Here is a 110734-nt window from a genome sequence, read left to right as displayed (position 1 = left end):
ACCAGGGGTAAAGTTGAACAAATCGACTTATGGACAGACCTCTGGAACCTAACTCGTTCGTAAGTAGAGGAGTCCTTATACTGTGTCTGCTTACATTTCCGCATGCTAAGTCACGTTGAAGAAGAGCTACATAGCTCCCGTGGGCCTTACCTGATTAAATACAAAATTGTATTGTTAATTTATTTTACGACTGGACTTTGCTTTAACGCTTAAATCAAAAGCTTACGAGTGAACTGATTTTTCAAACGCGCTTTGCGCGCGCGCGCGTCCCACGCGGCCGCCGTAGCGTCCGCAGTTGCCGTGGAAACGGGAAAGCATGGAGATCACTGGGAGCGAATATCGGGGAGACGAGAAGAATGGGCGGTGAGGAGACGCCACGCTCACCACGCTCACCACCCTCACCACCCTCACCACTCCTCACCACTCCTCACCACTCCTCACCACCACCAATCACCACCACCAATCACCACGCTCACCACCACACACTCACCACGCTCACCACTCCTCACCACCACCACTCACCACGCTCACCGCGCGCTCACCACGCTCACCACTCCTCACCACTCCTCACCACCACCACTCACCACGCTCACCACCCTCACCACTCCTCACCACCACCACCAATCACCACGCTCACCACCCTCACCACCACTACTCACCACGCTCACCACCCTCACCACCACTCACCACTCTTCACCACTCACTCACTCACCATACTCACCACCGCTCACCACCACCACCCTCACCACCACACATTCACCACGCTCACCACCCTCACCACCACACACTCACCATGCTCACCACCACTCACCACACTTCACCACTCACTCACCATGCTCACCACCGCTCACCACCACTACCCTCACCACCACCCTCACTACCACCACACACTCACCACGCTCACCACCCTCACCACCACACACTCACCATGCTCACCACCACTCACTCACCACTCCTCAACACTCATTCACCATGCTCACCACCACACGCTCACCACCCTCACCACTACCCTCACCACCACCCTCACCACCAGACACTCACCATGCTCACCACCACTCACTCACCATGCTCACCACCGCTCACCACCACACACTCACCACCCTCACCACCACCACTCACTCACCACGCTCACCACCACTCACTCACCACGCTCACCACCACTCACTCACCACGCTCACCACCACTCACTCACCACGATCACCACGCTCACCACCACACACTCACCATGCTCACCACCGCTCACCACCACACACTCACCACGCTCACCACCACTCACTCACCACGCTCACCATCGTCACAACTCCTCACCACCGCTCATTCACCACGCTCACCACCGCCACAACTGCTCACCGCAACTCGTCACCAAACTGACGACTCCCTTCAACTCCGTCACCACACTAGCCAAACTCGCCACTTACCGTGCTCACCGCTTACCAAAGTCATCACTCACCACACTTACCAACCTGGCTGCCCCCTCACCACGCACGAGTTAAGTAGCAGGTTCGTTGGAGGCAGGACTCACATGTCAGGCGTCATGTGTCAAAAGATTTGTGCCAGGTGTTATGTAACAGAAGACGTGTCAGGTGTCATGTTTGAAAAGTGACGTATCTGGTGTGATATATATATGTGTGGTGTATACAAATGTTACGTATCATATGTCAAGATAAGTGTATGAGCCGTCACGTCCAGGGGTATCGGTACACTATACATGACGGGCGCTGTCCTTGTCTGATATTGGACACCAAGAGCTGACACCCACAACTGACTGCGGGCGCGCGCGTGTTCCGTGTCACCCGAGGCGCATTGCTTTGACCTTTCAGGATGGAGGGCGAGGGCTGCTACACGTTCTGCACAGGGTCGCGCTACGAAGGCACGCTGAAGGATGGTCTCCCCCATGGGCAGGGCACCATGCACTTTCCTGGACGGGGAAAGTATCAGGCCACCTGGGAGAATGGGCGAGTGGTCGAGGTACGGTGGATCCGATTTGAGACCGAAACGGCAGGAGGATTTCCCCGCAGCTCTGGCTGTCGCCTGATGGAGCTGGTTGTAATTACCGGCGGAACGTCACGTTGTACTCGATTAGTAGATGTTGTGGGTTTACTCTCCAACGCACCGGTGTGCTGAACTCGTAACGAATTGGCATGTTTTGTTTACATGACAAACCTTTGCTAATCGGCCGTGTCGGTTGGTGGTGGGTTTCACGACACATTTATATTTCCGCGATCTAACTCAAAAACCTCTATTATGGATAATATTGGTCGTGAAAGCCTACTTGTTAAGCAGATCCGATTAGTATTGCAACCTTTTGCACTGCAGGCCAACCCCCCAGATGTAATTCTCACGTGAGCCTAACACTATGAAAACGCGGTAGCAAACTGCAATTAAGTTCAACACAAATACCACCAGATCTCGGGAAAATCAAATTCTGGCACCCGACACAACAAATTCCAATTCACGGACTGTCCGGGGTCAAAACCCCGAACAGGTGGCAGCCCTAAGGTGTGATTGTGAGACTTTGGTATTCCTGAGCAGACACAAAGTGGCTGTACACTTGCATGCACCACCTTGCATTGTTAGCATTTCAACGTTTTATTTTACTTCTACTGAATTTAACGTGGCGAAGAGCATTAAGCCGCCACCAGTGAGCAGCTTTATCGGGTCAGAATTCGATCAATACATTGGCATGTTGAAATAATAGCTTGATAAAGGTGACAATATTGTGGCCGAACCAACCGGTGTACTGTACTAGTGACGAATTGGCATGTTCTGTTTACATGACAACCCTTACTAGTTGCCTGTGGCGGGTTGTGGTGGGTTTTATCGACACATTTATATATTTACGCGATCTAACCCCAAAACCTATATTATGAATGAATAATTTTATTTGCTCCGAAATTCTGAGTTTTTTTTTTAATGATATATAGTATCAGTCCTGCATTGCCACATTCTGTACTTTTTTAAAGTGTTTGTTTTTTACCATGTGTCTTGCCAGGGGACATACATATTTGCAGATGGTTTGGTGTACGCAGAAGACGGCTGGTCGTACTGCACTGGAGACGATCGCCGCTTCTACACAGAGATCTGCAATGGCCTCAAACCAGCTGGTTTGTCCTCCAAACAAGCACACGTGGTGGCCTGAACTAGAGCGTGCAGTCAGTAGCGGTAGCGTAATGGTGAAAGCACTCCGTTATCATTCCACTGATGTCAGATTATTGATTCCTGGACACGCACACAGTAGTGGTGTTTTTAAAACAAAAAATGTTATTACCAAGCATATCATGATTCTCTCTTGCATTTCACACCGTCAAGAATTGCTACAATACAAAGTGGATGTATACAGCGTCTAAATGCGGCTGTGTTTCAAGTCACCGTCAGAAACTCAGTGCATATTTGTTTTATAGCGAGAAAAACAGTCCTGGGTTTACACGTGAGTCTATGGGTATCTAGGTGAGTCTATAGGTCTTCACGTAAGCGTAGTGTGGATATTTATTTATTTCTATATAAAGACAAATATACAGAAGTAGGAAGAGTAAAAAGGGCTGTCTTGAGCCTGCACTTCTGTAATGAATGGAAAATAGGAGCAGTTTAACACGCAGGCTTTCGCGACCAATATCATCCATAACCTGTAAACCTGTGTTTCTGGACAAATAGAAGCAGTATCGGCACATTGTCCATTCAAATCAAGTGAAATTTTGAGGTATTCCAGCAGGTGGCGATATTTCACTTTGTTGGCCTATACAGAACTATACACGGGGGTCTACAATGTCAAAGTACCACTCACGTTATCAGCAACGTGCGATTGAACACAAATGACATGTAGCGTACTACATTTGAATGCAATTACAATTATTTACATTCTGAAATACAAACTCCGATGGGTCACTTACAACAAATTCCGCAGCATCACAGCCTCCACGGCCTTCACTTTGCGCTCTTGTCCAGAGAGGGGGGTCAGTCAGTGTGCGCACCATCATTCTCTTGACAAACGCTCGCCAAAATTCGCTCCTCCACGCGACGGCCACAACCTGTATCCCGCGTTACATCACGCGTCACTAGCGCAGGTTAACAAACGGCACGCTTAGGTAACTTGAGGGTAACGACACTTTGCAGACACGCTGTCATGTCCAGTGACGGTGGAGCAGAGACAGACTCCGATTCACGAAAGCGACGCGTTCTTCGAAAAAACACGGCGTAAAACGAAATTTCGTTATTCGGAACGGCTTTTCCCATTAATTTAATGTGAAAACCTAGGGGCGTGTTTCGGACAGTCATTCCAACTCGACTCCTAACCTGAAAATACACACCTACGTAACTTTTCACGAGACAACAATAATAAAAAAAAGAACATAAATATTAAAACGATTAAATAATAATTAATTTCAAGCAAATATAATTAACCTTTTCAGGGAACTCGCCAAAACATCTGCATGTTTGAATGACTAGAAGGGTGATGTGGAGGCGCCACTGTTGAACTGCAGGGACACCGTGATGCTGACGCGGATGGATGACGACGCAGCCTCCTGGGTGCTTCTTGTTTGATGATCTCGTGGCGCGTGCCGTGTGAAATTTCGTTCACGCAGCATGTTCTGCTTACGTGACAAACCTTACTAATTGGCCGTGTCGGGTGGTGGCGGGTTTGACGACACATTTATGTTTACGCGATCTAACCCAGAAAACCGCTATTATGGATGATATTGGTCGTGGAAAGCCTACGTGTTACACATACACACAAAAACATGCATTTTAAATACAGGATTTAATGTAAATGACGAATTCATCATCCATGCCGCTGATGAGGCCATCGTTGTCGCCGTTCACCGGAGGTGCGTCACGCAGGGCATGCACCGCCATGAGCTTCCAGCGCTGTAGTGGTCCCGTGCTCGGCATCCACCACTTGAAACTAACTGCCGATTCATGGATTATATGAGAAATAAGTCAATGTAATCGATTAATCATTTGAGCACGAAGCCAATCATGCGCCTTTGGTGGCACCAGCCAACTTCATCTGGGTAATCCCCTCTGTAGAAGCACCTGCGTCCGAGTTGTGGAAGGATCTGTCCGTTCGAGGGTTGGGCTGCCCAGCCATCCACAGAAGAACCCCAACAACAGAAGCATAATCTTATAAGATGGACAGCGACAACTGATTAAGCCCAGGCAGAACGTGTCTCCACTGCGGTGTTCTTCCATATCTCTGTGGTCTCGCTGAGTGGCTTTGGGTCTCCCAGTCCGTTCTAATGTACATCGTATAGGAATGAAAATTATTCTAATGAAAATTATTCTAATCAAAAGTAATGTGCACGGTTCAGTGCGCATACTGTGAGCGCGTGGATAGATTTTGACCGATGAAGCAATACATCGTTGCGTGGCTGTGGGTATGCACACGTGTACGATGTCGCAGGTCGTTCACAGCTGACAAACATCGACCCCCCGAGGGAGATCCCGCCGGGCTGCTACGACTGCGGCGACGGTTTCTATGATCCGGGGACCCGTGTGGTGTCCGACTACAATCACGAGTTCCTCCGCAACGCAGGTGCGATCCTCACGCCTGCCTTCTCTACGCAATAAATTATAGAAACTAAAACTAAACTTTTTTTTTTTATTTTACCAGGCCAGGCCAGCTGAGCTCTCCAGCTGTTTTTCAGAAGCGACCTTGGCCAGAAATGATAGCTCAACGAAGTGGCTTATCACGTGGATATTTATAGTAACCAAACACTCTAGATGCTACTTTCTTTACAATAGATTGTTGTGTTTAGCTTGTTGTCCTTCCCCCCGCACCTCCGATCAGCGCGGTTGGCTCCGTACGGTGCAAACGAAGTTCAGCACACGTACTGTACGCTTACACTGGGTACAGTCTTGTGCTTGCCCTACCACCTCGTCGATTTGTCTCGTCGAGCTTTGCCACATCCGTTGCTCATGAACTATGTTAATGTACCCCTTGGCCGTCCACTTTCGCCTTGTAGTTTTAAACAAGAGGCCTTTGGTCGTCTTTGTGTTGGCCGTTTGGAGCACACGGCCACGGTTGGTTTGTTCGACTGTGACGCTGGAATCGGATCAGCTCTCAGGGGGATATCTTCCGTTCTTATTAATTGCGTTCGTTTAAGTTGCTGGAATTTAGGGTGCACGTCTGCTATGAGGAAGGGTCATTACCCAATACGTCGCCTGTTATGTATTGTTCATGTTAAAGCGGTGTTATTGACGGATCTGTCGAGTTTTATTTTTATTTTTCTGTTCCGTTGTTCATTTTCGAATAGGTTTATTTTCAATCACACTTCACCAACACACACACGGTCGTGTACTTCACCCGGGGCTGAATGTTTTCACGAGAGCCTTGAACGATGCCAATGTAAGAGCACTGCTTTATTGCTGATGGCTTTGGCAGGCTTCGTATCGATTGCAGAGGTGAAAGGCCGATTTGAACCTTCCCCACGCTTGTCCCTGAGCACTCGAGTCTGACTCTGTCACTCCAATGGGATGACATTAAATCCCTTAAAGCCTGACCTCTGTCTCAAGGTGCATTAAACAGTCCTGACCTGTCAATGGCGTTCCGATGAGTGTCAAAACGTTATAAAGGAGATGCGATTTTCTCATGTTAGCCGTGGATTGATAAATGCAAATTTGCACCCAAAGAGGCTGTGGGGCTGTGACGCAGTGTCTGGGATCAATGCGATATTGAATTGGTCAGCCAGCTGGGAGAGTGACCGGAGGCTTGCCTTTATCTCACTTAAACGTTACAAATGAATGGTTTTGCACCCATTGATCTGGTACGTTTAGAACATATGGGAGGTTTAAGTTAACCATCTTGTACAGCTGCAACCTTTTAGGCGTTTTGGCGGTGGCTTGCAGAGCATTCCTTGTTTGGTCATTGTATAATTCACCAGTTGTATGCAGTTGGTTTTCTGTGGGGGTAATTGGCTAAGGGTATTGCATCTCTTCATATAATACATAACACTGGTTACCCAGTCTCATGTCGGTGAGACTGGGTAACCAGTGACTCATTTTACGTCAAAATGTCTTTCGTATCACTATTTACGAACAGCCCAATTATGTGCTTGGTAATTAAGTAGCATGTGGGGTGATAGAACAACATGACAGACACTGGGTGAAGTTTAAAAGTTTAACGGACATAATCAACTTTATTAATATTTTCAAAATCTGCACTTTATAAACCTGTGGGGCGGTGACGTGGGCCAGCAGTAGTGTGTTATCCACTCGTTGCAGAGGTTAGTGGTTCGCACGCGGAAGGCCACCCTGGTTAACACTGCCGGTGTATGAACCACGAATAACGCGCCATCTGCTTTAAAGTGGACGTTAAAGATCACCGGATCTCAACTTGAAACTAGCAGGTCATTGTGTGCTGGGTGTCACGGTCCAAATTTTTCAAATTCGAAAACTTGCCTGAAAATTGCTCAATTGGGATGACACACAGCAGCAATCATCGCCACCCTCCTACTGGCAGACGAATGCCCACCTGCAGGCTAGTCGCTGAGAAACATTGTTCCGCACGAGAACAGCTTGCATTGGCGGTGCCCTTAGAATGTCTGAGATTATTTGTGATGTAACTCACTTAACGCGCATAACTTGCTCCGAGACGCCCCAGGCACTGGAAAACAAACTGTTAAATCTTGACTAAAAGCTTTCGTGACTGCAGGAATTTATATTCTTGGGTATTTCGGTAAAGTCACGTAGATAGGTTCAAAGAAAATAACAAAAAACTACGACGTTTCGTTCGCAACACAAGCAGTCGTCTTCAGGAAAAGGGGGGGGCTAGCTTCCAAGGCAAATTGTTAATAAGGGTTTGAAATGGGCGTAGCCCAAATGTCCCAAGACTATAAGAAAACTTATTATTACTATTATTATCCCTCCCTGCTTGACAAAGACTTTGTTAAAATGTTAATGAGGCTAAACAATGTCTTCCGTGCTATTACATTTGCCCATGGTGAGAAATCCGTGTGGTGTTCCTTGGGCGACTTTATCGCTGCTACGTAATACCCCCCCCCCTCCTTCCCCGTGTGGGTGTTTAACTTAATAGCGTTGTGTGCCCTTCACATCGGCTTGCCACCCTGCACAATCAGCATGGGCGCAACACGTGTCAGATTGGCATCCTCAGAACTATTCTAACGCTTTCAAAAAAAAACCTCGCATGATTTGACGCGATTGTCCCAAACACAACCGTCTGCCAGGGCTATACGATCCTGAAGTACAAAACTTTGAACCACGTGAGCTTTGTCCATTGTTTTTCGCGCTTCAAAGGGACGCCAATGCAAGCTGTGCGCGTGCTGCACGGGGCTGCTGTGCTCGAGCAACTTGTGTCACGTGGAACATACTGAGCGTGCCCCTAATAATAAGTTGCCGTTTGCTGTTGTTGTTGTTGTTGATTTGTTTTCAAGACGACGATGAGCACGACTGGATTGTGCGGAACTGCCGGAAGGGTTGGGATGAGAACGTGGGAGTGCGCATCGTAGATGAGCAGTAGCTTGCGGTCGAGCACGTGTGCAGTCCGCTTGGCGTCTCTCGGGACATCTCGCCGCCGACAAACGACGTGGCTGGATCGAAGAGGTTATTTCCAACGATGATCGTACTTGGAATAAAGCCCGTGACTACACCACAAACCTTGAACAAGCTACGGCTCCCACAAGCCAGCCAGAAATCCCATCATCTGGAGAGGAAAAAGAACGCAGTGCAAAATAAAAGTCAAGACAGAGAACCAGATTCAGATCTTGACAAAACAGTTCAAACACATAAGCCCGGTAGACTGGCCTTGTTGTTTAGTGATTGAATCGTTGGAGCACTTTTACAAAAGATCGGTCAGAGAGGAACATTCGCCAACACGTGAATCTGGCGCACATCGTCAATATATCCTAAGAAGTGAAACGTGCTTAATACACGTGAAAAAAATCCACAATAATTATCATTATTATAATAATTGACTACATTTGGTATTCGCACCATGCTTATAGTGTAGGGCTTTCACGAAGTTGCCCTGCATAACAGACATCGTGTGCAGTAGTTTCACAGTTAGGAGCAGTGTTCCTGTGTGTAATCCCACTTGATTGATTTGCAGGTAATGTCTTTAGCTCGGCAAATTTGGACCCATGACTCCGGCACACAAAAGCCTACTCTTTCCGAATAAGGTCACAGGATCTTTGACGCCCACTCTTAAGCAGACGGCACATGTGCCACGGTTAATACACCTTCAGTCTGACCCAAGGCCATCTGCCGCATTCGAACCACGAACATCTGAAGCAAGCAACAAACAGGCTACTGCTGGGTTATGTCACCACCCCGAAGAGACGTATAATCCACCTTGTTTCCCTTCATCGTTCTGTGACAGTTCCCGCGTGTAAAGCAAGTGTGTGTGTGTGTTTTTCTAATGGGCTTCGGTGTGCGGTTAACTTCAGAACCGGGTGAATAAATGGACAAGGCTGAAACCTGCATGCCGTCTCAATTTGCTTCACTGTGCACACACACTGCTCTTCTGATGCACATACAACACAACAATACGCGCGGTCGTTATTGAGTAAACAAAGATTTCTGCCGACACCCCCCAGTCAAAGTTCATCCTCGCTCCATCCCTAGCCCAGCCGATGGTGTTTGTAATTGACTTAATAAGACCCCTCTGCCAGTTATTCCTTCCCTACGGGATTAATCTCAGGCTGGAAGGGATGTTATTGTATGGGAGCGCTGGGAATAACAGTGGCAATAGGATGACAATCCTTTCAAGAAATTTTCTCATGATCCACAATTCGAATCAATCCGACTGCTGGATGAAGGTCTCCCTCCCCATGCCCGTGTTGGTCGTGGGGGGGGTTGATTTACCATACTTCACCACGCTGGTCAGTGCAGGTTGGTGATGGGGTGATGCTGACCCTGTGCAGATATCGCTCACCTTCGATGGCAGTTGACGTTCAGGTCATAGCACATTGCGCTCATCACTGCCCGACCAATTTGGAGTGTAATTGGTTTTAAAACCAAAATATGCACGGTTGAATTGATGTATTTATTAAATGTTTGTTATTACGATCTCCATTGTAATAAATGTGAGAACATTACACGGTGTTACATCGCTATGCAATGCTGTTATAAACGCTGCTCAGACGATTGATTTCGATGCAATGTGGTGCATAGTTTAATTGATTTCACAACTGTTTTTGGCATTCACGTATAATGACAGGTTCTGCAAGCGTCCGAGTAATTGCCGTTTGTCAAGGCATACTACCTTCGCACTCTTTAAAATGTAATTTGTGAATCAAATGAGGGGGTAGCCGAGAAAATGACATAACCAGCCGCCGGATAATTACACCTCAACCCGGCGTAAATTGTCACGTTTAAAATATTTCCTCCCGTTCACAAAGCGGGGAGGTGGGGGATGATTTAAACGTTAAATGTAATTTTCTTAATCACCGTTGTTGGCGCGTTTGCAAAGCAAAAGTTCGCGCGGCTGTGATCGGTGGTCTAAAATCTTTTTGGCTTTTGCTTATCAGGAAACTGAGCGCCTTCGCTCCGTGACCTGCGTCGCGCAAAAAAAAATACGCAACAGCGGTAAAGGCCCCCCCCCCCCACCCCCGTGACTGGCTTGTTGGGCCAATGCAGCGAACGGACACGATCGCTGCGAAGCCACCCGCGCGTGTCCTTGAGCGCGAGGAGCGACTTATTTTACTTCGTTACAAACCGACGATTACCTTGTGGAAAATAGGCGCGCATTTGTCCCCGTGAAATACTGTTGGGGTGAGGGTGGAATGCTTCGGCGATGTGGGATCCTAGGATGGAATGCGCATTATCCGTTTGAATTGTTATTATTTAACACGTAGGCTTTCGCGACCAATATTATTCATAATAAAGGTTTTTGGGTTAGATCGCGTTTATTTATAAATGTGTCGTAACCCTCCACCACCCGACACGGCCAATCAGCAAAAAAGTGTCACGTTGACAAAAGACAAATAATTCACTACTTCAGCCCACCGGTGTGTTGAAGAGTTAATCCACATTTACATATTATTATTACTGCGTTTTGGCTGCATTGATCTTTGTATATGGATGTTTTCTGTCAATGAGTATTTTACACGCGTGACATCAGCATTCAAAAATAAGAATATTTATTTATACACGGGGTCAGAACGTTACAGCAACAAACAATCCAAAAACACGATAGGAGTGCAAAGTACAAGAAGGGTAAACATCACCCAAACACAAACAAATACAACAACTAAACCATCCCCATCCTACCAGACAAAGCACACTGAGGTATGAACTTATTTTTTCAAAAGCGACCTACCTGGCCACAAATGATAGCTCAACAAAGCGGCTTATCATTTAGACATTTATAGCAGCCAAAATAATCTAAATGTCTATAACATAATCTAAATAGACATTGTCACCTCTGCTTGAAGCAATGCTGGCGGACTGCTTAATGTTCACAGGCAAGGGATATTTTGTGTAACCAATGGGTCCTAGTTCGACACCAAACTATAATGCCAAATAATCGTTAATCGTCAGGTTCTTTTGTGTTGTGTTCTATAGTTTTACCCAAAACTGTGTAGAATGATTGGCTTTCCAGACCAATATTACCAAGCAGCATTTGTTTAACCAAGCGAATGCAAAAACAGTATAAGAGTAGGTTTGATCCTTTCTGGCAATAAAACAGGTGTTAAGATGTTCAAACACCAAACAGAAACCTTTTGCAAGGAGTCATGTCTGTATTAACCCCACATATACTTGCGGTGAACATGCAAACAAAAAAATGATCTGGTAGTATATGATGCATTGTCTTTGAAACTGGTCTACACCAGAGACAAAATTCTTTAGGGCCTAGTCTCAATCAGTCTTAGACCAGAGGACGCCAAAAGTCGAACAGCACAAAGACAATGCACTAGCAGGACATTTACAGTGAGGGAAAAAAGTATTTGATCCCCTGCTGATTTTGTACGTTTGCCCACTGACAAAGAAATGATCAGTCTATAATTTTAATGGTAGGTTTATTTGAACAGTGAGAGAGAATAACAACAACAAAATCCAGAAAAACACATGTCAAAAATGTTATAAATTGATTTGCATTTTAATGAGAGAAATAAGTATTTGACCCCCTCTCACTCAGAAAGATTTCTGGCTCCCAGGTGTCTTTTATACACGTAACGAGCTGAGATTAGGAGCACACTCTTAAAGGGAGTGCTCCTAATCTCAGCTTGTCTGTATAAAAGACACCTGTCCACAGAAGCAATCAATCAGATTCCAAACTCTCCACCATGGCCAATACCAAAGAGCTCTCCAAGGATGTCAGGGACAAGATTGTAGACCTACACAAGGCTGGAATGGGCTACAAGACCATTGCCAAGCAGCTTGGTGAGAAGGTGACAACAGTTGGTGCTATTATTCGCAAATGGAAGAAACACAAAATAACCGTCAATCTCCCTCGGCCTGGGGCTCCATGCAAGATCTCACCTCGTGGAGTTGCAATGATCATAAGAACGGTGAGGAATCAGCCCAGAACTACACGGGAGGATCTTGTCAATGATCTCAAGGCAGCTGGGACCATAGTCACCAAGAAAACAATTGGTAACACACTACGCCGTGAAGGACTGAAATCCTGCAGCGCCCTGAAGGTCCCCCTGCTCAAGAAAGCACTACTACATGACCGTCTGAAGTTTGCCAATGAACATCTGAATGGTTCAGAGGACAACTGGGTGAAAGTGTTGTAGTCAGATGAGACCAAAATGGAGCTCTTTGGCATCAACTCAACTCGCCGTTTTTGGAGGAGGAATGCTGCCTATGACCCCAAGAATACCATCCCCACCGTCAAACATGGACGTGGAAACATTATGCTTTGGGGGTGTTTTTTCTAAGGGGACAGGACAACTTCACCGCATCAAAGCGACGATGGACGGGGCCATGTACCGTCAAATCTTGGGTGAGAACCTCCTTCCCTCAGCCAGGGCATTTAAAATGGGTCGTGGATGGGTATTCCAGCATGACAATGACTCAAAACACACGGCCAAGGCAACAAAGGAATGGCTCAAGAAGAAGCACATTAAGGTCCTGGAGTGGCCTAGCCAGTCTCCAGACCTTAATCCCATAAAAAAATCTATGGAGCTGAAGGTTCGAGTTGCCAAACGTCAGCCTCGAAACCTTAATGACTTGGAGAAGATCTGCAAAGAGGAGTGGGACAAAATCCCTCCTGAGATGTGTGCAAACCTGGTGACCAACTACAAGAAACGTCTGACCTCTGTGATTGCCAACAACGGTTTTGCCACCAAGTACTGAGTCATGTTTTGCAGAGGGATCAAATACTTATTTCCCTCATTAAAATGCAAATAATTTATAACATTTTTGACATGCGTTTCTCTGGATTTTTGTTGTTGTTATTCTGTCTCTTACTGTTCAAATAAACCTACCATTAAAATTATAGACTGATCATTTCTTTGTCAGTGGGCAAACGTACAAAATCACCTGGGGATCAAATACTTTTTTCCCTCACTGTATAACTCGGGGTGAACAGCTACAACATGGGACCGTTCTTGCCAGTATCAAAGTATTTGAATAGGTTTCATACCCTTTATGGTAAAACTTAATACTGCAGACATGACTCCTTGCAAATAGGTTTCTGTTTGGTGTTTGAACATCTTAACACCTATTCTTGGTTCTTTCGGTAAAGTCACGTAGAAGGGAAACAATAAAATAATAAAATAATAATAAAAATATTAAACAATAACATTATCACGACGTTTCGACTGCAACACAAGCAATCATCATCAGGTGTGAAAACCACAGCAAGAAATTTAGAAAAAGTGGCGGTTATTTTTAACGTTATTATTCAATGTTAAAAATAACCGCCACTTTTTTAAAATTTTCTTGCTGTGGTTTTCACACCTGATGATCATTGCTTTGTAGCAGTCGAAACGTCGTGATAATTTTATTGTTTTATATTTTTAATATTATTTTATTGTTTCCCTTCTACATGACTTTACCGAAAGAACCAAGAATATGAATCCCTGCAGTCACGAAAGCTTTAAATCAAAATCTTAACACCTGCTTTATTTCCAGAAAGGGTAAAATCTATTATTATACTTTGATACTGGCAAGAAACGTCCCATGTTGTTAACTCTGAAGCAGTTTTGACATTCTGAGTCTCATCAGCAGAGTCAGGCTTGGTACAAAAACACTGCTGCAAGTTTGTTTTTAATATGGCTGTATGTGAATAGCAAAGATTATAAATCTAAGTAATTTTGTCACGAGAAAGTTTATTTTGGATGTTGAGTGGCGACCTATTCCTCTATCGAAATGAATAAACGAATTAATTGGCTGAAAACATCTTACTATACAAAGGACTGCAGAGCTTGGTCAATTGTTGGCAGCAACCGGTTCACCACCAGGCTACCTTCCAGCTTTTCTGTGGCTCCTCAGCGATTGTGAGGTGCAGTTTGCACGAATGACGATGAGCTATGAAACTGAAACAAATATAAAAAGATCCGAGAGTGCAAGTTAGGATGATCTGCTCCGTGTGCTCCATCTGTGAAAACAATGAAAGCTTCATGGCTCATTGGATTCTTCCAGGATAAATAAAGATGCTCATTCTGGTTTCGCATCCACAGTCGCAGCGTGGATTTCTCCACCATCTCCCATCGCTTTAGCAGTACTGAGGCTGCCGCCTCGGCCCTAGATGTCCCTCTCCGATTCTGTGCCGTCCGCTGGATTCCACTGGATTCGCGTTCGCCGTTTGTCGCAGACGCTCGTGGTTCGGCTCGGACAAGCCGCCCTGGTTACCATTCCCGGCGTGTTGACTGTGAAATACTCCACACGCCGCCCGCTTGCGGAGTGGACGATATGGGTCCCGTGGTGCCACTCTATTAGCGCGGTTGGCTACGCACCGTGCGAAAGAAGTCAGGCGTGCGTTCGAAAAGAGGCCCGTTGCGTGCCGGCGTCGTGGCTCGAATTTGCCCGAGTTTGAAAGGAGCCCGCAAATTACTCAATTTGGGATTGCGCTGAACAACATCGGCTCCCTACTGCGAAAAACCACAGCAGACGATGTCTGTGAAACACAGCGGTGCCTTCCTTCGCGATCATAGCCTTGCGCTATAAGTATGTGTATACCAACCGTTCTAATGATTTGATGTTCAGTGGTGAGTCTGCTTTGGCTGTGCCATCTGGACTGTAACAGTTTCCCAGTGTGCGTGCGTGTAAGGCTGTTGTTGGAGGCAATCGTCCTCCAACAACAACGGAGGGCAGAGGAGCGACGCTCACAACAACGAGCGGTGCGCCGGGCAGATAAAATACAGCAAGTTTACACAGCAGGACATTACCAGTCATCTCAGTCAGCCAACCCATGGCACCTGGGTCTGTCCCGTGACCTACTGTCAGCGAGCCTTCGACACTTCACGTGGCCTCAAAGTGCACCTAGCATGGCACAAGCGCCGTGGTGACATTCCCATCACTTAGCGGCGAATGGCGGGTATTGTTATTGGTCAGGCTGGTGGGGCGCGATGGCGCAGTGCACTCCGCCACAAACCCAGTGATCCGAGTTCGATTCCTGCTCACGGCCAACATCGCCGATGAATATCTGTGCCGGTTCTGGGCCTCCCCAAGGTCGACCCAGACCTGATATTAGACATCAGCACCGAGACTAAAGTGGCCATGCGAGGTTACTGGCTCACACCTCGCACTCACGCGGCGTGTTCTGTCGCTTCACAGGCGCCAGTCGCTAACGGCACTCGCCACCAGCGGTGTGTTAACGTTGTCGGGGTCTTTGTGTGCGCGCCGTCATCCCCACCGTCGGCAGCTGTCGCCTGCGAGCTTGTGCGCGTGTGCCATCGACGCCAGCCAGCCAGCCAGCCCTGTGCTTGGCACTGCACGTTTTATTTGAGCGGTGATTTTCTTTAATCTCTCTCTCTCGCAACACCGTACAATGTCACTGGCGAAACAATGGACAGCGATTGACATTTCAGCAAATAAATAACGGCGCAACGATCGCCCACACGTCCGTTTCACGTGCAGTATTTACAAGGGACGGCGATAACACAACGTTGGGTGAGTACGTTTAAAAAAAAAAGTAGCACTGGTGTTTAACACGTAGGCTTTCGCGACCAATATCATCCGTAACATTACGGAGCACCGGTGGTATTTTTAAGCCATGTTGTGCCTTATCCATCGTACTCGAGCTCGGTTTTCATGGCAATACACTGCAGGATGAGGACGGTGACACGACCCACAAGGCAGCGCGTTCGCCGCTTGTTGCTGAGAGGTTCCCGGCATGGATTTGTTGGCCACCCTCGTTCAATGCCCGAGGGGACATTAACCGTAGAAATGCTACATGCCGAATGTGGATTTTAAGGATCCCCATGATGTCAATTCGTCAGAGTGGGCCACTCACTGTGTATGTGCAGGGCGTCATGGCCCAAATTTGAAAACTTACCCTCAAATTAGTCAATTTGGAATATATATACATACATACACATATCAATAATTGCTCCTCTGCTCTCGAAAACTTGTCAGGACCCTCCTGAAAAAGAGGCTTGGGGCTCAGTGAGGTTTCGCTAACCCGTGGGGCCCCACATTGAGCTGGCTCAGCGGTAGAGCGAGCGGCTCACGATCGGAAGGGGGGACGGGTTGGTGGTGGGTGGTTGGGGGTGTGGTTGATTCAGCCCATCATCCCTCCGATTGGGGTTGATACAATCAGGACCCACTTCGTGAGGATAAGTCAACTCGGTTGTCCTGCGGATGAGGCTCGCACCGCATTAGGAACGTGGAATTTCCACCACGAGCTCACGGGAGAGTTACACCGGATGCGGTGCTCGGTTTTTTTTTGTGCGGGGTGAGTTGCCCCCCCCGTTCAGGTCAGGCGCCTTTCTGCGTTACAGCGGACACTGTGAAGACTCCCCCCGGGGACGTCACTCAAAAAATAAACTACGATCGGGGCCCATCGCGTTGTCTTGAGCGCCAACGCTTTTGCTTTTTTTTTGCACAAAAAAACGACGCAGTAAATGAACGCGTCGTTCAACGCGTAGCGACATCGTCGCCTCTGCTCCGCGAAGCCGTGGCGGGAGCCTTTGCTGATGGAGAGGCTCCTCGAGACTCGGCGAGGCTCTCGTGGCTAAACGAGCGGAATAAATCCAGCAACTAAACACGTTCACAGAATGTACGCACGTACGTCGGGCGTCTTCCGCGCCGCATGTAGCCAACCGCGCTAGTCGGAGGCGCGGGGCGGCGCGGTTTGCAGGCAGAAATCCACGCTGTGCTGTCCTGCACTCCCGCGTCTACGTGGGTCCCACCCAGAGCCTGATGATCCTAGTCACAAAAGTAGCTACTACATATGTAGCTACATATATAGTAGCTACTAAATATGCAGTAGCTACTACTACTACTGCTGTACATATGTAGTAGCTACGGGCCCCGCACTTTAAAGGGCTCCGCGCTAAATGCTCTCCAAGCTATCAATTCCGGTTCAGTGATTCTGCACTTGCTCTATCACTATAGTACTATACCGCCTTCAACTTTTACGAACGACCGAGTGTTTAAGGTTAGCGATTTGTCGTATTGTCTGGCTGTATAGCAAATGAACAAATAAAATGACTTTACTATGTAAGTAAAAAAATGTGTTTTAATATTTCCGTGTTTTTTTATATTCAGGGCACCTTTATAACATCATGCTACAGGCCCCGCACGGGTCCCACCTTCACCAAGCCACACTGACGAGCGCGAGGTTAAGTGTGGTCGATTGACCCCACGTCGACCCGCACGCAGTGGGGATTGACAGCCGGTGGATGAACACAGGGGCGGAAGGTACCGTGAGTAGAGTTTGTCGCGTGGTGGAAATACAATTTTTAAGAATGATTCATTATTTGATCGGCACTAATATGGAAAACCGGCCAACCTAGATAACTCCCGTTTGAAAAGTTAACAGTTTTTTTCTTCCCCCCCCTCTCCCACCGCGGCACCTTCAATAAGCACGCTTGGCTACGTATGGCGCGAAAGAAATCCCCAACGTACGTACGTGTACACACTAGCAGCCGACGCGAGCATCGTCATCCACCCAATGTGGCCGCCACGCAAACTTGCTCGCCCGGAGAGGGCCATGCCGTGTGTCAAACCCGCTCGGCTGAAGCCAGCGGGAACGGAAGCCTTTTCATTGGGGGGCCCCAGTGGCCTGGAACGGCACGGCCCCCTTTCAAGTCCGGTCAACCTCCAACAATCGGCGCTTTCAAGTCCTGAATAATAAAACAAAATTCTCAATCTCCAGCGACCATCGCAACTCGTCTGGTTCTGTGCCGTCCGCCGCTTCCCTCTGGCGCTATCGCTGAATTATGGAACGTTATATACATTTCACACCGATCGATTGTATGTATGTATGTTGAATTTCTTCCGCACCGTACGTAGCCAATCGTGCTAATCGGAGGTGCAGAGGGAAGGACATGACAGGCACTCACAGAAGCTGCCAAAAATGCAGCTTACGAACGGTAACACTACGCGCGCTATGAACGTCAACCTGATGTACACGGAATTTATTAATAATAACTTAACGTAGCTTTTCACCGACATCGTATGGCTATTTTCAACGCACATGCTGCAAAAACGACGACACTCAAAATACTATTGTTTTCCTAACTGTGCTTCACGTAAGATCGCCGATGTGATTATGAGCACCATGTGCCGCACGCTGTGGACGAGTCAAACAGGTTTCGAGTGGGTTCCTGCTTCCATCGAGCGTCGCAGGCATTGGCGCTCATCTCCTGTTTACAGCCCTGGGCCAATCGTGGAAAATGTCTCATTCCTGTGGCGGGGTGCGGCGAGGCTATCCACAGGACAACCACTGGTACTCGTTTTTTTTTTTTTTAAATGAACTTTGGACACGTATTGATGATCTCTGGCCCAGAGGAATCGGCCTCGCTTGGGAATGGAGAAGGTGGCAGGATGAGAAGTCGACTTCGGAGGAGGCGGCTTGACGACCTCAAGAACACGGCCGGCCTCGCACACTGACCCAGCAACGAGAGGCAGCGAGAGACAGGGCGTGGGTTGGCAGAGCCTGGTCGTGGCTGTCACCAGAGGCCGTGCTCGACCTGACGCCGCGAGATGACATTGTGAGGGATGCTGGGCTCAGACAATCCTTCGCCGACCAGGCTGTGAACTCACAAGCCACTTGCTCTACCGCTGAGACATCTGGCCAGATCATTATCGACAAGAGTCTGCCTCCATTAAAAGCTAAACGTTATAGTCCTTAAACCGTTGAATCAATAAGTCTTTCAGACAACTCCTCATTGACAGCATTTGTTTCAAGCCCATCAAACTCTGGATCTCATCAGAGAGGTCAGGCCTGTTAAGCCAGTGCTGTTATTTTGCCAGCAGACATTATAGAGCAGCAGCCACTCACTTGTGTGACATAGATGCAATGTTACACTTGAGAGTTGTTGATTGTCGAGTGCTGTGGCACACTTGTCTGTGACAGGCCAGACCTCTGTTCTATCAGTGCCCTGCTCCAAACCACCCCCAAAAGTCGCCATTGACCTCGGTGGTCGATCTTACGCGTCTATGATGAATAAATAGTTCGATACAAAACAAGGCTCCTGCAAAAATTCAATGTACACACATACGCACGGTAACTTTTTTTTCCCCTAAAACGAGTATAAAACTCAACACGATCGTCAAATAACACTGCCCTTAAAAACAAATAAATATATACAGGATGCAAGAGGCGACGTGCGATGGAGGAGGGCCGTTGCCTGAAACGTCGCCCGTCATGCTTTCTTGTCTCTCGTGAGCAGGGTTTGTTGACGAACGGGCCCGATCGTCCGTCGTTGGTTGCTTCGTGTCAATGCAGCGCCACAAGTTAGAACAACGGCGTCGTCGTTTGCTGTAGCGAGCGGAGTCGTCTTGGAGGCGTTGTTGGTGCGCGTGCGGTCACCGCCGTCTTCACAGCTGATCACGGCCCAAATTCTGCACAGACGCGACAGGCGAGGGAGCTTCAACGCCACTTCGCATCACCGGCCTCTTTGACCGCGGATTGACGTGGCGGTGGCGCGGCCGTGAAATCGTTTCTCGCGGAGCGGTACGACACGCCGGGGAGCGTTCACGATGCGAGGGTTGTCGCGATTTCAGTTGTTCGTGGTCGGTAGATGTTGTCACAATTTCGTTGTTTGTAGTTTTTTTTCTTATGTTTTTGGCGGACTTCACGTGCACATGACGATCACTTTTAGCGTTCTGCAAGGAGAACTTGACTCCAGCCAAGTAGGTTTGTTTAAATCGTTGCAACTTTACACCAACCCGTAACGCATATAATGCACACGCGCCGTCAATCTCGCAATAAATAAGCCAGTTAACTCAGTGAGCTATGAAAATCATGAGGTCGTATATCCACCATGCTGCCAATTACTCTGGATTTTATTTTTTGCAAAATGCTACTTTAAAGCGTTACGGATATTTACTTAGAACGTTAATTGCCGTGCTTTTGTACAATAAAAAAGTACGTCTTGTTGTTGTTGTCAGGAAATGCAAAGGGTAATTCAAATTCGGCGATATTTTCGCAAAAATAAATATCGAGTGGGTGAGCGAGTGGTCGTGGGAAGCGGTGGAGCGTTGGTCAGTGCACTGCACTACGAACCCGGCCACCCGAGTTCGATTCCCGCTCATGGCCAACACCGGTGACGACTATCTAACCGGTCCTGGGCCTCCCCTAGGGCGACTCTGCCTCAAACGAGTACCTGGTGGGGGTGTGTAAAACATCGCCACTCGGGAGACAAAGGCGGCCGGGCGTGGTGCTGGATACCCAACGCCTCGTGTGCGGTGCTCGCCAAGAGCACTTGCCTCCGAAAGTCTATCAAGGCTACAGGAGGGAATCTCGGTATTGCGCGAGTGAACGAGTTCATAGCTGAGTGAGCGAGACGGCGAGTGAGAGAAAACCAACTGAATAACATTGATTGGCCGAGGAGAGCGAGTAGGCGATCATTCAAGTCCGTGAGCACGATTTTCGCGGTGCAGCTTTTCAATCATATGATGCATCGCGCCGTAGCCGCGTCGCACCAGCCCCGGGCTTGAACCCAGCGGGCTCTCGGTGGGAGGCCTGGCGTTTGCAGAGTAACGTGGGCGCTGGCGTGCGGCCGATGACGATGAATCCCCCTTTGGCTGTGCGGCTTCGAGGGGGCGGTCGCACGGCCACGCCGACAGCGAGTCTTCGCCTTCCAGTCCGAATCGGCAGAGCAGCGAAGATTTCAAGACCTCCGCAGATGCGCGGCGCAGCGACAGGGAAAGGCGAAGTTGTCCTGTCCCGTGCGCGGTGTTTAGTATCCGTGATGCCGCGTTGGCACGAGCAGAGACAACATAGACTCGCCAATGTCTCAATGCTGAAAATGTGCCAGCAAATTGCTCAAATCAGAATCACGCACCGCTGGAACATCGCCCCCCCCCCCTCCTTCCTTGCTACTGCGAAAAAAACGTTGCAAGATCCTCCTGAAAAATATTTTGAGACTTAACGAGGGCCTTCTCCTGGGTAAATGAGCGTAACAGCGGGAACAACAATACGGCAATAAAGAAGCGATTAAACAGGGCCATTGCCCAAAGCATCAACCAACTCTCTGGATTGTTCCTCTCAGGACCACAGTATTATCGACGAAATGTGTTGCGCTTTTGTGACACGTGCCTGGCTGACTCATGAGCACTCACGGTATTTTGAAATGAGAGAAAAAAAACCGAAATCTTCACAAATTCTGAAATAAAATTCAGAGAGGAGTTGGTCTATAATCCATGCACAGGACCCTCCTGAAAGCAAAGTCTTGGGCCTCCTCCGCGAGGTCTACGTGGGCAAAGATATCGCCGTCAATGGTGAGTCTTCGTCTTCCGCATGGCATCGGCAAACCTACCGAGCCGCGCCCATCCGTTCGATGTCGTAGCGTCCGTCCCTCCTGCGGCGTACGTGCGTCGCGGGCAAGCCGTCCGTTTACGCGACGAACAGATCGCACGCGCGGCACTGCGCCGCATTCGCAATCAGCGCGCCTCTTCTCTCATCGTACGACCCCGACGGATGAACGCCCGCGACGCGCCGCCGGATGACTTTCTGACCCGCCCCCTGAACTTGGACGTCTGTGAACAAAAATAATCAAAGAGCCTCATAGGCTCGCCGGATTTCTCCAGGATTAAACAACGATCGATTGATGATTCTGGGCGAGAGGCGCGTCGCGAGTTGCTTCGGAGGAGCGCAGCTGCTGAGAGTCTCTCTGGGTCGCAGGCGCCCCCCCCCCCGGGGGCTCGCGACTGGCGTTTGTCGAGCGACCGGGGAGCAGGGCCGGGAGGAAGCCACGCAAACAGTCGGGCCTCGAGCCAATCCCTCGGGTGCCCCTCCTCCTCGCTCGCTCGCGCAGAGCGACCCTCTTGTTTAGTGGTGGGGCGCGTGGTGAGGGCTGGTGATGAAGAGGTGAGTCTGCGCTTGCAGTGTGGCCGTGCTGGTGCCTGCAACGAGACGGGGGGGGGGGGGGGCGATCGGTTTTTTTGTGACGTGACAGCTCACGTGGGGGGGGGGGCGATCGTTTTTTTGTGACGTGACAGCTCACGTGGTAGGGGGGGGGCGCTCCTCGTCGATGGAAAGCCCTGCCTAGGCCATCACCGCGCCTACGGAATCTTCAAATGTGACGATGCATCTATAGCGCCCGCGCTCAACCAAGAACATTTTTTATCGCTCTGTCTCCACAATGGACAACATCTCAGGCGCATTCCCCCGCACCTCCCGATTAGTGCGGTTGGCTATGTATGGTGCAAAAGAAGTCCAACACAGGTACATGCACGACAGCTATTAATGAGTGATGGATAGCAGCAGGGTACACACCAAGAACATTCATGAGAATCATTAGAGAAAGGAAGGGTTGGATTTCTTGCACAGGTAGTGGGAATACAAGAGACTGGATATGAATGTTGTTTTGTCTACTGGGGAAGTTCTGCCTAGCACAAGAAGCCAGGAAATGCAGTGATTTAAGTGACGTAATCATTTAAATAATTATGGGAGTATCGAATACAAAAGCAGTTGAGTAAATATCATGGACAGAGCTAACTGCAAGGAAAGAAATCACGCGTAGAGAGATACGTTGTAAAATAATGTGGCATTGCTGTAAATGTATTCATAAAATAATTGATCATTGAAACTGGTGGCGACCTTGAAATCGCGACAATAGAATCATATAGAGACTTACACTGCAGTTAAACTTATACCTCTGGAGTATTATTCCATCCCTGTACGTAGCGGCCACCATCCATTCTAGCGACGCGTCGCTGCACCAAGCCCACTTACTTTGCTTACCAGTTTGGACGACGTCTCTACCGACCAAGACATCGGAGCAAAGGCTGAAAATCGTGCAGCGGCAACAGTAAAAATAAAGCGTGGGAGAGACGCACGCTTGGAGTTACGTTGAGAGACGGGAAAAAGGGGAAACGCACGGGATAGAGAAGGCATGGGATAGAGAAGGTATGGGTTAGAGAAGGCATGGGTTAGACAAGGCATGGGATAGAGAAGGCATGGGTTAGAGAAGGCATGGGTTAGAGAAGGCATGGGTTAGAGAAGGCATGGGTTAGAGAAGGAATGGGTTAGAGAAGGCACGGGTTAGAGAAGGCATGGGTTAGAGAAGGCATGGGATAGAGAAGGCACGGGTTAGAGAAGGCATGGGTTAGAGAAGGCATGAGATAGAGAAGGCACGGGTTAGAGAAGGCATGGGTTAGAGAAGGCATGGGTTAGAGAAGGCATGGGATAGAGAAGGCACGGGTTAGAGAAGGCATGGGTTAGAGAAGGCATGGGTTAGAGAAGGCACGGGTTAGAGAAGGCACGGGTTAGAGAAGGCATGGGTTAGAGAAGGCATGGGTTAGAGAAGGCATGGGTTAGAGAAGGCATGAGTTAGAGAAGGCGTGGGTTAGAGAAGGCACGGGTTAGAGAAGGCATGGGTTAGAGAAGGCATGGGTTAGAGAAGGCACGGGTTAGAGAAGGCATGGGTTAGAGAAGGCATGGGTTAGAGAAGGCATGGGTCAGAGAAGGCATGGGTTAGAGAAGGCGTAGGTTAGAGAAGGCACGGGTTAGAGAAGGCACGGGTTAGAGAAGGCATGGGTTAGAGAAGGCATGGGTTAGAGAAGGCACGGGTTAGAGAAGGAATACATGCGGGTTAGCGGTGCCACCCAACCTGATGCGCACCGTCGCCTCGGGTGGGACAAGGGGACGATGGACTATGGCGAAAACCAAGAACAGATTGTCAGCCAAGTGGTTGGCTACGTACGGTGCGGAGGGAAGTTCAACGTACGTGCGTACGTACAGGTGGAGCGCTCTCGAGCGAACGCCCACCGAGGAGATGGAGCGATGAAACGAGTCCCGTGTGCGGGTGGTGCCGGATGGATCGCCGCCTCGCGAGTCCGCGAGAGGCGGCCGCAAAAAAGTTTGGTGGGGAAGGCGGCCTTCATCCAGCAGTGGATTGACGACGACGGTGACGACGGCGATCGACTGTGGGCATCACCTTGCAGGTAGGTGGCCAGGATGGTGCCCTCGGCGCTCAGGTAGGGCGTGTAGGCCGCCTCCTCGGGAGCGGAGAGCGCGAGGTGCCCCGGGGGCATGCCGAGGCCCGGCGAGATGTGCTTCTTGTGGCGCGCGCGGCAGTTCTGGAACCACACCTGGGGGGTGGGGGGGGGGCACGGTGGCGTCAGCGAGCGTCGGTGGGGAGGGGGGCGAGGTGACAGCGCTCACGCCGGGGGGGGGGGGTCCTGGTGGGTTTTTGTCGCGCAGTTTTTGGTGACAGGGCTGAGAGCAAAGGGACGGGTCACGTGTAATGGTCTCGCGGCTGTGGAGGCGCGGAGATGTTGACTCTCTCGACTGTTACGCAGGGGGTCGTGGATTCGATCCCGACCCTGACGACGTCTGTGTATTTGGGGTTTGCGGTGTCTCTCTCTCCCCGTGGTCGCGTGGACTTTTCTCCGGGTCCTCCGGTGCTTCCCTCCATATGTAGAATGAACGTCTACGCGTTTAGAGAATTTAGCAGCTGCTATACATTTCCAGCATTGTGGGGGAGGGGGGGGTGGCGGGGGGGCAATGATCTGCACGATGGGTAGGGGGCCCCCCAAGCCGGGCGTGTCGCTCCGCCTCTGCAGAGCCGACGCTCGAACGGGACGGACGGACAGGGCGGGAGCGGCGACGCGCGAGGGTGAGGGTGAGTGTGAGGGTGAGTGTGAGGGTGAGTGCGAGGGTGAGTGCGAGGGTGAGTGCGAGGGTGAGTGTGAGGGTGAGTGTGAGGGTGAGTGTGAGGGTGAGTGTGAGGGTGAGTGTGAGGGTGAGTGTGAGGGTGAGTGTGAGGGTGAGTGCGAGGGTGAGTGTGAGGGTGAGTGTGAGGGTGAGTGTGAGGGTGAGTGTGAGGGTGAGTGTAAGGGTGAGTGTGAGGGTGAGTGTGAGGGTGAGTGTGAGGGTGAGTGTGAGGGTGAGTGTGAGGGTGAGTGTGAGGGTGAGTGCGAGGGTGAGTGTGAGGGTGAGTGCGAGGGTGAGTGCGAGGGTGAGTGTGAGAGCGAGGGTGAGGGTGAGTGTGAGGGTGAGTGCGAGGGTGAGGGTGAGTGTGAGGGTGAGGGTGAGTGTGAGGGTGAGTGTGAGGGTGAGTGCGAGGGTGAGGGTGAGTGTGAGGGTGAGTGTAAGGGTGAGTGTGAGGGTCAGTGTGAGGGTGAGTGTGAGGGTGAGTGCGAGGGTGAGTGTGAGTGTGAGGGTGAGTGCGAGGGTGAGGGTGAGTGTAAGGGTGAGTGTGAGGGTGAGCGTGAGGGTGAGTGTGAGGGTGAGTGTGAGGGTGAGTGCGAGGGTGAGTGCGAGGGTGAGTGTGAGGGTGAGCGCGAGGGTGAGTGTGAGGGTGAGGGTGAGTGTGAGGGTGAGGGTGAGTGTGAGGGTGAGTGTGAGGGTGAGTGCGAGGGTGAGGGTGAGTGTGAGGGTGAGTGTAAGGGTGAGTGTGAGGGTGAGTGTGAGGGTGAGTGTGAGGGTGAGTGCGAGGGTGAGTGTGAGTGCGAGGGTGAGTGCGAGGGTGAGGGTGAGTGTAAGGGTGAGTGTGAGGGTGAGCGTGAGGGTGAGTGTGAGGGTGAGTGCGAGGGTGAGTGCGAGGGTGAGTGTGAGGGTGAGCGCGAGGGTGAGTGTGAGGGTGAGTGCGAGGGTGAGTGTGAGGGTGAGTGCGAGGGTGAGTGCGAGGGTGAGGGTGAGGGTGAGTGTGAGGGTGAGTGCGAGGGTGAGGGTGAGTGTGAGGGTGAGTGTGAGGGTGAGTGTGAGGGTGAGTGCGAGGGTGAGGGTGAGTGTGAGGGTGAGTGTAAGGGTGAGTGTGAGGGTGAGTGTGAGGGTGAGTGTGAGGGTGAGTGCGAGGGTGAGTGCGAGGGTGAGGGTGAGTGTAAGGGTGAGTGTGAGGGTGAGTGTGAGGGTGAGTGTGAGGGTGAGTGCGAGGGTGAGTGCGAGGGTGAGTGTGAGGGTGAGTGCGAGGGTGAGTGCGAGGGTGAGTGTGAGAGCGAGGGTGAGTGTGAGGGTGAGTGTGAGGGTGAGTGTGAGGGTGAGTGTGAGGGTGAGTGTGAGGGTGAGGGTGAGTGTGAGGGTGAGGGTGAGTGTGAGGGTGAGTGTGAGGGTGAGTGTGAGGGTGAGTGTGAGGGTGAGTGCGAGGGTGAGTGCGAGCGTGAGTGTGAGGGTGAGTGTGAGGGTGAGGGTGAGTGTGAGGGTGAGTGTGAGGGTGAGTGTGAGGGTGAGTGTGAGGGTGAGTGTGAGGGTGAGTGCGAGGGTGAGTGTGAGGGTGAGTGTGAGGGTGAGCGCGAGGGTGAGCGCGAGGGTGAGTGTGAGTGTGAAGGTGAGTGTGAGGGTGAGTGTGAGGGTGAGGGTGGGTGTGAGGGTGAGTGTGAGGGTGAGTGTGAGGGTGAGTGTGAGGGTGAGTGTGAGGGTGAGTGTGAGGGTGAGTGCGAGGGTGAGTGTGAGTGTGAGGGTGAGTGCGAGGGTGAGTGTGAGGGTGAGTGTGAGGGTGAGTGTGAGGGTGAGTGTGAGGGTGAGTGTGAGGGTGAGTGTGAGGGTGAGTGTGAGGGTGAGTGTGAGGGTGAGTGTGAGGGTGAGTGTGAGGGTGAGTGTGAGGGTGAGTGTGAGGGTGAGTGTGAGGGTGAGTGTGAGGGTGAGTGTGAGGGTGAGTGTGAGGGTGAGTGTGAGGGTGAGTGTGAGGGTGAGTGTGAGGGTGAGTGTGAGGGTGAGTGAGGGTGAGTGTGAGGGTGAGTGTGAGGGTGATGTGTGGTGAGTGTGAGGGTGAGTGTGAGGGTGAGTGTGAGGGTGAGTGTGAGGGTGAGTGTGAGGGTGAGTGTGAGGGTGAGTGTGAGGGTGAGTGTGAGGGTGAGTGCGCGCGGAGTGAGAGAGGCTCGCCTGGATCACCCTCCGACTGAGACCTGTCATGTCCGCGAGCTTCTGCAGCGTCTGCGCGTCAGGGTTGTTGTCCTGCGCGAACTGGGCCTGCATCACCTTGGGGGGGGTGGTAGCACGCGTGGGGTCAACGTGGGGTCAACGTGGGGTCAACGTGCGGCACGCGGGGTCAACGTGGGGTCAACGCACCAGGTTCGCGCCGCAACTGAACCTCGCCGAGGCGAATAGCCATGGGGAGTTTGGCATCGGGCACCGCTGGTGGAATAAAACAGCGGAGGGAAGCAAATTGAAAGAACAAAGAGGACCCCCCCCTCCCCCCCCCAATAAAAAATATATATATATAAATATATAACAGACCCCTGTGCGCCCCTTCAATGTGACGACGCGTAGGAGGGGGCCGCCTGTACCTGCAGCTGCTCGGCCGTGAAGCTGGTGCGGGCTCGCTTGGCCGGCTTGCTGGGGGGCGCCTCTCCGTCGCTCGGGGGGCCCCCCTCCGAAAGAGAGCCCCCTAGGTGAGAAGAGGGGGGGGGAGTCACCGCAGCGGCACACCGCAGCGGCAGACGACGCTGTTGGTGATCGTGTCGTGAGAGAGGCTCCTTGCCTACAGCGTCTGATTCGAGCAGCCCTGACTGTGGGGTCTCAAGGAGTTAGGGAGAGGTGGTGACCCCTATCAATCCCCCCCCCCGACCCCCTTTGGATCCTCGCCGCTGAATGACGGTGCCGTGTTTACCACGCGCGGGGTGTTGGATGTACTGCGTGGGATCATCTTCTCGTCGTTGTATGGCTGATGATGCAGATGCAGAGCTACAACTACAATTTCACATTCAGGTGGGTCAAGCCAGACAACCGTGTCAGGAGTAGCAGGAGTGCGTCATCGCTGGGATGATGTCTTCTTCATATTTGTGGATCGGGGGCATTGCATCGTTATACGTTCTGGATGACCACAGTCACACACTGCTGGAGAGTTATATTCTTGGTTATTTTGGTGTAGTCACGTAGAAGGGAAACAATAAAATAATAAAAATATAAAACAATTAAATTCTGGAGGGTTGTTTAAAAATTTCCATTTGTGCCTCGGGTATCCGCGTCTGCCATGGTTTGTGTAGCGGATACGTTTTAGGGTTGGACCATTAGCTTCGTGGAAGATCAAACCCAGAGATCTTTTGCGTTGGGTCTTTTACAACCAGGTGTTTGGAGTTTTGAACTCCATTCAGCTCCATTGCGCGCGAGCGATCCACACACTCCTCTTGCGTGTGATGGCAGCAGCGGCATCACCGTGATGCAGGAGATAAATGCCATTGTTGAAGTCTTGCTTCTGGTCATAAGGAGCAGTGCCGGATTAAGCGAGTGCGGGGCCTGTAGCATATGTTATAAAGGGGCCCTCAATTAAAAGAAAACACACATTTTTTCACTTACATAGTAAAGTAATTGTATTTTTTCATTTTCTATACAGCCAGATAATATGACGAATCGCTAACCTTAAACACCCAGTCGTTCATAAAAGTTGAAGGCGGTATAGTACTATAGTAATAGAACAAGTGCAGAATCACTGAACCGGAATTAATAGCTTGAAAGCATTTAGCGCGGGGCCCTTGAAAGTGCGGGACCCGTAGCATTATGTAGCTACTTGTGCTACTAGGATCATCCGGCACTGATAAGGAGAGGGTTTCGGTGAGAGGGTTTGTGCAGTTGTGCTATTCCTCCTCCGTCAAAGGAGCGCAGGCTATAAAGTGATTCGCTATATTGCTCACAATGTGAGTTCCATGGCCACAATTGCACCGTATCTCCAGGTATCCCATGGGTATTTATGTATATATATGTCTCTACGTGTCTATGTGTTTCGCTATAGGTCTCGATGGATCTCTGCGTCTCCATGTATCTCTAAGTGTGTCTATGGATTTACGATATGGTCCACAGTTTGGGTTGCATGGCGACAGTCGAACTACTGTGGCACGTGTCTTTAATTTTACATTCAGGAAGGAGACGTGCCCATCGCCATGTTGATGTTCTGATGCGGTTGATGGCTACACAAGTGGGGAGCGAGGGAGTGGCTGGGTGAGTGAGCGAGTAGCTAAGTGAATGAGTTGATGGTACCACCAGTGGTGGGTGGGTGAGCAAGTAGCTAAGTGAATGAGTTGATGGTTCCACCAGTGGTGAGTGAGTGGGTGGGTGAGCAAGCAGCTAAGTGAATGAGTTGATGGTTACACCAGTGGTGGGTGAGTGGGTGGGTGAGCAAGTAGCTAAGTGAATGAGTTGATGGTTCCACCAGTGGTGGGTGAGTGGGTGGGTGAGCAAGTAGCTAAGTGAATGAGTTGATGGTTCCACCAGTGGTGGGTGAGTGAGTGGATGAGCAAGTAGCTAAGTGAATGAGTTGATGGTTCCACCAGTGGTGGGTGAGTGGGTGGGTGAGCAAGTAGCTAAGTGAATGAGTTGATGGTTCCACCAGTGGTGGGTGAGTGGGTGTGTGAGCAAGCAGCTAAGTGAATGAGTTGAGAGTTACACCAGTGGCGAGCGAGTGGGTGTGCGAACGAGTTGATGGTAACGCCGGGTTGTCGACTAGGAGGAACGTCTCGAACGACGATGGGACCGTTTCATCCCAGGACCCCATTAACAACAACATCTATCCATACCGCCAGGAAATCCTTCGAGCTACGGAGCTCTACCACCCCACCCCCCCCCCCCCCCCCTACGTCAAGACGATCCCCGGCCCCCACTCCAACCCACTCACCTACGTGCACGGCGCCGCCGGCCAGGCGCTCCAGCGCCGCCTGGTAGTGCGAGCGGCACAGAAGCCGCTCGCGAAGCACCCCGAACTCCTCGCCCGTGGCGAGCTGCCTGCCGCAGGCGCCGCACGCGAAGCACGCCAGGTGGTAGAGGCGGCCGCGCGCGCGCCGCACCCAGTCGCTCGCCTCCAGGCGTCGCTCGCAGCGAGCGCACGCCGCGCCGAACCTCCTGCATCGGTGGTGTGGCCGTGGGGTGGGGAGGGAAGACGGCGGTGGTGGGGTGGTGGGAGGGGGGGGTGGTGGGGTGGGGCGGTGGTGTGGCCGTGGGGTGGGGAGGGAAGACGGCGGTGGTGGGGTGGTGGGAGGGGGGGGGGTGGGGGGGAGCACGCCACGGGCACGAGGGAATGATGGGAATCAGAATCTGTTTTTGTAAACACGCAAGTGGCCATCGCTGCCAACCCATACGGTTTGCGCAGTGTTAGTGTACAGGGAGATTGTAGCTGTCAGGTCCGCACGGCGTGACAGCCGTTTCAAGACGGGCAAAACAACGAATTGTCTGTTTGGTTGTGTTTTCTCCCTTGCGATGAACGTTGAGATTTATAAGGGGCACGGGGTGACCAATAAGGTCTGAATTGGTCTGTTATAAGGTAGGCCACTGACAGGTTTGCAGTCGACTTTCGCGACCAATATTAATATTGATTTGAAGCTTTCGTGACTGCAGAAATCCATACTCTTTGGTTCTTTCGGTAAAGTCACTTAGGTATTAAATCAAATAAATCCCGACGTTTAGGTCGCAACACCTGATGACGGACGCTTGTGTTGTGACCGAAACGTCGTGATTTATTTTATTTTATACCTACGTGACCAATATTATCCATAACAATAGTCGGCCAATCAAATGCTCATTTTTATGCTAATTCCTTTGTCAAGGCACCTTGTTTCCTCGCACACAGCTTAAAGGTCGCGGTCTGAACGTGGCTATGTTCCACTCCAGCGCTGTCCTCGAGACAGCCTGATCCCTTCACCTGATGAAGGCCGCTTGTGTTGTGGCCGAAACGTCGTGATTTTTGTTGTTTTATTTTTTACCTACGTGACTTTACCGAATAGAACCAAAGAGTATGAATAGAGGTTTTTTTTTTGGGTTGTATCGCGGGGATGTAAATGTGTCGTTAATCCCGCCACCCCGAGGTGTTAACAACACACTGATACTCACGCGATCTAAGCCAAAAAACCTCTATCATGGACAGAATATTTTTTTGTCTATCTTTAGTATTTTCAGCTGTTTTTTTTTTTAAACAGAAGCCCGACACTGACGTAGGGAGAGGAGTGGTAACAGGAACTCCGCGGGTCAAAAAAGAAATCCACCAGGGTCGCTGTGCCCCTTACTTTTGGCTCTGTACTGCTGCTGTCCCTCCGAGTGGGGACCGCACAGAATCAGAATCTTGATTTAGACTGCAGCAGCAGCAGGAGGAGGAGGAGCAGGGATCCCATGAGCTATAACGCTCTTTTTTCTCACCATAGATGTCCAACATTGGCCACGGGGTCAGCAAGTTACAACAACAATGCACAAAAAGTATAGGAGAGGTAAGCAAGTCACCATCAATAAATGGAGCGCCACGGTGGCGAGATGTTAACTACCTCGCCTGGTGTGCAGGAGGTCGTGGGTTCGATCCCGATCCTGACGCCTGTTGTATATTTGGAGTTTGCGTCTCTCTCTCATCATCATCATCACGGTGGCTAGGATATGTTAACTACCTCGCCTGGTGTGCAGGAGGTCGTGGGTTCGATCCCGACCCTGACGCCTACTATATATTTGGAGTTTGCGTGTCTCTCATCATCATCACGGTGGCTAGGGAAAATTAACTACCTCGCCTGGTGTGCAGGAGGTCGTGGGTTCGATCCCGACCCTGACGCCTGCTGTATATTTGGAGTTTGCGTGTCTCTCTCTCTCTCTCTCCGTGCTCGCGTGAATGTTTTCTCCTGGTCCTCTGGTTTGCCCTCCACATTTTAAAATAAACTTGTATGTACAGCATTTGGCTGCTCTAAATTTCCATGTGATAAGCCACTTCGTTGGGCTATCACATTTGGCTCGGTGCGATTCTGAATAAGAGCTACATAGCTCAGTGGGCCTTACCTGGTAAATTTTAAAAAAAGTTTAATAGTTTTATTAAAGTACAAATCGCAAAATTGTATGGGAGGGGTGTAATTGTCAGCGCACTAGACTTGCCGTCCGCAGGATACCGGTTCGATTCCATCTCCCGCACCATTGTACACTTGCACCATTGTTCGAGTTGGAATAGTTGGTGCAAGTTTCAATCAGTTCCCTTGATTCCTAAAATTCCATTGGAATCACAGAGCTTAAATTTCGATTAAAAGCTTTCGTGACTGCAAGGATTCATCTTCTTTGGTTCTTTCGGTAAAGTCACGTAGAATGAGAATAAAATAACACGATAAAATTCTCACGACGTTTCGGCCACAACGCAAGGATACCGGTTGCGTTGTGGCCGAAACGTCGTGAGAATTTTATCGTGTGATTTTATTCTCATTCTACGAGACTTTACCGAAAGAACCAAAGGAGATCACAGAGCTTTTCTGATCCTTTGTAAAATGTGAATTAGGTCTAGAAATAGATCTCTTTAGTCGATTATGCATTTAAACTTTGCGACGACAGTTCTACCCATAATGCAATTTGCCAGCAACAATTTAGAATTAAACTTTTAATATAAGTTAGTTCATTAAGTAGTAATACTTTGCTTCAAAGAGTTTATCTGGTACTCAGGAGTTTCTATTAGGTAATTATTCATATGCCAATTTAAATCTGTTCACCAGGAGACATAAATCATATTTAATTGCATCCAGCCCCACAGTGTAAAGTGCAGGCGTCAATTATCATTATCCACTCTGTCTCTGGTTGCTCTATGAATGTGCTTTGAAGAAGGGCCATTTCCTGAAACGTTGTCTGTTATGTTTCCTTTTAAACCCGTAGTGTAATTGACGATCGTGTTGAGTTCTTTGCTTCGCCACATCCAACCCTTTGCTGGCTGGTGGAACTAAATGCATTTTAATGTTTTTTTTTAATTGGCCAAATTTTGTTTAATATTAAAGAGACCGGGGAAACGGGCCGGCCTTCAGAGGTGCTCGCTGCCAGCACTTGCCCCAACAGTCTATTAGGGCTACACGGGGAGTATTTATCTTTGTGTCGAGTCGGCCTTCAGAGGTGCTCGCTGCCAGCACTTGCCCCAACAGTCTGTAAGGGCTACACGGGGAGTATTTATCTTTGTGTCGAGTCGGCCTTCAGAGGTGCTCGCTGCCAGCACTTGCCCCAACAGTCTGTAAGGGCGACTAAAACGCAGCGAGTTGGTGCAGCGCGGAGCGCAGGGTCTGCGCTCCCTGCAGTCATCTCAGGCAGCGCAACCCATCGCCACCCTGCGTCTCTCTGTCCCACAAACTCCCCGCCAGCAGCGAGCCTCCCGCATTGCGCGCGATAACCTCACGCGCACCCGTCAACCCCTTTTCGGTGCCCTGCCTTATGATTACAGACCAATTCAGACCTTAATGGTCTCCCCGTGCCGTTATAAATCTCAACGCTCATCATATGAACTACACTGTACACTAAACTATACGCTCCACTATACAAAACATCATACACTACACTACTTTACACTACAAGACTATACACTACACTATACACTACTATACACTACACTATACACTACTATACACTGCACTATACACTACGATACACGACACTACTACTTACCCGTCAACCCTTTATCGGTGCCCTGCCTTATGATTACAGACCAATTCAGACCGTATTGATCACCCCGTTCCCCTTATAAATCTCAACGTTCATCCCACAAAGTCCCATCGCAAGGGAGAAACACAAACAGATGGAGAACACAACTTAGCCCAAAGTGAAAAACTCAATTTCCCTCCTTGCAAGAATTCGAGCTATAACCGCATGTGGCTTGACACGGGCATGCTCGCGGCGCACCAAGGCTGGTCACACGCACCTGTAGTAGTCCGGCTTGCAGTATGCGGCCTTATCACGGATGTAGCAGCTGTCCAGGCCTCCGAGGGGCGCCTGGCACACGGAGCACTCCAGGCAGCGCCCGTGCCAGCAGTCGGAGCCCACCTGCAAGGCGCGGACAAAGTTGCCCAACACCACCACCACCACCACCACGCCCGGATAGCCTTGACAGACTGCGTCGCGTTTGTCGAGTGGAGTGGCGTGGCCGGGTCTGGCCGACGTTGCCCACCGCGTTGAAGGTTGCCGGAAAAAAAAAAACCGTTGCACACGCTACAGCCTGGCGATGCTTTCGTTGTTGCTGTTGGCGTTCGTCCCGTAGAGTAAGCGGGGTTGTCAGAATCGAGGTTTGTCGATCCTGTGCTGCACGCCAGCGTGTTGGCCATGTCACGACTCAATAAGTGGTCGAAAGCGTCGTAGAGGCCTGATATTGAAATCGCAGGGACCTGACTGCATTTTTTTTTGCACGGGCTGATCAAACGACACATTCTGGTCGAGCGTGTTGCCGACATTCTTTAAGCGAGCAGAAAATCGAATCCAGGAGTCTGCGACCGCCTCAGCCGATCCTCCCACGCATTATTTATTTTTTCACCTGAGCCCGACGTAACGGAATCTTTAGCGACGCGTGCGTTTTAGGTCAATACGTGCGCCACACTGTTGAACAGGGCGGGCTGCTGGATACCAATCACGAACCTCTGCAAGAAGTGGCAAACGTGATAACGCTGGGCCATATCACGGGGTCTCTCTGTCATTGTTTTTCGTGTTATAGTCCACGTGTATTTGTTTCATGATTCCACGGCTGAGTTTTGTAAACTGGTGCTGTGGCCGATCTGGAGGTAATCTGCCTGAGCCGATTTGCCACTGCAAGAAATTTAACTTTGACTTACAAGTTGATTTGTGTTTGTGCTGATCCTCTGTTCTCTGCTCGTTATCCTTTTGGCGACCGAAGTGACTCTTGCAAATGTATGTTCATACGCACAGTATATATACACACACATATATGGGCCGGGTGTTTCAAATACAATGTTAACACTGCTGAGAGTTTGCAACAACACCACAAGAAATGTCCTGCTGCCTCCGGGGCTCTGGAGATGACCTGGAGAAGATTCCAGGCACGCTTTGACAACGATGACGAACAAGTGGAGGCTTTCTGACTTTTTGAAGCTATCAACATTACATTTGTTATCACGTTACAGCAAGGCCGTAGTTATGGAGTCAACATTGGGGGGGGGACCAAATCTTCCAGGGGGTCTGGGGGTCCCCCCCCCCCAGAAAAAAATCTAAATTTGGAAATAATTTCTTGCCTAAAATTAAAAAAAAATTCATTAACACATAGGATGGACTTATTATTTTTTTTACAATAATGTCTAATAGTGAATTGTCGCTTGGATAATGCCCTCGGATACCCTTCGGGTCAAACCCAGTGCACAGGTGTCAGCCGCTCTCCATCGCCGCTCGTCAGCCGGTCACGTCCGCTCACCCGCATCGCGACGGTGCCCCTCGGGCAGGGAGATGCTTTCCGCACGAGTCGCGGCCGGCTAACCGACCTAACGGGCCACGAAAGAAATTCAAGTTGCGCTATGCCGCTTACGATTGATGGAGAGGTGGGTGGGGGGGGGGCATATCTCGATCACTCGCCGACTTTGACCGGGGGTGGCTGGGCAGGGGACCTTTGACAGCGATAGCGGTGTCCACTATCGCCACCATCGCTGCCCCGTGACCTCTCCCTCCCTCGCTCGCTCTCACCTTGAGGATGATCTTGTCCCGGATGAGGGCCCCGCAGCGCGCGCACGAGTGTCTCTCTGGGGTCCGGTGAGGGGTCGGTGACGGGGGCGACGGGGACGGGGGCTCAGCCGGGCCCCCCACTTCGCGCCGACTCTGATCGCCGGATTCGGCGACGGCGAGCTCCTTGGGCGAGAGAGTGGCGGAGGGCGCCAGCGACGTGGATCAGCGGCGGTTTTATTTTGCTCGCTCGGTTACGCGTTGCGGTTCAGACTAGCAGCGCCACTCGAGTGTGGTGAAGTGTGGTTACCAGCAGCGCCACTCGAGTGTGGTGAAGTGTGGTTACCAGCAGCGCCACCCGAGTGTGGTGAAGTGTGGTTACCAGCAGCGCCACTCGAGTGTGGTGAAGTGTGGTTACCAGCAGCGCCACTCGAGTGTGGTGAAGTGTGGTTACCAGCAGCGCCACTCGAGTGTGGTGAAGTGTGGTTACCAGCAGCGCCACTCGAGTGTGGTGAAGTGTGGTTACCAGCAGCGCCACCCGAGTGTGGTGAAGTGTGGTTACCAGCAGCGCCACTCGAGTGTGGTGAAGTGTGGTTACCAGGAGCGCCACTCGAGTGTGGTGAAGTGTGGTTACCAGCAGCGCCACTCGAGTGTGGTGAAGTGTGGTTACCAGCAGCGCCACTCGAGTGTGGTTACCAGCAGCGCCACTCGAGTGTGGTGAAGTGTGGTTACCAGCAGCGCCACTCGAGTGTGGTGAAGTGTGGTTACCAGCAGCGCCACTCGAGTGTGGTGAAGTGTGGTTACCAGCAGCGCCACTCGAGTGTGGTGAAGTGTGGTTACCAGCAGCGCCACTCGAGTGTGGTGAAGTGTGGTTACCAGCAGCGCCACTCGAGTGTGGTGAAGTGTGGTTACCAGCAGCGCCACTCGAGTGTGGTGAAGTGTGGTTACCAGCAGCGCCACTCGAGTGTGGTGAAGTGTGGTTACCAGCAACGCCACTCGAGTGTGGTGAAGTGTGGTTACCAGCAACGCCACTCGAATGTGGTGAAGTGTGGTTACCAGCAGCGCCACTCGAGTGTGGTGAAGTGTGGTTACCAGCAGTGCCACTCGAGTTTGGGGACCCCTTCAACAACCACCGTGACATTTGTTTTCAGCAACAGTGTATAAGAACATTTATAACGCGTGTATAGTTCTTATATAGAGCCTACACGGGTATACTACCTGACAGTTTATAAATAAAAAATATATTCATCATTTTATTAAACTTCGTTATTTTCTATTCTTGGTTCTTTCGGTAAAGTCACGTAGAATGGAAATAAAATAATAAAAATAAAGCATAATAAAATAAAATTCTCACGACGTTTTTTTTTTAACAATAGAATTCTCACGACCTTTCGACTGCAACACAAGCAATCATCATCAGGTGTGAAAACCACAGCAATAATTTTTTTCTGATGATGAGTGCTTGTGTTGCAGTCGAAACGTCGTGAGAATTTAATTGTTTTACATTTTTATTATTTTATTGTTTCCCTTCTACGTGACTTTACCGAAAGAACCAAGAATATGAATCCCTGTAGTCACGAAAGCTTTGAATCAAAATGTGTTATTTTCTTTGAACATATCTACGTGGCTTTACCGAAACACGCAAGGAATATGAATTCCTCCAGTCACAAAAGCTTTAAGTCAAGATTTAATATAAATTATTTAGTGATTAGAGGCTTTCACGGTGTGCACCTTTCTAAGTAATGCAGAATAAAATTCCATTCCTAAACATAGCTATACGTCTAACGGCAGTGTAAGTCTCTATACTATTCCATTAATTGTCGCGATTTCAAGATCGCGAGCGGTTTACAATTATTAACAATTATTTATTAATACAGTTACTACAATGACACGTTATTTAACAACACATCTCTCTACGCGCCATCTTTTTCCTTCCATTTAGCTCTGTCCATGATATTTACTAAACTATTTTTGTATTCGATACTCCCAGTTGCATACGTTTGTTCAAATCGTTTACGTGATTAATTCGCTGCCCTTCCCGTGCTTCTTGTGCTATGTAGAACTTTCCCAGGAGTCAAAACAACGCGCATATCCAGCCTCTTGTTTAATCACTGCCTGTGCAAGAAATCCAACCCTTCCTTTCTCTAATTATTCTCACGAATGTTCTTGTTGTGGACCCTGCTGCTATCCGTCACGCATTTATGACTGGCATGTGCAAATCTTGACTTCAAGCTTTCGTGACAGCATGCATTCATATAATCTTTTGGGTGTTTCGGTAAAGTCACGGAGATAAGTTCAAAGAAAATAACAAAAAACTACGACGTTTCGATCGCAACACAGGCGATGACGAGCGCTTGTGTTGCGACCGAAACGTCGTCGTTTTTTGTTATTTTCTTTGAACTTATCTACGTGACTTTACCGAAAGACCCAAAGAATATGCTGTCATGTACTTAAGTTGGACTTCTGTCGTACCGTGCGTAGCCAACCACGCTCATCGCAGCTGCGGTGGAATGACAAGAAACTAAACACAAAAAGTGGTTCGAAAGAAATTAGTTTTCCCATCTACGTTTAAAAGTGCATAGCTTTCAGTGGATTCCTAATATATGAGGGAAGAACGTTCCAGACGGCCGCTGAAGCGCATCTGAAAGCGCACGATGTAGTGGCCGTCTTTGTTCGATGCCATGTCTGTCCGTGAAATGTTTACATCCTTCTTATAAACGGTGGCGAGATGTTAACTACCTCGCCTGGTATACAGGAGGCCGTGGGTTCGATCCCGACCCTGACGCCTGCTGTATATTCGGAGGTTTTACTTTTTCCCCGTGGTCGCGTGGATTTTTCTTCGAGTCCTCCGCTTTTCCCTTCCACATTAATAATCGACGTCACGCGTTTAGAGTATTTGTCTGGTTATAATTGCCCACGTGAAAAGTCACTTTCGTTGAGCTATCATTTGTGGCCGGTCGCTTTTGAAAAAAATGCTGTGTAGCTAAGTGGGCCTTCCCTGTTAAAAAATAAATATTGGTTTTAAACGACGCCTCTGTTCCTCGTGGCTTGCTTTGTCGGATTGTTGCATTGTTTGTGCATGTAAAAAAAAATATTTCAATATTCCTTTGTAGCCGTTACCGTCCATGCTAATCGCGTCTCAACACGCGGTGGATTTAAAATAGAGGTGTTTGGTTTAAATCGCGTAAAAACCCGCCAACACCCGACATAGCCAACTAGAAAGGGTTGTCACGTGAACAGGATGTGGCCAATTCGTCACCAGTACAGCACGCCGGTGTGTTGGAGAGCCAAGACACAACATTTACAATCTGAGTACGACGCTTCACCAGCAACTACAACCAGCTTCATCAGGCGACAGCCAGATGGATATTCATTTATTTATTATCGAGCGCACGGAGATGAAGGTGGAGGGCGGGGAGGAGGTTGGAGGGGGGGAATCAAAAGACAATGAACATCCTCTCGCCCCACGAGAGGCGAAGTACTCGGTTCACTGATGATGCGGCGGGGGGGGGGGGGGGAGGAGTCGCACACATTCGTCTTGCTGGTTCAGCCGGCACACTCTCTTCCAGTAATTGTGCGGCCACGCCACACATCCCGCTCCCATGTACTGTGCCCGCTAACAATGTTGAGTCCGCGCAGCTATTATGCAGACACACAAAGACAAACATCCCCCATATAGCCTTAACAGACTGTAACAGCAAGTGTTGTTAGCGAGCACCTATGAAGGCCGGAACGGTACACAAGGGGGTGGGTGGCCAGCAAGACGCCCGACAGCCTTTGTCTCCCCAGTGGCGATGTTTACACACGGCGCCAGGTACTAATATCAGGCTGAGTCAACCTAGGGGAGGCCCTGGACCGGTTCAGATAATCATCACTGGTGTTGGCCGTGAGCGGGAATGTAGACACACACACATATATATGCGCACAAAACTGTTAATAGGCTCATAGGCGGTATAGGGTACAATCGTATAGGATTTCGCACCTCCGTTAAGCACGGTTGGATACATACGGTGTGTACATTCATCATGAAGGTTTTTGGGTGAGATCGCGTAAGTACAAATGTTGTGTCGTAACCCTCTACCACCCGACACAGCCAGTAAGGTTTGTCATGCAAACAATGCACCAATTACTTTACTACTTCAGCACACCGGTGTGTTGGAGAGTAAATCCACAACATTTACAATTAGTTTATGTTATTGATAGGCGTACCTTGTAATCTAGTGGTAGTGCCTTACGTCAATAATCGCTACAAAAAGCCAGGCATATCAGCATTCTGGTAAATATCGAGTGAGTTTCTAGGCCATGTAAATTTCGAGTGAGAATCTAAGCCATGTAAATATCGAGTGAGTGTTTAAGCCGTGTAAATATCTAGTGAGTGTCTAAGCCATGTAAATATCGAGTGAGTGTCTAAGCCATGTAAATATTTAGTGGGAGTCTAAGCTATGGTAAATATCGAGTGAATGTCTAAGCCATGTACATATTGAGTGAGAGTCTAAGCCGTGTAAATATCGAGTGAGTTTCTAAGCCATGTGAATATCGAGTGAGTGTCTAGGCCATGTAAATATCGAGTGAGAGTCTAAGCCATGTGAATATCGAGTGAGTGTCTAAGCCATGTAAATATCGAGTTAGAGTCTAAGACGTGTAAATATCGAGTGAGTGTCTAGGCCATGTAAATATCGAGTGAGTGTCTAAGCCATGTAAATATTTAGTGGGAGTCTAAGCTATGGTAAATATCGAGTGAATGTCTAAGCCATGTACATATTGAGTGAGAGTCTAAGCCGTGTAAATATCGAGTGAGTTTCTAAGCCATGTGAATATCGAGTGAGTGTCTAGGCCATGTAAATATCGAGTGAGAGTCTAAGCCATGTGAATATCGAGTGAGTGTCTAAGCCATGTAAATATCGAGTTAGAGTCTAAGACGTGTAAATATCGAGTGAGTGTCTAGGCCATGTAAATATCGAGTGAGAGTCTAAGCCATGTGAATATCGAGTGAGTGTCTAGGCCATGTAAATATCGAGTGGGAGTCTAAGCCATGTGAATATCGAGTGAGAGTCTAAGCCATGTAAATATCGAGTGAGAGTCTAAGCCATGTGAATATCGAGTGTCAAAGCCGTGTAAATATCGAGTGAGTGTCTAAGCCATGTAAATATCGAGTGAGTGTCTAAGCCATGTAAATATCGAGTGAGTGTCTAAGCCATGTAAATATCGAGTTAGAGTCTAGGCCATGTAAATATCGGGGGGAAGTGTTATCCATGTGAATATCTAGTGAGAGTCTAAGGCATGTGAATATCAAGTGAGAGTCTAAGCCATGTGAATATTGAGTGGGAGTCTAAGCAATGTAAATATCGAGTGAGTGTCTAGGCCATGTAAATATCGAGTGAGTGTCTAAGCCATGTTAATATCGAGTGTGTGTCTAAGCCATGTTAATATCGAGTGAGTGTCTAAGCCATGTAAATATCGAGTGAGTGTCTAAGCCATGTTAATATCGAGTGAGTGTCTAAGCCATGTTAATATCGAGTGTGTGTCTAAGCCATGTTAATATCGAGTGAGTGTCTAAGCCATGTAAATATCGAGTGGGAGCTAAGCCATGTAAATATCGAGTGAGTGTCTAAGCCGTGTAAATATTGAGTGAGAGTCTAAGCCATGTAAATATCTAGTGAGAGTCTAAGCCATGTGAATATCTAGTGAGAGTCTAAGGCATGTGAATATCAAGTGAGAGTCTAAGCCATGTGAATATCGAGTGGGAGTCTAAGCCATGTGAATATTGAGTGGGAGTCTAAGCCATGTAAATATCGAGTGAGTGTCTAGGCCATGTAAATATCGAGTGAGAGTCTAAGCCATGTCAATACCGAGTGAGTGTCTAAGCCATGTAAATATCGAGTGAGTGTCTAAGCCATGTACATATCGAGTGAGTGTCTAGCCATGTAAATATCGAGTAGGTGTCTAAGCCATGTGAATATTGAGTGAGTGTCTAAGCCATATGAATATCGAGTGAGTGTCTAAGCCATGTGAATATCGAGTGAGTGTCTAAGCCATGTAAAAATCGAGTGAGAGTCTAAGCCATGTGAATATCCTATGAGAGTCTAAGCCATGTAAATATCGAGTGAGTGTCTAAGCCATGTAAAAATCGAGTGAGTGTCTAAGCCATGTAAATATCGACTGAGAGTCTAAGCCATGTAAATATCGAGTGAGTGTCTAAGCCATGTAAATATCAAGTAAGTGTCTAAGCCATGTAAATATCGAGTGAGTGTCTAAGCAGTGTAAATATCGAGTGAAAGTCTAAGCCATGTGAATATCGAGTGAGTGTTTAAGCCATGTGAATATCGAGTGAGTGTCTAAGCCGTGTAAATATCGAGTGAGAGTCTAAGCCATGTAAATATCGAGTGAGAGTCTAAGCCATGTAAATATCGAGTGAGTGTCTAAGCCATGTAAATATCAAGTAAGTGTCTAAGCCATGTAAATATCGAGTGAGTGTCTAAGCAGTGTAAATATCGAGTGAAAGTCTAAGCCATGTGAATATCGAGTGAGTGTTTAAGCCATGTGAATATCGAGTGAGTGTCTAAGCCGTGTAAATATCGAGTGAGAGTCTAAGCCATGTAAATATCGAGTGAGAGTCTAAGCCATGTAAATATCGAGTGAGTGTCTAAGCCATGTAAATATCGAGTGAGTGTCTAAGCCATGTAAATATCGAGTGGGAGTCTAAGCCATGTAAATATTGTGTGAGTGTCTAAACCATGTAAATATCGAGTGAGTGTCTAAACCATGTAAATATCTAGTGAGTGTCTAAGCCATATAAATATCGAGTGAGTGTCTAAGCCATGTGAATATCGAGTGAGTGTCTAAGCCATATAAATATCGAGTGAGTGTCTAAACCATGTAAATATCGAGTGAGAGTCTAAGCCGTGTAAATATCTTGTGAGAGTCTAGGCCATGTAAATATCGAGTGAGTGTCTAAGCCATGTAAATATCGAGTGAGTGTCTAAGCCATGTAAATATTTAGTGGGAGTCTAAGCCATGTAAATATCGAGTGAGAGTCTAAGCCGTGTAAATATCGAGTGAGTTTCCAAGCCATGTTAATATCGAGTGAGTGTCTAAGCCATGTAAATATCGAGTGGGAGTCTAAGCCATGTAAATATTGAGTGAGAGTCTAAGCCGTGTAAATATTGAGTGACAGTCTAGGCCATGTGAATATCCAGTGAGAGTCCAAGGCATGTGAATATCGAGTGAGTGTCTAAGCCATGTGACTATCGAGTGAGTGTCGAAGCCATCTAAATATCGAGCGAGTGTCTAAGCCATGGAAATATCGAGTGAGTGTCTAAGCCATATAAATATCGAGTGAGTGTCTAAGCCATGTGAATATCGAATGAGACTCTAAACCATGTGTGTGCTATTTGTGCTTAGCTCGAGACTTGTAGCAATGCAAAATCTTACCTTGGTGATTGTGCTGCTGCTACGTTGCACAAGCACGGTTAACGAATAATTATAATTCGACGCGTTCGTGAACAGCAACACCGTGTGGTCTTAAAATAAACAAATACATGTACAGCATACATAAGAGGCGACGTCTCGGGAGATGACCCTTCGTCACGGCGAACGCGATTTAGATAATACGAAGGACCATTGCCTTTTTTCGAGGGTCGCCCAGACTTTAATGCCCCATCGGCAATGGAATACAGCCCCTCGCTTCTCGATGGCGTACAGCCATCGATTACCGTATCGTGTAAAAGGAACGCACGCGTTGCCAATACATCTGCTCATTCCATAGGTATGTTTCACTTTTCTTCGATAAATAAAGGTGGAGCACTACCTGCGAGGCGACTCTCGCACATCAACAAGACAAAGATCCCCCGTGTAACCTTAACAGACTGTTGGGGCAAGTGCTGTTAGCGGGCAGCGTCTATGGATGCCGGGCACGGCAGGGGTGGGTGGGCAGCACCACTCCAGCACACAAAAGACAAAGATCCCCCGTGTAGCCTTTCATGAATGTTGGCGCAAGTGCTGTTAACGAGCACCCATGAAGGCCGGCACGATACACCACGCCAGGCCGCCTTTGTATTCCCAGTGGTAATGTTACTCATTTAAGGCTGAGTCGACCTAGGGGAGGCCCAGGAACGGTTCAGATACTCGTCACTCGTGTCGGCGACCGTGAGCGGGGAATCGTAGCGCAGCGCGCTACCGCTCATCACGCGCAATCCCACAAGACAAAGACAAAGATAGCCTTAACAGACCGTTGGGGCAAGTGCTGTTAGCGATCAGCGCCACGCCCATACCGCTCCCCACAAAGATCCAAAGATCCCCCATATAGCCTTAACAGACTGTAGGGGCAAGTACTGTTAGCGAGCACCTATGAAGGTCGGAACGGTACACGAGTGGGTGGGTGGCCAGCACCACGCCCGACCGCCTTTGTTTCCCTAGTGGCAATGTTTACACACCGCACCAGCTACTCATTTGAGGCTGAGTCGACCTAGGGGAGGCCCGGGACCGGTTCAGATACTCGTCACTGGTGTTGGCCGTGAGCGGGAATCGAACCCGGGTCGCCAGGTTCATAGCGCAGCGCGCTAACCGCTACACTATCGCTCCACACACACACATGCTTGGCACACGAGATACGCACGCAGTGGTCGTCACGAATGCGCTGGGCGTGTTGGAGCAATGCGAGACGTCGGAACGAGGCTCCCCCGTCCGAGTGAAACCGACTCAAACCTCCTCGTGCTGACATCCGTTCGGGGAGCAGTACGACATCAGTTTCTCGTTGTCTAATTTCTACTTTTGTTTTCATAGGCAAAAATTCGCCGATGTTTGCGTGCCAACGGGTCCCGAGCCATTCTATGTATGACAGCTTTAAAATGGACATCAGTCACAGGGCCGGGATCGTCTGTACATGTATACGCATGCATGCATGCACGCACACACACGCGCACACATACATACACATACGCATAAATGTATAAAGATAAAGATCCCCGTATAGCCTTAACACACTGTTGGGGCAAGTGCTGTTAGCGAACACCTACGAAGGCCTGTACAGCACACGAAGGGGCGGGTGGCAAGCACCACGCCCGGCCGCCTTTGTCTCCCCAGTGGCGATGTTCACTACACACCGCACCAGGTACTCATTTGAGGCTGAGTCGACCTAGGGGAGGCCCGGGACCGGTTCAGATAATCGTCGCTGGGTGTTGGCCGTGAGCGGGAATCGAACTCGGGTCGCCAGGTTCGTAGCGCAACGTAGCGCTAACCGCTACACCACCGCTCCCCACTATACACACACACACGCATACATACATACATTTATGCATACGCACACGCATACAGAAAACACGATGCATGCATACACAGATACATACACACGTGAACACAACATGACAAACATTCCTCGTGGAGCCTACACAGACTGTTGGGGCAAGTATTCTGGTAGCGAGCACCCATAAAAAGCCTGCGCTGCATAGATCAATTCTATGTACAGCAGAATAGAAATGTACAGGATCGTCTGTGTGTGATGCTGTATGTATATATATATTTTACTTCTATTTTGATTGTATCAGCGACCTGGCCCCAAACCACAGCTAAACGAAGTGGCTTATCACCACGTGGACATTCATAGCAGTCGCCAGAGACTCTAAACGCGTGATGCTGATTCTAATTGTGGAGGGGGTTGAAACCCGGAGGACCCGGAGAAAAATCCACGCGAGCACGGGGAGAGAAACACGCAAACTCCAAATACACAGCAGGCGTCAGTATAATGTGTTTAGTATGTGTGTAGCAGATAGCGCTGGGGATATGTGATTGCTTAAGCTTCAATAATTACCGAGTTTGCAAAGCATTATTTGTATTCAAATGTAGTAACAGTTACGCGAATAATTTGGAAAGCCGATAGAGCGCACAAACACGACTACCTCCTTCCAAACACGGTGTACCGTATGGACTCTTTTCAAATATAATGCAGCGCGTGCCTGTTGTGTTGTAATCAGTTGAATACATGCGGATTGAGGCCAGGCACGCGTTATACTCACGACGATAACACCCAACAACAACAACAATGTTTGACTCTATATATATCCGAATCATTCGTGCAGATATCAATGTCACGTCGCTGCTGTAGAGTTCGTAACGCGCGGGCGTGGGAATCCGCAGGCGCGTGGCAAAAGGGCAGCCAGAGCAGGCGGCGACCGACCACTGCCCGCGCTCTGCCGTCCTATCGTTGCGACGTCTTGGTCAACTCAATGCGCCCGTCCGAGTATTTGCACGCGCGTATCTGAACGTCGCACGAGTCACCCAGGCACTCGATGCGATGTGCTTCGATTGTGGTCACGGGCCCAGGTCACAGAGCCGTGGGGTGTGGAACGACGCAGACTCAACGCTCGATTCACAGTCGCGAAGGAGGAGGAGGCGGCATCGATGATTCACCACTCCGCCCCTACTCCTGTCGGCAATCCGCTCTGGCTCAACCGCCTGGGTGTACATCTACAGCCGTTGCACGACGGTCAACATCAGCCATGCTAAGCAGAAGGCGGAGACCCGCAGACTCACACACACACAGACCCGTAGACTCACACACAGAGAGACCCGTAGACTCACACACAGAGAGACCCGTAGACTCACACACACACAGACCCGTAGACTCACACACAGAGAGACCCGTAGACTCACACACAGAGAGACCCGTAGACTCACACACAGAGAGACCCGTAGACTCACACACAGAGAGACCCGTAGACTCACACATAGAGAGTCCCTTAGACTCACACACAGACCCGTAGACTCACACACAGAGAGACCCGTAGACTCACACACAGAGAGACCCGTAGACTCACACACAGAGAGACCCGTAGACTCACACACACACAGACCCGTAGACTCACACACAGAGAAACCCGTAGACTCACACACAGAGAGACCCGTAGACTCACACACAGACCCGTAGACTCACACATAGAGAGACCCTTAGACTCACACACAGACCCGTAGACTCACACACAGAGAGCCCGTAGACTCACACACAGAGAGACCTGTAGACTCACACACAGAGAGACCCGTAGACTCACACACGGAGAGACCCGTAGACTCACACACAGAGAGACCCGTAGACTCACACACAGAGAGACCCGTAGACTCACACACAGACCCGTAGACTCACACATAGAGAGCCCCTTAGACTCACACACAGACCCGTAGACTCACACACAGAGAGACCCGTAGACTCACACACAGAGAGACCCGTAGACTCACACACAGAGAGACCCGTAGACTCACACACACAGACCCGTAGACTCACATACAGAGAGACCCGTAGACTCACACACACAGACCCGTAGACTCACACACAGAGAGGCCCGTAGACTCACACACGGAGAGTACCGTAGACTCACACACAGAGAGACCCGTAGACTCACACACAGACCCGTAGACTCACACATAGAGAGACCCTTAGACTCACACACAGACCCGTAGACTCACACACAGAGAGACCCGTAGACTCACACACAGAGAGACCTGTAGACTCACACACAGAGAGACCTGTAGACTCACACACAGAGAGACCCGTAGGCTCACACACGGAGAGACCGTTAGACTCACACACAAGGAGGCCCGTAGACTCACACACAAGGAGGCCCGTAGACTCACACACAGAGAGACCCGTAGACTCACACACAGAGAGACCCGTAGACTCACACACAGAGAGACCCGTAGACTCACACACAGGGAGACCCTTAGACTCACACACAGAGAGACCCGTAGACTCACACACAGAGAGACCCGTAGACTCACACACAGAGAGACCCGTCGACTCACGTAGAGACAGCAGAGACTCACGTAGAGAGCCACAGATGCGCACAGAGATATATAAGATTCACACTGAAACCCATAGACTCGCATAGAACCCCATGTACTCACACATATCTATCGATTATCGGCATTCAAAACTCATTCCGTTAGAACTGCTTTGTTTGTCCCGTTTGTTGTCCTTCCCCCGCACCTCCAATCAGCACGGTTTGCTACGTACGGTGCGAAAGAAGTTCAACACACAGCACGTACATTCAAATACAGAATACATAACACTTCCATTGAGACCCATAGACTCACACAGATACCCTACTGTATATATATTCAGATACGGAACTGTGCACGGACATAGAGACCCAAAATACGAGCATAGAGATCTATAGGGAGGAGGCATCACCACAGCGATGCACGACAACTCGCGACGCGATTGTCTGGCTCGACCACCTTGGTGTCAAATGCCAACCGTAGGTCGACATGAACATCGGCAGCCGTGTGATTGGATACTTCTCGTTCAGTGTCGTCTGTTTACCGGTGTGAATTCACCTTGGGGCAAGAAGAGCCCACAAGTGATGTCATCACATCTACCGCCTCGATTCAAGGAGCGAAACAGGTGGACTTCTGCACAAATCTGGCTGGCGCCTGATGATGCTGGCTGTAATTATTGGCGAAGCGTCGTACTCAGATGGTAAATGTTGTTGCTTTGCTCTCCAACACACCGGTGTGCTGTACTAATAAGGAATTGGCCACGTTCTGGTTACGTGACAGCGCTTACTAATTGGCTGTGTCGGGTGGTGGCCGGCTTAATGACACATTTATATATTTACGCGATCGAACCCAAAAAAAACCTCTATTATGGATGATATTGGTCGCGAAAGCCTCCTACGTGTTAAACCGAGTGACTCCGCATGTGTGTGGAAAGCTTCAATTGTATCTCGGGACACGTTTTCAAGAGAGTCCCGCCTTGTCTGTGTGGCCACTTTCCTAGAGATGTGTGTGTGTGTGTTGTTAGTTTTGTTTACACGTTACAATAATCCGGAGTAAACATAAACAGTCACGGAGACGGGCGGATGACGCTCAAACATCTGAAGAAAATAAAAAAAACATAGACCGGCTAACCTACTTGCTGTACTGGCCACCAATGTTCCTCTGACATGAGGGGTGGGGGGGGGGAGTCTCACGATCACGATGACTGACCGACCTCTAGACCACTGCGTTACGAGGAGCGGACGGGTCGCTCATAGGTCAAAGCACCGAGGGCCTAGGTTCGAATCCCAGACACGTGGTGGCGAACTTGACGGTCTCAGCCCAGTCGCAAAAGAACGCACGCAAAACACCGGCACATTTTACATTTCGCTTCCGCGACGAACCGCTGCTGTCACGCGACCCTAATGTGCGTGGAGCCCGAGGTCTGTTGAAGAACAAATCATCTGAGATGTAGCTCTGTGATATCCGCTTCCGCGGACCATTCCCTAACACGAGAGACCCGAAAGGCAAACGCCTGTACGGTGACCGTGACGCAACAGCACAATTGGGGATAACAGAAGGACTCAGATGGTAAACAGATCGACAGACATTTCCGTAACACCCCTTGTTACGAAATAGCATTACGGCGTAGCGCAGTCTGCAGATAGAGACAAAACTTCCCCGTACAGTCTATTACCATACTGTCGGGGGGGGGGGGACACGGTACACAATGGGTGAGGGTCAGCACCACGCCCGGCCGCATTTGTCTCCCCAGATAACTCGCTTAAAGCTGAGTCGACCGAGGCGAGGCTCGGGAGCGCCTCGATTATTTGTGACGGTGTTGACCGGCGAGCGGGAATCGAACTCGGCTAATAAAAACGGCGGGTTCGTAGTGCAGAGCGCTCACAGCCACAGCCGGGCCGCTCCCCATAAATCAACAAACGCGCACGAAGCGACGTGGGAAAGTTCTGCGGCCTGACAGAGGCGCGGTGCCTACAGTGGTGAGAGGTTCAGTCAAAAAAAATAAGTGCATTGCTTTTATTAAGAATAACTGACAACCGAACTATTTATTTTTGCGGAAAAAAATTGAGTCGGTGTCTGTTGAAAATACAGAAGGCGGACAAACAGCAACAGCGAGAGAAAAAAAAACGGGGAATACAAAAAAATTCAGAAAAATCGAGACCCGTGGACTACTCACACGGAAATCTATAGGTCGAGATACAGAATTGTACACTCGCATAGAGACCCATGGACGCACATACATATCTCCACGTGAAGGAGGAGGCATCATCACTACTCCTGACGCAATCCGCTAGCTCAGTGGTCGGCAACCAATATCACAAGAGGCGGGCATTTTTCTTTCGAATTCCGTGAAAAAAATCCCCCTCTCAATATTCCAAAAGCCGCCGATGAACTGCGGTGGTGTCTACGAGACGGTGTCGGTCCTTCAATGAGCAAAGTCACGAAGCAGCAGCAGCAGCAGTCCCTAGTGAGCCTACACGTGGCTTCGCAGACGCGGAGTTGCCGATCCCCTGGCTCCAGCTGAGCCACCTCGGTGTGGAGTTAAAGCCGCAGCTCTCTCCACACGAACATCGGCCAGCCAGCCATGTGAAAGAATCATAATTAATTATCGGCGAGCATCGTTTGTAGATGCCCTCCCCTCCCCCAGTGCCGGATGATCCCAGTAACACAAGTAGCTGCATATGTAGTAGTTACATATGTAGCTACTTGTGTTACGGACCCCGCACTTTCAAGAGCCCCGCGCTAAATGCTTTCAAGCTATCAATTCCGGTTCAGTAATGCCGCACTTTCTCTATTACTATAGTACTATAACGCCTTCAACTTTTACGGACGACTGGGTGTTTAAGGTTAGCGATTTGTCGTATTATCTGGATATATAGCAATGGGAAAAAAAACACAATTACTTTACTATGCAAGTAAAAAAATGCGTGTTTAAAAGTTTTTTTTTTTATTTAGGGGCCCTTTATAAGATATGCTACAGGCCCCATACTAGTTTCATCCGGCACTGCCCCCCCCGATGCGAATTCATCTCTGCTTTGGACGTCGATTCGTTCTTTGGCCTGGGCCATCGGTGATAGCTTCTCTCGTCTGGGAGAGACGCAGCCGTGTTGGCACCAAACATCGAATATTCGAAGCCTTTTCCCTGCGTCTTTTTCTGACTTTCGTCCCACGGTCCCAGGCTGCACACGTGGGGGGTGGGGAGGGGGGGGGGGGTCACCTTGGCAATTGCGGCACCTAAACTCTGGAGCTCGTCGCCCTTCGAGATCAGGGGACTCGACTAAAGACGTCTCCGTTTAAAGCGGCGTTCTCTCTCGTTATTCTCAAACCGTCTTTCTCACTTCGTCTTTACATTGTTCTTGATAGCTATTGTGTACCTTGCCATGCGTAGCACCCTGAGAACGGTTGTTTAAGGGCTCGCTAACAGCACTTGCCCCAACAGTCTGTTCCAGGCTATACAGGAGACTTTGTCTTTGTACTGCGAGTGTGTGAGAATGGCGTGTTGTACATAGATATATATGTAAAATATATGTACGTGTGTGTGTGTGCATGTGTGTATATCGCACCTTCATTTGTGCTCGCGAACGGCACTCGCCCCTACAGTTTGTTAAGGCTATAGGGGGGATCTTTGTCTTTTGTATTACATGTTTAAGCATTAGCGTGTGTGTGTGTGTACGTGCGGTGGATAGCGCTCTACGCGACGAACCCGGCGACCGGAGTTCGATTCCTGCTCACGGCCAACACCAGTGACGATTAATTATTTGAACCCATCTTGGGCCTCCCTTAGGTCGACTCATTCTCAAATGAGTACCTGGTTCGGTGTGTATAAACATCGCCACCGGGGAGACAAAGGCGGCCGGGCGTGGTGCACATGGCCTGGCACAAGCGTCGTGGTGATGTCACCGCCACTTAGTGGCGAATGGCGGTTGTTGTTGTATATGCGTGCCTGTGTGTGTGTGTACCGTTTGTATTTTAATACGTGTGTGTTAATGTATATATGAGAATGTGAATGCGTGTGAGTGTAACTATGTGTGTTATCGGTGTGTATATATGTGTGAGTTCACAGCTGTATGTACTAATGTGTGGTGAGTAATATTGTAGTGATTAGCGCGCTGCGCTACGAACCCGACGGCCCAGTGACGATTATCTAAATCTGTACCTGGGCCTCCCCTAGGTCGACTCAGCCTAAAATGAGTACCTGGTGCGATGTGTAAAAGCATTGCCACTAGGGAGACAAAGGCGGCCGTTCGTGGTGCTGGCCACCCACCCCCTTGTGTGCAGTTCTGGTCTTCATAGGTGCTCGCTAACAGCACTTGCCCCAACAGTCTGTCAAGGCTACACGGGGGGTCTTTGTCTTTGGTTTGGAGCTGTGGTGTTGTGAATATCGCGCTGCGCTACGAACTCGGCGACCCGATTTCGATTCCCGCTCACGGCGAACATCGGAGACGAAAATCCGAACCGGTTACCTCGTGCAATGCGTAACCAGCACCACCAGGGAAACAAAGGCGGCCGGGCGTGGTGATTGCCACAGCATCGCGTGCCATATTTTATCACTAACAGTACACACTGACCCAATAATATGTTAAGGCTATAGCGGAGATATTTGTATATATTGTATATATGTGTGTGAATAATTGTACGTGCGCGCCCTGGGCTAGTGGCGTAAATTCCACATTCCCATGGCGAGAACCGGTGTGTCCGTACGATATTGGCTGGCGAGACAGATTCGCTTCCTGAAGCTTGAGCAGGTGTTCGATGTTTGCTGTTATAATTCGCGCACTTGCTCATAGAACATCGAGTCAAAAACGCCAAGCCCTTCAAAATAAAACGTACTATACAATAGACGACGCTTCGGGCAATGCCCATCCTTCACAGCACATAGGCCAGAGAGGTATAGGGTGCTGTGAAGAAGGGGCCGTTGCGCGAAACGTCATCTATTATATATAATTTTTTTAAAGGTCACACTCTGTGTTTGTGGATGAATGTGAGTTGTTGTTGTTGTTGTTGTTGAATTGTGGTGACGCAGCAGTAGCAGCAGCAGCAGCAACGTCCCCACGAGTTCCTGCAGCGCCTCGTGTTGAGAGTATTCGCTACAGCGAACTCTATGGGGGTATTTTCGCCTACTCATGCTCGTCTCGGATAGAGGTCGGAGCACCCACACCTTGATCTCACCGCGTGTGGAACCGCAGGCGCGCTGGGGGGATCGAGTGAACTTCATACAAATACATCTGCGCCATTGCTTTCACTGCCGCGCCGGAAATTGGATGGATTTGCAAGTCCACAGTGCGAACCATTCATCACGCCGGAGCGGCAGCACCTTCTTGCGCTTCGTAATAAACGTTATTTAAATTATAGTACGAAACTAAACAATACTTATTTTATACTCTGTGGTTCTTTAGGTAAAGTCGGCTGTGCCTGGCCTACGTGAGTATGGATTCCTGTAGTCACGAAAGCTTCAAATAAATAATTGTATTATTTTACCAGGTAGGACCCACTGAGTGGGTCACAAATGATAGCTCAGCGAAGTGGCTTATCACGTGGACATTTATTGCAGCCATATACTCTAAACGCGTGATGTTGATTCTAAATGTGGAGGGAAAAACCGAAAGACCCGGACAAAAATCCGCGCGACTACAGGGAGAGAAAGACACGCAAACTCCAAATGTACAGCAGGCGTTAGGGTCGGGAACGAACCCACGACTTCCTGTATACCAGGCGAGGTACTTAACATCTCACCACCGAGGTACCATTGTTACACCACAGCATCCGAATGGACGGCAGGCCGGCCGGCCTGCGGTACAGACCGATCAATGAGGTGATACTGCGATGTTGATCAGCCGTGATGCTGATTGACCGATGAGACATTGAGTTAATCGCCATTCCTCGTGGTGCTTTGACACGGCGAACATTGACAGACGTAAAGCCATGCAAGCGCCCTCGGCGACTATTAATCACCAGCAACTGCTGTACACGTGGCAGGCGCACCACAAGAAGCGGAGTAAGTAGAGTCACAATAAATATCTTTGTTAAGACTAGAAAAATCCGATGATCTATAAAGCTCTATTTCACAGATATCCAGTCAATGGTGTAATGGATGGGGGGGGGGGGGAGATGAACGAATGGCAAAGGGAAGAGAGAAGAGAACACGTGGGTAATTTTGGGGAAAAGGATTGGAACGTAACGGAGAAACGGGAGACAAGGGTCAGGAGAGATGAGAGGCAGTGGCTACACAGGTGCATCGACCGTCCTGCACGGAGCGTCGTCTGTTTTCACAGGGGGCGGGGTTGGGGGAGAGGGGAGGAGCTCACAGTGGGGGTGGGGGGGGCAAATATAAGTGACGCGATTTCCTGGAGGATTGAGCTGAATTCAGAGAGATGCGATGGTATGCATCGATTGTGAGTCAGTCGCGTGTCTGCGCACATTCTAACAATTTACAACTTCTCCGGAAACCTCGGCACAGATGCATCAAGGCATCTCCTGTAATTATCACACACTTACACAACATTGATCATTCTACAGCACCGTACGTGTAATTAAGTAATCCATTTTTCATTACTTAATAAATTCGTACCAAGTGCAGTCTACAACTTTCATTGAACGCTCCCTCTGCTCTCTCCACGTATGTGCTCTGAAACATGTCCATTGGCCGAAACGTCGCCTATTATTTTGTTTACCCTTTTAATGCTACATTGTTGTTAACGAAAAGTGAGTTGTGCGTATTCATCAATTGCGTGTGACTGACTCGGCATTGTCTGCCCCCCCCTGATTGAGTGGACATCTGGACATCTGTGATTTTGTTTTACTGGACATCTGTGAAATAAAACTTTATAGCTCATCGGATTCCTCCACTACAAATAAATATTCTGAGTCTGAGTGTGCACGTTTTCAGCGCAAGTTATAGATTGTTATTCTTAGTTTTTTCAGGTAAAGTCACGTTGAAGGGAAACAACAAAATAATAAAATATATATATTTTAATATTTTATCATATAATTTTTTTTATAAAATATATAAGATAATATATAATATAATATATAAAATATATATATATTTCATTATTTTTTTGTTGTTTCCCTTCAACGTGACTTTACCGAAAAAACTAAGAATATGAATTACTGCAGTCACGAAAGCTTTAAATCAAAATTTATAGATTGTTGTTTTTTTTTATCCCTTCGTGTACGCGTGCCACGTGTCCGCATCGCGCTCACGTCACGTGGCACTGGACACCCTCGATCGACTCCGTCGTTAACGAGATGTCCTCCCAGCGCAAGGGGCGACTGTCCAGGTTGCGCAGGGAACTATGGGATAGGGGGGGGTGGCAGCCGCTCGATTACGGTGGGGGTTGGACAGCCCCCCCCCCCCCCCATGTAGTCCCTTGCACCAGGGTCCATGCAAACCACGCATCCCCGCGCCTCCGATTAGCACAGTTGGCTACGTACGGTGCGAAAGAAGTTCAACACACAGCTCATACACATACATACACACATAGGCACATACTGTGTGAATGCGAAATCTAGAGCGGCGGTCGCGTCCAGAAGAGCCGTGGCAGCCGTAGCGGCAGCCGACCCAATGTGTTCGCGATACCAGGGTTACTGCTGTTTACATGGGCGCGACACACCCGCGAGTTACGCACAATTCGCTACCATTGACCCAACGCGAACACCAGGCTAAGCCCAGCGGTTAGAGGTAGGCGTCAGTGCTGTGATAATATAATTGTATGTGAATATATATACACACGCGTATTTATCTCTTTAATGAGTATAATTTCTCCCGGATAACCCCCAAAATGATTTGTGGGACATCTCGTTAGCAAGGGGTATCCGCGATAACGTGAAACAGACGCGAATAGCAACACACGTAATGGCACGTGTAGACACACACATGCGCGTGCGTAAGAACCATTCGCGAGCACCTATTAAGGCATGCCATGTCGACACGAGTCTGCACGCATCCCCCGAATCTGTCCTCCCCAGCGCGAGTGTTAACGTCACCCGTACCAGGTACTCATTTAAGGCTGAGTCGATCTAGGGACAGCGCGTGACAGATTTAGACACCGCTTTCATACATACCGTACATGTACATTACACAGTCACGTGAACACGTTCACATACGCAAATACAACAACACAAAGACAAAGACCATCCGCATAGCCTTCACATGTCTTGTGGAGTAAGTGCTGTTTTCTGAGCAGCTGTTAAAGGCACGAGGGAGTGGTATGTCCCATCACGGCCGCCTTTGTTTCCCCAATGTTTAAACACCGCCCCAGGTAGGCCTTTTTTATTTCAGGCCGAATCTACCAGCATTGGTTTTGATGTCACTAGCCACTGATGTTGCACCTTCGATTAGCGTGGCTGGCTACGTACGGTGCGAAAGAAGTCCAACGTTCACCCATGTTAGGCGTGTTGGGGAATCGAACCACCTTCGCCACATTCATAGCGCACACCATTAGCCATATGCGTATACAAATACAGCGATGTGCCGACTTACGTCTCCTCTTTACGTCGTTCCACAACTAAGTCGTCTCTTTATTATTAACACCGCTGTCTGATTTGCGTCGCCTCCACACCCCACGCTCACGTCGCTGACAGCATCGTCTGCCCTTTTCCTCGTTATCCGTCGCCTCTCAGCCTTCGCCTCCGCTACCCACTGCCCTGTACACGAACCACTCTGCGTCGCGCGTAAAGAAATGTAGCGGTCTGTAGAGTGCAACATATTCATGATACGGGTTTTTTTTGGGGGGGGGGGGGGGTGGTTAGTGCGCGTAAATATGTGTGTCGTTAAACCCGCCACCACCCGACACAGCCAACTAGTAAGGGTTGTCACGTAAACAGAACGTGCCAATTCGTCACCAGTACAGCACTAACCGGTGTGTTGGAGAGCAAAGCCACAACATTTACAATCTTGAGTACGACGTTTCGCCAGTGATTACAACTAGCTCCATCAGGCGACAGCCAGATGTGTGAATAGAAACGCAAAGGCCACGTTCTGTTTACGTGACAAACCTTACTAATTGTCTGTGTCGGGTGGTGGCGGGTTTAACGACACATTTATATATTTACGCGATCTAACCCCCAAAATAAACCTGTATCATGGATGATATTGGTCGCGAAAGCCTTCGCGTTAAACAGTACAACATATAATTAACGTGCAGGGTTTTGATGGGTTTTTGTTATACCCTGTATAATTTGTATTAAAGTTTACTGCTGTACGCTCGTGCTCAGTACAGTATAGTTTATTTTAGTAATTTAATGTAACGTTGTGGGTTACGTCTAGGATGATGATGATGCGCGCACTCACACAGCTTCGCTGCCGCCGCTGATCTCGTGACGTGCAGACTGCCGCGAGCTTTGATTTGACGACGTTTAGATAATCCGTCGTACAGCGTCGCATCCTCCGATGTAAACACCATGGGTATTACAGCACAGACAATCAGCGGTCACATTTCGTATTTTCTTCTCTCCAAAATTGAAGCAAAGCCCCGCATAGTACAACCTGGCAAGGAGCCTCCTGAGACTCAGTGAGTCGTGAGACTCAGCGAGGCTATGCTGAGCGAGCGAGCGTATTACTCAACACACAAAGGTTGCCCACCCCCCCTACATAGCCTCTAACAAACTGTTGCAGAAAGTTGATCTGGTCGAGCATGGCACGCGAGCGCTGCGGGGGCGGGATTGGTGGCCAGCACCACGCGCGGCCGCCTTTGTCTCCCCCACTGCTGATATTTACTCACGGCACCAAGTACTCGTTAAAGGCTAAGTCGACCTAGCGGGAGACCCGAGGACTGGATGATATATTCGCCACTGGATCATGTATTCGATCGTATATAGGACATGCGTTCGCGTACGTAAATAAATACGCACATGCAAACAAAACACTATATACACACACACACGAATACAACATGACAAAGATCCCCCGTGTAGCCTACACAGACTGTTGGGGCAGGTGCTGCTAGCGAGCACCTGTGAATGCCAGCGCTGCACGCGAGGTCAGCGTGTGGGTGACCAACACCACACCCGACCGCCTTTGTCTCCGCAGTGCCGATGTAATGTACACACCGCACCGCGGGTGCCCATTCGAGGCTGAGTCGACCTAGGTGTGGGAGAGGCTCAGGACCGGTGCGGATAATCGTCACCGACGCTGACCGCGAGTCGAACTCGGCTCCCGCCGGAGTCGTGGCGCGAGGCGAGTCGCGCTCAACTCACCATGACGCCCCTGTGGCTCCGCGCGGACCTCACCCTGAGCTTCCTCAGCGTCATTGAGTCTCGGGGGTCGTGCGCTGAGCCGTGGCTCATGACACCGGGTGCCGAGAAGTCCCCGCGAGGATGCCGCGCCTCCTCGCCACGCGGGGACGCGGGCGATGAAGACGACGTCGACGACGCCGAAGACGACGACGTCGAGCGGAGGACGCCCACGACTCGCATTCAACTCTCACGCGCGCATCCACCGCCAATGGATCACCCAGCCGCTGTCGACGGCGGTCTTACAACTCGACGGGAAGAAAACAAAAGTTTGACTGGCTGGCTGGCTGGCTGGCTAGGCACGACTGGTCACGTCCAGATAATGTGCGCGTCGCGAGTTAACGAAGCAAACTTAACGGCGCAAAAACAAAAAACCCCACTCTCAACCTTGGCCTGAAAGTTAAATATATTGGCGACGTTTCGGGCAATGGCCCCTGTTCAAAGCACTGTCGATGATGAGGTCTGCGCTCTGCGATAGCACGTGTCGGTGGCGGGCACGTATCTATATATACAGTATACGTGTGTGTGTGTGCGTGTCTGTATGACAGGCGCATACACCTGCCCGCACTCGAGATTTGCAGCTCGCAGGGCCAGGCAGCTTGTGCAGAGAATGTGAGCAATTTGTATTTATATATATACACGAGCAGAGCGAGCGATCGCGGGTGCACCGGGCACTTGACAGAAAATTGAGGCGTAATTTGTCAGTCACTGCTCATTCTGCCCGTTTGTCGCGGCCGCTTTTGGCAAAGTCCTCCAGTTAATCGCCTGCTCTTGTGCGGCACCGATCGAGCAGCGAGAGAGAGAGAGAGAGGACAGAGACACAGACTCGCAGAGACACCCGCAGAGGATGAACAGAGGACCAACCCTCATTCCTTCCTCCCTCCTCCCCCTCCTTCTCCGATCTCACAATCTACCCCGCTCCCCCGTCCGCAATGAATTGCAATCGCCACCACCGCTACCCCCTCTCTCCTCCACGCCAACAAAACAAAAAAAGATCCCGCGCGGCGCTGGTAACAGTCAATTAGAAGCGGCAATCAAGGCGAGGAACGACTCGTTAATAACAGTTATTATTAAGACTGCCCAGCGCGGGTTGGTTAAATCTCTGCGCGCGCTGGGGTTGCGGCATCGGGAGAGACAGAGACGGAGAGAGAGACAGATACAGAGAGAGAGAGAGACAGAGAGACAGAGAGAGAGACAGAGAGATTGACAGAGAGAGACAGAGAGGGAGACAGAGAGAGACAGAGAGAGAAACAGAGAGAGAGACAGAGAGAGAGACAGAGAGAGAGACAGAGAGAGAGAGAGAGAGAAGAGAGAGAGAGACAGAGAGAGAGAGACAGAGAGAGACAGAGAGAGAGACAGAGAGAGACAGAGAGAGAGACAGAGAGAGAGACAGAGAGAGACAGAGAGATACTCGCGGCGTTACTCTGCGATAACCAAGGTGGTCGTTCGGCCACCTTGGTTGTTCTCTGAGCGCGCAGTGGCCGTGCGACAAGCCGGGCGCTCCCCGTGGTTGTAAGCCGTGACCCCGAACACAACGTGCAGAGAGGCGGATTGGATTATGTGTGTATGTGTGTGTGTGTTAAACTTAATTACGTATCCAACCGTGCTATTCGGAGGTGCGGGAGCACGGCAAGTTGAGCCGAGCTAACCGAGATTCATTCATAGGTTGCCGTTCGCTGATTTCAACAGCGGGTGTGCTTCTAACGGAACATACAAGTCCTCGGTATGCGAATGTGTAATTTCCACCACAAGCCAAAGTGCAGCCATTGGACATTGTGCGCAAGGGGTTAAGGTAGCCGTACTGACTCAGCGTATCCCCTCCATTACTTTTGAGATTTCACCCGGCATTGAGCTCTCCCTTTCACGCGCTCAATAACTAAAAAAAGAAAACGCGGACAGCGCAGTGCAGAGAGCGCGGACGTCGAGAAACATTTAAAAATAATCACTGAGCGTTAATCCCCTGCCTGGCTTTCTCTTCATCACGGTGGCTGAACACAGATCCGAAGGGCAAAACGCCAAGCGGTCGGCAACAAACCGCACCGTCAGAGTTGTCGTCGACGGGAGTCAACGCGTTTCTCAATGCGAGCGAGGTTATTGTCACGGGAGATATGGGGAGAGAGAGAGAGACGGCGATGGGGAGGAGGGGATTCCGGAGCAGAGCAATGCGAGGATAGAAGCGGAAAGAGAAGTGGTGTGACCTGCAGTGTGGTGGGTGAGTGACTGGGTGACTGGGTGAGTGGGTAGGTGAGTGCGTGAGCGAGTGAGCGTGTTGTTGTGACATGTAGCGTGGTGGTTGATGAGACGAAACAGTGTGAGTCTTCGACGTGCGTGGAGGAATCCGTAAGGGAAGCTCACTGGATTCGCAACCATCTGATTCTGTCTTGGGTGAGTACATTATGAACATCAACATCATCATAATGAATGCACGTACGTCTCACTTCAAGGACAAAGACAAATATCCCCCGTGTAGCCGTTAATAGACTGTTGGGGCAAGTGCTGTTAGCGAGCACCTTTGATAGCCGGAATGGTACACGAGGGGGTGGGTGGCCAGCGCCACGCCCGACCGCCTTTGTCTCATCTGTAGCGATGATTACACACCGCCACCAGGCTACTCATCTGAGGTTGCGCTTTCCTTCACTGCCACTACAACAACAACAACAACCGCCATTCGCTACTAAGTGGCGGTGACGCCACCACGGCGCTTGTGCCAGGCTATGTGCACGTTGAGGCCACTGCCACTGCCACACACGTGCGCCCGGGTTGGTTTCCGCTTCAGGCCCGGCGCGCCACTTCCACGGGGAATTCGGTGGCGCGCGCTGTCCGTTCACACGGGGGTGCTGACGAGTGACGTCATCACCTCGACTGCGCTGGATTGGGATCCGTGGCGCAGGGCTGACGGTGGCTAGGAGATGTTGACCACCTCGCCCGGTATACCGGAGGCCGTGGGTTCGATACCGATCCTGACGCCTGCTGCTGTATATTTGGAGTTTGTGTGTGTGTGTCTCTCCCAGTGGCCGCTTTGATTTTTCTCCGGGTCCTCCGGTTTTACCCCCTCCACATTTAGAATCAACATCACGCGTTTAGAGTGGTTGGCTGCGATATTTGCCCGCATGATGAGCCACTTCGTTGAGTTGTCATTTGTGGCCAGGTCGCCTCTGAAACAGAGCTATAGTATAGTTCAGTGGGCCTTACTTGGTAAAAATCAAAAGAGTTTAGTTTAGTGTATTCTTGCTCGAATCTCAAAATATACAGTAATACCTCGATATACCACGCGTTCCTGGAGCTTCATTCGTTCGTTGAAACTTAATATATTAAATAACTTATAACATTAGTACTATTTGAGTATGTTTCCCTAGCTTGTGTAACTTACCATTTCATGCTATAAACACTTCGTAACTTACCATTCATATTGTAAACAAAGATAATTTATATTGAAAACAAGATTGTTTTATAATACTGTTCAGAGTTAAAATATAACACATAATACAAACTGACAAATAAAATAAAAATCACGATGCGCAACACTCAAGAATCCATGTCTTATTATAATTTAATGTTCAGTGATATATCACCGTAGACCGACAACCAGCATTATTTATTATTTGTTTACGTTCTGTGTGCCGTTTCGTATTTCCTTTTTTTGTGTGCTCTTAAATGTAACGGTAATACATCCAAAGTTCATTCATCGATAATACGCATATCGAGGTATTTACTGCATTTGAAAAAAATTCCTCCGCGCAACTCATTTCTTGAATCTCGGTTCCTGCATTCAAAGTGTCGTGGCATTTTCACGATGCCACTTTGTTCGTGCCAGGCGTAGTAACACCGGCGTGGATTTGAATCCCGGTCCTTCCTCCGGGTTCACCCCCCCCCCCCACCCCCCCCCCTCCGCATTTACAAACAATATCACGCGCCTGGAGTATTTGGCTCACTGCTACGAACGTCGACGAGGCAAGCCGAAGCTTCGTTGGGCTATTGTTTGTTGTCGCCAAGTCGCTTCTGGGGGGCCTTACCTGGTAAAATATCGACAGGTTAAAATTAACGCGATCTAACCCACAAACCTCTATTATGTAAAAAAAAAGAAAAGTTAGGTTGAGTTAGTAGATTTCTCTACGAACCCGCCGGCCTGAGCTCGATTCCCGACCACGGCTAACATCAGTGGCAAATGATGTTCGCACCTGACCATCCCGTCTCACCAACTCACACTGCACCAGCGCGGTCACACCCAAAACGCCCTTTGGCCGACACGCGGTGGGGGAGTCGCCCTCATCCAGCAGTGGAGTGACACCATTCAGCGTTGTGCTCTTCAAGTCGCTTCTGCCCATGGCGTTAGGGTATGGGGCCACTTTACACCAGTGAGTGGCACTGGTGAATGGGAAACAACGCACAGTGAAAGTGGAAGAGCAGCGTGAGGAAGCCTCGTTTGCTGCTGCTGTTGTGTGCGCGCTCGAGGCGATCCATACAAAGCCTAAGGTGTCGCCCGCCATCAACCCCCATTGACCGGCGTGGTGAAGTATGGTCGTACATGAGCGGATTGACAGAGCGGGGGGAGGGGGGGGTTGTTTACAGCAAAACTATGCTTATACAATACTATATTTACCCAAGAATGTCAGTGTGTAACGCGCGTGACGTCACTCCACGTCGACCAGCCGACCTCATTAATAATCATGAACAGGTGACGTCCTTCAATTGGACACCCCCCCCACCCCATTAATAATAATTAGCGGGTGACGTCACTCCACATGGGGGGCCGAGGCGCCTCCTCCCCCCTCCTCGGCGTCAACTCACAACCCTCACTACAAAGGTAGAACCCTCACGTCATCACGCGATCTCTGTAACGCTATTGAGACATAGAAGTAAAAATGACGTCATGACGAACAAGGGATTATAAACTTTAAATGAAATAAGTCTGTGCCACCGCGGCCTTACAAACTGCACACGAATGGATGCAATGAATATCACGTCGCGGTCTGATTTTCGCTTGCAAGTTTCAGATTTACTGCAATATACACCAGTCCTTGGATGGGCAAAGGGCGAGTAAATATATCATCACCGAACACAGGTATAACAAACGCAATGATTCGCATCATTGAGTGCTGGATCATAGATCCACCTCACTGCTTTACGAACTCCTAGACATCCGTCGACAACACTTGGGAGCCTGAGAAGAAGTAGGAGGAGAAGAAGGAGAAGATTAAAAAGTAGGAGGAGAAGAAGACTAAGAAGTAGGAGAAGAAGTTGAAGAAGAAGAAGAAGAAGAGGAGGAAGAAGAAGACTAAGAAGAAGATAAAGAAGAGGAAGAAGAAAACTAAGAAGAAGAGGAAGAAGAAGAGGAAGAAGAAGACTAAGACGAAGAAGACGAAGAAGAAGAGGAAGAAGAAGAAGAAGAAGACGAAGAAGAAGAAGAAGAGGAAGAAGAGGAAAAAAAAGAAGTAGGAGAAGAAGACTAAGAAGAAGACTAAGAAGAAGAAGTAGGAGAAGAAGAAGATAAAGAAGAAGAAGAGGAAGAAGAAGACTAAGAAGAAGAAGAGGAAGAAGAAGAGGAAGAAGAAGAGGAAGAAGAAATAGGAAGAAGAAGATGATGAAGAAGAAGAAGAAAATCAACGCCCGATGTTGGTTGTACTTCCAGAGCCCTCGCGTCTTTCAGTTTTCAGTTTCATTTCCTTTATTAGGTACAGCCCTGTGAGTCATTTGGCTCTTGAATCGGGTGCAATCGCAACAAACAAAAAACAAAAACATGAACAAGAAAACATCTTAAAGTGACTATGTGACTATGCGCAAACAGCGTCAAACTTCACAGCGCCTGGGGGGCGGGGGGGGGGGTCAGCAGACGCCTCCTCCTGGGCACGCGCGCTGGGAATGCGCTCGAACCGCGCCGAGGAGTGTGGGAGAGTGGGGGGGGGGGGTGTGGGGGGGAGTGTGGGGGGGAGTGTGGGGGAGTGTGGGAGGGTGTGGGGGGTGTGGGGGGGGTGTGGGGGGGAGTGTGGGGGGGTGTGGGGGGGTGTGAGGGGGTGTGGGGGGGGTGTGGGGGGGGTGTGGGGGGGAGTGTGGGGGGGAGTGTGGGAGGGTGTGGGGGGTGTGGGGGGGAGTGTGGGGGAGTGTGTGGGGGGGTGTGGGGGGGTGTGGGGGGGTGTGGGGGGGGTGTGGGGGGGAGTGTGGGGGGGTGTGTGGGGGAGTGTGGGAGGGTGTGGGGGGTGTGGGGGGGAGTGCGGGGGGAGTGTGGGGGGTGTGTGGGGGGGGTGTGGGGGAGTGTGCGGGGGTGTGGGGGGGGGCTGTGGGGGAGTGTGGGAGGGTGTGGGGGGTGTCGGGGGTGCGGGGGAGTGTTGGAGGGGTGTGGGGGAGTGCGGGGGGGGGAGTGCGGGGAGGGGTGCGGGGGAGTGTGGGGGAGTGTGGGGGGGGTGTGGGGGGGTGGGGGAGTGTGGGGGGGGTGTGGGGGGTGTGGGGGAGTGCGGGGGGGTGTGGGGGAGTGCGGGGGGGGGGGGATTCAGTGGGAAGGAAATGTTTGAGCGATGACTCAGGAACCTCATGAATGGATTTACGCGATAGCAGCGGAGGCGGCCACAACAACAACAGCAGCAGCAGCAAGCCCCAAGCCCCACCCGCAGTTCTTTCTCGCTTCCACTGAGACTCGTTCGCCCTCCTGCATTTGCGCATTCCATCACGACGACGGCGGCGGCGTTGAGTTCACGGCAAAGCCCCCCACCGCCAACCCCCCTTGACCCCTTGAGTCTCTCGCCCCGCCAGCCGTCACGCGGCATTGTCCCGAGCGTGGCGAGCCACACGCAGGGGCCGGGCGCGAGAGCCGGGAACGCAACAAAGCCACGCGGGGCCAAGGAGCTGCTGCTGCTGCTGCTGATGCTGATGCCGCACGGGGCTCGTCTTTGAGTGTACAGGTGCATGCGGAAAACATCTTTGGAATTCCATAACAGAATGGGGGGGGGGGGGGGTGGGGTGGGGGGAGGGGGTGGAACAACTGTGCGGTTGGGATTGAGAAGGTGGCAGGAAAGGAGTTCATCTTCTTTGGTTCGTTCGGTAAAGTCACGTAGAATGAGAATAAAATAATAAATTAATAAAATAAGGAGTTGTTGATGTGGACAAGAGGTTGTGGTAGGTCGGGGCCACGTGTGCAGGGTTGGAGGAGCAGGAGGAGGTGGAGGAGGTGTAGGAGGAGGTGGAGGAGGAGGAGGTGTAGGAGGAGTAGGAGGAGGTGGAGGAGGTGGAGGAGGTGGAGGAGGAGGTGGAGGAGGAGTAGGAGGAGGAGGTGGAGGAGGAGGTGTAGGAGGCGGAGGAGGAGGAGGTGGAGGAAAAGTAGGAGGAGGAGGTGGAGGAGGAGTAGGAGGAGGTGGAGGAGGTGGAGGAGGAGGTTGTGATGGGTGGGCCACATGTGCAGGGTGGAGGAGGAGGAATAGGGTAAGCAGATTGGAGGTTGGTAATGAGGAGCATGTGTGTGTACACGTGTCCGTGCTAATTGGATGTGGGACACGTGTCCAGGGTGGGACACGTGCCTAGGGTGGGACACGTGTCTAGGGTGGGACACGTGTCTAGGGTGGGACACGTGTCTAGGGTGGGACACGTGTCTAGGGTGGGACACGTGCCTAGGGTGGGACACGTGCCTAGGGTGGGACACGTGCCTAGGGTGGGACACGTGCCTAGGGTGGGACACGTGCCTAGGGTGGGACACGTGTCTAGGGTGGGACACGTGCCTAGGGTGGGACACGTGGCTAGGGTGGGACACGTGTCTAGGGTGAAGGAGGAGGGCAGGTGACCGAGACGGACATTGGAGTGGCACCTGGAGGTGCGTGACCAAGGGGAAGACCCCAAGCCGCCGGTGGTGGGAGTGTGTAAGTGGAGTGTAAGGGGGGAACGCACGGAGTGTGTAACAGGAGTAAGAGAGTGTGTAACGTCTCATTACATTGCTTTAATATTTGTTGCAAGTATTGTTGAAGTGAAGACGAATATATTAATAATCAGACCCACTTTTCTAAATACAAATGTGATGCGTTGGCGCCGTCTCTGTCTTAATAGGTGCTCGCTAACATCACTTATGCCGATATTTTTGTACGGCTATCGGGATATCGTTTGTGGTTTCGCCGAACACACATTTGAAACAGGAACGTTCAGGACGAACAAACAGCGAAGAGCTCGCAAACAAGCGTGGACAGATCATAGCTCGGATTTCCGACAGAGAGATGACAACGAGGATTAAAGAACATGCGCAGGTGAATGGACATCTTCCAAAACTGCTAAGAAAAGCGAGTCGGTTTGTGCAGGATGCGTCGCGAGCAGGGACGATGATGATGATCACGTCTACGATGACGATTCATGGTCGAGAGGAACTGCGGAGTGATAGCCATAAAGGAGAGAGAGAGAGTGGCCGAGAGCGATGGAATGCCCTCCTGTGCAGATGGAACGTTACAGCGCAGGAGGCCTTCATCCCACAGCGGACTGGTCGTGGCCGATGACGATCGACGCATCGCAGGAATTAAACACGCCACGTGGTTGGGGCGTACCACGTGGCGACCGATGAACGCTCGCCCGTGCCAGTCGGCTCCGGTCGTTACTAAAATTTGGACCGAGTTCGATTACCGGCAACTTGACTTTGAAATTGATTATTGGTCACTCTGTGGTTACCTAAATTATCGATACATAGAACTGTCGAGATGTGTGAATTTGAGCAACTCGGGAGACAACGGCGGCTGGGCGTGGGGCTGACCAAACTTACCCTCTCGACATTTCCGCCTTTGCACGTGCTCACTAACAGCGCTTGCCCCAAGCATAGTGTATGGGATGGAACGGGAAGACTCGTAGATTTGTTTCCGTGCCTGTGTGGTAGTCGAGATCAGTGCACGTGTGTGTGTATGCATGTGTCCATGTGTGTATGTATATTTAGGATTATTCAACATCACCTTGCTAGGCATGCTGAGGAGAGGATTGCAAAGCCCCAATGTGGGTTCAGACCAGGGCGGTCCTGCACGGATGCCATATTGTCTGTCCGTCTATTACAGCAGAGGTGTAGGGAATTCCAACAAGACCTACATCTCTGCTTTATTGACTTGGTCAAGGTCTATGAAACTATCCACAGGCAAGGACTCTGGGCGGTTCTTCGTGCCTTCGGAGTCCCTGACTCTGCCCACAATCATTAAGGGTCTTCATGATGGTGGGCAGGACCGGCTAAAGCTATGTGGTCAGGAGTCAGAGCCATTCCCTGTTCACCTTGGGGTGCGACAGGGATGTCCTTTGGCTCCTACATTATTTAACATCATCTTTAACTACGTAGTTCGAGAATCTTTCCATGGCTGTACCGGAGAAATTTCCATCAGGTACCTATCAATAAGCACGACACTGGCTGGAGAAGTGATGGACTGATCCGTTACGGGAGGATGTGGAACTGATTGAACTTGCTTATGACTGCTACCAGCAATGTCAAGATCCGCCTTTGTTGGAGACAGTCGCCCTCCAAAAACAACAGGCGACTAAAAACAGCAAGTTGCCACAGTAGGGAGTCCAGCTGGTGCATCTGACAGTCATCTCAGTCAGCGTGGCCTCAAAGTGCACCTGGCCTGGCACAGGCGCCGTGGTGACGTCACCGCAACTTTGTGGCGAATGGCGGGGTATTGGTGTTTCTGTGGGGGAGCGGTGGTGCAACGGTTAGCGCTACGCTGTGTTACCAACCCCGGCGACCCGAGTTCGAGTCCCGCTCACAGCCAACACCAGTGACGATTATCTGAACCGGTCCTGGGCCTCCCCTACGTCGACTCAGCCTCAAATGAGTACCTGGAGCGGTGTGTAAACATCGCCACTGGGGATACAAAGGCCTTCAAAGGTGCTCACTAACAGCACTTGCCCAAACAATCTGTCATTGGCTCTACGGGGGATCTTAGTCTTTGTTGTGAATATGGTGTTCCGGCCCAGTGTGTGTGTGGTGTTCGGGATCAGTGCGTCTGCGTGTGTGTATGTCACTCTATGTGTGTGTGTGTAGGGAGCGGGGAGCATAGGTGGTGCATCTGTCAATCAACTGTGACAGTTAATTCATAACATCTCGGTCTGCCCCCTAACCTTCTGCCAGCGAGCCTTTCGCACTTCGCGTGACGGCCTCAAAGTGCACCTAGCCTGGCTCAAGCGCTGCGGTGGCGTCAGCGCCAGCTCGTGGCGAATGACGGGTGTTGTGGTTTTTGTGTGTGGGTATGGTGTTCGGGGTCAAGTGTGTCTCTGTGTGTGTCTTTGGTGTTGTGAGTCAATATGTATGTACGTATTATCTGTGTGTGTACGCTGTGTGTGCGTCTGTGCGCGCGTGCACTGTGCAACCAATCCGGCGACCCGAGTTCGATTCCCGCTCATGGCAAACACCCAGTGACGAATATCTGAATCGGTCCTGGGCCTCCTCTAGGTCAACTCAGCCTCAAATGCGTACCTGGTGCGATGTGTAGCAAACATCGCCAATGGGGAGACAAAGGCGGCCGGGCGTGGTGCTGGCCACCCACCCCCTCGTGAGCCGTGCGTTCAAAGGTGCTCGCTAACAGCACTTGCCCCAAAATATGGTAAGGCTATACGGGGGATCTTTGGCTTTGGGTCAGTGTGTGTATGTTGGGAGTCAGTGTGTGTGTGGGCGTCAGTGTGTGTGTGTGTTGGGGTCAGTGTGTACAGTGAGGGAAAAAAGTATTTGATCCCCTGCTGATTTTGTACGTTTGCCCACTGACAAAGAAATCATCATATTCTTGGTTCCTTCGGTAAAGTCACGTAGAAGGGAAAGAACCAAGAATATGAATCCTGCAGTCACGAAAGCTTGAAATAAAAAATAAATGATCAGTCTATTATTTTTATGGTAGGTTTATTTGAAAAGTAAGAGACAGAATAACAACAACAAAATCCAGAAAAACGCATGTCAAAAATATTATAAATTGATTTGCATTTTAATGAGGGAAATAAGTATTTGACCCCTCTACAAAACATGACTTAGTACTTGGTGGCAAAACCCTTGTTGGCAATCACAGAGGTCAGACGTTTCTTGTAGTTGGCCACCAGGTTTGCACACAACTCAGGAGGGATTTTGTCCCACTCCTCTTTGCAGATCTTCTCCAAGTCATTAAGGTTTCGAGGCTGACGTTTGGCAACTCGAACCTTCAGCTCTCTCCACAGATTTTTTTATGGGATTAAGGTCTGGAGACTGGCTAGGCCACTCCAGGACCTTAATGTGCTTCTTTTTGAGCCACTCCTTTGTTGACTTGGCCGTGTGTTTTGGGTCATTGTCATGCTGGAATACCCATCCACGACCCATTTTTAATGGCCTGGCTGAGGGAAGGAGGTTCTCACCCAAGATTTGATGTTACATGGCCCTGTTCATCGTCCCTTTGATGCGGTGAAGTTGTCCTGTCCCCTAAGCAGAAAAACACCCCCAAAGCATAATGTTTCCACGTGCATGTTTGACGGTGGGGATGGTGTTCTTGGGGTAATAGGCAGCATTCCTCCTCCAAACACAGCGAGTTGAGTTGATGCCAAAGAGCTTCATTTTGGTCTCATCTGACCACAACACTTTCACCCAGTTGTCCTCTGAATCATTCAGATGTTCATTGGCAAACTTCATACGGGCATGTATATGTGCTTTCTTGAGCAGGGGGACCTTGCGGACGCTGCAGGATTTCAGTCCTTCACGGCGTAGTGTGTTACCAATTGTTTTCTTGGTGACTATGGTCCCAGCTGCCTTGAGATCATTGACAATATCCTCCCATGTAGTTCTGGGCTGATTCCTCACCGTTCTCATGATCATTGCAACTCCACGAAGTGAGATCTTGCATGGAGCCCAAGGCCGAGGGTGAGTGACAGTTCTTTTGTGTTTCTTCCATTTGCGAATAAACGCACCAACTGTTGTCACCTTCTCACCAAGCTGCTTGGCAATGGTCTTGTAGCCCATTCCAGCCTTGTGTAGGTCTACAATCTTGTCCCTGACATCCTTGGAGAGCTCTTTCGTCTTGGCCATGGTGGAGAGTTTGGAATCTGATTGATTGATTGCTTCTGTGGACAGGTGTCTTTTATACAGGTAACAAGCTGAGATTAGGAGCACTCCAGGTAACATTAGGAGCACTCCAGGAAACAAGCTGAGATTAGGAGCACTCCCTTTAAGAGTGTGCTCCTAATCTCAGCTCGTTACCTGTATAAAAGACACCTGGGAACCAGAAATCTTTCTTATTGAGAGGGGGTCAAATACTTATTTCCCTCATTAAAATGCAAATCAATTCATAACATTTTTGACATGCGTTTTTCTGGATATTGTTGTTGTTATTCTCTCTCACTGTTCAATTAAACCTACCATTAAAATTATAGACTGATCATTTCTTTGTCAGTGGGCAAACGTACAAAATCAGCAGGGGATCAAATACTTGTTTTCCCTCACTGTATGTGTGTGTTGGGGTCAGTGTGTGTGTGTGAGTTGGGGTCAGTGTGTGTGTGTGTTGGGGTCAGTGTGTGTGTTGGGGTCAGTGTGTGTGTGTGTGTTGGAGTCAGCGTGTGTGTGTGCGTGTCCGCGTGTCCGACGCCGCGTCCTCTCACCTGGCTGCTCCCCTTCACGTCCATTGGCCAGCGACACACGAGGTAGACTCGCGAGCGCAGACGCATCGTAGCAGCAGCAGCAGCAGCACGTGGCGGCCACCGACCCCGCGTGACCCCGGGCACCTCGGCCCCACGAACCTTTGGACGGCTGTCACTGCGACCGCGGCGGTCGCATCGGCGACTCAACTAGGAGGGCCGGGTCGCCTTGTGTCGCGGTGGTGAAAGCGTGCAGGGGTGTCAGTGGCGGTAAGCAGACGCGTCGTCGTCGTTATTATTATTGTTGTCTTAGTCCTGCCGCTAACGCGAGGCCCGTCGATGTTGCAGTCGGATGGTGTGGACTCGCTCCGCCCGCAATCTCTCACTCCGCTGTGGCGTGGCGCTTCCTGCACGCTCTCTGTTAAATGCCAGCCTCTCTTCCACCACCCCCACCCCTCCACGAGTTTGTCGTCAGCATAGGTCACGTCGACGCGCGCGGACCTTTAGTGGCGACGCCGCCGCCGCCGCCGTTGCTGCTCTGCAACAGCCAAGGAAGGGCTTTTAAAGTTTCGCAACTTCTCGTGATGGATGAATAAGAATCGAATAATAATAACGTCGACTTGTAACGAGCCGCCGCCACGCAGCTCTACCCGCTCCGCTTTCATCGACACAGACACAGAGAGAGAGAGAACGAGGACCACAGACGAGCGGGGAGACAGCAGCAGCTGCGGCCACGCGGTGACGAGGAGCCACCACGATGAACAATTGCCCCAAGCTCTGCGGTCCTCTATATATGCTGCTGTCATTGGCCAATCAACGATGAATATTTTTTTTAAACGTAGTAGACAATCGTGAGCACTCGGAATAAAACCCACGTGTTGCGAGGGGGCAACGCTCTATCCCACACCGCGTTCTTCTGGCGAACCAGGGTACGGCAACTTCCTCGAAGCCTCCGGGAAGGGAGTTTTACAATATCTGTGTGTGGTACATCAACCCTCGCTGCCTCCACGGTGCTGGATTACAGGCCCACGCGCGTGACCGCCACTGCACGAGTGAATGAGATGCGTGGCAAAATATGATTCCTCCGGTCCAAATAAAGACTGCGATTCGGATTCCGTGTAACTGTTTAGATCACGGCCTCCGGCTGTAACTCCGTTACCATCGCTGAAGGCGTGACGGGACAGACGCGTGGTTGGGTAAGCGTTACTCAGTCACGTGCGTGGGCATGATTTTTCTTACATTTCTTATTACGACAATGGGACGTTACGATGCGTGGGGAAATTTGTGATAAAATATCAAATGAATCGGAAACACTTTAGAGGCAGAAACACGATAGAAACACGTAGCCGTTGGCGAACCAATATTCAGATTAATTATTAGTTAATTTCTGGTGAGGCCACTGTGTAGACATAATAACAGCAACCCTCCACCAGCCGACAGAGCCGATCACGTCAAGTTGTCACGTGGTTGACCAAATATGACTCCTGTATTGATTTGGTTGAGCATGCAAACCGGAGGAAGAATATTGAAAGAGAAAGCAAAGCTTGTTGACATTATACCCGCCCTAACCCAACATAAACTAGTTTGATTCATCCTGATGATGATTAATTGAAACATAATCCATAGGCGACCCGTTCCTAGACTTTAGGGGAGAGAGAGAGAGAAAAAAAACTTAACTTAAAAAAAATCTTAGTTCAAAAAGCAGCAGCGGCATTATTATTATTCATTCCGGGCCTGAAATGTCACAATGTTGGGTGTTACACGGGAGAAGTGACGGGGGCGATTCTTACACACACACACACGGGGGAGTGGGGGAGGGGATAGTGGTGACCTGATCTGACCTCTTCACGCCTCTGGGGCAATAACTCAGCCGTTTTGAGATGTTAAGTGATCGCCGTTCAATGGGGTCGCGACAGAGCACAGACAGGCGCGCACACACACGCGGCACCGGGCGGCCGGCCGGGCGGGTTCCATGCGGAGAAGTCACGGAGTTGGCAAAAGCCTCCGTCACTCTGCTCTCAGCTCCCGCCGACGCATTCCAGACGCTGTCACCCTTCCGGGCCCATAAAGATGTCGCACTGAGTGTCGCTGAGCAAGAACAGGGCGATTCGGCGGGCAGCTAAGACGACTGCCACGTGGAGGGGTGGGGGGTGGGGGGACAGCGCCGCCTCTCAGACGTGGACCCCCGCAGTCAAGTTAGACTCAGGAGACACGCAGGTAAGAGGGGGAGAGAGAGAGATAGAGAGAAAGAGAGAGCAAAACAACGACTCGGAGCCGCGAGGAACCACTGGCGGTCCTCTGCATATGAAGGTGTCACCCTGCCGATTTGTGAGTGTTTGTACACGTGGGAGAGAAACCGGAGCACCTGGAGATGGGGGGGGGGAAACGCTCGATCCCATACAGACGGAAGAGGTGGAGTCCACATTTGTTTTCTATCCCCTGGCAAGCCAGGGGTTATGGATCCCCCTTGTGTGATCCGGGAACCCTCGCTGCCTCCACAGTGCTGGATTTCGGCCCAGGTGTATAGCCACCACGTAGCTGGCATACATAATAATGGGTGCCACCTTTGTGGATGACGCAATGGTGGTTGTCCTATGGAAAGACTCGCCCCGCCATAGGAATGTGGAATTTCAACCAGCGGCACAAGGTTCTGAGCAGGAGGAGACGAGCGTCCACTCGAGTGCTCAGTTCAAGACGGAGCTCGCTTTTGATTCTCGTTGACTTTTCTTATGGCCCAGCATGTGGGCAACCTCACGCCGAATCTAGCCGATTCACCCACCACGTGCAGAGACCAAGGTCCCCCCGTGTAGCCTGTAACAGACTGTTGGGGCAAGTGGTGCTAGCGAGTAGCACCTATGAAGGCCGGCACGGTACACGAGGGGGTGGGTGGCCAATACCACGCCCGACCGCATTTGTCTCCCGCGTGGCGATGTTTGCACACCGCACCAGGTACTCGTTTAAGGCTGAGCCGACCTCGTGGGAGGCCCAGAACCGATTAAAACAATTTTCGCTGCTGGTGTTGACCGTGAGCGGGAATGGAACTCGGGTCGCTGGTTTCGTAGTGCAGTGCGCTAACCGCTGCGCCACCGCTCCCCGCGTGCACAGAGCGAGCGTTACGACAGCCAGCCACGTGCCGTTGCCTCGACACGCTGCCCGTGCACTGGGGATACACTGTGAGCCAACATGAGCAACATACATTCACATTACTGATTACTGGAGTAATGTCATGTAGATACGTATCTATAGCTACCCCGTGTCTCGTATAATTTACCAACCAAGTACAATTCAGATGCTGGCAGTGCACGTGAGCTATTTTGACATTAAGATCGTGATAATATTATTGGTGTAGAATAATAACTTCACAACTCACACCCCTGTGACAACAGGGTTGTTTGACCATACTTCACCAATGCTGGTTCAGTGCGGGTCCGTTACGGAACGATTTAGATATCTCTCGCCACTGATGTTGTCCGTGGCCTGGAATCTAAGTCGTGTCGTGAGCTGGGTTCGGAGCGCAAGTGTGTGCTTACCACTGCACTACCGCTCCACTCATGGTTTAAACATTAATTACTTGTGTGTGCTAACCGCTGCACCACCGCTCCACTCATGGTTTAAGCACTCGTCAATTGGCTGAATAACAAACAAACATATCTTGAAATGTACAGAGAGAGGACTACAGATCTTGGGCAATTGTTGGGCAGCGCCGACTCATCGTCGGCTGGCTCCGGCTGTCTTGGAGCGTTGCGATTCTTCCTCCGCGACTCTGAGACGTGACTTGCACAAACGACTTGGCCGGGCGGTCGGCAACGAAAATAGCCAAGGAGAGCCATTCTCTATTCGAATTCGACACAAACCTCAATATGTCAAGAGCCGCCAATGTAATATGAATACACAAAAGACAAAGATCCCCCGTATAGCCTTGGTAGACTGTTGGGGCAAGAGCTATTAGCGAGCACTTATGAAAGCTGGTACCGGACACGAGAGGGTGGGTGGCCAACACCACTCCCGCTCGCCTTTGTCTCCCCAGTGGCGATGTTTACACATCGCACCAGGTACTCATTTGAGGCTTAGTCGACCTAGGGGAGGCCCAGAATTAGTCATCACCGGTGTTGGCCGTGAGCGGGAATCGAACTCGTTCGTAGCGCAGCGCGATAACCGCTACACCACCGCTCCCCCAACACACACACAAAAAAAGACCCCCCCCATATAGCTTTAACAGACTGTTGTGGCAAGTGCTGTGAGCGATCACACACACACACGTACATTACGTCACGAAGCAGTCCTTAAAGACCCGCATGTTGCCCAGCTCTGGACTAGGCTATACAGTATATAAAACCTACAACATTTAGTATTCGCTGCTATTATTATTATTATTTACGGTGTGTGCCCAAAGAGTTCGGGCGCGGCGCGAACCGGAATCGACACCCGCAGGTAACCCGCGCGCGCGCGGGCATCACGCGCACGCGCACACGACACGCACACACTCCACGCGTGTTCCTTTCTGAACCGCAGGCCCATTGTGCAGTCAGAGTTGTGCGTGAGCGAAGTGAGGAGGCCTTTATTGGCTCTCTCTCTCCCACCCACCACACTCCACCCATCGGGCTCTGCGCCGATCGTGTTGCATCATCGGCCCCTGCGAGCGCCACGCGTGACAGGAGAGGAGCGTGAGCGAGTGAATGAATGAGTGCGTGAATGAATGAATGAGTGAATGAATGACTCGAAACCGGGGCGCGAAGGGGTCGCGTGATGGCGAGATTTGTCACTTTGGCGAGGGCGGGTTGGTGCAAGTATTGCCGGCACCAAAGACAAAGATCCCCCCGTGTAGCCTTAACAGACTGTTGGGGCAAGTGCTGTTAGCGAGTAGCACCTACGAAGGCCGGCACGGCACACGAGGGGGTGGGTGGCCAGCGCCACGCCCGACCGCCTTTATCTCTCGTGCGCCGATGTTTACACACCGCACCAGGTACTCATTTGAGGGTGAGTCGACCTGGGGGAGGTCCAGAATCGGTTCAGATAATCGTCACTGGGTGATGACCGTGAGCAGAAATCGAACCCGGGTCGCCACTGCACCACCGCTCCCCATATAACCACCACCAGCACCACCACCACCACGACCTACACCCTACTCGTGTCTGATACACTCTTATTATTCCTACAATTGCTACAACATCATGCTGTTCAAATTTACAAACCCAACACATTCGTTCATGACACTGTTTAGCCGCAAGCAGCAAATATAAGGTAGACAATAGGTGACGTTCCGGGCAACGACCCTCTTTCACAGCACATGGAGAGGCCAGAGAGATAGAGGCATGCTAAGCAGTTGATGATTGGTTTTTGCTGCTGTTGTTTCTGTCCATGACATGTTAATACACGCAATTACTCTTCAGGAAGCGCGTTTCATTCACAATCCTCTGCACACTTGAGGAGGGCATTGGGTCTTTGTACGAATGCAAATTAAAAAAAAACTTCTACTGAATGTGGGTTCGATACCGACCCTAATGCCTGCTGTATATTTGGAGTTCGCGGTGTGTCTCTCTCCCCGTGGTCGCGTGGATTTTTCTGTGGGCCCTCCGGTTTTTCCCCTCCACATTTACAAACCCGCGTTGAGAGTGTGTGGCTACTGCTATGAATGTCCACGTGAAAAGCCACTCCGTCGAGTTATCATTTGTGGCCAGGTAGCTTCTGAAAAAGAGCTACACAGCTCAGCGGGCTTTCACCTTGTAAAATAAAACAAATAGTTTGTGGTTGATGTATAATTGAAAAGTATTACCTTTGTATTCTTGGATCTTTCGGAAACGTCGTATTTTTTTAGTTATTTTTTGTTATTTTCTTTGAACCTATCCAGGTGACTTTACCGAAAGACCCAAGAATATGAATTCCTGCAGTCACGAAAGCTTAAAGTCAAGAATTACATTTGGGTACACGATTCATGGCTGCTACAAATTGCAATGGGCAGAGCGGTGGTGCAGTGGGTAGCAGTCTGCGCCATGCACTTTGTCGTATGAGTTTGATTCCCGCTCACGGCTAACATCAGTGGCGAGTAATTTCTGAACCTGTCCTGGGCTACTCCGCCCGCGTCACAAACTCTCAGAGCCAGCGTGACGAAGGTATGGTTCGTCACTGACCACCGTGGCCTTAACAGGAACAAGTAACATATAATAGGTGACGATTCGGGCAATAGCCCTTCTTCATGGCACACACACATGTGGCGGGGACGTCACCAGGGTCGCTTGTGTCTGGCGAAACGACAGCAGCAGCACGCGGCGCGCGGCACTGGTAATGCAGTCACTACTGGTGATGTAGTGACTACTGATGTAGTCACTACTGGTGATGTAGTCACTACTGATGTAGTCACTACTGGTGATGTAGTCACTACTGGTAATGTAGTCACTACTGGTGATGTAGTGACTACTGATGATGTAGTCACTACTGATAATGTAGTCACTACTGGTGATGTAGTCACTACTGGTGATGTAGTCACTACTGATGATGTAGTCACGACTGACAATGTAGTCACTACTGGCGATGTAGTCACTAGTGGTGATGTAGTCACTACTGGTGATGTAGTCCCTACTGGTGATGTAGTCACTACTGGTGATGTAGTCACTACTGGTGATGTAGTGACTACTGATAATGTAGTCACTACTGGTGATGTAGTCACTACTGGTGATGTAGTGACTACTGGTGATGTAGTCACTACTGATAATGTAGTCACTACTGATGATGTAGTCACTACTGGTGATGTAGTCACTACTGGTGATGTAGTCACTACTGGTGATGTAGTCACTACTGATGATGTAGTCACATAATGTAGTCACTACTGGTATTGTAGTCACTACTGGTGATGTAGTCACTACTGGTGATGTAGTCACTAGTCACTACTGGTGATGTAGTCACTACTGGTGATGTAGTCACTACTGATGATGTAGTCACATAATGTAGTCACTACTGGTAATGTAGTCACTACTGGTATTGTAGTCACTACTGGTGATGTAGTCACTATTGGTGATGTAGTCACTACTGGTAATGTAGTCACTACTGGTGATGTAGTCACTACTGATAATGTAGTCACTACTGATAATGTAGTCACTACTGGTGATGTAGTCACTACTGGTGATGTAGTCACTACTGGTAATGCAGTCACTACTGGTGATGTAGTGACTACTGATGTAGTCACTACTGGTGATGTAGTCACTACTGATGTAGTCACTACTGGTGATGTAGTCACTACTGGTAATGTAGTCACTACTGGTGATGTAGTGACTACTGATGATGTAGTCACTACTGATAATGTAGTCACTACTGGTGATGTAGTCACTACTGGTGATGTAGTCACTACTGATGATGTAGTCACGACTGACAATGTAGTCACTACTGGCGATGTAGTCACTAGTGGTGATGTAGTCACTACTGGTGATGTAGTCACATAATGTAGGCACTACTGGTGATGTAGTCACTACTGACGATGTAGTCACTACTGGTATTGTAATCACTACTGGTATTGTAGTGACTAGTGGTAATGTAGTCACTACTGGTGATGTAGTCACTACTGATAATATAGTCACTACTGGTGATGTAGTCACTACTGGTGATGTAGTCACTAGTCACTACTGACAATGTAGTCACTACTGGTGATGTAGTCACTACTGGTGATGTAGTCACTACTGGTAATGTAGTCACTACTGGTGATGTAGTCACTACTGATAATGTAGTCACTACTGGTGATGTAGTCACTAGTCACTACTGACAATGTAGTCACTACTGGTGATGTAGTCACTACTGATAATGTAGTCACTACTGGTGATGTAGTCACTAGTGGTGATGTAGTCACTACTGGTGATGTAGTCACTACTATAATGTAGTCACTACTGACAATGTAGTCACTACTGGTGATGTAGTCACTACTGATAATGTAGTCACTACTGATGATGTAGTCACTACTGGTGATGTAGTCACTACTGGTATTGTAGTCACTACTGGTGATGTAGTCACTACTGGTGATGTAGTCACTACTGATGTAGTCACTACTGATAATGTAGTCACTACTGGTGATGTAGTCACATAATGTAGTCACTACTGGTGATGTAGTCACTACTGGTGATGTAGTCACTACTGGTGATGTAGTCACATAATGTAGTCATTACTGGTGATGTAGTCACTACTGGTGATGTAGTCACTACTGGTGATGTAGTCACTAGTCACTACTGGTGATGTAGTCACTACTGGTGATGTAGTCACTACTGATAATGTAGTCACTACTGGTGATGTAGTCACTAGTCACTACTGACAATGTAGTCACTACTGGTGATGTAGTCACTACTGGTGATGTAGTCACTACTGATAATGTAGTCACTACTGGTGATGTAGTCACTAGTGGTGATGTAGTCACTACTGGTGATATAGTCACTACTGGTGATGTAGTCACTACTATAATGTAGTCACTACTGGTGATGTAGTCACTACTGATAATGTAGTCACTACTGATGATGTAGTCACTACTGGTGATGTAGTGACTACTGGTGATGTAGTCACTACTGATAATGTACTCACTACTGGTGATGTAGTCACTACTATAATGTAGTCACTACTGGTGATGTAGTCACTACTGATAATGTAGTCACTACTGATGATGTAGTCACTACTGGTGATGTAGTCACTACTGGTGATGTAGTCACTACTGATGATGTAGTCACTACTGATAATGTAGTCACTACTATAATGTAGTCACTACTGGTGATGTAGTCACATAATGTAGTCACTACTGGTGATGTAGTCACTACTGACAATGTAGTCACTACTGACAATGTAGTCACTACTGACAATGTAGTCACTACGCCACTGAGGATGCTGCATCGGGAAATTTGTCGAACCAGCCCCCCACCCCCTCACCCCGGGGGAGGGGGAAGAGGGGGGGTGGGTCACGTGTCTCAGGCCGCGCGCCCCTCTCCCTCTGTCGCTCACCCGTGCCGCCACGTGCACACCCCCCCCACACACCCCCCCACACACCCCCCCCACACACCCCGCCCCCCACACACCCCACCCACCCACACCCCCCCCACACCACCCCCCATACCACCCCCCCCCCCACATACCCCCCCCACACACACACTAACACACACAACAACAACCGCCATTCGCCACTACGTGGCGGTGACGTCACCACGACGCTTGTGCCAGGCTATGTGCACCTTGAGGCCACGTGAAGTGTCGAACGCCCGCTGGCAGGAGGTCACGGGGCAGACCCAGCAGGTGCCACGGGTCGACTGACTGAGATGACTGAGATGACTGGCTGATGCACCACCTGTGCCCCCTACTGTGCCAACCTGCTGTGCTTTAGCCACCCGGCGCTCCGCACACCCCCCCCCACACCCCCCCCCCACACAAACCCCACACACACCCCCCTACACCCCCCCCCCCACAGACACAACCCCCCCCACACACACCCCCCACACACCGCGCCCCCCCCCCAACACCGGTGACGATTATCTGAACCGGCTCTGGGCCTCCCCTAAGTCGACTCAGCCTCAAATGAGTACCTGGTGCGATGTGTAAACATCGCCACTGGGGAGACAAAGGCACCCCATCGTGTGCTGTACCGGCCTTTATAGGTGCTCGCTAACAGCCCTTGCCCCTACAGTCTGGTTAATGCTGCACGGGGGGGGGGGGGGGGGGGTGGGTCGTTGTCTTTGTTCCGAGTCGTGCGTCACAAACCCACCCACAAACCCACGCGGCAGACGGGTTGGTGGATCACGCAAGGAATGAAGAGAGTCGCGGGTATTTCCCCTTCCATATCGAGCGCCGTGGAGGTGCACGAGTCACGCCTGCCAACCGCGGGGGTGCGGAGCGGGGAGCGGGGTGCACCGTGCTGTTTTGTCTGCGTGCAAATCAAACAAATTAAATCACCAATGCGTGCACCCAGTGCCGGATTATCCCAGCAAGTAGCTACATAATGCGACGGGCCCCGCACTTTCAAGGGCCTCGCGCTAAATGCTCTCAAGCTATCAATTCCGGTTCAGTGATTGTTGCACTTGCTCTATTACTATAGTACTATACCGCCTTCAACTTTTATGAACGACTTGGGTGTTTAAGGTTAGCGATTTGTCGTATTATCTGGCTGTGTAGCAAATGAAAAAATTCAATTACTTTACTATGCTAGTTTAAAATTTGTGTTTTAATACAGTATTAATGTTTTTATTTTATTGAGGGCCCCTTTATAACATATGCTACAGGCCGCGCACTAGCTTCCTCCGGTACTGAGTGCGCCCGATCTCATCAGATGATGTTGTAAGCTCAGCATGCCTTGAGCGTGTCCACATGGCTGAGCGGTAGGGCGAGCGGCTTCGACCAGTTGATGAATCCGGCATCCCCAAGTGGCGTGGGTCGGTGGTCTCAGCTCGGTCACCAACGACTGCACGAAAAGACACCCAACACAGTCAACTTGCTTCTGCGCGCAATTTTGAGCGCAGAAATTACAGCCGCTGAGAATGACTCCGATCGAGTGACGTTGACTGGGCGGATGAAGGGCACGCCTCTTCCCCCCCCCTCCCCCCCCCCCGTGGCTGGTAAACCATTATGATGTCACCATCATCATTCCAATCATAATATATCATGGGACCTCCTTTGCCAGTACCAAATTATGATAATAGGTCTTCCCCTTTTTTCTGGCAACAAAACAGCTGTGTTAAGATGTTAGAACACTAAACATAATTTTTTTTTACAAGGAATCACGTCTGCATTAACCACAATACTTGTGGTCAGAACGCAAACAACAAACCTACTCTGATAATATATTGGCATTGTCTTTGAAACTGATTGGTCCACACCAGAGACAGCTTTCTTTTGAGCCTCGTCTCAAAAGGCGGTGTTAGACCAGAGGACGCCTTTTGGCGTTAGTGAATGAGTGGTGGGCATTGGAAGCCGGCAGTCACGAAAGTTTTTAGGCGGGTGTCACCCGGTGGCTGCCGACTCATCATACGCTGACTCAGACATCATACACTCACTCACTCTACCACTGACTCACTCACACATCATACACTGGGAGTGTCGTGCTGCCAGCTATGGCTGCAAGTTTGGTCGTACATGTCATGTATATCGTTTATTGTTAAATTTGAATCACAGTTCTTATGATTACTGTTGTTACATTGTTTTATAGCTTGATTTCGAAAACAGATGGTTAAGCCATGTTTCTTGCGGAAGTGCGGAGTTGGCCTGATGACTTTAATCTAGATTGTCTTGTGGTTGTTATTGTTTGCACCTGCATCACACTGGAAATTTTGCGCACAGCGTTGTAATACGGTGTTGTTTTTCTTTGGAACATTTGCTGGTTTATCCCAGGATGTGTCTGTTGCGCGTCGACTCAAGAGCCGCATGGCTCACAGGGCTACACCTAATCAATACAACTTGAAACTTGACTGATTTGCACAAAGACAAACAAAAAAAACCCAAATAAAGTAACATTTTTATTTTGTGGAACCGGTTGAGAGCAAAAGCGACCGCGAGTAGTCTCACCGGAATGATTGTGGCAGTAATTATCGGATGGCGATTTGGTCCTGAACTCCTCGCACGCATTGAAGCCGAAAGCGACTCAGATTCGATTCTCGACTCGGACGCCTCTCTGTGTGGCGTGTCTAAGTTTCGTGTCCCAAGTCTGCATTGGGTTTCCTCTGGGTCCTCCGGTCGCCTCCTTTAGCCAACAACAACAAAACCTCACAACGTTAACTGGCTGTTGGTGACAAACATCCCAATGCTGCAAAAATACCTCCATATTTACTCGATTGGGATCAAAGATAAAGATCCTCCGTAGAACCTTAACATACCGTTGGGGGCAAGTGCTGTTAGCGAGCAGCACCTATGAAGGCCAGCACGGTACACGAGGGGGTGGGTGGCCAGCACCGCGCCCGACCGCCTTTGTCTCCCCAGTGGCGATGATTTTACACACTGCACCTGGTACTCATTTGAGGCTGAGTCGACCTAGGGTAGGAGGCCCCAGGACCGGTTCAGATAATCGTAACTGGTGTCCGTGAGCGGGAATCGAACCTCGGATTTCGCCGGTTCGTAGCGCAGCGTAGCGCTAACCGCTCCGCTACCGACTCATTTGGGATCCGACACAGCAGCAGCAACAGCATCATCGCTTCGTCTCCTGTGAAAACTTCCTGGGTAAACAAACGTAGCAATGATGATGATGATAATAACAACAGCACCAAGCCTGGTACAATATCAATCATGTTTGACATCCACTCATGCAATACATACACACAGCGGGGGTGTTGGGTGGGGAGAAGCCGCACACACACACACACCCGCGCATTCCAGATGTTGTCAATTCAAATGCCCTTTGGAGCCCGAATGCAGAAGCCGCCGCGGCCTCCTCCTGCCAGTGTGTACACACGCGCGCGGACCCCCACGTTCCGAACAAACAATGGCACGACTTGCGCCACAATGGCACTGATGGACAGCGATGCACTCTCACGAAGGGGAGCTTTGTTTACCTTTGGCCTGCGGGATATTGTAACCGGTGCTTTCGAGCAGACGCGTTTGTTCATTTTTCTTTCTCAAAATGTGGAATCTCGGAGAAAGAAAAACAATACGAAACGTAAGTAATGGAGAGGGGAAAGATCCCGTCCGGGCCAGGTCGCTTCTCTCTGTCGTTCTGCATGGTTTTTTTTTCGTTTCCTCCGCTTACAACTCCACGTGTGATGATTTTGAGCCGGCGTGTTGTTCACGTTACGACGCAGCGGAACGGGGGTAGGAGGGGGGGTTCGTTATCGGGGTGGGGGGGGGGGAGGCACGGCGGTAACCGCCAAAACCGGTAACCGTTTTGAGAATGGGTCGCCGGATTTCGAACGTTCAAGAACCGGTCATCGTTTTGCCAATGTAACTTCAGTCGGCGGAGGGTCGGCGTACCCACGTTGAACCCCACCACGCGTGACCTGCTGATGGGTGACCTGCGGTGTTGACCCACATTTAGAGATGTAAACGACCTCGCCTGGTATGCAGGAGGCCGTGAGCTCGACCCTGACCTTGACGCCTGCTCTATATTTGGAGTCTGCGGTGTCTCTCTCTCTCTCTCCTTCGTCGCCGCGTGGATTTTTGTTCTGCCGGTCCTCCCGGGTTTTCCCCTTCACATGTTTGATATCGTGCGTTTAGAGCATATTGGCTTCAATGAATCGCCACACGACGATAAGCCACATCGTTGAGCTTTACCTGGTTAAAAAAGCAACGTATACATATAATCTTGATGTGAAGCTTTCGTGACAGCAGGAATCCATACTCGTTGGTTCTGTCGGTAAAGTCACGTGGGTATAAACATAATAATAATAGATCACGACGTTTCGATCGCCACACAAACAACCGTCTTCACTCCCACCTGAAGACGGTTGCTTGTGTGGCGATCGAAACGTCGTCATCTATGATTATTTTTCTACCTACGTGACTTTACCGAAACAACCAAAGAGTATGAATACATATAATACAGCTGCCCGGTGGAGAGGGTCAGTGCGGTGAGCGTGGCGGATTTGAGAAACTTGGCCCCATATTCTTAGCTCTTTCGGTAAAGTCACGTTGAAGGGAAACAATAAAATAATCAAATATATATAAAACAATAAAAATTCTCACGACGTTTCGACCATAACACAAACGGTCGTCATCAGGTGTGAAAAAAAACAACGGCAAGAAACATTTTTTATATATATTTTATTATTTTATTGTTTCCCTTCAACGTGACTTTACCGAAAGAGCTAAGAATATGAATTACTGCAGTCACGAAAGCTTTAAATCAAAATTTAAACTTGGCCCCATCGTTTAATCTACCGCGCCACGAGGTCGACTCGAACCGGCGACCATGGCAAGCCCAGTGTGCATTTAACCACCACACCACGGTCGCTCTCCGTTCATGTTATTGTACTACCCGATGTAAATTACGATAAAAATTGAAAATATATATGTAGGTCAAAGTGAGTCATAAATCCGAAACGTTTCAATTTGAAGCTCATCCCTGCTATGTAGAGGACACGGGGCGTGGGGAGGGGTTCGTAACGTGCGTTAGTCGGAGTGCAGCACTCGTGCAGCACGGCTGCAGATCGAGTAAAGAACGTGTGCAGCTCGAGTGTAGCACGTGTTCAGCACGTGTGCAGCACGAGTGCAGCACGACGGCAGCACGAGTGTAGCACCAGTGCAGCACGTGTAGCACGTGTTCAGCACGTGTGCAGCACGAGTGCAGCACGGCGGCAGCACGAGTGTAGCACGTGTTCAGCACGAGTGTAGCACGTGTTCAGCACGTGTGCAGCACGAGTGCAGCACGACGGCAGCACGAGTGTAGCACGTGTTCAGCACGTGTGCAGCACGAGTGCAGCACGACGGCAGCACGACGGCAGAACGAGTGTAGCACGTGTATAGCACGTGTTCAGCACGAGTGCAGCATGACGGCAGCACGAGTAGAGCACGCGTGCAGCACGTGTGTAGCACGTGTGCAGCACGAGTGCAGGGGTAGCAATGATAATATTTCGCTGTTGATAGAGCGGCCTTCCTGTACGCCGATGAGCGACTTGCAGTCTCAACATTTCATCTCGACGCTTACAAAGCGGAACTCCCCCGGTGGCAGTTGCCCCCGTGCAACATAACGTGATTTGAGCACCTGGCCTGCAAGAGGGCATTAGTCTGCTATATAGGGGGCCGTTATTGCTTCTGTGTGTCATTTGTGGTGTGATTTCTCAAATTTGACACATTTTGGACTGAGCCCCACGCACACAATGACCGACTCGTTTCGAATGACGTCCGAGTGATGTTCTTTTTTACTTACGCCTGTTATGGTTAATACACCCGCAGTAATAACCAGGGCGGCCTACCCAATTCGAATCGTCGCTGGAACAAGCGACGAACGCACTACCGCTGAGCCTTCACGTCACCGCCCCACGTGTGAGTGCAGTGGGGAGCGGTGGTGGAGCGGTTAGCGCGCTCCGCTACGAACCCGGCCACCGGGGTTCGATTCCCGGTCCTGGACCTCCCCTAGGTCGACTCAGCCTCAAATGAGTACCTGGTGCGGTGTGTCAACATCGCCACTGGCGAAACAATCGCTGCCGGACGTGGTGCTGGCCACCCACGTAACCCCCTCGTTGGCCGTGCCGTGCCGGCCTTCATAGGTGCTGCTCGCGAAGCAGCACTTGCCCCAACATTCTGTCGAGGCTATACAAGGGAGATCCTGTGTGAGCACACGTGTGTGTGTGCCCGCACACATTTACAACAACGACGACGGCGGCGGGGCTCCAGAATTGTGCCGCGAAACTAAAGAAACCGCGGGCAAGGGAACGGCCGTGCAGTAATTCTCGCTCACTGTCAACACCTGCACGGGGCTCTTGGTCGCTTCCTGCGCGAGTCACGTTCCAGACACAATGGGAGTGGTGGTAGCCGCAGCAGCCGCAGCAGCGGCAGCGGGCGTGGTCCTCACGTCTCGGCGGCCACCGCTCACGGCTGGACACACAAAAGGGCCTCCCCCCCCACTCCCCAAGCAATGCGGGACGTCCCGTCCAGGCGGGGTCACAGCGAGAGGGGGGGGGGGGGGGCTCGAGAGAGAAAGAGAGAAAGAGAGAGACAGAAAGAAAGCAACACCCCTCCCAGCGAATTGTGTTCTTCAGCAGAGGCAGCGGCGGTGTTGCGAGAGTGGCGGGGTTTGGGTTCCACTCCCCTCGCGTCTTGCCCAGGCTCGCGCGCGTGAACACGAGGGCGTTGCAGCGCGCGCCGTGCTTCTTGGAGGGCATCAGTGGGCAAACCTGCACCGTGGAGATGACGAGTTCAGCTCCTGTGTGGTCATTCATTCGTTGTAGAATTTAGTTTTTCCCCTCCCATCCCCATCCCCCCAACCCTTCCTGATTCTGTGTCCAATACAGAATCAGGATTTGTACCGTAGGAGGAATCCGATGAGCTATAAAGCTCTTTTTCACTGATGTCCAGTCGGGGCGGGTCAGAACTTTACAACAACAAACAAAACACAAACACGACATGAGTGGAAAGTATAGCGAGGGTACGCAAGTCACTGAAAAAATATACAAATAAAACTTTACTACTTTTTTTTTACTTTGTTTTACCAGGTAAAGCCCACTGCTGGATTAAGGCCTCCTCACTACATATGCCACTGTTGCACCCCATGCTTTTAAATTACACTTAAGACGTTTGATTTAAATGTCAGATGTGAGTTCCTCTGCATAGCGTGGTGACCGTGGATTGCCTGCTAGATTTACATTGTACAGAGTTCGTGTTGGTTATTAAACAAATATTGATTCATCATGTTTATAAAATCTCCCTACAACCCCGGTAAGCCCTCCCTTCCCATGTAACGCGCTTGCCAGATTGGCCGGGTCGTCATTGGCATAGCCTCATGGGAGCTTCTTAGCTCTTAAGGGGGCCCAACCGAGGAGTACTAAAGAAGGAGCGATTTCCATCAAAACACGAGTGGCAATAGCGCTCACTTGTAACGCAGCGCCGCAGATTCCTCGCTCCCCTCTCTCTCTCTCTCTCTCATAGCGAGAGAGGGCGACGTTTCGCTGGACGAGGAGGAACCAGGGACGAGAGGCGAGCCAGCAGCAGTAGCAGCCACGCCGTGAGGAGCCGGCGCCAACCCCCCTCCCCCAAGCTCTGCAGTCCTCTATATATGAAGGTGTTCATAATAAAGGTTTTTGGGTTAGATCGCGTTATTTATAAATGTGTCGTAACCCTCCACCACCCGACACGGCCAACCAGAAACAAAAGTGTCACGTTGACAAAAGATAATTAGTTTACTACTTTAGCCCACCGGTGTGTTGAAGAGTGAATCCACAACATTTATAGTTTGAGTACGACGTTTCGCTGGTTATTACATCCAGCATCATCGGGCAATTCGCCAGAATGGTAAAGCCCATCATTTAACTCATTCAGGTGCAGTGATTTGAGGCGGAGAGGGGGGGGTATTATAATTATTTAATCGATTGATAATCAGTCAATGGTTATGATTAGTAATGAGATGTAGATTAGTAATTGGTTGTAATGTGTGTTATTGTGATTATATACTACGTTAGTAATCCGTTAATTAGTATGTGATTCCCCTATAAGGAATTGTAATGTGTATTATTTAATAATACCCTTCCGAGGTGTTGTCGTGAACTTCTTTCTCGTACGTAGCCAACCGCGCAAATCGGAGGTGCGGGGCGAACGACAGCAAACTAAACACAACAACAAGCAGTTCTAAACATATTCTTAGTTTTTTCGGTAAAGTCACGTTAAAGAGAAACAACAAAATAACAAAATATATATAAAAACAATAAAAAAATTCTCACGACGTTTCGACCATAACTCAAACGGTCATCATCAGGTGTGTCGGTTTGCATACATTTATTTTTAAACGGCACATTTATTTATTTATAAAAAACGTTGGCGTCACGCTGCGCTGATGATGACCGTTTGAGTTATGGTCGAAACGTCGTGAGATTTTTTTTTATTTTTTTTATTGTTTTTATATATATTTTGTTATTTTGTTGTTTCTCTTTAACGTGACTTTACCGAAAAAACTAAGAATATGAATTACTGCAGTCACGAAAGCTTTAAATCAAAGTTCTAAAGATGTCAAAGTGCAAAGTTCCAGTGGCTTCCGAAAACTTGGGCAGGTTGAGACCCGGGGCGCCCGGAGGTAACGGACGCGCGTGAGAGGGGGAAACGCTCCATCCCGTCCAGGCGGAACGGGTGGAGTCCGCCGTTGCTGTAAACCTGGCGCCTTCTCCTGGCGAGCACGGGTATGGCTCCCGGATCATCCACTGGAAGGGATTTTGACAACATGGAGTGCGTGATCTACCAACCCTCGCTGCCTCCGCCCGTGCTGCATTGCAGGCCCACGTGCGTAGCCGACCAGGAGCCCTTCACCTGATTCATAATTCGAATTCCTCGGCTCTTTGCGAGTTCCGCGTGCTGGAATGACTGCGGTCTCGTCGCACGGTGTCACCCCGGTGAGGTGGTTGCGCTGGTCAGCGCCGCTCGATGAGGGTCGTGGGAGTGGGAGTGGGGGGAGGGGAGCACGGTTGCAGAACGGCAACGGAGCGCTGGGCTGCCCGGTGATCATATTGAGAATTCCCATTTTAATCAAGGACAACTCAGCCCCCATCATCATTGTCATCAGAAGCAATCGTCTGCGTGGGTGCATGAGCACCAGGTGATGAGGAGCACTTAGCGGGTAGTCAAGTTGTTGACCTTTGAATAGACTGGTCACGGCCATGGGCAAGTGGACGTCCCACCGCTGGATGTACGTATGTACCTTGAACTTCTTTCGTACCGTACGTAGCCAACTGCTCTATTTGGAGCTGCGGGGGAAGGACAACGAACTAAACACACAAAAAAAGCTGTTCTGAAGAAATGAGTTTTCAATTTAGGTGATTTAAGAGTGCACAGCTCCAGTGGCTTCCTAATATCGGAAGGAGGAGCGTTCCAGACGGCCGCAGAAGCGCACCTGAAAGCGCCGGGCGATGCGGGGACCAGCGTCTTTGCTCGGTGACGTAGCCAAAAGCCGCTGCTGCTGCTGCGAGGATGACGAACGGAGTTCCCAACTCATCACCACCACCACCAACCCCACCGTATATCTGGGGAAGTGGCGGTGCTGGGGCACCAGGCAAGCTCATAGCTGTCAACCCATACGGTGCACTCCGTGTTCTTGTGCTTAGAAATTTAGTTTTGTACGCGTGTTGTACTGGAGCAGCTGAGCGGAGTCTGCATGTTTCGCCAGAGTACGCGTGTTGTACTGGGGTAGCTGAGCGGAGTCTGCGTGTTCCACCAGAGTACGCGTCTTGTGCTGGGGTAGCTGAGTGGAGTCTGCGTGTACCATCAGAGTACACGTGTTGTGCTGGGGTAGCTGAGTGGAGTCTGCGTGTTCCACCAGAGTGCGCGTGTTGTGCTGGGGTAGCTGAGTGGAGTCTGCGTGTTCCACCAGAGTACACGTGTTGTGCTGGGGTAGCTGAGTGGAGTCTGCGTGTTCCACCAGAGTGCGCGTGTTGTGCTGGGGTAGCTGAGTGGAGTCTGCGTGTTCCACCAGAGTACACGTGTTGTACTGGAGTAGTTGAGCGGAGTCTGCATGTTCCACCAGAGTACGCGTGTTGTGCTGGGGTAGCTGAGTGGAGTCTGCGTGTACCATCAGAGTACACGTGTTGTGCTGGGGTAGCTGAGTGGAGTCTGCGTGTTCCACCAGAGTACGCGTGTTGTACTGGGGCAGCTGAGTGGAGTCTGCGTGTTCCACCAGAGTACGCGTGTTGTACTGGGGCAGTCATCGGTGACGTACGGCTGGTGGTTTGCACCACACCACATTCGCAAGTTTGCTCGAGTCCTTGGTCTTCACTTCAGCACTTGTCCGAGGAAGGCCTTGCCACGTCAGATCGTGTTACGTGTCAGAGCTACAAGTCGCCCTGGTACCATGTAAGAGCAGAACGACGAGGTGTACACCTCCTGGTGGACATTCTAGTGGCACGCGGAGCGTTCAACACACAAGCAACACTCGGGACCGGTTATGCCATTCAGTGTATCATCAGAAGAGTGAGGCTCGCTCGAACCATCGTTGTCGGACTGCCCGGACGTTCGTAGGCAAGCACCATCTCAGTTCGACGCGAAACTCCGTAACACGCGGTCGCAGCAGCACCCCGTGTGTCACTTGCGGAGAATGCAAACAACAACAACGGCATTCGTTCATTTGTCGCCAGCGTGATTGTGTTTGTGTTTAGACGTGGAGACAAATACGGGAGGGAGGTGCATTGCCGCCCCCTCCCCCCCACCCCGTCGTTGCTCGTGACGGATCGATCGCCGTCCCCGGCGTGAGAGGTCGCCTCGCGTCGCCGTTGAGCTCCTTCGGAGGGGCTCACGGAGCGAGAGGGATGAGCGCGCGGCGCGAGGGGAAGCTGTCCATACCCCCACATCCCCCACCCCCATCTTTGCGCTCTCTCTCTCATCACATTCGCGCCCGGTCGTCGTAATCAAGGCGTAGGAGGATCGCACTTTAAAATGCGGCCGCGAGCCGCCGGTGGCGGAGGCAATCAGACGCCGGCGATAATCACCGCGAGTTACAAGGACGCCTTTGAGTGTCGGCGGCAGGGGGGGGGGGAAAGGCCAGCCGCGTAATTAATTCGGCAAGAACAATGCCGCTTAAAAGCGGCGCTGATTTCCGCGCCTTTTGTCCAAAATGAAATGATTTGATTGTAAGGAGTTTACGTTCAGTTTCCTGCCCAAGGCGAAGAATGGAATTTTAATTTTACATTCTAGGAGCGTGGCGCGGAGACTCGGGAGGCCGCCTGAACGTCGAGCGGCTTTTGTAAAATCTCGCTCCACGTGGAGGACATTTGCAGGAATCTTCCCCCAATTGTGCAGGCGGAGAGACACCGTCAACAGAGCAGAGCCGTGCGGCTCAGAGCCAGGCACGCAACAGTCAAAGTGAGTTCCTGCTCGAATTCACGTCGAGCTGGTTTGCATTTCCTTGGCGCCGTCCTGAAACAGCGGTGGAAATTCCACGATTGTATGGCGGGGGTGAATCTGCCCCATAGGGCAACCACCCACGAAGTAGTACTCTTTTCCGTGATCCTGGAGGGGATGATTGGATGATGAGGCTGAGTCACCCCCCCCCAACCAGGATTTGACTTTCGCAATCTTCCGATTAAGAGCCTCTCGCCCTGCCACTGAGCCACGTGGTCAGTTCTGCTGATCTGGTTACCCGTTATTAAAGCCGGTTCCCAAATCAGGATCTCAAGTAACACGGCACATGCTAGCCGTGGACAGGACTCGAACTCGGGTTGCCGGGTTCGTAGTATCTCCTTGGCATGGAATGCAGGAGGTCGTGGATACGATCCCGACCCTGACGCCTGCTGTATATTTGGAGTTTGCGGTGTCTCTCTCTCTCTCTCCCTGTGGTCGCGTGGAATTTCTCTCCGGGTCCTCCGGGTTTTCCCTCCACATTTAGAATCAACGTCACGCGTTTCCAGTATTTGGCTGCGATACATTTTCACGTGATGAGCCACTTTGTTCTATCTTCTTGGTTCTTTCGGTAAAATCACGTAGAAGGGATATAATAAAATAATAAAGATAAAACATAATAAAATCAAATTATCACGACGTTTCGGCCACAACACAAGCAGCCGTCCTCAGGTGAAGAAACAGAACTCATATCATTTGTGGCCAGGTCGCTTCTGAAAACCAGCTGTATATCTCATTGCGCTTTACCTGGTAAAATAAATAAAATAAATAGTTTGATAGTCTGAGTGAGATCCCGCCCCTACGCCTGTATATTTGGAATTCGCAATTTCTCTCCCCGTGGTCGCGTGGCGTTTTCTCCGCATCCTCAGGTTTTTTTACCCTCCACTTTTAGAAGCGCGCGTTTTTATTATTTGGCTGCCACCATAAATCCCCACGTGCGATCACGTAAGCCACTCCTATTAGCTAATAGCTCAGTGGACTGCACCTCGTGAAATAAAAGTTAAGTTTTGGTCTTAGAGGACTTCCTCTTGCCCCCAGCACCCTCCATTGCCCCCTCCATCGCCAAACCTCGCAGTCGGTCACCATTCGTCCTGGTCACGTATCCGACACGTATCATTTTCAGCTTCCTATACTTGACCCAACTCAGTCACACGTCAATAAACACTGCGTTGCCAAACATTCCAAAAACCTCACGAGGGGTTTTTCTGGATAAGAAACCAAAACAACACCCACATATGTCATCGCACGGTGCTTTGTTCAACAATAGACACACATGTTGGATGGTGGGATGATACTGCCAGGGCTAATGTTGAAGATTCGCGTGTCAACTCGGTTCTGGCGGAGGGTAGAGAGCGTTGGCGAGGTGCCGTGGCGGTCGTGGTGGTCGTGGTGGTCGTGGTGGCATCTACGGATGCGGCCGCGATGAAATCGTAGGGATGTCGAAGATGACTTGTTCAACCGAGCAAATTGCAAGCACGTACCTACGTTGAACTTCTTACGCACCGTCAGTAGCCAACCGCGCTAATCGGAGGTGCGGGGGAAGGACCACAAACTAGACACACAAAAAGCAGTCTTAAAGCAATGGGTTTGTCAATCTAGATGATGATTTATAAGTGCATTGCCGCTGGAGCGGCTTCCCAATATCGGAAGGAGGAGCGTTCCAGACGGCCGCAGTAGAAGCATCTGAAAGCGGCGCGCGGCGCGGTGAACCCGCCGCCTTTGTTCGACGGCTGCAGCCAAAAGCCCGGAGTTTGGGATAATCACTTCGACGAAAAGATTGAACGCGGAAACGAAGAGAAGAAAAAAAAAACCCCCACCGCTTAAACACCACTTGGTCAAGTTTCGGGACTTTTGCTGCGACCGCAGCGTCGGCGGTGGCGGCGCTTCGACCGGCACTTTGGCTACGGGGCGGCGGGACCCGTCGCTGCCGCCGGTGGAAACCTCTCGCGGGCCATCGATCGTGGCGCAAGCACGTGGGGGCTGTGGTGAACCTTCCTCTGATTTCTTGAATGCCTCCAAATTTTTCAATTGCGGGCACCAAAAACCTCCACACCAGCCCCCTCCACCCTTCACTCCCATAGCACAGAGGCGCAGTGAGAGTCCTGTGAGACTGATTGGCTCCTGTTGTGTGTAATCACCGACGGACCGCTTTTAACCGTTTCACGGCGTGAAATTCGCTTCGTTTGCTCTAACCGTTGACAATTGCCCAAGAAGGAAATGCCTTCTTTTAACCCCCTTAATAAACGACGAAAACGTGACGATTCCCCCAAACGCTGGACGAATGTTGCGACGTGTTCACCACATCGTCCGTGGCTAGGGCGGGCGGGTGGCGGCTGTGTTGTCTCCGTCTGGCTAACGCGGGTCTCTAGGCCACCGGGCTAGCAGCGTGGCATCAAGATGAAAGATGCCACCTGACCACCCCGTACCACTACCCCCACCCCCCACCCCCTGTCTGTGCCCCCCCCCCCCCTGCAGTCGGACGAGGCCGCCAGTGAAGAGGTTAAAATGCGGCTCGGAGCCGGGGGAGTTAACGCCGAAATTTCAAAATTGTAACCCTGCCGTGACCCTGATTTTTTAACGAGGGCGGGCAAACAACGCCTCCCGCTGAATAGGAGCCCCCCCCCCCCGCCTCCCAATCCCTCCCCACACTCCCCACCGGCACAGAGAGTCGACCCCCCCCCCTCTCCCTCGCACACCCAGCAATTTAGAGGGCTCCTTTTCAAGGCCGGCATCGCTAATGGAGAATGATTTGACCTCCTGCCTCATCATTGTTGTGAAGCACGGCGGGTTACTGCTGCTGGTGGTGGCGGTGGTGCTGCTGCTGGTGGTAGTGGTGGTGGTGCTGGTGGTAGTGGTGCTGGTGGTGCTGCTGGTGGTGCTGCTGCTGGTGATAGTGGTGGTGCTGGTGGTAGTGGTGGTGCTGCTGCTGGTGGTAGTGGTAGTGCTGGTGGTGGTGCTGCTGGTGGTGCTGCTGGTGGTAGTGGTGGCGGTAGTGCAGCTGCTGGTGGCAGTGCTGGTGGTAGTGGTGGTGCTGCAGGTGGTAGTGGTGGTGCTGCTGGTGGTAGTGGTGGTGCTGCTGGTGGTGCTGCTGGTGGTAGTGATGGTGCTGCTGGTGGTAGTGATGGTGCTGCTGGTGGTAGTGGTGGTAGTGGTGGTGCTGCTGGTGGTGCTGCTGGTGGTAGTAGTGGTGCTGGTGGTGGTGGTGCTGGTGGTGGTGGTGCTGCTGCTCCTGCTAGTGGTGGTACTACTGGTGGTAGTGGTGGTGCTGGTGGTAGTGGTGGTGCTGGTGGGAGTGGTGGTGGTGCTGCTGGTGGTGCTGCTGGTGGTGGTAGTGGTGGTGGTGCTGCTGGTGGTGGTGCTGCTGGTGGTGCTGGTGCTAGTGGTGGTGCTGCTGGTGGTGGTGCTGCTGGTGGTGCTGGTGCTAGTGGTGGTGCTGGTGGTAGTGGTGGTGCTGGTGGTAGTGGTTGTGCTGCTGCTGGTGGTGCTGCTGGTGGTGCTGCTGCTCCTGCTCGTGGTTGCAGTGCTACTGGTGGTGGTGCTGCTGGTGGTAGTGGTGGTGCTACTGGTGGTAGTGGTGGTGCTGGTGGTACTGCTGGTGGTGCTGCTGCTGCTGGTGGGAGTAGTGGCACAGCGGTTAGCGCGAACCTGACCAACATCGGTGAAAAATAATGTTGCCCTAACATTCTGTTACACTATGGTGGTGGTGGCTGCGGCGGTACTTTTGGTGATTGTGGGAGTGGTGATGCTACTGCTGGTGGTGGCAGTGGCGGCGGTGATAGCATTGGAACTATTGGTGGTGGTAGCAGTATTATTGGTGGTGGTAGTGATATTACTGGTAATTGATGTGCACATGTAGTCCTCGACTAACGAACACTCGACTTACGAACAGCCGCACTTACGAATCAGCTTCCATCAAATATTCTAATAAGAACTGCGGAACTATTTTGTTCAGCGGAGCGATCCTTCACAAGGTGCAGTGCCTCGCGCTGGGAATTCGTGTTTGTGCGTGTGTGAGTGTGTGCCTGCGCGTACACGTGTGTGTGTGTGCATGTGTGAAAGTGAGTGTGTCGGGGGAAGCACGCTGCGCTATGAACCTGGCGACCCGATTTCGATTCACGTTCACGTCCAACATCAGCGACGATTATCTGAACCGTTCCTGGGCCTCCCCTAGGTCGACTCAACCTCAAATGAATACCTGGCATGGTGTGTAAACACCGCCACTACGGAGACAAAGGCGGCCGGGCGTGGTGTTGGCCACCCACCGTCTCGCGTGCCTTGCCGGCCTTTATAGGTCCTCGCAAACCTCACTTGCCCAATAGTCTGTTAAGGATATAGGGGGATATTTTTGTATTTGTCTTTGTGTGCAGTATTACATGCAAATGTACAATATTTCTTATTTATGAGTGTAACAATGCTTCCCATTTTTTTACCGTAACACATTTCATAACACTGATCGTATGGGCATTTAAGTACAGTACATCATTGTGTTCCGACGTACGAACCGTTTGACTTACGAACGGGTCTCAGCAACGAATTTCGTTTGCACGTCGATGCCTGCCAGTACATAAATTAGCGAATGTTCCTTTTAAATCTGTTGTAATTTTCCCTACCAATCTTGCCCCAAATTATGCATTCTCCGTCACGTCGGAAGGCAAAGAATCCCTCCGGATGTCTCACAGCGGTGCAGGCCTTCGTGTTAAAGAAGGGCGCACGGAAGCGGATATTACAGAAGTACATCTGAGACCTCTGGTCCACGCACAGTGGAGCGAGCAGCACTTCCCACTCGCTCCGAGTGAAGTTCCTCGCATGACAACAAAACCGATGTTATGGATCCTCACAGCTGGGATTTAGCAAATATCAAGCACGGATAAAAATTTAAACGTGATTGTGTTTTTTGGTTTATGTGTGTGTGTTTGTGTGCGCAGAAGTTGGTGAACGGGCTGAGACCATCAACTCGCTGCACGCGGGGACCCAGGTTTCATCATTGCCTGGATTCGAACCCAGGGACCTCGGCGATGATCTCTAATCTCTGGCCTCCGAGCCACGGCTGTGAGTGGTCCCAAACTCACGTGCACATCTTCTACGTGGGGGCAGAAATTGCCAAGGCGAGAGGAGCTGCCAACTTGGCCCAGGGAATTGTAAAAAAAAAAACAAGTTTAATAACATTAACTCTTCATGTTATTCGTTTCCTATTTAGAACAACAACAGCAACAACATCGTACAGGGTCACCTCGTCATAATCGAGGAAACAATAACCCACAGATCCCGAGCGGTTACTGGAGGGAGGAGGGGGTTATTTGACCATACTTCACCAATCTGGTCAGTGCCGGGTAGTGGTGAATGCAGGGAGCCTGGACGTTGGACCATGTTGCGGCAAACGACTGCCCCCTGCTGTCAGCGTATTCCCACGGCTGACTAAGACGCCTTTGGTGTAAGTCCGCGCGCCGTCCAGACCCAACGCTGCTCAGCCACCGCGCTGTTCCTGTACGGATGCGTCGATACAACAAGAGACCTGATCTTCTTGCAAGCCGCCGGCGTTGTCACGCGACGGAGTCCCGACGGGTCGTTCATTAGATTCAGCCAGTGCTCGATAGCCTCCCTTGTAAGAGTCTTAAGGGAGCGGGGGCATGGTGGCGGTACAGTGCTAAGGTTCGCGCCGGACAGCAACAAGTGCTTGGGTTCAATTCCAGACTCGGGTGTCTCTGTGTGGAATGTATGCGCCCTCCCCCTTTTCTGTAAGGGTTTCCACTAAGTTGTCTTGTTTATTCAGATAGATTTAACAAAAAACACTCCTATGCAATGTAACTGTTATTGGTTTAAAACATCCCGGTGGCGAGATGTTAACTACCTCGCCTGGTATACAAGAGGCGGTTTGTTTGATCCCGACCCTAACGCCTGTATATTTAGAGTATTCATGTGTCTCTTCCCATGGTCGCGTGGATTTTTCTCCGGGTCCACCAGATTTCACCTCCACGTTTAGAATCAACGTCACGCGTTTATAGTATTTGGCTGCGATACATTTCCAAACGATAATCCACTTTATTGGGGCTATTATTTGTGGTCTGGTTGCTTCTGAAAAAAAGCTGTATAGCTCAGTGTGCCTTACTTGACAAAATATATATTTTTTAAATTGTATAACTATAGGTTTTTTAATTGGGATTGCACACACAGCAAACATCATTCAACAGTGCAAAAACTTGGCAGGACCCTCTTGGTAAAGAGTCTTCAGATTTTCCTGGTCAAACAAGCGGAATGATAATGTGGTCACAGGCTGTAAGATGGGTTAAAGTTGGTCTACTTCGTTTGGTCGCGCAGACATGAATGGACAGCTGCCGTTTCTAAAAGCTCATAGTTTTAGAAATGCCTCTATAGCGATTGTTTTTAAAATCAGTGTTATCAGTGCGTTTTGTCGCTACAACGTAGATACATTTCAGGTGTGGAGCGGCGTGGGGGGTGGGGGGTGCAGGCAGGTGCCTCCACAGTGTAATCGGTAGTTTACATCAATTTTTATTTCCATTAAACTATGTTTTATACCAGGTAAGAAGGCCCGCTGAGCTATGTAGCTCTTTTTCAGAAGCGACCTGGCCCACCAATGATAGCCCCGACCGAAGTGGCTCATCACCACGTGGAAATGTAGAGCACCCAAAACAAGTGCCCTCTGAACGCACGATCCTCTATCAATGAGGTTCAATGGAAGTTTGGGCTGGGGCACGGCGTCTCTCTTTATGAGCCGCCGTTACTCCGGCAGGTGGCAGCAGAGCGCTGAGCGAACGAGCCAACATTAAAAAAAAGACACGCGTTCGTGAAAATCAAAGAACGTCTGTCTTCCCTGCCTGTCGGCCCTCTAGCATCGTGAGGCCACTGGAGAAAGCTAAGTCCCCGATGCCCCCACTCTGATGAAGGCGCTCAGTAAGCCCCTTCCACATTTCGATTTAAAGCTTTCGTGACTGCAAGGATTCATCTTCTTTGGTTCTTTCGGTAAAGTCACGTAGAATGAGAATAAAATAATAAATTGATAAAATAAAATAACACAATGAAATTCTCAAGACGTTTCGGCCACATTCTCAGAGTCCGAGTCAAGATTTGTACAATTGGTTCCGTGTTTAGCACCAGGTTAGCTCAGAGGTAGAGGACGAGAGCGCCTCGCAAATCTGAAGGCTGTTGTTGTTCACACCCTGGTCGGAGGACCCGGAGGAGAAAATTCAATCGACCACACGGGGAGAGAGAGAGAGAGAGAGGGACACATCGAAAACTCCAAATATACAGCAGGCGAGGGAGTTAACATCTCGCCACCGCGGATAGACCCCGCCCCCAACATAGGAATGTGGAATTCCAACCACTGGCCCAGGGATGGAAACAGATGGGCACAGATGCCCCATTGCTCACTGAAGCAGAACATCGTTTTGACTGTGACAAAGCACTCATTGCACACACAATGATTGCCACAAATGAACCACGATACCTCGTTGATCTCGTCAAGGAGCACAAACCATCATCACGCAAACTCCTCCCGTGGTTATCCTCGCAGCAGCAGCAGCAGCGCCTTTTGGCTCACCATCGAACAAAACGATTACCGCATTGCGCGGGTTCAGATGCACTTCCATGGCCGTTTGGAACGCTCTTCCTTTGGATATCAGGAAGCCACTGGAGCTATGCGCTTCGAAGTCTAGATTGAAAACTAATTTCTTAATTACTGCTTTTTTGTGTTTTAGCTTGTTGTCCTTCCCCCGCACCTCTGATTGGCACGGCTGGCTACGTACGATGCGAGTTAGAAGTTCAACGCACACACACACAAGCGGCGATTGTCGCAGCCTTTCCTCAGACCAGAATTGCGCGACAAACACATTGTGTCATTATCCATGCAGTTTGTGTTTGACATTTGTTTAACATTGACTGTCGTGCCAACCCTGGACACAGTAAACGATGGAGCAGACACTGAGCGAAGCCAAGAGTGGCAGAGCAGGACAGATGCCGAGACGATTCGGAGGCCGCTACAGGACAGGGAGGAGCGACTCGGGGGCATTGAAGGACGGAAAAATGTGCCCAGCTGTTGGGAAGTTTCAGGCTCACAGCAACCACAACAAACACAACGATTTCGCAGACGCTTTGGCCCACTGGCGTGCTGATCATCCAAAACGTCTCACCGGAGCGCACATCGTCGTCCAACTCTGCGGAAAGTCAAAGCGGATTTCACTCTGCCGTGGGAATGTCGAATTCCCACCAATAGAGAGAAGAACCTGCTGCCCAGTGGCCACCTTGGCAGAGGGGCTGTTCAGTGCTGCGATATTCTGCCCCCCCGCCCTGGTGTGCCCCTTTTGCCGTGTGTTGAGACAGTGGTGGTGGTGGTGGCGGTGCAGATATTTTATGGTCAGCCCCTGCTTGCATTGAAAATTCGAGCAGCCACGCAGCTTGAGCCAGCCATGGAGATGTGATTCTTAAGTCCAAATGTACACCACGTATCACCAACAAGTATATATTAGGGTAAAAATAAACTAAAGGTGGGATGATTAGTCTATGAAGTCGGATGATTCGACGATAAATGGTGGTCTTACTTTTAAAAATATATGTTTATAATCGATAGTTCTGGCCTGGTAAAAAATGATGGCTGGGGGGGAAGCCGCTTATGTTTCACAGACGGGTATAGTCTGCGAGTAGGAGTGCGATGGTGCACGGTTGTTTTACCCAATGCAGTGATTTGCGGCTCATTTTCCAAACTTGCCAAATGTGCACCAAAACGCCGGCGACACGTGGCCTCCACGTCGTTTTATATTTTTTAAACGCACGGATTTTTTAACATCCACTCCACTTTCCGGCACCTCCAATTCGCACGGTTGGCTACGTACGGTGCGAAAGACGTTCAACGTACATACAGCAGATGGTGCGTAACAAAGTTTAATTCCCACCCCCTAGCATTAACCTGGGCAGCCGCTGGGTTAGAACCACATTGTGAACTTGTGACTCCGTATGTATGCATGTATGTTGAACTTTGTTGGCACCATACGTAGCCAACAATGAACAATGATAATCAGAGGTGCGGGGGAAGGAATCACCAAGGCCTCGATCCTCACTTGAGCCGGAAACTCACTGTGATATATTACGGGATTTTTTTTTTGCCGGTCCTCATAATAATGAAGAATAATAGTTGGTACCCGTTCTGGCAAAAAAAGCTGGAGTCATGTTAAGACGTTCAAACGCCAAATAGATATACCGTTTGCACGGAATCAAGTACTGCATTGACCGTACGTACTTGTGGCAAAAAAACACGCAAATTCACTGTGACTTTGCTTGGACTCATCGCAAGAAGAGATTTTCTCCAGAACTCCCCTCGGCATTGGCCATGTCAAAGTCACTGTGCCACCCGAGCATTCACAACGCCGCCGATCCACGCCCTTGCCTTCCCAGTTGCCAGAACTTTGCTCCCTGGACAGAAGCTGCCTTCTTCACGGATATGGAGCTGCCTCCCTGATGAACACATTGTAGGCGAGATCACCGATTCTGGTCTTCAGGCCTTCAAATGCTGAGCACACATACACACACACACACACGCGGGACATCTCCTAACTTGACCGCACGCCTTGCAGGTGGCTGAGCCTGTGAGCTGCAGTGAACCAATGATTATGACGATTAGATGTACTAATCCATCATAGAGGCTTTTTTGTTGGGTTAGATCGCGTGGATATTAATGCGTCGTTAAACCCGCCACCACCCGACACAGCCAATTAGTAAGGGCTTGTCACGTAAACAAAACGTGGCCAATCTGTTACGAGTACAACACACCGCTTGTGTGTTGGAGAATAAACCCACTGCAACATTTACAATTCGAGTACCGAGACGTTTCCCCGGGATCGTTCAGTGGCGTGCGCGGCGTTTGAAGTTCGATCTTTGTGCCACCCTCGCGCAAAAAAATAAAAAAACCCAGCCATTCGATAGCACTCTTATAATAATAAAAATATCGCAGTGTTTTGTTGTTGTTGTTGTTGTGCGACACCAGCCATCTTCAAATAAAATAAAAAGTTTGGTGATCAAATGTATTGATCTTCAAAAGGGGATCTGGTGAGTCTGTAAAGTGGCCAAGGGAAGGTCGCCGTGGCAGGGAAGTTTCGCAATGAAAACACGAGCGTGCGTTTGGACAGTGTTCGGACCACACCGATACAAAGCGCTTTAAATATTTGACTCGTCTAGAAGGCGTGTAAAAATGTTGCTTTCGCACGTCGAGTGACAGCAGCGATGCCTCTCACCCCCCTCCCCGCCGCAATGTAAACAATGGTTTTGTTAAACACTTGAAAGGGAAATAATTAATATATTGTTCATTGCCCTGCCTCATTCAGTGTCCCCACATGATAGGTCACTTCGTTGAGCTATCATTTGTGGCCATAGCACTTCTAAAAAAAAAAACTGTATAGCTCATGGGCATTACCTGGTAAAATAAAAAATAGTTTCGTTTTAATTTCTTGATTTGTATGGATGTGCGAAACCTTCCCTATACAATGGCACTCCGGTTTATTTTCGTAGTTTGTTGTTCTAACTTTCTTCGCCGCCCTTACTGAACATCTGTTGAAAAAAAAGAGAGCTATGTCGCTCATCGGACTTCTCCAGGATAAAATAAAAGATTCAGATTCTGTTTCTCATCTCACTAAAACGCCGCTGCACGGAACCGGGGGCTTGTCGCAGGAAGATGCCGCTCACAACTTGAGGCCCAAACGTTTGAGGCGCACGCAGTAGCTCGCAGTTCGGAATGTGCTCCCGATTTTCGGATCAATCCAAAAGAATCCTAAACTCGGAACTCGTGTGATATTACGAACGATCCGGAATGTTGCTGTTGTTGTCGTCGCTGCTGCAGCTTGATATGGAAATTGTCACGAATGTTGACGTCACTTTTGCACGCTTTTTGTTACGACACGTGGCATCGGGTGGCACCACGGTTGTGACATTTGACATTGTTGCACAGTGGAAATGACGAGATGCTCTGACAATCTGACAAAGACCAAACATTGGCCTTAATAATGATTAATTTCCAGAATTATAATTCGGCGTTTTTATAATTCGACATTTAAAAAAATCTGGAAATTCATCCGAATGTTCCATCTCATTTACTTAGCACACGAGACCGACTTGGGAATCCCGAGCCTGCATAAGGCACGGATCTTCAGCTACGCTTTCCGGAGGGGCGCATACCAACATTGAGATGTGCTAGCTGGCCACGTGTGTTCGTCTTTCGCGCGTTCTGCTCCGAGGAAAGGCTGCGACAATCGTCGTTTGTCTACGTATGTTGAACTTATGTCGCACCGTATGTAGCTAACCGTGCTAATCGGAGGTGCGGGGGAAGGGCGACAAACTAAACGCAAAGAGCAGCTATCATGTCATACATTGTGTCATGCCGCCATATTGTTTGTACATGGGATCACTCATTTGAGCGTCTTTTCTCCACCTCTCTTGGTCATCTCTCTGTCATCTCATTATCTGTGTATCTCTCGTCTGCGACTCTCACCCTTGTCTTCTTCTCTTGTTGTCTAATATCTGTATTTTATTTACGTCCATGTCAAAGCCATATCTCTCCACAGGGCCGTAGCTATATAGGTGGACCACTCCATGAGGTCTTCAAGGGCCAAATTTGGCCCTTGGGCCACCGAGAAATGAAGAACCCCGGGAGAAGAGTTCACATTGGGCCACATTCTAGGCAGGGCCCAAGTTTCACAAGACTAAGATCCCCCGTATAGCCTTAACATACTGTCGGGACAAGTGCTGTTCGCGAGCATCTACGAAGGCTGGGATATCATACGAGGGGTTGGGTGGCCAGTACCGCCGCCCGGCCGCCTTTGTCTCCCCAGTGGTGATGCTTACACGCCGCACCAGGTACTCATTTGAGGCCGAATCGACCTAGGCGAGGCCCAGAAGCAGATTAAAGAATCGTCACTGCAGTTGGCCGTGAGCGGGAATCGAACCCGTAGCGCATCGCCGCTCCACACGTGCAAAAGGGCGACAACACAGAGAGGTTGTCACTCAGCACGTGTCACACACGCACACGTGCACGCACTTTGCTATAATGGCTGTGGTGCCATGCACGGCGGCTTAAGGGGGCATTAACTGCACTGCGTGATCTCTTATTTCACATGTAACTGTAATACACTCACAGCACCACATGTTCGCACAGTACACGTGTTCACATTGTACAGCACATTTTATCATAGTACATGTGTTCACATAGTATAGTATATGTTCCCATAGCCGATGTGTTCACATAGTAAATTACACGTGTTCACATAGTATAACACATGTTCCCATAGCAGATGTGTTCACATAGTATAGTACATGTGGACTAGGAACTGGTGCCTGTTTTCTACTCATGCAGAACACACGCTCCTATGGTATTTATTTAAGGAAAAGCTGATGCCACATTTTGTTTTAGCTGCATCAAAGCCTCAACAGGACTAGTTTCTAAAAACAAAAACAGTTTCACGTTTTGGCTGCCAATATTTTTTTCTTTATCCGGCCAGGTGGCTGCCCAGCTGTAGCACCAGCGACTTGCAATCAAAAAGCCCCCAGTTCAAATCCTGGTTGGAGAGATTTTTACTCAGCCCATCATTCCTCCGGGGGTCGTTAAACTGATTTAAATTTCCACGTGATAAGCCAATTCATTGGGGCTATCATTCGTGATAGCCAGGTCGCTTCTGAAAAAAAGAACTATATAGCTCAGTGGGCCCTTCATACTTGGTAGGAAAAACAAGGTTAAGTTTAATGGGAGTGTCCGTGACACGAGGCCCGACCCATCGATCGGCACCAAAGATCTCGACGCGAAGAGGCAGCGGGAGGAGCTCCGTCAACGCCGAACTGCGGCAGCTCGGTCAGCGTTGGTGCCGTTCGTAATGCGCACGGTGCCGCATAGTTCATGCGGCATAGTTCACGCCGCATAGTTCACGGACGCGGAGTGTCGCCGTGACCCCAAGGCTCGGAGCTGAGCTCAGTGTCGCCGCTCGAGGTGCAGGCTAGCGAGAGAGAGAGCGAGGGAGTTGGCTGGAGCCTTTAATAACAAAGCAGCGTGTGCCCTTTGAATTAGATGTCTTTAGCAGTCGGTGTGGATTCAACGCTTACTCTCTGCCGCTGTGATCGTGCAGCGGTCGGATATGTTCAGGTGGGAAATGCCCACAGTGTTGAGTTCCAGGCGTGAGAGTCGGGCCTTTCACGAGCAAGAGTCGTGGGCCCTTTGAGCGTCTGTCCACGTCGGCGTAGATCGGTGCCCTTCGCACATGTTCAGACGGGTGGCCACGTCCGCCGGTAAGACGTCACCAGTGTGCGTGAGGGCCGCCACACATTTGAAACCGTTGTTGGGTTTGACAGCAGCGCGATGGTGATGATGATGATTATGGGTGCTGGTGGTCTCACTTGTTGTGTATCGTCAGGGGCCGCACTAAAGGTCACCACAGGGGGCCGCCAGTGGCTCGCGGGCCTTGCAATGAAGCACACTGCTGTAGTTTGAACGCTTCTCACCGCTGCTGTGAACGTGCAGCGGTGGAATAATGATGATAATGACGACGACGATAATAATTTACATTTGTAAGGCGCATTTCATCCGAGGATTCCAATGCGCCGTGTCTGGAAAGCAGGGAAATAAGACAGAAGCAGCGGTAAAGCGACCAAAACTATTGGGAAAAGGCCATTTTAAAGAGGTGAGTTTTAGGGCTAGATTTAAGTAACACTAAAGATTCTGATTATAAAACTTGATTTGAAGCTTTCGTGACTGCAGGATTTACTCTTTGGTTCTTCCGGTGAAGTCAGGTAGAAAGAAAATTAATTCAATAATAGAATACGACGTTTCGATTGCGACACAAACAATCGTCTCTCTGTGTGTCTATGTTGTGTGTGTGTCTCTCTCTCTGTGTCTCTGTGTTGTCTCTCTCTGTGTGTCTATGTTGTGTGTGTCTCTCTCTCTCTGTGTCTCTGTGTTGTCTCTCTCTCTGCTTGTGTGTCTGTCTGTGTGTCTCCGTGTCTGTGTTTTGTCTCTCTCTCAAATTGAGTTCTACCTGATGACGATTGCTTGTGTTGCAATCTAAACGTCGTATTCCATTATTTAATTGATTTTCTTTCTACGTGACTTTACCGAAAGAACCAAAGAGTGATTCTGATTATCTTATTATCAGAGGCAACGCGTTCCACAGTCGTGGAGCTGCACTGGCAAAAGGTCGATCACCCCACGAACTGAGCCTTGACCTCGGAACGCTAAGAAGAAGGAGATCAGAAGATGTAAAGGACCTCACTGGTGGTGTATTTAAGTTGATCCGTTCCTGTAAGCAATGTGCGGCGAACCCACTGACAGCATTGTAGGTCAATAGCAGGCCCCATGCAATAACAGGCAGGGCCTTACAATCGATGATGATGATGATGGCCGCGTGCGAGACGGCAGTTGGCTGCCACGGAGAAATAACGCCGGGAAGTGGCAGACCTGGACCTTCTCGGTGTAGCGAGGAGGAGGAGGAGGATGCTGTGAGTCACTCTGCTGCTGTGTAGCGAGGAGGAGGATGCTGTGAGTCACTCTGCTGCTGTGTAGCAGGAGGAGGATGCTGTGAGTCACTCTGCTGCTGTGGAGCGAGGAGGAGGATGCTGTGAGTCACTCTGCTGCTGTGTAGCGAGGAGGATGCTGTGAGTCACTCTGCTGCTGTGGAGCAGGAGGAGGATGCTGTGAGTCACTCTGCTGCTGTGTAGCGAGGAGGATGCTGTGAGTCACTCTGCTGCTGTGGAGCAGGAGGAGCAGGATGCTGTGAGTCACTCTGCTGCTGTGGAGCGAGGAGGAGGAGGATGCTGTGAGTCACTCTGCTGCTGTGTAGCGAGGAGGAGGAGGATGCTGTGAGTCACTCTGCTGCTGTGTAGCGAGGAGGAGGATGCTGTGAGTCACTCTGCTGCTGTGTAGCGAGGAGGAGGATGCTGTGAGTCACTCTGCTGCTGTGGAGCGAGGAGGAGGAGGATGCTGTGAGTCACTCTGCTTCTGTGTAGCAGGAGGAGGATGTTGTGAGTCACTCTGCTGCTGTGTTGCAGGAGGAGGATGCTGTGAGTCACTCTGCTGCTGTGTAGCGAGGAGGAGGAGGATGCTGTGAGTCACTCTGCTGCTGTGTTACAGGAGGAGGATGATGTGAGTCACTCTGCTTCTGTGTAGCAGGAGGAGGATGATGTGAGTCACTCTGCTGCTGTGGAGCAGGAGCAGAGTTCCACCGTGAGCTGTGGTGCAGCGAGACAGGAGCTCCGAGGAGGGGGGTCCTGTTGGACTGCACTCTTTTCAGGACAGCCCCTCTATCATTACCGAGGCCCTTCCAAGTCAATCGCATTCCCACGTCAACGTTCAAACGCTGATGGGCCGCGACCGCGTGTTTTCTCGACTCTCGCGCTTGTGAAGCTGTCTCTGATTGCTTCGGCGTGCGCGTTGTGAGCCCCACGTGCCCACATAGATTTTGTCCGGTTACTTCAGTGGCTTCTTACTCGTGCATATGGCAATACGTTCAGGAGATAAATACCAAAAATTTAAAGTTCTGCCATGGCGGCGAAATGTTAACTATCCCGCCTGGTATAAAGGAGGTCGTGGGTTCGACCCTGAGGCCTGTATATTTGGAGTTTGCGTGTTCTCCCCGTGGTCGCGTGGATTTGTCTCCGGGTCCTCCTGTGTTTCCTTCCACACTTATAATCATCTGTTTAGGGTATTCGGCTGCTATCAATTTGCACGTGATTATGCTGACCTATCAGATGTGTCCAGGTCGCTTGTAAAGAAGAGATATACAGCTCAGTGGGCCTTACCTGGTAAAATTAAAAATAGTAATAGTGGTATAGAGTTCGTTTTGTGTCCTCCCTCACTCTCTCCCTCCTCAGGAGGAGCGCACTCCACAGTAGTTGTGCCACATGGCCAACCCAGTAGGCGGCTGTCCAGCATGGCGGGGACTTCTTGCGATCAACGCCGGCACATCCATTCGTCACGGCCCAACAAAACGCCCGGCGGCTGGAAGCGCCTGCCCGTCCTCTCCGGTCCCTCGCTCACTGGGCGTGAATGAATCGTCGCGGCGAGTTAAACTCGCTGTAAAACTCTCCGGCACTTACAGCCGTGCCCTGCCGCCCCCCTTTGCTCAGCCCTGTCACGCCACCCGCACGCCCCGTCACTCTCAACACACCGCGGGGAGTCTCCGCCAAACGCTCGTGAATTCGCCCTGTCGGCTTGAGAGGCCCCGACGGGGAAATACGACTGTGGGTCAATTCTCACGGCCGCGTATGGGGTTTCGTCGCCACGGGCTGCCTTGCCCGGGGGTCTGGACACCCCACACAAATTCGAGACGTCCTCCAACAAGGATTAATCGTTTTTGTTGTTGTTGTTTAAATAGCGCGCAATTGTCGCTTGCTTCGACAAGGTGACACCACATTCCGAGTCTGCCGATGACGACGATGATGCTGATGATGATGGAATCTTTAAATGACGCAAATCATTTTGGCGACGCTGCACTGTGCAGCGGTCCACAAGCACGGGGGAGATGTGCCATGAAGAAGGACCATTGTCCGAAACGTCGCCTGTCATTTATTCGTTACTTCTACGCCGCGGGGAAGGGCAGGGGGGTGCTGATGAACGCGTTGGATGTTTTTTCTTGGAGTGTATGCAGCGTACCGTCTGTCGGCTCGGCATCGAAACCGAGCCACTCGCAGGTCCGTAGCGCAACAGGTTGCCTCCAAACGTGTAACATTCTTTGGCTGAAAACATCTTCACGCATCTCTAGAGGACAGCAGAGCTTGGGCAATTGCTGTTGGCGCCGGCTCGTCGCTCGGCGACTGCTACCTTGTCGCTTGCCCGTGGTTCCTCGGCGATTGTGAGATGCAATTTTAGTGCAATCGGCGACGCTGAGTACAGGAAGTCCTCTACTCACGAACACTCGACTTACGGACTTTCAGAGATACGAACAAACCTGTCCGTGTGTCCAGTTTCCAGTTCGGACCGAGAGTCGTAATTCGCCGCGCAAGTGATGGCGGTGGTGGCATTTACATCTGCAGAACGTGAAGAACCAGTGGCATCTACATCTGCAGGAGATTACACAACTTTGAAAGCCATTCCCCGTGTTTGGTGTACGTGCCATACAACGTGTTTGGAATCGACAGCAGTAGAGTTGGGACTTGCGAACAAATCGACTTACGAACAGACCTCTGAAACCTCACTCGTTCGTAAGTAGAGGAGTCCCTGTGCAAAAACTAAACATAGTTGAACATCACTGTCTGCACAGATCCTGTCCGTAATTTGATCAATGTCCACCGAGAGCCATCCGCTCGTTAGACACCACCGCCAACTCCCAGTGTGCGGCTACCACCACCACCCCCCCCTCCCCCCATCGCCTTCGCTCTTCCGCGCTTGCGTACGGCAAGAGAAACGACGTTCCCAGGAGGTGAACGCCGACGTTGTCGCGTGAACTCCCTGGCGCTCGTCCTCGTCGCGGCACCAGCGGCACCAGCGGCTCTCCGCTGCGCCGTCGAACAAAGACTCGGCGAGCGCATCGTCGCGCGGCGCTTTCAGATGTGGCTTCTGCGGCCGTCTGGAACGCTCTTCCCCTCCCCCGATATTAGGAAGCCGCTGCGGAACCATGCACTTTCACATCACCTCGATTGAAAAACTCATTTCCGTAGGACTGCTTTGTGTCTTCTTTGGTTCTTTCGGTAAAGTCACGTAGAATGAGAATAAAATAATAAATTAATAAAATAGAATAACACAATTAAATTCTCACGACGTTTCGGCCACAACACAAGTGGCCTTGTGGAAGGATTGCAAGTGGCCTCGTGTTGTGGCCGTAACGTCGTGAGAATTTTAATGTGTTTATTTTATTTTATTAATTTATTATTTTATTCTCATTCTACGTGACTTTACCGAAAGAACCAAAGAAGATGAATCCTTGCAGTCACGAAAGCTTAAAATCGAAAAATGTTTTGTGTCTGTTCGTTTGTTCTCCTTCCAGACGGCTGCGGACAAAGGCGGCCGGGCTGGGTGTTGGCCACATCGATCCCTTGTGCGCTGTGCCGTCCTTCTTGGGTGCTCGCTAACAGCACTTTCACCAATAGCCCGTGGGGGCTGGATCGTTGTCTTTCAGAAGGATTGCAAGCTCAGGTGGACGACTCAGGACAATCATCCTCTGCGGTTAGATCACGATCAGTCACACGTTGCGGCGAGACAACGGTTTGCTCTGTCGCACGCGAGAGGCTGCGCGCCCCGCCATAGGAACGTGGAGTGGTACACCACCGCCTCGGGCCATCAACATCACGAGCACGAGTGAGTGTGGGAACGGAGACCTGCTGTGGTTTATTGCGTGGGAGCAGGGCCCGTGTTTTCGTGATAAACCTGCGCCGTGTATTGGTTTAATCTCCAGCACGAGGATATTTCCAACCGCACAGATTTCATGGGAGTTTGTGCGTCTTAAAAGTATTTGAAATCTCGTGCAGACATCTGCAAAATAGATGTCATTGGTTTTTTTTACGGGAGCTTGGTAAACGGAAACCTTTACCACCACCGTGATTGACTTCCTGAACCAAATGAGCGATCACAGTCCATCCAGCTCATTCCCTGTGTCACTACTCTTACCCTGTGTCACTACTCTCTCCCTGTGTCACTACCCTCTCCCTGTGTCACTACTCTCCCTGTGTCACTACTCTTACCCTGTGTCACTACTACATCCCGTGTCACTACTCTATCACTGTGTCACTACTCTTACCCTGTGTCACTACTCTCTCCCTCTGTCACTACTCTCTCCCTGTGTCACTACTCTTACCCTGTGTCATTACTACATCCCGTGTCACTACTCTATCCCTGTGTCACTACTCTTACCCTGTGTCACTACTCTCTCCCTGTGTCACTACATCCCTGTGTGACTACTCTCTCCCTGTGTCACTACTCTTACCCTGTGTCACTACTCTCTCCCTGTGTCACTACTCTTACCCTGTGTCACGACTCTCTCCCCGTGTCACTACTCTCTCCCTGTGTCACTACTCTTACCCTGTGTCACTACTCTCTCCATGTGTCACTACTCTTACCCTGTGTAACGACTCTCTCCCCGTGTCACTACTCTCTCCCTGTGTCACTACTCTCTCCCTGTGTCACTACTCTCTCCCTGTGTCACTACTTCCCCGTGTCACTACTCTCTCCCTGTGTCACTACTCTCTCCCTGTGTCACTACTACATCCCCGCGTCACTACTCTTACCCTGTGTCACTTTTCTCTCCCTGTGTCACTTCTCTATCCCCGTGTCTCTACTCTCTCCCTGTGTCACTACGCTCTTCCCCCCAGCTCTCCTTATATGTGCATACGAAATGCACATGCATAATCTACATATATAATGTACATGCATATTGTGCATGCAAAATGTGCATGCTCGTGATGTACATATAGGTAGTCCTCTACTTACGATGGAGATGCGTTACAACGACCCCATCGTAAGTCAAAAATATCGTAAGTCGAAAATGGCCTAGCGTACCTAGGAGTTTTAAAGAATGGTAATAATTTATCAAAACAGAGCAATTTACAGTACCGTACTGTATAAACTATATACTGTATGTAATTTATTAATTACGATACTGTATTGCACAGTGAAATGTAAAGTAAAAAACTAAGTAAATTCTAAGCCTACCTATATGAACCGCAATTTAACAGAAAGTTTTTTTCAGGAAACAATCCTATCTGCTATAAGAAAAAAAACAACGTACAGTATCGTACCTCATACGCTGCTGCGTTTGCCTGCCGCGCGAAATTTAAAATATTTTACAATTTTGTCGTATCGCTATCGCCATCGTGAAATCAAAATATCGTAAGTCGGACCATCGTAACTCGGGGACTATCTGTACATGTTCGTTGATTAACTGTGAATAACCCAACCAATGATCGATATTAACATGAACCCTCCTCCCCCCTCTGGTCTTCGCACCTGATTGGCTCACATCACGTTGATCCCAC

General features: G+C 50.2%; 2 protein-coding genes across 2 annotated transcripts; one reads left to right on the top strand and one right to left on the bottom strand.

Moving 5' to 3' along the window:
* Positions 1–244: 244 nt before the first annotated feature.
* MORN5 (MORN repeat containing 5) lies at positions 245–9432 on the top strand. The gene is made up of 5 exons (XM_076074755.1): positions 245–363; positions 1821–1968; positions 2993–3104; positions 5399–5530; positions 8388–9432. Exons 1-5 carry the CDS (start codon positions 317–319, stop codon positions 8471–8473), a joined length of 525 nt encoding a protein of 174 aa, XP_075930870.1. The 5' UTR covers positions 245–316; the 3' UTR covers positions 8474–9432.
* A 6382-nt stretch (positions 9433–15814) lies between these two features.
* LOC116953166 (LIM/homeobox protein Lhx8-like) lies at positions 15815–58941 on the bottom strand. The gene is made up of 8 exons (XM_032973081.2): positions 57773–58941; positions 35834–35995; positions 34074–34195; positions 30066–30289; positions 27745–27845; positions 27341–27436; positions 24456–24609; positions 15815–22419 (listed from the first exon to the last, which is right to left on the bottom strand). Exons 1-8 carry the CDS (start codon positions 57989–57991, stop codon positions 22346–22348), a joined length of 1152 nt encoding a protein of 383 aa, XP_032828972.1. The 5' UTR covers positions 57992–58941; the 3' UTR covers positions 15815–22345.
* Between the last annotated feature and the right edge of the window lie 51793 nt (positions 58942–110734).

The sequence above is a fragment of the Petromyzon marinus genome, chromosome 50, assembly GCF_048934315.1.
Source record: "Petromyzon marinus isolate PM22_M1 ecotype Great Lakes invasive population chromosome 50, UKy_Petmar_22M1.pri1.0, whole genome shotgun sequence".
In the NCBI taxonomy this organism is placed as follows: domain Eukaryota; kingdom Metazoa; phylum Chordata; class Hyperoartia; order Petromyzontiformes; family Petromyzontidae; genus Petromyzon; species Petromyzon marinus.
Note: the sequence above shows the minus strand (reverse complement) of the source record. Positions and strands in the feature narration are given on the sequence as shown.

Excerpts from the sequence above, each read along its gene's own strand:
- MORN5 (XM_076074755.1), top strand. The coding sequence starts at position 317 with ATGGAGATCACTGGGAGCGAATATCGGGGAGACGAGAAGAATGGGCG. Across the intron at positions 1,969-2,992 it reads AGAATGGGCGAGTGGTCGAG|GGGACATACATATTTGCAGA; the intron begins GTACGGTGGATC and ends GTGTCTTGCCAG. Across the intron at positions 5,531-8,387 it reads CGAGTTCCTCCGCAACGCAG|ACGACGATGAGCACGACTGG; the intron begins GTGCGATCCTCA and ends TTTGTTTTCAAG.
- LOC116953166 (XM_032973081.2), bottom strand. The coding sequence starts at position 57,991 with ATGCGAGTCGTGGGCGTCCTCCGCTCGACGTCGTCGTCTTCGGCGTCG. Across the intron at positions 34,196-35,833 it reads GGGACAAGATCATCCTCAAG|GTGGGCTCCGACTGCTGGCA; the intron begins GTGAGAGCGAGC and ends CGCGCCTTGCAG. Across the intron at positions 22,420-24,455 it reads CCTGGCCACCTACCTGCAAG|GCACCAGCACGGCCACACTG; the intron begins GTGATGCCCACA and ends GTCTCGTTGCAG.